A 109,809-nucleotide genomic window follows, 5' to 3' on the forward strand; every position below is an offset into this window, starting at 1 on the left:
TCAATGCTGTGCAGAACCCCCTACCCTTTTTTAACCCCCCCATCCTGCACAGAATCCCCAATCCTGTGCAGAACTCCCAATTCTGTACAGAACCCCCCACCCTTTTTTAACCCCCTCATCCTGTGCAGAACCCCCAATTCTGTACAGAACCCCCCACCCTTTTTTAACCCCCCCATCCTGTACAGATCCCCCCAATTCTGTACAGAACCCCCAATTCTGTACAAACCCCTCACCCTTTTTTAACCCCCCCATACTGTACAGAACCCCCAATTCTGTATAGAACCCCCCACCCTTTTTCCCCCGCCCCATCCTTCACAGACCCCCCTCCCCTCGCACCCCTATCACCCCCCACCCTCCGCAGGCCACTCTCCTCGTTTCGCACCCCCTCTCTCGCTCTCTCACCCCCCCTCGCCCCCCTCACCCCCCTCCCCTCTCGGCGCATCCCCCGCCCCGCCCGTGGCCCGGCGCGGCCCGGGGGGAGCGCGGCGGCGGCGGCGGCGGCGGCGGGCGGGGGAACGGGGGGGGAGAGCGGGGCGGCGGCGGGCGGGAGGCCGAGGGGAAGAACCATACAAGGCCTGGATCCGGCCCCGCCTCCGCTCCCTTCTTTGGCCGCCGGTTCCGGCGCCCCCGGCGCTGCCGAGGTGCGGGGCGGGCTCGGGGCGCGGAGGGGGATCCACAACGCGCGACCCCCCGGGTGACAAATCACCGAGCCGTGGGGGTGAGGAGGGGGTCCCGCTGATAGAGGGGGTCCCGCTGACATCCCCTGACCCCTCCTGTTTTCCCCCGGTCCTTCCCCCGCAGCGCATTCCCACGGTGGGAGCGCGCCCGCAGCCGCAGCGCCGGGGATGCTGCGGGGATCCCGATCCGTGTCCGGCTCCCACCGCCCCGCAGGTCAGAGCTGGGACCCCTCCCCAAAATTAAACCGTGCTCCTCAACCCTTCATTGTGTCCGGTAACAACACCACCACCCGGTAACAACACCACCGGTTCATCCCGGATTACTCCGCAGGGTTGTTCAGCCTCAGCACCCACGGGTGAGGGTCCCGTGGGCAATTCCTGCTCCTCTCCCTGCCCAGGGAAACTCTGCATCCCCACAAGTTCAGCCCCACACTCGGGGAGTGTTTTAACCCCCGAGGGTGACAGTGACATCTCACTGCCCACCCCGACACTGGTGGCACCTGCTGCCCCCCGGGAACGCAGCTGTGGGGCTGTGGGTGCACCCCAAACCCTCCTGCTGGGCTTTAGGCTGGGTTTAAAGCTCCTGAGTCATGAGGAGCTGCCGCTAAACCCGGCTGGTGAGAGCGGGACAGCTCAGGCACTGACAGCGGTTTGATTGGGAACGGCCTAAAGCCAAAATAAACCCAGGCAGACTTAGGCTGGCACGGAAACCGCCGCATGGGGGTTGGACTGGCTTAGTTACAGCTCAGCTTAATGGGTCGGAGCATCCCCAGCAGAGCTCTTTACCCGACGGGAGGGGGGAATAAATAGAGAGAGTCTCACCTGGGGCGTCTCTGGATGGTTTTAAACCCAACCCAGGCTGGATGGAGTCTGCAGCTGAGAGGTTTCACTTTTTTTTTTTTTTTTTTGGTCATCCCACACATCTGCCTCATGTGAGCCCCATCCTGGTCTGGTGTTTCAGTACCTGGATCATCGGTGTTCCATGCTCATGGATCTGCCCCCCTGCCCTGCTCAGCCGAGCCCCCAGCTGAGGTTCTGGGTCTGGGGAGCACGGGAGGGACGTGGAGCTGCTGGGACGGCTGTGGGGGAGCTCAGGGAAGGGCTGGAGCTCACCCGGAGAAGGGAAGCATCCAGGGAGAGCTCAGAGCCCCTTCCAGGGCCTGAAGAGGCTCCAGGAGAGCTGGAGAGGGACTGGGGACAAGGGATGGAGGGACAGGACACAGGGAATGGCTTCACTGCCACAGCGCAGGGATGGATGAGAAATTGGGAAGGAATTCCTGGCTGGGAGGGTGAGGCGGGGCTGGGGTGGAATTCCCAGAGGAGCTGTGGGTGCTCCTGGATCCCTGGGAGTGTTCAAGGCCAGGTTGGAGCAGCCTGGGACAGTGGGAGGTGTCCCTGCCATGGCACTGGTTGAGCTTTAAGGTCCCTCCTCACCCAAACCATTCCAGAATTCCATGAAATTCCGCCCCCCCTCCTCAATTCCAATTCACACCAGCATTGCCCCATCCCCCCTCACCTCACCGCAGCCTGTGCGACACACAGGGACATCATTTAACCACGTCGCACCCTGGCCAACCCCTGTGACACCCGCAGTGTCCCCGAGAGCTCCGAGCGCCCTCACCCCATCCTCGATCATCCCTCGGGGCTGTGTGATGCTGAGAGCAGCCACACCCCATCCCCAAAACCCCGCTGGCCCCCGTGGGGCAGGGACCGTGTCCCCCTGGGTGCTGTCACCTGACAGGTGACTTGTCCCCGCTCCTCTCGGTCTTGTGACCGCCCGGGCCCTGATTCATGTGCGGGGAGCCCTGCAGGTGCTCCGGGCTGTGCTGCACATCCCCCGGGGACCCCCGGGCTCCGAAAAGGGGAACTCACCTTTTAGGTTTTTTCATTTAATTGTACTTTACAGCGAGCCCAGTTTCGTGCCTTTGTGGTGAGGCTGTCGGGCTGCTCGTTCCCTAAAATCCACTCGGTTTGAGCTGAGAATGGACAGAGCCGAGCCTTGAAGGCTGGGGGACACCACGAGCTGCTCATCACCGTCCTGTTCAGCATCTCAGGAGCTCTGCAAAGCTCCACACAGCGCAGAGCTCTGCGTTTCAGGTTTTTAACTCCACAGAGGCAGAGGGATCATCCGCGATGATGGCGATGATCATCATCACTGTCACCTCATCCCGGATCACAAAGGATGCTCCTGCTCGGAGCCTGAGGCGCGCACCAGAGCACAGAGCCTTTCCTCCCCATCCCCTGCATTCTCTGCAGATGCAGATCTGGGGCTGGTAAGGTCACAGACTCGTAAACAGAGTGTGGCTGCTGGGGACCTGAAAGGTCACCGGCCTCCTCCCCCCGGGGGACGGCTGTGCCAGGCCCACGCGTGTGGGCGGCTGCCTGGATGGTCGACATCACAAACTTCTCTCGAGCAGCTTGAAGAGGGAAAAAAACACACCCCGAGCCACCGAAACCACCGGGTGGGCGTCGTGGGGGTATCCGATCAAACCTCAGGGCTGCGAGTTTTGTTTTGTATGCAAGGGCTGAGCTGATGTGGTGTTTCAGGGCTGTGGGTTCCCTCTGGGAAACAACAGCTGGCCAGATGTGGCTGTTCCAGCAGTTTATCCTCTGAGCATCCCCATGGCCCGGCATGAAAGGTGCTGGGATTCAGGGGAATCTGTCATTTTTGGTGTGTGGGAAATCCTCATTTCAGACCAAACTGAGGGAACTTCAGCCAGGAGAAACTGCAGGGCAGCCTTCCTGATCCCACACCAACACCCTCCCGGCCCGTGTCCTCCTCCTGCCTCACCTTGGTTTTCCTGATTTGCCTGTGAAAAGTCCACACCCTCCTCCTCCGGAAATATTTGGAAACGCTCGAACTGAAATATGCATGGAAAAGGAGATGGGGCTTTTCCCTCATGGAAAAGGAGATGGGGCTTTTCTCTCATGGAAAAGGAGATGGGCATCTCCCTCCCTGAAAAAGAAACTACATCTCCCTTTTCCTGCAGGGGAGGAAGGGACCCACAGGCAGAACTTGCTGCCCTGAGATGTCCCTGGGTAGGTCCCAAAGAATGGATCCCCAAAAGCCAAACTCCAGGGTGGCTGCTGGGGGAACGCTGTGGGTGGCTGTGGGAAGCCCTTTTTCCTGCCTCAGTTTCCCCCGTGGCAAGGAGAGCTCAGCCCTGCCTCACCCTGTGTGGCTGCAGGATGAAAAGCTTGGGATGGGGAGGAAAAGCAGAGCTCCAACCATCTGATCATGCTGGGAAATGGGTTCTGGGTGGCCTGTGGGGAACAGCCCTGGGAGATGGCTGGAGGCCAGGGATGCACCTGCAGGAGCGTTCGGGGTGCTGTGGGGGGAGGCTCACCCTAAAGAGCATCCCAGAGCTCCCAGGGCTGGGTGACACCAACCCCACTGCTCCCAGGGCTGGGTGACACCAACCCCACAGCTCCCAGGGCTGGGTGACACCAACCCCACAGCTCCCAGGGCTGGGTGACACCAGCCCCACAGCTCCCACAGCTGCCAGGGCTGGGTGACACCAACCCCACAGCTCCCACAGCTCCCAGGGCTGGGTGACACCAACCCCACAACTCCTGCAGCTCCCAGGGCTGGGTGACACCAACCCCACAGCTCCCAGGGCTGGGTGACACCAACCCCACAGCTCCCACAGCTCCCAGGGCTGGGTGACACCAACCCCACTGCTCCCAGGGCTGGGTGACACCAACCCCAAAACTCCTGCAGCTCCCAACCCCACAGCTCCTGCTGCTCTCAGGGATTCATGGGTGACACCAACCCCACAGCTCCTGCAGCTCCCAGGGCTGGGTGACACCAACCCCAAAACTTCTGCTGCTCCCAAATCCACAACTCCTGCTGCTCTCAGGGGTTTGTGGGTGACTCCAACCCTACAAATCCCTCTGCTCCTAGGGGTTCATGGGTGACACCAACCCCTCAACTCTCACTGCTCTCAGGGGTTTGTGGGTGACTCCAACCCCAAAACTCCTGCAGCTCCCAACCCCACATCTCCTGGTGCTCTTGGGGATTCGTGGGTGACACCAACCCTACAGCTCTCGCTGTTCCCAGGGGTGCATGGGTGACACCAACCCCACAAATCTCTCTGCTTTCAGGAGTTCTTGGGTGACACCAACCCCACAGCTCCTGCTGCTCCCAACCCCACAAATCCTGCTGCTCTCAAGGGTTTGTGGGTGACACCAACCCCACAACTCCTGCTGCTCCCCGGGTGACTCCAGGATGTGCCAGCAAGGGGCTGCTGAGTGCTCTGGGGGAGCTGGGACCCTCTGGGCCACCCCAGCCTGACACAGGTCTGGCTTTCCAAGCCTTTCCTGTTATTATCCAGCTGGGGAACAATAGCAGTGGCAGCTGGCAGCAGTGTGACCTGGAGATAAGGAGACAGCTGATTAGCAGGGAAACTACAGAGCCAGCCCAGAGTGAGAGTGGTCCCGAGAGAGCAGTGGTGGTGGGAAGGATGGGATTCCAGCCAGGAACCAGGCACAGAGCAGGCTGAAAACCCAAGGATGATTCTGTGGGACAAGCAGCAGCCTCAGCGTGGTGACCCCAGGCAGGAGCCCTGGAGTGACCCCACGAAGGGTTTGCAGAGAGGGACCACAGAGGCGTTTCTGAACGTGAAACCAAGAAACAGAAGAGGAACTGGAGGCTGGAATTGCAGCCCCCAGAGCTGTGCCATGACACAACACTCGGAGACGTGAGTGGAGAGGAGCACAGCACGTCAGGACTCCCCAAATCCGCTGCATCCAAGGGAAAAAAAAAAAAATGGGTGTTGTGTCAGCACAGAGGGGTGAATCCAGCACGGTGTGAAGGCCAGGATGCCCTCCCAGAGAATTCCAAAGGTTCTGTGCCTGGGAAAAAGCGCTGCTGTGCTCCAACCAGCGCAGGAGAAACCGGGGAGAGGCCAAAGGCGAGGGATCCGTGAGCCATTGAAACCAGCCCGGGGGGAATTCGCCATTTCCGAGCAATGAGGAAATGTGAGGCTGGCTGAGGAGCCGCGGGGCTGCGGGCAGGGAATGGGAAGCGAGAGCGGCAGACAAGTGAGGACAGGCCGGGCTGGGGCCGCGGGGCGAGTCCGTCCGTCCGTCCGTCCGTCCGGGGAGCAGCAGGAGCCACCTCGGGGTGCAAACCCCGCAGGAACCCCCTCATCATCCCACAGCCAGCTGGGATAAACACGGCACTACCAGGGCTGCGACCACCCTGCCAAAAACGCTTTGGGGTTTTTTTGGTTTTTTTTTTTTTTTGTTCTGCCGAGGAGCGTTTTGGGGCAAACCACATCTGAAGGTGCTCGTGGCTCCTGGAGGAGTGGGAGAGGCTGAGAGGCTGACAAAGCCAGCTCAAAGCGACTCGGGGAGCAGCTGAAAGAGGAAACAAAACCTGGGCTGAGTTTCTCCCCACGGAGCATCCCTGGGATGCCTGGCAGTGCTCTGGGCACAGCTGAGCTGCTGCTTTCCCTCAGGAACAGCCGGAATTTCCATCCCAGGACGCTGCCAGAGAAGGGTGGGGGTTCAGGACCCCAAAACCAGCCCCACAAAACTCCTCTGGTGTCATATTTGGACCCAGATAATAATTAATTATTGCCACTACGCGCCCCTTGCTGCGTGCCAGTCCCCTCTGGGTGCTGGCACGGGCACAGAGGTGGGGACACGTCCCTGTCCTCGCCTTGCCTGCCTTCCCTATTACTTCAGGAGCCCTAAATTCCTACCACGTCCCAGCCGCCTCTCCCAGGGCCCGCCCGGCTGCTGGAGCAGCAGAGCCGAGCTGAGCTCCCAGCTCAGCCTCTGAGGGGACCCCCAGAGCGAGGGGTTTGTGTCCCCAGCACGAGGAGGAGCGCTGGCAGCTCCTCGTGGATCACGCCAGCATCGCCCACCCCGCGGCTGACGCGGCGCTCAGCATCCCGTGGGGGATTCTCCCACGTGGGGCTCCCAAAAACGGGGCAGCACGTGGGGATTTGGGGATCATCCCTCCTGACCTATTTCAGGAGAGGGGTGTGCAGCCGGGCTGAGCTCAGGGAACGCTGGAGATGGGCAGATAGGGGAGCTGCGAGGTGTGAGATATCGGTAATTAATTCGCGGGTTGATATAGTTATGCGCTTAGATCATCATCAGCTGATCCTGCTAATCCCTTCTTGAGCAAGGCCCCTGCTGAGGGGGAGCTGCTGCCTGGCACTGCCAGCTCCTGGCACCTGGCTTGTCCCTGTGCCATCCCCAGGTGCCACCAAAGCTTTGGGGGGTACCCGAAATGTCCCCCAATCCCTGTTCCTTAATACCTTAAATCTGTATTTTCCTGCCTGCCTCCCCTGATCCAGGCCCTGAGACTTTCACCCATTAATTATTTCAGTGATTATTAAAACCAGGTAATTGTTACCCTGTTGGCTTAGGGCTCGTGTTTAGCACGAGCTTCTCCTGGCCTGCAGCCCAGTTTTGGGAAGGAGCAACCCCCCGTGTGCTGCTGCTGCTCACTCAGTTTTCACGAGTTCATTGTGAATTTTTAAACTGCAAGTCCTCCTTTCCCTCAGTCATGCCGTGGAGTGGGTGGGTTTGCTTTGGGAAGGGGGCTGGAATTACCCAAACCCAGCTCAGAGCTCCATCCTGGGAGAGCAAAGGGGATTTGTGTCCATCCCACAGCCATGCCCAGACTCACAGCCCCCAAAAATCCCTGGGTTTCTGTATTTCCATGGTTTTGTGGCCTCAGAACTCAGTTGGGCTCTGCAGGGCTGGTGGATCCGTGCTGGAATTCCTGGGATTGGTGCTGCAGGTCCAACCCCACCGACCCCACACCTGAGCTCACCCCGCTCTGTTTTCTCCCAGCCCTTCACACGAAAAAGTCATAAAAGTCATAAAGCCACGACAGTGGAAAGTCGAGGTAACAAATACAAATAAAACTTCCTCTGGAGGCTAAAAATGACACCTGTAGACAGCAAAAAAAAACTTCTCTGGGTGACAATAACAGAGCGTGGAGCTATTTCAGTGCCGAGCTGTTCCATTGCAGCGCTCGGCGCTGGGGTTGTGGCCGCACAAAACCAGCCACTTCCCCAGGGATGTGACGTGTTTCCTTTCCATCACAAACTGGTTTAGAAGCAAAACTTTCTACATTTAGGTAGCTGAGAGGCTCAGCTTCTCTTTTCTCTCTCGCGCCCGTGGTGAGCGAATGGAAGGAGAGATAAAGGGGGTGGGACCAGCGTGAAGTGACTGTACGCGGCTTCCTCCTTGTGAGTTTTTTCCTTTGCTCTTTCTAAATAATCAAAAAGTGAACTAGAAAACCACAATTAATATTTTCCACGCCGTGGAGGCTTCGCATGCATCCCCAGTGAGAGTTTGTGGTGCAAGGGTGGCCGGAGCTGCTGAGTTTGCAGCTCTGGGTGGGCCCAGGGGTCCCCACAAGGGCAGGGGGGCCTGGGGCTGTGTCCTGGCAGGGATCATCCCACCACGGGGACATTGCAGCCAGCTGGGTGGATTCCTGACCTAGATCAGCCCTGTCCCCACCTCCATCCTCATCCCCGTCCTCCTTCTCCATCTCATCCCCATTTTCGCTTCCATTCCCCATCCCTGTGCTCATTCCTGTCCCCACTCTCAATCCCCATCCCCATTCTCAATCCCCATTCTCAATCCCCAATCCCCATCCCATCCCATCCCATCCCATCCCATCCCATCCCATCCCATCCCATCCCATCCCATCCCATCCCATCCCATCCCATCCCATTCATCTCCATCATCTCCATCTCAATCCTATTCCCATTCCCCATCCCCACTCCCCTCTCCTTTCCCATCTTCATCCTCACTCCCATCCTTGTTCTCCATCCCATTCCCCCCTCTACATCCCCACTTTCATTTCCACCTCCATTTTTCTCCTCACCCTCATTCTCCATCTCTGTCCCCATTTCCATTCCCATTCTCATTCCCATTTCCATTTCCATTTCCATTCCCATTCCCATTCCCATTTCCATTTCCATTTCCATTTCCATTCCCATTTTCCATTCCCATTTTCCATTCCCATTCCCATTTCCATTCCCATTTTCCATTCCCATTCCCATTTCCCACCCCATCCCCTCTGGGATCCCTCTGAGCCCTCCCAGCGCTCCCAACCCCGGCTCAGTTTGACTCCTCTCATCCCCAACTAAACCCAGGTGCTAATTTCCTAGAAGGACAAACATCCGTTTTCCCTTTCTGCACCAGAAATAACTCCCCAGCCACAGGGAGCAGAGGGAGGGAGGGATGGGAGGGAAGGAGGGAAGGAGGGAAGGAGGGAGGGAGGGAAGGACGCTGCAGTTCAGCTGCAGGATGCCAGCACAGCCCTGACCTCTCATTTACACCCAAGCCTTGCTCCGACCTGCCAGACCAATTACTCCGAGGGCAGGGATAGAAAAAGGAGAAATCCAACTTTAGCAGACTTCCATGACATCTCAGTGTCATTTCCTCTGCTGCTAATCTTAGTGCCACTGCCAGTGGGGTTCATGTTGTTTTTTTTTTTTCCCTGGGTTGTGGTGTTACCCAGCTTCCTTTTTTTTTTGTTGCTTTTCTTCCCAGAGGCTCCTGCAGCTTCAGCCAGGGTTGTGTGGTCAGGACAAGCCTGGATCTGCTCCTGCAGCCCCCTTGGATACTCTGATCCCTCCTGGAGGGAGGGGACAGAGCTCTGCAGGACCCTGGTGGATTCAGCCCCTGCAAGGCAAAGAGCCACTTCCTGCAGGGGAAGTCCTGGCCGAGTTTAATCCCCCAGTGCAGGATTGAAATCCACATTTAACTCCCCATGCAGGAGTGAAATCCACGTTTAGCCCCCCAGGACTGAAATCCATATTTAACTCCCCATGCAGGACTGAAATCCATATTTAACTCCCCATGCATATTTAACTCCCCAGGACTGAAATCCACTTTTAACCCTTCAGTGAAGGACTGAAAACCATACTCAAGCCTTCAAGGCAGGACTAAAATCCACTTTTAGCCCCCCCAGGTAGGACTGAAACTCACGTTTAACCCCCTAGTGCAGGACTCAAATCCAAATTTAACCCCCCATGCAGGGAGTTAAATGTTCAAACCCCCCAGGCAGGACTAAAATCCACTTTTAATCCCCCAGGCAGGACTGAAACCTGCTCTGACTGCCAGGGCCCAGGGAGGGTGACCAGCAGGATGCACAGAGAGGTTTTTTTGGGATTGTTCTGTTTTTGGGGTTGCTCTGTTCCAGGCACTGATGCAGCATCCCAGCCTCTCTGAAGGATCCTGAACGAGTCATTCCCTCGTGCCTCAGTTTCCCCTGCCTGCAAACCATCCTGGGCTGCTGCTGCCCAGGGTTTGTTCCAAGGGGAATCTCATCCCTGGCCGTGGCAGGACAGGGGTGGTGGCTTTGTCACCAGATGTGCCCCAAGGAGGACCCTGCAGGCGGGTGAATCTGAGCCCGGGAGAAATCTGAGTCTTAGATGAAAGCCTAATTAAGGAGCTAATTAAAGGGGAGGTCTGGCTGAGTGGCCAGCAGGCAGAGCTCTGCTGATTTATGCTTTAATCTTGGGTTTGCTTTCCAAGAAGAACGGGCTGAGGGCAAAGGCAGAGCAGGGATTGGTTCTGTGCTTGATTCCCACACGGTGCCACCAAGGCACCACCGTCCCTGTCCCCTCCTGGGCGTCCCTGGGGTCACCTGGACCAGGCTCTGGCTCCCATCATCATCCCATCAAAATGCCAGGTTCTCCTGGCACTGCCACCACAGAGCCCTCTGTGCTCCATCCAGATTTATTGGAGACACTGCAGGCATCAAACTCAAAGTGTCCAAAGCGCCAGGGGGACATGCAGGGGGTCAAGGGAACAGAAGGGGTGATGCCAAAATTCATGGGACACCTCTTGGCATGATCCCCAGAGGGAGAGAAGGGAGAGGTTTGGGGTTGGTGCTGTGGCTCTGGGCTGGCAGCAGGGTGGGCTCATCCTGGTGCACCCAGCTCTGGGCAGAGGTGCCTCTGTGGTGTGGAGATGAGCAGGACAAGGGAGGGATGGCCGGAGTTAATCCTCGTAGTTTTTGGTGATGAATTGGGTCGTGGCCACAGGGCGGCCCAGATCAAAAACCTCTGCGAACTCCTCCAAGTTAAAGGTGCCTGGGGAGAGAGGAGAAAAGGGGTGAGCAGGGCTGGAGGAGGGCTGGAGAGGGGAGCAGCCACGTGCAGCTGCTGCTCTGCCCCAAACCACATCCTGCACAGCCCAGGAGGCCCCAGGGACAGCGGGGAGTCACGGGGACCCCAGCTCTGAGCACCCCGGGCTGCAGGGGGCTGGATCCTCTCCTGCCCCCTGACCTTTGGAGAAAACCTTCCTAGGAGCCCACCCCGGGGCTGGAAATCCCCCTGGGGATGTCACAGGAGATCCCCTGTCCCCTCACTGCCATTCACTGAGCTGCTGCTGCTGCACAGAGCGCTGGAGCCGAGGGGGTTCCTCATTCCTGACCCTGAGCCCAGGATCCCCCCAGCTCTGGGGGCAGCTCGTGCTGGATCCAGCTGTGGTTTGGTCTGGGATCCAGCTGTGGTTTGGTCTGAGATCCAAATTGTGCTGGATCCAGCTGTGATTTGGTCTGGGATCCAGCTGTGGTTTGGTCTGAGATCCCGCTGTGGTTTGATCTGGGATCAGCTCGTGCTGGATCCAGATGTGGTTTGGTCTGAGATCCAGCTGTGGTTTGGTCTGAGATCAGCTCGTGCTGGATCCAGCTGTGATTTGGTCTGGGATCCAGCTGTGATTTGGTCTGGGGAGCAGCTCATGCTGGATCCAGCTGTGGTTTGGTCTGAGATCCAGCTCATGCTGGATCCAGCTGTGGTTTGGTCTGAGTTCAGCTCGTGCTGGATCCAGCTGTGATTTGGTCTGAGATCCAGCTGTGGTTTGGTCTGGGATCCAGCTGTGATTTGTTCTGGAATCCAGCTGTGATTTGGTCTGGGATCAGCTCGTGCTGTTTTTTCCCGTGTAGGTGGCAGGGAAACCCAGCCCAGGCCGAAGGGCAGCAGGGATTCCCTGTTACCCGGTCCCTGCGGGGCAGAAATCCCCCCCGTGGCCGGCGAGGGGCGGGCACCGAGCCCGGGGCTGGCTGGCGGCTCCGGAGCATCCTGCCCTGCCCGGAGGGGCTTTCCCTGGCACCCAGACAGCTCACGCTGCCCCTCCTCGCGGGCCACCGGGGAAAGGGGCCCGTTGTTTATCTGAAACCTGTCCTCTCCTCTTCCTGGCTTCTCTCGAATGTCACGCGGCAGCCTGGCAGGCTTTATCTGCTGTCACATCTCAGCCCCGACCCGAGCACAGCGTCCCCTTTCCTCTTGCAAAAGTGCTGAGCAAAACCCGAGCTGCTGCATCACCTGCGTGGGGTGGTGATGGCTCGGGGAGCTGCTGGAGCTCCCACCTGCTCCCCACCTCGGGCTCCGAGCTCCAAAAAAAGCTCCGGAGATTCTCGTGGTGACGGCACAGCACACTGTGACCTCCTGGATGCTCCAGGGAGCGGGAAGGAGCTCGCAGGATGCTCAGGAAGGACATGGAGCTTGCAGGATGCTCAGGAAGAATTCTGGAGCTCGCAGGATGCTCAGGAAAGACACTGGAGCTCACTCAGGAAGGATTCTGGAGCTCGCAGGATGCTCAGAAAGGATTTTGGAGCTCCCAGGTTGTTCAGAAAGGACCCTGGAGCTCGCAGAATGCTCAGGAAGGATCCTGGAGCTCACAGGATGCTCAAGAAGGACCCTGGAGCTCGCTCAGGAAGGATTCTGGAGCTTGCAGGATGCTCAAGAAGGACCCTGGAGCTCACAAGATGCTCAGGAAGGATCCTGGAACTCGCAGGATGCTCAGAAAGGATCTTGGAGTTCCCAGGTTATTCAGAAAGGACCCTGGAGCTCACAAGGTGTTCAGGAAGGACCCTGGAGCTCACAAGGTGTTCAGGAAGGACCCTGGAGCTCGCAGGATGCTCAGGAAGGATCCTGGAGCTCGCAGGATGCTCAGGAAGGATCCTGGAGCTCGCAGGATGCTCAGGAAGGATCCTGGAACTCGCTCAGGAAGGATCCTGGAGCTCACAAGATTCTCAGGAAGGATCCTGGAGCTCGCAGGATGCTCAGCAAGGATCCTGCATCCCAAATTCCGGCTGGGATGAGATGCTGGAATGCACCAGGCTGCTACTGGTGTCTCCTGCCACCCCCCGAGGACCCAAACCGAGCTGAGATCACGGGCAGTGCCAATGTCCTGCCCTGGGGTCACCCCAGCCGGGCCACAGAGCCACAAACACCCCATCCCCAAATCCCCCAAACCAGAAAAGGGCAGATCCTCACTCGGGGGTCACATCCCAACCCCCGCAGTGCTGGGGGTCCCTCTGAGGGTGGCACCGGGGGAAGGAGCCTCGTGGGGCGCCGCTCCCGCTGCGCCCGCAGCTTTCTCCCCGTGCCTTTCATCCGCAGGGTTTCAAAGCGCTGGGGAAAGCCCAGGGGAGAGCAGGCGGCTCCTCGGGAGCGGGGTGAGAGCGAGACGAGGCCCCCCCGGCTCCCAGGGGTGCCCGAGCTGCCGCTGATGCTCCGGGAGCCCCCGGAGAGGCGCGGATGAAAGGAGCCGGGGGAGGTAGAGCCTCGGCGGGGCTGGAGCAGCCGGGAAGGGCCGAGCTCTGCTCCTGGGGCCGGGGATTGTCCTGACCTACTTTCCCATCTGTTCTGCCCGGTCGGGGTAGGGGACAGCCCCAGGTGTGGATAATGTCACATTTGGGGTGCCAGGACCCCCTACACCAAACCCAACCCCTCGGGTGCATCCCCAACCCCCGGTGCCAACCATCCCGAATCACCCAGCTGGCTGCCAGGGTGGGGACAGTGAGTCACAGGGATCTGGGAGCAAGGGGCCAGCCGGGGAGAGCCGAGGTCGCGGTGCCACCGTCCCCTCTCTGCCTGCCACAACAATACGGCGTTTCATCCGCGGCTTGGTCCGCTTTCAAGCTCATTTCCCAAAGGATTAAATCATCCCACTCGGCCCTTATCTGCTCACCCGGAGGAAGAGGAGTGCCCGCTGACACCCACACGGAGCGGCCGCGATGGGGAAACTGAGGCACGAGGCGAGCGCGGGGCTCGGGGATGCTCCCGCAGCTCCCACAGCTTTCCCAGCTCTCCTGCCCACCCCCCAAACGCTGCTCCCCTCCTCCCCCGGCCCCCCGGCTGTAATTTATCAGCGATGTTCTCCTGATGGGAGCCCTGATGTTTCTGTGCCGAGATTAATGATGTCCCAGCGGAGGTGGGCGGGAGGCCGCCAGCTGCTTTGGTCACCATGAAGTGACACCCGGGGACTTTGACACCGCGCTCTCCCCGCAGCCTTTGGCCGCCTCCCGTCCCTGCCGCAGCCTTTCCCTCCCCGCCGGGGCCCGGTCCAACCCGATTTTCCAGCTGGGTGGATCGGGTTGAGGCTCCCAAGGTCGGCTCATGAGTCAATGAGAGCCGCGGCCCCGATCCGGAGCTGGAGCTGGAGCTGGATGGAGCCACAGCTCATCCCCGGCCCTGCTCCCCACAAAGGACTTGTTGCTTCCCGCAGGCAAAATTTCTGGGAGGGAGAAAAAAAATAAATAAAAATCCATTCCCGGGTGTAAAACATCTTTCCAGAGCGGGAGAGGCTTTGGGAATGCTGGAGCATCTCACCAGATGGGAAAAGGTGGGAGCAGAGGGATGAAGGTGCAATTAAACCTCAAGATTTTGTGCTAATTAAAGATCCCCCTCGATGAAAGCTGTGGGGGAACTTTAATTCCGGGCTCTGGTGGGTGCCCGAATTCCCCCAGCTCAGGGATTTCCCGTGGATCGAGAGCGGGATGCCGCCGTGCCTCTGACATTTCACACACCACAAACGATTATCTCGCATCTCCCCAAAACACAACCACGCTCCTGGCGGCGAGGGAAGTGGGGTGAGGGGCAGGAAGAGCCGTGGGGACACCCCAAATGTCCCCACCCTCGGTCCTGAGCTGGGGCAGAGCTGGTGCTCAGTGAAAATTCAGTGGCACGGCCAAAAACTGAAGTGAATCAGAGCGCAGAGGAGAAGCTGAGGCTCTGAGTTATTTGCCCGAGGTCACACAGAGCCGGCTGGTGCCGGGCTAGATCAGAAACACTCACGGGGAAGGATCAGGGTGTTTTTCTTTTCTTGATGAAACAAGATTTTTGCTCAAGAGCCGCCCTGGAGAAACAGCTCGGCCGTAAAGAACCGATTTCCACATTGCAGGAGTGACAGGGGGACGTGTCCAGGTCCTGCAGCCCCTCCAGCACCTTCCCTGTGCCCGTCAGTGCCATCCCAGCCGGGACACCAGGGCAAGGTGGGCACTGCGACTGTCCCCGCTCCCCCTGAGCAACCGGGCAAGGAGGGAGAAGAATCCGGGATTTATTTTCCACTCCCGCCGTTGCCCCTCGCGTTTGGAGCTCTCAGGGATCTTTTCCAAGATCGGGGACAGGCGACGCGGGCAGGACCTGCTTTAGTGCCCTCTTCTGGAGGCTCCGGCCGAGCTCCTGCCATCCCGGCTGGCATTGTCACCTCCCCCGGCTCGGGGACCTCGGCCCGGGACCTTCGCTGGCCTGGAATCCAGGAGGGAATTTTTGTGGCAGCAGAAACGCTGTGGTGGGGCTCAGCTCTGCCAGGGGAGGATGCTCAGCACGGGGATGCAGCGCTGGGGGCTGGGATGGGACAGTGCCCGGTCAGGACATGTCCCTGTCCAGGGTTGGTGGCAATGGGTGTCCCCATCCTCGGTGGGATGGAAATGTCGCTGTCACAAATGCAGGACAGAGTGGGAACAGCAGGATGGGTTCATCTGAGGCCAAATTAGATGGGAAGTTCCGAGCAAGGATGTGAACAGAGCCTGTGGTATTGCCGGGGGAGCCTGCATCGCTTCTGCTGCAGGAGAGCAGCAAGGAGAGCCCGGGCTGGGCTCTCATCCCTGATCCTCTGGGATTGGGGTCACCCCCTCCTTGTTCCCACCTCCTGCTCCTCTCCCCTTGGCACCTCAGGGCTGGATGCACCAGCAGATCCAGCAGCCTTCATCCCACTGCCTTGGGGATGGATTTATTTAAAACCCTTGAGACACCAAAATCTCATCATTTGGCTGCTTTTGGGGCTGGTTCCCTGGGAATAAAGATGATGGGATGTCAGCGTCTCCATCCAGCAGCATCCCCTGGCCAGGCCAAGGATGTGATGCAGCAGTGAAATGGTTAAAAATAACCTTCAACAACCGAACTCCTCAAACACGACCCCGCAGCTGCCTGACCGAACGGTATTGGATGAATTGGATGTTCCCAGGAAGGGCTGGGAAACACAGAAAGGACAGAGCCAGCTCCAGGAGAGGAGTGCCTGGTCCCCCTCACCTTGGGGACCCTCCCCAGGGGGGGAAATTGGGGGGCTGGAGCTGCATATCCTGCTAAGAAGAGGATTTAGCTGGAAAAAATCTCCTTGGTTGGTGTCTCTGAGTCCCTTCCCCGACACTGTGGAAATGTGGGGACACCACGGAGCCTCCTCCAGCAGGAACGAGGGCCCGGCTCCTGGCAGGGGGGTGACATCAGCGGTGTCATTAAGAATCGGAGCTAATGAGCCAGAAAACAAAGCCCAGGGCAGGCAGAAGCCGCAGGGACACTCTCGGCAGCCGCATCCCGCTCTGCCCATGGGATGAGCTCAGTGCCGGGGGAGGGGGTTCGGGGCTGTCCCAAAGCCCCCCCGGAGCCAACCCCGTGCGTTCCCAGGCACGGCGTGAGTCAGGCAGCACCGACCCGACCTGCCCGGCCAGCCCTGCTCATGTGGGAGCTGGGAAAGTTCGGAAATTTCCCTCGTGGAGGGCACGAGAGGCACAGGATGGATCCCTGCCCATCCCCGGGATGGAGCAGCACCCACCGAGCCCTGAGCATCTCGGGGGTCCCGGCTGCTCCATCCATCCCTGCCGTGAAAAGTTTTGGGAGGAGTTGAGGAGCTGGGAGTTGGCGGGCGGTTGTGTCAGCCCGGTTTGAGCAATCCCTTGCTAAACCTAATCCCGATCCTTATCCGGCCGCTCCGAGGTGCCGGTGATGCAACTCCTGGGGCTGGGGGGGGATGTGCCAGCGAGGGCTGGATTTCACAGCCCACATCTCTCCCTGCTTCCGATCCCGCTAGCCAGGCCGTTACCAGACTTTTTCCAAGGTTTTTCTGCTGCCTGGCGAGGATTTAACACCTCACCCACACCCCCTGTACGGATCCCTTCGCACCAAAAGCATCCCCAGCCTGCCGGAGCACCCGGCGTTATCCAGAGCCCTGGAAAAGCCCCTCGGGGCAGGGGTGGAGGGCACAGCGGGTCCTTACCCAGCGAATCCCTCTCCTCGTCGCTCAGCTCGATGATTTCGCCGGCGGGCTGCATGTACAGGTGGAACTGGTAGCGGTGGTAGCCGCTGTGGCGAGGGGGTTTGGGCCGGGTGTAAGCTGGGGTGGGAAAGAGAAGGACTGAGCCAAAATTCCCACTGGAATTCTCCATCACCCTCCTCCAGGCTGGGATCGGCTCTCCCACCCAGCTCCCTGCACTGGGACCCCTCACCACACACCAGAACAGCTCCTCACCCCATCCCGGGTCACCCCCAGCTCTCCTCCATCCCCTTCCCACATCTGCACCCTCTCTGGGCAGGGGATGTGCCTGGGCGGGACAAACCTGAGACCCCCAGCACCCCTGGGCTGCCCCAGAGGGGTCTTGGGGGGTCCTGGGCAAATGATGTGCTTGGTGGGGACAAATCTGAGATCCCCAGCACCCCTGGGCTGCCCCAGAGGGGTTTTGGGGGTCGTGGGCAGGGGATGTGCCCGGGGGGGACAAATCTGAGATCCCCAGCACCCCTGGGCTACCCCAGAGGGGTTTTGGGGGTCGTGGGCAGGGGATGTGCCCAGGGGGGACAAATCTGAGAGCCCCAGCACCCCTGGGCTGCCCCAGAGGGGTCTTGGGGGGTCCAGGCTGTGCCCCAGGCTGGGAGGGAGCAGTGCACATCTGCCCAGATGTGGGGCCTGCAGCTGGCTGGGGGCACGTCCAGCTGCTGAGGACAGAGAGAGGTGGCTGTCCCTGGGAAAGGGACACCCATGGCAGGCACAGCACTCCCTCAGGGACAGGAGGATGTGACACTGAAGCTCCTCCAGGTCTCACCTGAGTCCCCAGCCCCTCTCTCCCCCTGGGGTGTGACCTCCCCTGAGCCCATTTTGAACTGCAAGTCTTTGTTCCTGCAACATCACAGGAGTTGTTGGGATTCACCCACTTTTATCTTGTGTTTTTCTTTTGGGTTTTATCCCTCCCCCCTCTTTTTTTTTTGGCACTGGTTTGGAGCCTTTCCAACCGCTGGGGAGTTTTTAAACCACTTTTTGCCTCTAGAAGAAATAAGAGAAAAAGTGGCTCCTGTTTCAGACAGCCCAGCTGTGCCCTGGGGAGCTCCTCGTGTCCCCCCCTCGTGTCCTGGTGTGCCACCCCCTGTCCCAGCTGGCTGAGACCCCATCCCCTCATTTGGAATTTGGGCTCTGCACTCACCTGTCAGGACCTTCCCGTCGACATTCCCAACCCTCAGATCCAAGCCCTGAAAGGACAGAAAGAGGGAGGTGAGGTGAAACTGCAGAAACACGAGGGGGGATGGATCCCTCCTGCTCCCCCAGCTGTGCCCACGTCTCCCCAGGGATTCATTTCCCCACATTTTGGGTGTTTTCCTTGTAAAGATCATTGGGGTGGGAAGGAGCGTACCAGGGATTTTTTTGGTGTTTATTTGGGTGACACTGCTGTCACCTGCACACAGGGAATGTGAATGGCCTGGAGATCCAGGTTGTGGCACACCGGGAAAACCGCAATAATTCCACGAACAGCCCTTGATTGGGAGAGCTGGCCCGTTCCAGGTGGGATTGTGTTGATTTCCAGCAGCATTCCCATGGCAGAGCTTTGGCTTTGCTCCCAACACAAACTCCTGCTGGCACAGCAGGTCCCACTGGAGGCTTGGGATGATTCCCGGGACAATGAGCATCCTGTGGGGACAAAGCCACGACAGGAGCTGCATCCCCATCCCAGCCCCGCTCATCCCACCTCACCCCTGACCTGCTGTGCTATTCCCGGCCATTCCCAACCTCCCAGCGCTCATAAATCCTCTCCTACAGCACCCGTTATTCCAGTCCTGCCCACACACGCTCTGCTGCCAGGGCTCCTCCGTCCTAACCTGCCCTGGCAGTTATTATCCCGAAAAAAAAAAATAAAAATAAAAAAAAAGATGCCTCAGATAACTCCCAGCAATTTGCACGTGGGGAGCAGGGCTCGGTGCCTCGGCTGTCCTGCCATCAAAATTTCCTTTTCCCTCCTCCTGCCAGCTGTCCCCAAAGGTCACAGGGGAGCCAGGAGCCAGCTCAGATCCCTGAATTTCGGCTCCTCGCCACCCTGGCGGTGGCAGAGGGGTGATGAGAGAGGATTGGGGCAGGGTTTGGGTGCCCGAGGTCACGGCGGGATGGCGCAGGGTGCGAGGGCAGATGTGCAAAACCAGATGTGGGGGCTCGCTGCCTCCTCCCAGATGTGCACATGTGCCCGAGCCCTCCAACTGTGCCTGCTGCCCCAGATGTGGGAGCTGCCGGCACATCCCAAACTCATCCCGAGCTCATCCCAAACTCATCCCAAACTCATCCCGAGCTCATCCCGAGCTTGCCAGGCTTGCCAACCCCGGCTCTTCAAAGGCAGGAGGGATCTGCGGGTTTCTCTCCGCTCCGGGCAGCAACGCTCCCGTGCGGGGACCTCGCTGCTATTCCTGGCTTTGCCGGGGGCTGATCGGGCCGGGCCGGGGCTCCTCCCTGCTCCCCCGGCCGCTGATGTGGGCTGCCTGCGAGCCCCGAGATGCTGCGGGTTCCTGGCTAGCCCCGGGCATGGGAGAGTCAAAGGATAAAGCTCCTTTTTAAGAGGCGAGAACAGGAAGAGGGCGGGAGGGAGAAAGTCGGGATGAGCACTCCAAACCCTGCCTGGTTGTTTTTTTTTCTCCTGTAATAGTAAACAGCAATCCTGCGAGCAAGGAGCAAGCTCTGGGCACGGCTGCCGGGAGATGGGAGGGATTGGAGAGGTGGGCTGTGACGCCCTGTGACATTTTCTCCTTGTTTTTTTATTTTTTTTTTTTAATTTTTTTTTCTCGGGGAATGGTTTGTAGGAGGAATAACCCCCCCTGCAGCCCCTTTCCCCTTTGCTGACACACCGGTGAGGGCGAGGGGAGCATCACACTCCGGCAGCTCCCGAAGATCCCTGCCACGAGCCGAGCTAATGGACACTGATGAGCTGCCGCGTTTATTAATGCCCTTTTATGAGAGCATTAATAGTTCCTAATGACACCATTTGAGCTTCCCAGCCTTTTATCTCCTCTTTCTCTCTTTCCCCCGCCGAGGACACGGTGTAGGAGGTGGAATTAGATATTCCCACCCTCCGGTCTGTGCCGGGTGGTGTCGAGAGCTGGCGGGGCACGGGATTCTCGTGCGGAGACCTGAAAAATCTGTGCCACACAGCTCGAGTGCCAGGAACTGCTCTCTGCGATTTTCCCCGTGGCTAAAGGGATGGGGAATTTTATCCCGGTCATTCCTGGAGCCCCGGACACCGAGCGAGGCTCCCTGGAACCTCCAGGCCAACCCTGCACGTCGCAGCCGAGGGTGGCGGGGAATAAATAAATAAATACAAATAAATTAAAGGCAGTGAGTCACGTTGTGTTTTCCTCTTGATCTTTTTTTTTTTTTTTCTGTTGTTTTCTTTTCACCCCCTTCGCTTTCTTCCCCCTCTCCAGAACGTGTCTGATCCCATCGGGGAGGAGGGGAAAGGGATGGGTGGCGAGCTCTCGCCCGGGCGAGGACGGAGGGTTATGGAAAGTGGGTGTGGGAATCGGCACAATCGCTGGCAGGGGACCAGGACAAACAGATGACGGATGGGACCCGGGGAAGTGCAGCCGAGCAGGGCTGGGCTGCTCCTGCCTGGCTGGGAGCGCGTCCCAGCCCGGCCCCGGGGACCCCGGCACATCGGGGGGGTGTGGGGGGCTCAGCCAGGTGCGGGGGCTGCATCCCATGGGGTTAAACAACAATGAATTATCCCATCCCCAACAGCCCGGGCTCCTCCACGGCTTTGCGGCTTCAAAGGCGGCGCAGCGGGAGCCCGGATTTGTTCTGCTCCGTTCCTGTGATCTTTGCAATGAGGTCAGGATGGAGGAATTGGCTCAGGGGAGCATCCCCGGCAAGGGCAGAGCAGCTGGGATGGTAAAACAGCTTCCCTGCGAGGCTGGGACGGGGAAGGAGGGGATGAGGTGGATTGCAGGTGGATCTGGAGCTGTTCCACCGCGTCCTTGCAGAGGAAGGTGAAGGTTTTGGGGTTTCCTCCTCCTTCCCCACCAGGACCACTCCTCCCCCAGCTGCCAGAAACATCCGGGCCCGTCCTGCCTTCCAACAAAAAACAAACAGCTGATCCAAGAGAAACTCTCCCTCCGATCATCACCCCGGGAGAGAGCAGGGCAGGGCCCGGCAGCACTCCCGAGCTCCGGCATTCCCCAGCTGTTTGTGCAGCTTCCAGCGGGGTTCTGTGATGGATCTGGGGCAGGGGATGCTCCCAAACTTCTCCTGGCTCGCCCTGACCCTCTCCAGCCCAGCCCAGCCTTGCTTTTCCCGGGATTTGGAGCTGCCAGACCCGACCCTGCGAGTATTTGGAGAGGAGAAATGTCACAAATGTCACATCCCATCGTGGCAACCTTGCTGTGGGTTGTCGTGGGATCTCCATTGGGAAAGAAATTGGGAGAAACAAGAAAAAAAGGAGAAATACAGAAATATTTTCATGGAAAAACCAAGGTGGGAGAGTCACCCCCAGCCTCTCCCGGCTGTTTTATTGCTCCAAAGTGTTCTGACAGGGCAGGGAATGATTTAACACAGAGAATGAGACCCCACAGGGATCCCATCACACCCCAAACCCAGAGAATCCTCCCCTCCCTGCCGGATCCAGCCCGGTTTCCCCACCCCAACCCTGTTCTGGTGCTTCCCCTCAGCCCCAGTTCCTGGAGCTGGGATGACTCAGGGCTCTCTCCTTGTGCTCTGAGCTGGTTTCACTCTCTGGGCACAGCTGGAGATGGGCCTGAGGCAGGAAGAATTCCCAGAATTTCCCAAAACACAGCACCCCACGTCTCCATCCCAGCTTCCCACCCGATCCTAGCTGCCCTGTGTGTAAAGAAATGGAATTAATTCTCTCTCCAAATCCTCCAGGAATGTCCAGTGGAAATGTCCATGTGGAATCACCCCCTCTCCAACCCCCTTACCCACAGCCCACTATTTTAATTTATTACATTTTATATTCATAGCATTTCAGCATTCCATTGTTCCCTGTCAGTCTGCACCTGAGAAATTGAGAAACCACCACGATCTGAGCCACATCCAGGCAGGAAAAGAATGGAAAATGTGTTTTTCTTTCTACAGGGAACTTCTTTTAGGGAGATCCAGAACCTCAGGAAAGTTAAACCTGAGTGGGTTGGGATCTCACAGCTGATTTGGGGACTGACACAACCATAAGCACCAAAAATTAGGAGATTTTAAGCCCAAAATAATTCCAGGACACTCCAACACTGACTGAACACCCTCAGCCCAAAAAAATCTCATCAGAACTCCTGGGAAAACCTGTTCAGGAACCACAAGAACCAAAAAATCAGGAGATTTTAAACCCAAAATAATTTCAGGACACTCCAACACTAACTGAACACCCTCATCCCAAAAAAATTCTCAACAGAATTCCTGGCAAAATTTCCTCAGGGTCCCACAACCACAAGAACCAAAAAATCAGATTTTAAGCACAGAATCGTTCCAGGACACCCAGCATTGACTGAACACCCTCAGCCCAAAAAAATCTCATCAGAACTCCTGGGAAAACTTGCTCAGGGTCCCACAACCACAAGTACCAAAAAATCAGGAGATTTTAAGCCCAAAATCGTGCCAGCAATGTCACCGAATCTGAAGAGCCTCTCCCACTTTTCCAGGCTCTGAACTCCCAGAATTTACCCCCAAAGCCTTTAGGATCCTTAGGTAGTTGTTGGCAAGGCCCAGATATTTTTCTAGCTCACGATAAATGGGGAAGGCGACCATAAAAATATATTAAAAAATAAATATCGGGCACGGTTGTAATTTAAATGCAGCTCTGTCTGATCCACCCTAACGCCGCAGGGGAGGACGTGCCACGGGTTATTAACTCGGCAAAATAAACATAAATCACCTCCTTGCCTGGCTCTTTGCAAGGTTTTTTATTTTTTTAAATCTAGAAATAAAAACCCGGCACTCCATAACCTGAACCATCCCTGGCAGGGACTTTCCCTGCTCCTGGCAGCCCGAGGATGGAATTCCCAGTGCCAGAATCAACCCAAATTGTGCTGGATTTCCAAAAAGATACCTGCTGGATTTCCAACAGGATCCCTGCTGGATTTCCAAAAGGATCCCTGCTGGATTTCCAAAAGGATCTCTGTTGGATTTCCAACAAGATCTCTGCTGGATTTCCAACAGGATCCCTACTGGATTTCCAACAGGATCCCTGCTGGATTTCCAACAGGATCCCTGCTGGATTTCCAACGAGATCTCTGCTGGATTTCCAACAGGATCCCTGCTGGATTTCCAACAAGATCTCTGCTGGATTTCCAACAGGATCCCTGTTGGATTTCCAACAGGATCTCTGCTGGATTTCCAACAGGATCCCTGCTGGATTTCCAACAGGATCTCTGCTGGTTTCCAACAGGATCTCTGCTGCATTTCCAACAAGATTCCTGCTGGATTTCCAACAGGATCCCTGCTGGATTTCCAACAGGATCCCTGCTGGATTTTAACAGGATCCCTGCTGGATTTCCAACAGGATCTCTGCTGGATTTCCAACAAGATCTCTGCTGGATTTCCAACAGGATCCCTGCTGGATTTCCAACAGGATCTCTGCTGGATTTCCAACAGGATCCCTGCTGGATTTCCAACAGGATCCCTGCTGGATTTCCAATATGATCTCTGCTGGATTTCCAACAAGATCTCTGCTGGATTTCCAACAGGATCCCTGCTGGATTTCCAACAGGATCCCTGCTGGATTTCCAAGATGATCTCTGCTGGATTTCCAACAGGATCCCTGCCCAGCTGCACCTCCCCTGCAGGATGTAGGTGAGGGGTCCAGGGCGGAGGCTGTGATGACACCGGGAGGGTTTTGAAACCTCAGACAAAACATTGGTGTTGAAAAAGGAGAGAGGTTTTGTTGGTTTTGTTTTTTTGTTTTTTTTTTATAAAACACCTGTGTGAGGGGGAATGGGAGGCAAGATGCTGGGATTCCTTCCCAGGAGAGGTTGGAGTGTTGGATTTGGGAGTCAACGTCGGTGGTTTTGCCAAAAAAACTTCTTGGAGGAGTTTCCCAGCTCCCCCTTCCCTCTCCACCCCCGGCAGGGAAGCACCAGGGGTTTGTCAAAGCGAGAAAGTGGAGTAAGGTTAATCAGGTGAAAGTAGAATAAAATAAAGGTTGGATAGACGATGGTTGAATAAAATTAAAGTTAGGTAAAGTGAAAGTTGAATAAAATGAAGGTTGAACAGATGATGGTTGAATAAAGTGAAATTTGGATAAAATGAAAGTTGGATAAAATAAAATTTGGATAAAATGAAAGTTGGATAATATGAAATTTGGATAAAATGAAGGTTGAACAAATGATGGTTGAATGAAGTGAAAGTTGGATAACGTGAAAGTTGGATAAAATGATGGTTGTGCACATGATGGCTGAATAAAGTGAAAGTTGGGTAAAATGAATGTTGGATAAAATGAAATTTGGATAAAATGAAATTTGGATAAAATTAAATTTGGATAAAATAAAAATTGGATTAAATGAAATCTGGATAAAATGAAATTTGGATAAAATGCAGGTTGCACAGGTGATGGTTACACCAGGTTATGGAGAGCGTTGTGCACTCCTTGCTCTACACCCTGGGGACTCGGGAGGTGACTGCACCCCAAAGCCACCCAAATCCACCCAGGGCCACCCCAAAGCCACCCCAGTGCCACCCAGTGCCACCCCAATCCCCTTTCGGGGAGCGCCGCGGTCCCTCCTGCGCGGTCCCACCCCGGTGCCGGCCCCTGGGCTGATAAATAAACGCTGGATGCGATCGCTAAGAACAACAGGGATGTTGATAGCAACCCCAGGGGTGTGTTGGGAAGCTCGGCCCGGCTGCCTTGAGCAGCCCCACGGTGTCGCAATTCCGGGCGAGCTCCCGGCGGAGGTGGCTGCGGGATGAATCACCCTGACCCAGTGGCCCGGGGCTAGCGCGGCCAGGGGAGGGCTGGGATGGGATTTATCCTGCTCAGAATCCACCCAGGAGCATCCTCATCTCCTCGGGGGGATGCTGGGGTGGGAATGGGGCTGGATCTGGAGGAGGAGGATGGTCAGGCACAAGGACAAGGGCATGGTTGTACACATGATGGTAGAATAAAGTGAAAGCTGGATAAAATGAAATTTTGGATAAAATGAAATTTGGATAAAATGAAGGTTGAACAAATGATGGTTGAATAAAGTGAACGTTGAATAAAATTAAAGTTGGGGTAAAGTGAAAGTTGGATACAATGATGGTTGAACAAATGATGGTTGAATAAAGTGAAAGTTGAATAAAATTAAAGTTGGGTAAAGTGAAAGTTGGGTAAAATGATGGTTGAACAAATGATGTGTCCCCTCGCTGTGCTGGTGGCCACTTGTCACACCCATTTTCCCAGACCGTGCCTGTCTTTGGTGCCCTGGGTTTTGTCACCAGCCCAACCCCTCCCAGGAGCTCCACCAGGGTCTCCCTTCATCCCCTCCGTGGTGCTCCCCATCACCAAAACATCCCCAAAATTCCCCCAGGCAGGAGAACCACACAAAGCCCCTGAGATCCCAGCAGGAGGATCCCAGTTCCACCTGGCCACAAAAAAAGGACTGGAAAGGTCTTTTCCATCCCAGTCCTCAGGAGTGGAAAACTCACTCTCCCTGCGTGTAGCTTTAAGATGAGTTTGCTTTTCCAGCAGCAGATTTCCGGAGGATTCTTGGAGAAACACCAAATTTTGCCTAATTCAGACATTTAAAGGCCCTGAAGGCTGAATTCTGTGTGGATGAGAGCGGAGCCTGCACTGGAACCTTCCCTTGGGATGCATCCCCGGGGAGGTTTTGCTGCTGTGTCACCTTTGGGGACCAGGATCATTTCCTCTGGTGGTTGGGGACACTCCCAGTGCTGCCACCACGGAGCTGTGGTCACCCCCAGTGGCAGAGGGACACGTGGGGCTCGAGTGCTCCTGTCTGAGCCACACATCCCTGAGTGAGGCACAGCCACGAGGAATCCTGCAATGCTTGGGTGGGAAGGGATTTCAACCCAGCCAGCACCACCCTGCCATGGCAGGGACACCTCCCACTGTCCCAGGGTGGCTTTGGACATTCCAGGGATGCAGGACAGCCACAACTCCTCTGAGAATTCCATCCCAGCCAGGAATTCCTCCCCAAAATCCCATCCAAGCAGCACATGGAGCCCTGGAATGATTTGGGTTGGAGGGGATCCCAAAGTTCATTTTGTCCCACAGCTCCCACTTGTCCTAGGGTGCTCCAAACTGGTTTTGGATATTCCAGGGATGCAGGGGCAGCCCCAGCAAATCTGGGAATTCCATCCCAGCCCCTCCCCACCCTCATTCCATCCCAAATCCCATTTCAATCTCCCCTTTCCCATGGGAAGCCATTCCCTGGGTCCTGTCCCTCCATCCCTGCCCAGCCAATCCCCAGAGCCCAGGGCTGTTCCTGCAGCACCCACAGAGGGATGGGAAAATCAAATCAGAGAATCCTGGGATGGTTTGGGCTGGAAGAGACCCTGAATTCATCCCATCCCAGCCCTGCCATGGCAGGGACACCTCCCACTGTCCCAGATTATCCCAGCCTGGCCTTGGGCACTGCCAGGGATCCAGGGGCAGCCCCAGCAAATCTGGGAATTCCATCCCAGGGAAGAATTGATTCCCAACATCCCATCCATCCCTGCTCTCTGCCATTCCCTGTGTCCTGTCCCTCCATCCCTTGTCCCTCTCCAGCTCTCCTGGAGCCCCTCAGGCTCCCTGGAGCTTTTTCTCCTCTTTCACCCCCAGAGGGGCCCTCGTGGCAGCTCCGTGTTCTCCTCTCAGCTCATTCCAGCTCCATCCATGTCCTTGTGGTATTGGGGACCCCGAGCTGCTCTGGGGACTCTCCAGAGTGGGGCAGAGGGGGAAGAATCCCCCTCCGAACTTTCTGTGGGGATTTTGGGGCTTGCACACAGCCAGGACCACCAGGAGATACTGGTGGGATTTGGGGTTGGATGCTGATCCCACCCAGACACCAAATCCCACTGGGATACCAAATCCCACATGGACACAAAATCCCAAACGGACACCAAATCCCACATGGACACAAAATCCCAAACGGACACCAAATCCCACATGGACACAAAATCCCAAACGGACACCAAATCCCACATGGACACCAAGTCCCACCCAGCACCAAATCCCACATGGACACCAAATCCCCCATGGACACTGATCCCACCCTGACAATCAAATCCCACTGGGACACCAAATCCCACTCAGACAATAAATCTCACATGGACACCAAATCCTGCCCAGACACCAAATCCCACCTGGACACAAAATCCCACTGGGACACCAAATCCCACCCAAATTCCATCCAGACATCAAATCCCACCCAGCACCAAATCCCACCCAGACACCAAATCCCACCTGGACACAAAATCCCAATGGACACCAGATCCCACCCAGACACCAAATCCCTCCTGGACACCAAATCCCATCCAGACACCAAGTCCCAGATGGACACCAAATCCCACCTTGGCATCAAATCCCAGATGGATACCAAATTCCACCAGGAAACCAAATCCCAACTGGACACCAAATCCCACCCAGACACCAGATCCCACATGGACACCAAATCCCATCCAGACACCAAATCCCACCTGGACACCAAATCACACCCTGACACCAAATCCCACCTGGACACAAAATCCCACCAGGACACTGATCCCACCTAGACATCAATTCTTGCCTGGACACCAAATCCCAAACAGACCCCAAAATCCCACCCAGCACCAAATCCCACCCAGCACCAAATCCCACCCCACAGCGGTCCTTGAGGTGCTGCCGGGGGGGGTTTCTGCACACACCACACAATCCTCCCCTGCACATTCCTGCTCCCTGGGGTGTCTGATCCCCGTCCCGGGCACCTTCCCTGCGCGGGGGCGGATCAAAGCCCGCGCGTGCCAGCCCCGCTCCCGCTCTGTGCCAATTTGGTTATTTCGGCTTCCCTAATCTGATGGACTTGGGGGGCTCATTTATTCCTCTGGGTGGTTTTTTTTATTAATTTTTTTTTATTGTTGTTTCTTTTCTCTTCCTTCCGCTGGCCAAAATTTCTCCTTTTCGCCCCCCCCGCGATGACGACAGCCCCGGCCGGGAGGGGACCGCGCTGTGCCGGCGCATCCGGGCTCGGCCTCCCCCAAATTCCCCCCACGCCGTTTCCTGAGGCTGGGATGGAATTGGCAGCGCTCGGAGGGAGAGTCCAGAGCTGCCCTTGGGACGGGACAAACTCCAACCGGAAACTCTCAGCAGCAGCACCAAGTTTTTCCTCGCTTTTCCCTCCTGCTCGGGATGCTCCAGAGAGGATTTGGGTGATGAGGCGGAGCCAAACGCACTTTTTAAATGGAATTTTTTGGCTGCTGAGCATCCCACAGCGCGCAGGTTCTTGGAAGAGGAGATGCTGACCCCCTCCAAAAAAATGCAACCGCAGCAGCAGGAGGAGGACGAGGGGTTAAAGGCAGCGCTGCTGCTGCTGCTCGCCTGCCAAGAGCCGCTCCGGCGGTGCCACGGACTTCCCTTTCTTCCATAAAAGTCCTGCGGATCCGGAGGGGGCTGAGCTGCCCTACCTGGGGCGGGGGCAAGCGCCGGGGGCTGTTTGTGCAATGCCTCCCCCCCAAAATTAAAATAAATATAAACCAAACCCACCTCGGGAGCCGGGCAGCTCGCCCCAATCCCTGCCCTGGCTCGGGTTCCGGAAAAGAAAAAAATTTTTTTTTTTTTAGTTTTTATTTTTAGTTTTTTTTTTTTTTTTTAACATATTTTGGCGGCCCCGCTGCAGCCAGGCTGGGGAGGGATGGGGAAGCACGTGCTGCTCCTCATGGAGCTCCAACATCGCTCCAAAATCCAAATTCCAGGACATCCAGAGCTCCAACATCGCTCCAAAATCCCTGTTCCCTTCCAGGACTCCCGGAGTTCCAACATTGCTCCAAAATCCCTGTGCCCTTCCAGGACACCTGGAGTTCCAACATCTCTCCAAAATCTCTGCTCCCTTCCAGGACTCCTGGAGTTCCAACATCTCTCCAGAATCCCTGTGCCCTTCCAGGACTCCTGGAGTTCCAACATCACTCCAGAATCTCTGCTCCCTTCCAGGACACCCTGAGCTCCTTCCCCACGGGGTGGGAAGGAAATGGAGAGCCTGGGGATGTTCAGGTGGAGCACAAACACAAGGGGTGTCCCCCCACGGAGCCTCTTTCTGCTCCATCCCCTTCCCAATCCATGCTCGGACCTCCCAAAATAACCCCTCAGCTCCAGCCCCGATGGTTTTTGGGACACTTGAGGATGGTGTTGGTGCAAATACAAACACCGAGGGGGATTTTCCCAGCCCTCTTCCCAAAACAAGGGGGTCCCAGAGGAGCTGTGGTTCCTTGGGAGTGACAAGGCCAGGTTGGATGGGTTTGGAACACGCTGGGATGGTGAATTTGGGGAATTTTAAGGTCCCTTCCAACCCAAACCACTCCATGATTCTGTGAGGTTTGGTTTTCCCAGGAATTTGGATGGAGAAATGGAAAAAGAAATGGAACAGGGAATGGAAAAGGAAATGGGAAATGAAATGGAAGAGGAATGGAAAAAGAAATGGGAAATGAATGGGAAAGGAAATGGAAAAGGAATGGAAAAGGAAATGGAAAAGGAAATGGAAAAAGAAATGGAAAAGGAAAAGGAAATGGAAATAGAAATGGAAAGGGAAAGGAAATAGAAATGGAAAAGGAAATGGAAAATGAAATGGGAAATGAAATGGAAAAGGAAATTCAAAAAGGAAATGGGAAATGAAATGGAAAAGGGAAAAGAAAAGCTGCTGTTCCCCACAGAGGTACTCAAACTTCCCCCACTCAAACAGACCCCCCAGATTCACCATTTACACCCCCAGACCCCCCAGATTCACCATTTACATCCCCCGGATTCACCATTTACACCCCGAATTCACCATTTACACCCCCAGACCCCCCGAATTCACCATTTACACCCCCAGACCCCCCATTTACACCCCAGTTCCCCCCAGGGCTGTACCCGGGGGACACCACAGCAGCTCCCTGAGTTCGGGGGGATTGTCCCCAAGGCAGGACAATTTCGGGTCCTCCCCTTCCCCCCCTGGCCCGCAGGCAGCCGAGCCCGGCTCAGTTACAGCAGCAGACGAGATGTCATCACCCCGAGAGCCCGGGGCTTGCATCACGAGTGTCTTGCAGCAAAGAAAGCCAAATTTTTTACAGGAGCAGCACACATGCTCTCTCTCTCTCACACACACACACAGCTCGGTAATTAACTTAATAGGTTTCTTACAGAATGCCCCGTGAGTGATGCTCAACATATTCAAGTGTTGACAAGACGGCGCTGAACCCGACGCCCACACATCGGGCAAGCGAGGCTCGGAGCGCAGACACACCTTCATTGTCTGAAACTTGGAGTAAAACTCCAAAGCCGCCCTTGTGAAACGCAGATGGGGCTGGGTAACCCTTCAGCTGCCAGGACCTGCGGCTGGGTAACCCTTCAGCTGCCAGGACCTGCCAGGATTCAGGTGGGCGGCGCTGGAGACCCCGAAAAATTAATTTTAAAATGGGTTGGACAAGGTGGGGAGCACAGCAGTGGGATCGTTGTTCTTGATCCTTTGGGTGTTTTCTGCCTCTGGATATTCCACAGTTCTGTTTTCAGAAATAAATCAGCAATTTCTCTCTTTTTTATAAAAATATTCACCCTTCAGAAAGTGAAGGGGATGGACTCGGCCTTGTTTGCTCCAGGTCAATATTTGGGCCACTAAAATTAAAAAAAAGGTTGCTGGGCAGTTCCTCCCTGTGTGTCACCTGCCCAGTTCCAAGAGGAATCATTCCCTTCCCTCCTGCCTCAGGAATTGTGTCATAAAAACCGAAATTTTAGTTTATCTGTGCTGGATGGGCTCAGATCTCCATCCAAGGAAAGCCACCTAAAGAGCCAACATCCAAAAAATTGCTGTGCCTGAGGTGTTGATGGTGGAAAAATCCCTAAAAATTTTTGTGTCCAAGATTCAGGTGGTGGAAAAAATCCCCCCAAAATTTCTGTGCACGAGGTGCAGGTGGTGGAAAAAAAAAAAGATCCCTGAAAATGTTTGTGCCCAAAGTTCAGATGGTGGAAAAAAAAAAATCCCCAAAAATTTTTGTGCCCAAGGTTAACGTGGTGGAAAAATCCCTAAAAATTTTTGTGCCCAAGGTTCAGGTGGTGGGGGGAAAAATCCCTGAAAATTTTTGTGCCCAAGGTTCAGGTGGTGGGGGGAAAAATCCCTGAAAATTTTTGTGCCCAAGGTTCAGGTGGTGGGAAAAAAAAATCCCTGAAAATTTTTGTGCTCCAGATTCTGGTAATGGAAAAATCCCTGAAAATTTTTGTGCCCAAGGTTCTGGTGGTGTAAAAATCCCCCCAAAATCTCTTTGCATGAGGTTCAGGTGGTGGGGAAAAAAAAAAAATCCCCGAAAATTTTTGTGCCCAGGTTCAGACGGTGGAAAAAGAAAAAATCCCTGAAAATTCTTGTGCCCAAGTTCTGGTGGTGAAAAAAAAAAATCCCTGAAAATATTTCTGCCCAAGGTTCAGATGGCGGAAAAAAAAATCCCTGAAAATTTTTGTTGCCAAGGTTCTGGTGATGGAAAAATCCCCCCAAAATCGCTGTGCCCAAGATTCTGGTGGTGGAAAATCCCCCCAAATTACCGTGATCACCCCCCCAAAAACAAAAAAAAAAAAAAGTGGAAAATAAATCACTGGGAGAAAGATTGATGGGAAAACCAGTTTGGGATGAGCTGTGTCGCAAGAGGCAGCCGAGATCCATCTCCAGCTGATTTGGGATGGGATCTTGAGTCAGGAAAATTGCCTAACAGAGGGTGGTCGTCGGTACAGGTTTCTCCAGGTTGGGAAATGTCCTTCCAGCAGCTGGGAGCGATCCTAAACCCAGCCTAGCTAGGCTGGGAGCAGTCCTAAGCCCGGCCTAGCTGTCAGCAGGGCTCTGATGAGCTCCCAAACCCGTTGGGCTCCTCTGCACGGGGTGATCCCCACTTGGATCAGGGGGAAAAATCCCTGAGGAGCAGCTGGTGATGCTGGATAATTCCTAAATAATTATTCCCAGCCCCAAATTTGTGGTTTTCCCCCAATCCTCCTGAGTGTTGTGACCTCAGGACAGGCGCTGGGCGCTGCAGGGATGCAGGATCTGGGTTTATTCCTGATTTTAAGAGTTGTAAAAGCGTTTCAGAGGTTTTGATCAGCAGTGTAAAAATACCAGAACCAAGGGCACAAAAATTTTGGAGGATTTTTCCAGCACCAGGGCCTGGGACACAAAAATTCTCAGGGATTTTTCCACCACTGGAACCTTGGGCACAAAAATTCTCAGGGATTTTTCCAACATCTGAACCTTGGGCACAAAAATTTTGGGGGGAAATTTTTCAGCATTTGAATCTTGGGCACTGAAATTTTGGGGGAATTTTTCCAGCATTTGAATCTTGGACACAAAAATTTTGGGGGAAATTTTCCAGCACCAGAACCTGGGACACAAAAATTCTCAGAGATTTTTTTCACCATGGGAACCTTTGGTACAAAAATTTTTGGAGAATTTTTCCAGCACCACGACCTTGGGCACAAAAATTTTGGGGGGAAGTTTTTCAGCATTTGAAGTTTGGGCACAAAAATTTTGTAGAATTTTACCAGAACCTGGGACACAAAAATTCTCAGGGATTTTTCCAGAACCAGAACCTTGGGCACAAAAATTTTGGAGAATTTTACCAGAACCTGGGGCACAAAAAATTTCGGAGAATTTTTCCAGTATCTGAAACTAGGGCACAAAAATTTTGGGGGGACATTTTCCAGCACCAGAACCTGGGACACAAAAAATTTCAGGGATTTTTCCAGAACCTGGGACACAAAAATTCTCAGGGATTTTTCCAGAACCTGGGACACAAAAATTCTCAGAGATTTTTCCAGAACCTGGGACACAAAAATTCTCAGAGATTTTTCCAGAACCTGGGAAACAAAATAATTCAGGGATTTTTCCAGAACCAGAACCTGGGAAACAAAAATTCTCAGGGATTTTTCCAGCACCAGAACCTTGAGCACAGAAATTTTTGAGGATTTTTTTTCCACACCCAAAGAGTGTGGATGCTGCAGAAGAGACCTGAGCTGCAGACGGGCGAATCCAGAGCTCGGGCGCTCGGGAATTAAGGATTTAGCTGGGAGTTAGCTCACCATTGTCAGGGAATTAAAGGTTTTACCTGAGCGTTGCAGACAGAGGCTTAAAGATTTTACAAACACACCAGATTTACAGCTCTCCCAAATTTCGACACCTCGGGTTTACCCCGCCAGGGAGGATTTTGACCGGGTCTGGATGGTTTTCCTGATGAAACTTTGTGGGAATTGGGGCTCAGGATTAACCCATGGCCACGTGGCACCTGAAATCCCAAATGCTGAGAGGCCAAACCCTTGAAGCTGGCTGGGATCTTGCAGAGATGGAGCCAAGATCCTAAAAGGGTGAAGCCATCACCTCAGCATTCATTGGAGAAGGAATTTTTGCATTAAAATCTCGTTTTTGTCACCCGGTGACATCCCAGGTTTTTTGGACTTGGAGCAGTGATGCCAGGACCTTAAATCGACAAGTTGGGGGTGATTGAATCCCGAATTTTTCCAGAAGGAAAATGTGGGTTCTGCCTCCTCCAAATTAGCTGAGGAGAACTCCAACCATCCTCTCACCACACAGAGGCACAGGATAGAAGCCACTCTGGGATTTATGGGATCCCCAACCCTAAATCCTGGTGGGACGTGAAGGAAACCCATCCCAACCTCCCTCCAGACCCTGCCATCAGCCTATACATCCACCAACCCCTTCCAATCATCCCTAACCCTAAATCCAGATGGGATGGGGGGAAATCCATCCCAAACATCCCCTAAATCCAGAGCTACCAGCCTACACATCCACCAACCCCTTCCCAACCATCCCCAACCCTAAATCCTGATGGGATGCAAAGGAAACCCATCCCAAACACCCTCCAAAACCAGAGCTGCCAGCCTACACATCCCATTCATCCCCAACCCTAAATCCTGATGGGATAGAGGGAAACCCATCCCAAACACCCTGAGACCCAGAGCTGCCAGCCTACACATCCACCAACCCCTTCCCAATCCCCTCCAATCCTAAATCCTCATGGGATGTGAGGGAAACTGATCCCAAACACCCCCTAAATCCAGAGTTGCCAACCTACACATCCACCAACCCCTTCCAAAGCATCCCTAACCCCAAATCCTGATGGGATGCAAGGGAAACCCTTCCCAAACACCTTCCAGACCCTGCTATTAGCCCATCCCATTCATCCCCAACCCTAAATCCTGGTGGGATGGTGGGGAACCCATCCCAAACACGCTCCAGACCCTGCTATCAGCCTACAAATCCACCAACCCCTTCCCAATCCTCTCCAACCCTAAATCCTGATGGGATGGGGGGAAATCCATCCCAAACACCCTCCAAAACCAGAGCTGCCAGCCTACACATCCCATTCATCCCCAACCCTAAATCCTGATGGGATAGAGGGAAACCCATCCCAAACACCCTGAGACCCAGAGCTGCCAGCCTACACATCCACCAACCCCTTCCCAATCCCCTCCAATCCTAAATCCTCATGGGATGTGAGGGAAACTGATCCCAAACACCCCCTAAATCCAGAGTTGCCAACCTACACATCCACCAATCCCTTCCCAATCCTCTCCAACTCTAAATCCTGATGAGATGGGGGGAAACCCATCCCAAACACTCTCCAGACCCTGCTATTACCCCATCCCAATCATCCCCAACCCTAAATCCCGATGAGATGCAAGGAAAACCCATCCCAGCCCCCCTCCAACCCCTGCCATCAGCTGCCCATCAGGAATTGCATGCAGGGCTGCAGGAGCTGTGCAATTCCCAGCCCGGGGCGAGCGGCTCACCCACGCTCTGGGAACGGGAGCTGCAGGCTGGGCCCCGATTCGAGGAGGATAAAAAATCTTACGTAAGGTTTGGGGTTGCGTGGAGGATCCGTGGCGGGAGCAGACTTGCTCTGGGCTCAGCCAGGATGGATCCTGGCTGGAATATCCCAGGATGAAACCTCACCCTGCTGTCCCCATCCTAGCCCCTTCCCCAAAATTCGGTTGTTGTTCAGGATTATTAATAATTTAATTATAATGGCTCGGCTCTGTGGTGCTCCAGTTTTTCCTGAGCATTGTTCTGCCAGGGCCGGTGATTTAGTGCAGCTTAATTATTCTGGGCGTTTCATCACCTCTTGTTTTTGATGTCTGTGTCTCTGTCAGGGCCTCACCTTCGTGACTAAGAGAGCCAGGGAAACAAAGTGCTGGAAAAGGGAGGGAAAAGGGGAAAAACCCTGAGCTGGAGGGGGCTTGGAGGGGGGAGGGCTCAGGGAGGGGTCCCGTGGGGATGTTCCTGCTGCAGGGTGGGATCAGCCCCTCATGGGGTGTGGGGGGCTCCCACCCAAAGGTTTCAATCCTTGGATGTCATTCCCAGGAGCAGAGGGAGCAGAATTCCGTGTCTGCTCCTTCCCAAAGGGAAATAAATGATGGTGCTGGGCTTTGTCTGCCTCTAAACACCTCAGTTCTCTCAGTTTGGGATTGCTGGGATTGGCTCCCAAAAATCTGGGAGCTGCCAGGTTGGGGCTGGTGATGGAATTCCTGGGGCTCCAAACCTTCCAGGTTGGGGCTGGTGATGGAATTCCTGGGGCTCCAAACCTTCCAGGTTGGGGCTGGTGATGGAATTCCTGGGGCTCCAAACCTTCCAGGTTGGGGCTGGTGATGGAATTCCTCGGGCTCCAAACCTTCCAGGTTGGGGCTGGTGATGGAATTCCTGGGGCTCCAAACCTTCCATCCCGACCATGGAGTCTGGAGCAGAGCCTGGGACTGTGCCTGGAATTCACTTTGTACCCCCCAGGGGATGGGGGAAGGACCCAGGGGTGCACCCAGGGAAGGAGGAATTGCAGGGAAGGAGGAATTCCAGCCCCAGGGAAGGAGGAATTCCAGCTCCAGGGAAGGAGGAATTCCTGCTCCAGGCAAGGAGGAATTCCAGGGAAGGAGGAATTCCAGCTCCAGGGAAAGAGGAATTCCAGCTCCAGGGAAAGAGGAATTCCAGCTCCAGGGAAGGAGGAATTCCAGCTCCAGGGAAAGAGGAATTCCAGCTCCAGGGAAAGAGGAATTCCAGCTCCAGGGAAAGAGGAATTCCAGCTCCAGGGAAGGAGGAATTCCAGCTCCAGGGAAAGAGGAATTCCAGGGAAGGAGGAATTCCAGCCCCAGGGAAGGAGGAATTCCAGCTCCAGGACATTCCTGCAGGAATGGGGATGAGTGATGCATGGCAGGGCCAGCTCTGCCCCAAATCTGCTGGATTTTAATGAGGAATTAAAAGCAGGAGCAGGTGGGATGAGGGGACCACCATGATCCAACATTTTACACACGAGGGGAAGCGGGAAGAGTCTGTTGGAATGGCTGAAGAGATATTTTGGGATGAAAAAAGGGGTGTGGGGCTGGGATGTGGCACTGGGATACACATCTGGGACTGGGATTTATCACTGGGATGTGGCACTGGGATACACATCTGGGACTGGGATTTATCACTGGGATGTGGCACTGGGATGTGGCACTGGAATTTATCACTGGGATACAGAACTGGGATTTATAAATGGGACATAGAACTGGGATTTATCACTGGGATTTATAACTGGGATTTATCACTGGAATATGGTACTGGGATTTATCACTGGGATACAAAACTGGGATACAGAACCGGGGTTTATCGCTGGGATGTGGCACTGGGATTTATCACTGGAATATGGCACTGGATACAGAACTGGGAATGTGACACTGGGATTCATCACTGGGATGTGGCAATGGGATTTTTAACTGGGAATGTGGCACTGGATTTATCATTGGGATACAGAATTGGGATTTATAACTGGGATACAAAACTGGGATTTATCACTGGGATACAAAACTGGGATTTATCACTGGGATACAGAACTGGGATTTATCACTGGAATGTGGCACTGGATACAGGACTGGGAATGTGGCACTGGGATTTATCATTGGAATATGGCACTGGATTTATCATTGGGATACAGAACTGGGATTTATCACTGGGATGTGGCACTGGAATATAGAACTGGGATTTATCCCTGGGATACAGAACTGGGATTTATCACTGGGATACAGAACTGGGATTTATCACTGGAATACAGAAATGGGATTTATCACTGGGATTTATCACTGGAATGTGGCACTGGAATACAGAACTGGGAATGTGGTGTTGGGATTTATCACTGGAATGCAGAACTGGGATACAGAACTGGGAATGTGGCACTGGGATTTATAGCTGGGATACAGAACTGGGATTTATAACTGGGATATAGAACTGGGATTTATCACTGGGATGTGGCACTGGAATACAGAACTGGGAATGTGGATTTATCACTAGGATGTGGCAATGGGATTTATAACTGGGAATTTGGCACTGGGATTTATCACTGGGATGTGGCACTGGGATTTATCACTGGAATACAGAACTGGGATTTATAAATGGGATACAGAACTGGGATTTATCACTGGGGTTTATCACTGGGATACAGAACTGGGATTTATCACTGGGATTTATCACTGGGGTTTATCACTGGGATACAAAACAGGGGTTTATCACTGGGATGTTGACTGGAAGTTCCCACTTTGGGGCACAGCAGGGTAGCCCAGCAGGTGCCCAGACAGAGCAGAGGAAGCTCCTGGATCCATTTGGGATCTCTCTGGCACTGCCAGCCTGGCTCAACATCCCCAAAATCCCATCCAAACCCCGGGAAAACCCAGGCTCCACTCCCAAACTCCTCAAAGCTTGGTGGGGGGGGAGGATAAAGCCAGGAAATTTCACAAAAAGGAGGAGAGAAAAGAAGACTAAAAAGGAAAAAAAAAAATGCCAGAGCATTCCCAGTATTTCCCTGTGTGTCTGTGGCCTGGCGCAGCCCTTCTGCTCACTGCTCTGTTTATCCATGACAGACAACTAATTAACATGGGAGCCTCTTGAAAGGTCTTTTCAGAGGTAATGTTCTGACAGAGGATGTCAGTGAGGAGCAGTGATTTGTCTAAGCAGTGATCACATTGTTTCAGACTGAATGAGGTGAATATTAAACTGCTTTAAATGCACTCTTCATAAAGCACTAATTACATACTCCCGGGGGAGTACGGGCAAGGAATACTAAACAGCCGAAAAGTCAACAGAGTGCTTTTTATAGTATGTTGCTGGGTTCTGTGTTTTTCTGTCTTTCTTTCTCTCTCTCTTACAGTAAAATCACAGCACGCTGAAGAATACACATTTATAGCACAATGCTTCACATCTAATTATATGGCAATCATTAGTTTTAACCTGGGTGTATTATATTTTCTTTGATATATCGTGCCCCCCGGCATCTCTTTGCATAGAACACTTCCAAAGGCATTTTCTCCCCTCCCTGGAAAAAAATGTGCTTTTTTTTTTCTCCTTCCCAGTGTTAACATTTGCTTATAATTTTTTTTTCTTCCCCCTAAACAATTTTTTTTTTTAAATTGGCAGGAATAAAAAGGGGTAAAAAGAGGGGAGGAGGAGAAATCCGTTTAATCCAAATAAGAACCTGTTCCCTCCCTCCTGGAATCGTGCACTTTATTATTACCAAGGTAACTCCACTGGGGTTTTAAAGGGGAAAGGAAACACAGAATGGGCCATTAATGAATTCCTGCAGATCCTGCTGCACTCCTGGTCTGGCTCGGCCAGAATTCCTGATGGGGGGAACAACAACTCCATAAATTATTGATTTTTTTTTTTAACAGCACAAACTTGGGAGGAGGGGGAAAGATGGAATTAGCCACAAATAAATCCTCCCTGCACTGAAAAAACCTCACCATCCTCTCATCCAAGAAGTGGGAAAAGAAAAGAGCAGCGTGTGCCAGGCCTGGGTGTCCTGGAGGAACCTGCTGCTTCCTCCTGGGGCTGCAGGCAAAGCTGGCAATGGGAGATGGGGACATGGGTGAGGGGACAAGGGATGTTTGACCCCCTGAGTGCTCGAGGTGTGGCTCAAAACCACGAGGTGTGGCTGAAATTTGGGAGGAATGGTCCAAAACACTGCATCAAGCAGAAGCTTTGATGCCTCCCAGCACATTCCAGAGGGTCTGTGGGGGATCCAAAGAACAGGAAGAGGGGCAAAAGGGATGTTTGACCCCCTGAGTGCTCGAGGTGTGGCTCAGAACCACGAGGTGTGGCTGAAATTTGGGAGGAATGGCTCAAAACACGTGGGATCTGTCTCCAGCAGTGGCTTTGATGCCTCCCAGCACATTCCAGGGGGTCTGGGGGGGCTCCAAGGAAGAGGAAGAGGGGCACAAGGGATGTTTGACCATGAACATCCCCCTGAGTGCTCGAGGTGTGGCTCAGAACCACGAGGTGTGGCTGAAATTTGGGAGGAATGGCTCAAACACTGCATCAAGCAGAGGTTTTGATGCCTCCCAGCACATTCCAGAGGGTCTGAGGGGGCTCCAAGGAAGAGGAAGAGGGGCACAAGGGATGTTTGACCATGAACATCCCCCTGAGTGCTCGAGGTGTGGCTCAGAACCACGAGGTGTGGCTGAAATTTGGGAGGAATGGCTCAAACACGGCATCAAGCAGAGGTTTTGATGCCTCCCAGCACATTCCAGGGGGTCTTGGGGGGGCTCAAAAGAACAGGAAGAGGGAATTTCCATCAGGAATTTTAGAGGAATAGTGGATTCAAGTTGAAAGAAGGGAATTTTAGCTCAGATGTACTCAAAGAATTCTTCCCTGTGAGGGTGGGGATGGGATTCCCAGGGGAGCTGGGGATGTGTCCCAGCCCCTGGGGTGGTGGGAGGTGTCCCTGTCCATGGCAGGGCTGGGATGGGATGAGATTTAAGGGATTTAAGGTCCCTTATAACCCAAACCATTCTGGGATTGAAGGATTCTAAACACACAAAGTTGGTTCTGTAAATGTGGGGATCAAAAGCACGGGGTGGGGTTAATAAAGAGGACCCCACTTTGTCCCTGGGTGTCACCTCCAGGAGTTCCTTGGGCACCTCCAGGGATGGGATCCAACCCCCCCTGGGCACTTCCAATCCCTGAGCCCCCTTTCCATGGGGAAATTCCTGCTGCTGTCCCCCCTGAGCTCCCCTGGCCCAGCCTGAGGCCGTTCCCTCTGCTCCTGTCCCTGTTCCTGGAGCAGAGCCCGACCTGGGGCTGTCCCCTCCTGGCAGGGACTTGTGCAGAGCCACAAGGTCCCTCCTGAGCCTCCTTTTCTCCAGGCTGAGCCCCTTCCCAGCTCCCTCAGGAATTCTCCAGCCCCTTCCCAGCTCTGTTCCCTTCCCTGGATTCCCCCCAGCCCCTCAGGACCCTCCGGCCATCCCAAGGGTGCAGCCCCTCCTGCCACGGACACTTTGTCACTGGTGTCACCCCCACGAGGCCGTGGATGTTCTGTCCGTGCCCAGGACACCCCATTCCTGCCATCAATCCCTCTCCCACAGCACCAGGTGCTCACAGGAGCGTTGGGCCCTTCCTTGGAGGTGCAAACTTCCTCGGGAAGGAAGAGTCATGCAGCCTTTAGAGTTCTTTTTTTTTTTTTTTTTTTCCTTTAAAGAACATGAAAGAATCTGATAATTACTTCTATCTACCACCCAACTGTACTAATTACCAACCTATTTCTTCACAGTATGACAGACACAGGCTCTCCAAAACACATAGAGATAAATTAGCACTAATTGGTTTTCCTCTGGCTGTTTGAATTAGTATTTAAAGCTCCAATTACAAAGCAGAATAATTACTATTAATGTCCTGTCGCAGTACAAAAGGCAGATATCTCGCGAGCGAGTCCAGGTGTATTATTACACCGATTACAGAATATTTAACCTGGCTCGTTAAGACAAAGACACGGGAAACTTTAAAAAGAGGGGGGAAAAAAAAAGGGAAAAGAAAAACCACAGATGGCGGGAGGTCCCTGCAGGGGATGGATGGGGGGAGTTCTTTGAAACCTGGGATGGGAGAGGTACGAGGAGAGAGGGGAGAAGAGAGGAGGATGAGAAATGAGCAATTCTTTGGGAAAGCAAAGGAAATTTTGGGAGGTGAGGGAGACACAAGCACGGCTCTCCCAGGCAGAGCCCAGAGCAGAAAAGGCAGAGCCTGGAGCTGGAGTGTGCCAGGGGTCATGGCCCACAGGGACAGGGATGGGACAGGGACAGGGATGGGACAGGGATGGGACAGGGATGGGACAGGGATGAGACAGGGACAGGGACAGGGATGGGACAGGGATGGGACAGGGACAGGGACAGGGATGGGACAGGGACAGGGACAGGGACAGGGACAGGGAAAGGGACAGGGACAGGGACAGGGACAGGGACAGGACATTCCAGCAGCTCCTCCATCCTGGTGATGCCAAGGGACAGGAAAAATCGGGATGTAACATCTCTGTCCCCTGTCCCATCCCTGTCCCCTGTCCCCTGTCCCATGCCTGTACCCTGTCCCATCTCTGTCCCATCTCCTGACCCCTGGTGATCCCAAGGATCAGGAATAATCGGGATGGAACTCCCCTGTCCCCTGTTCCTGTTCCCTGGGGACAGTGCCACCACGGGGACAGAGCCACCATGGGGAGAGTGCCACCACGGGGACAATGCCACCATAGGGACAGTGCCACCACAGAGATAGTGCCACCACAGAGATAGTGTCACCACGGGTACAGTGCCACCACAAGGACAGTGTCACCATGGGGACAGTGCCATCATGGGGACAGTGTCACCATGGGGACAGTGCCACCATGGGGACAGTGCCACCACAAGGACAGTGTCACCATGGGCACAGTGCCACTACAGAGATAGTGCCACCATGGGGACAGTGCCACCACAAGGACAGTGCCACCATGGGGAGAGCGCCATCACGGGGACAGAGCCACCATGGGGAGAGTGCCACCACGGGGACAATACCACCATAGGGACAGTGCCATCACAGAGATAGTGTCACCACAGAGATAGTGTCACCACGGGTATAGTGTCACCACAGGGACAGTGCCACCACGGGGACAGTGCCACCATGGGGACAGTGCCACCACAAGGACAGTGCCACCACAGAGATAGTGTCACCGCGGGGACAGTGCCACCAAAGGGACAATGCCACCATGGGGACAATGCCACCATAGGGACAGTGCCACTATAGGGACCGTGCCACACTCTGACACCAGGTGACCCCAGGTGCAGGGGGGTGACAGGGGGTGACAGGAGGTGACAGGAGGTGACAGGAGGTGACAGGGGGTGACAGGGGGTGACATCGGGTGACTCCTCCCTCCTCCCACTTCATCCATCCCCGCACACCCGAACCGGGGGATCCCTCTGGGCTGGGTTTGCAGCACCTGCAGCCCCAAAGGAGACCCCAAAAGGGACACTTTGGGGACAGGACCCACCTCCCTCCTTCCATGGCAGTGCTGCCACATGGGAGCGTGGGGACAGGAGGGAAAATAATTGTGGGGAATAAAACCAGCGCTGGCAAACGGGGGGACTCCACATCCCGCTGTGGGATGGGGTTGGGAAATTCCTCTCCCGACTTTGGGGTGACAACCCAGCAGTGCCCTCTCTGTCCCCTGCCACCAACCCGGGGGTCCCCACTTTGTCTTTTTGGGGCTGCTCTGCCCAGGGCAGGGCTGGGAACGCTGGAATCTTCTCTGACAGGACCTGTTGGTACCCGGCACATCCTCCCCCAGCATCCCCAACCCCGGGGGGCGCATCCTGCCGAGGTTTGGGGGTGTGGAGAAGGAGGGGAGGACTGGGAGGGATTTCTTTTCTCCGAGTGAAGGTGGGTGGCAGCACCTGCAGCCTCAAAGGAGACCCCAAAAGGGACATTTTGGGGACAGGACCCACCTCCCTCCTTCCATAGCAGTGCTGGCGCATGGGAGCGTGGGGACAGCGTGGGGACAGCGTGGGGACAGCGTGGGGACAAGGAGGGAAAATCATTGTGGGGAATAAAACCAGCGCTGGCAAACGGGGGGACTCCACATCCCGCTGAGGGATGGAGTTGGAAAATTCCTCTCCCGGCTTTGGGGTGACAGGGGTGACAACCCAGCAGTGCCCTCCCTGTCCCCTGCCACCAACCCGGGGGTCCCCACTTTGTCTTTTTGGGGCTGCTCTGCCCAGGGCAGGGCTGGGAACGCTGGAATTTTCTCTGACAGGACCTGTTGGTACCCGGGCCATCCTCCCCCTGCATCCCCACCCCGGGGGGCGCATCCTGCCGAGGTTTGGGGGTGTGGAGAAGGAGGGGAGGACTGGGAGGGATTTCTTTTTTTCCGAGGGAAGGTGGGTGGCGTGCGGGGATGCCAGCTGGCGATGGGCTCTATTTCTACTGACAAGGCTTTACCCTGTAGGTGTGAGGAATTCCAATTAAATATTCAGCCTATTTGTCTGTGTGTGGGAGAGGGTTTGCTGTGCAGGAGGAAAGCCTCACATTCAGCTCCGGAGCTAACCATTAAGAGAGAAATTAGCTCAGTTCATCAAGGGAAGCCAGCGGAGGGTTTTCCCTCGCCTCTCCTACCTTGTTCCATCCCTCTCGCTCAGGAATGAACCCAGAGAGGGAGAGCCCAGCCGGCCGCTGCTCCAGCAGCATTTCCCAGGCCGGGAAAAATCATTTTTTCCGCATGGTTGGGGGATCTGATCCCGGTTCAGGGGCTGCCGAGGGAGATCGATGTGTCGGGAGAGGGGTGGGAGGAATTGGGGCACTGAGAATTTAATTGTTCTCGCATTTACCGGCCACCTCCTTCCCGAGCCGCTCGCAAGACATTAATTAATCACTGCCCTCGCTTCCAGATGATCTTTTGAAGGTGGGGATGCCCCGTGAGAGTCGATGCTTTATCGATGAGCGGCCCTTTAGAACGGGATCGATGGGGAGGTAACGATCGTGTCCTTGCCACCCCCGCGGGTTTGGGGTCGGGTTCAAGGCAGTGAGAGGCTCCGGAGGGTGGAAATCCCCTCGGGAATACACCCAGAGCATCAGCTGGGGGAGAGGTTGGGGTGAAAAATGGCGTTTTGGTACCAGGATGCTCCTTGAGAAGGATGGGATGCAGCAGGAGTTTGGGGGAGAAGTGTGCTTCCAAAAAAAACCCCACCAAAATGAAAAAAAAAAAAAAAAGCCACCATGGAGCTGATTTCACCGTTTTCTGGAGCTTGACGTGTTTTTGCCCTTTTGAAATAACTTTCCATCTCAGAATACCCAAATTTTAAATAGAACCCAAAGTGACGAGAATAAAAAAAAAAAAAAAGAAGAAGGAGATGACTTTTTCATGAAACCACAAACGATATCCTGTTTTCCTGCTCTGTTTTGGGGAAAAGAAGTTGCTCCTGATGGGAATGAAGCCGTAATTTCCTTTTCCCGAGGGAAGGCAAATGTCCAGGCTCCCCCAGGTGAGGGGCACAGGTGGGGACTCAGGTCCTGGGACCCCACTCCCCACATTTAAAATTAAAAAACCACCTGGGAGTTGAAGCCAAACGTATTTTGGAGGAGGATGAAGGTGATGAGCTGCTATGGGAGAGGGGATATGGGACATTTAGGGGTGTCCCAGCTCTGGGCTGATCAAACCAGACCGTGCTGCTTGGCCCCACTGGGAGGAGGAACTGGTTCTGAAGGGTTTAAAGTCTCACTGGTAATTTCAGGCAGGAAAATGAATGGTGGGATTGAATCCTGGGATTGATTGGACCAAATGAATCCTAACTCCAGCCCTGCTGCTTCTGGACCCAGGCTGTGGGGACTGTCCTGCCACTCCTAGGACAGACAGCCCTGGGACAGACATCCCTGGGACAGACATCCCTGGGACACGGTCACCGGGGACTTTCCTGATGCATCTGAGAGTTCCAAAATTCCTCGGGAAGGAGCAGCCCTGCCTGGATCCCGTGGGATGCTCCCAGCCATGCTGAACTTCCCACAGGATGCAGGGATCCCTTCCCAGACCCCAGAGGGAACGAAGGAGTTTTCCTGCCCCTCCCCAAACGTGGGATTTAGGAATCAGCTTTCCTGCCCTTTCTCTCATGCATGGAAGGCAGAGAGGAGCTTTCCTTCCCTTCTCCATCCCCGGGATTCAGGGATGAGATTCCCTAACCCATTCCCACACTGTAGAATGAAGGAATTAATTTTTCTGCCCCTCCCCAAACACAGGATGCAGGGATGAATTTTCCTGCCCTCTTCCCCACTCATGGGAGGAAGGGATGAGCTTCTCAAACCCATTCTTGTACTGCAGAGTGAAGGAATGAGTTCTTCTACCCCTTCCCACATATGGGATTAGGGATGAGCCTCCCTGCCCCTGCCATCCACAGAATTCAGGGATGAGTTTCCCTGCCCCTGCCATCTACAGAATTCAGGGATGAGTTTCCCTGTCCCTGCCACCCACAGGATTCAGGAATAAGTTTCCCTACCCCATATCCAGGATTGAGAGATGAGTTTCCCTGCCATCCACAGGATTCAGGGATAAATTTCCCTACCCCATATCCAGGATTCAGGGATGAACTTCCCTACTCCTGCCATCCACAAGATTCAAGGATGAGTTTCCCTGCCCCTGTCATACCTGGGATTCACGGATGAGTTTCCCTGTAATCACAGGATTTAGGGATAAATTTCCGTGCCCCTGCCATCCACAGGACTCAGGGATGAGTTTCCCTGCCCCTGTCATACCCAGGATCCAGAAGCCTCACGGAGTTTCTCATCAATCCCAAATCCCGACACTTTTACGGATCACAAAACCCCGTTTGGGGACCATCCCACGGCGGAGCAGAACCCCTCAGGGACCAACCCCACACCTTCCCCACGCCACGGCATCACCCACAGCTTTGTCACCGGGACCATCACCCGCCCCTCTCCCGAATCCCGAATCCCGAATCCCGAATCCCTCCCAAAACCCAAACGGGGGCTCCATAGCAACCCGCAGCTCGCGGGGTCTGACTCCAGCACTTCGCTCGGCGCTGTCACCGCCTTTCAGGCTACCCCCGGGTAGGTGTGAGGAACTCCAATCAAACATTCCGCTGGCTCCCTGTGTGGGGGGACAGGCTCTGCAGTGGAGGAGGGAAGCCTCGGCGGTGACTAATCGCTCAGACACCGGGTGTCTGTGGCACCAGGGGAGGGCAGGCTGAGGGTTTTCCTTCACCGTGCAGCTGCCTCTGCATTCCCTTTTCGGGAGCGATTGCGGCTCCCCGCCGGGCTCGGGGGCTCCCGGCGGAACTTGGAAACATCCCAAGCATCTTTCCGGCGCTGCTGCTGCGGATCTCGCTGCTGCCGCAGCCTTTGCTGCTCTGCCTTGCACAGCCCCGGGGCAACTTTTTATTATTTTTTCTTTTTTTTCCTGGGGTTTGAAGGTGTTCCTGCCATTAGATGAGCATCCCTAAAATTAGGCGAGCATCTAAATTTTGGGTGCTGAGCCCCGAAATGAGGGTCTGACCCTTGCCTTGGGAGCGGAGCAGAGCAGAGTATCCCACCCTGGGCCACCACTGACAGAGAAGCGACAAATTTGCCACGGCGAGGTCATCACCATGAGCCCCACAAAGCAAAGATCGCTTCCCACATCCTCCCATCCCCTGGGAAAAATCCCAGCTGGATGGGGGGTGATGCATGGCACAACCCAAAACTACCCCCCACTCCCGGAACGGACACAGTGAGGGTGACACCGAGGGGTGGGACACGCGTGGGGACACACTGGGGACACCGAGGCTTTTCCCCAAGATTTGTGAGCGTTTCCCCGAGCCCCGGGCCGGCCCAGCCGAAGCTTCGCCCCCGCTCCCCGGGGAGGAGAGGAGGGGGCCGGCGGCCGCCCCCCGCCACCGCCGTGGGCAGCGGCAGGATGTGCTGTCCCTCCCCTGCACTTCCCAGCGAGCACTTTACATAACTTCTGCTGCTTAGTCACAGCTTCGCCTCTTTTTTTTTTTTTTTTTTTTTTTCTTTTCCCTTTCCCTTTTTTTTTTTTTTTTGGAGCGATTTTCTCAGCCGCATCAGAGCGCGAGTCATTTCGGCAAAGGGAAGTCCCTTCCTTTCTTCCGTTCCCTTGGTAACTGCACAAATTTGCTCTTCAAATGATTCATGACCGGGGTGCTGTAGGAGTTCCCTCCTCCAACACAAATCGCTCCCACACAACCACACATGCCCGATTAATCATTGATCGGTGTCTCTTCCGCCAGCTACGCCCGGCTCCAGCGCTCTCCTCCGGCCACCACGACGCTCCCGAGGTCCCTGGATGCTCACAAGTGTCCCCAAATATGAGACACGACCAAGAGTTTGTGAGAAATCCCATCCTCGGACAGGTTTTATGAGCTGTAAATGAAATATTGCCGTGGTGGAGGGAGGTTGGTGACGGGAGCCGAGCGATGGGAGCGGAGCTGGTGATGGATGAACCTTCCCTGAACTCCCCACCTGCCTCTGAACAACTTTATCTTTATCTTTATCTTTGTTTCCAGCCCAAACTTCCTCTGATTAAACACTGGGAAAACTGAAAAGTCGAGACCATGTTGGAGAAAGAGCCCAACAGCTGAAAAAAAGGCAGAAAAGAGCTGGAAAAGAGCTGGAAAAGTCCTTTTTGAACCCCTGGTGAGCGAAATGCCACAAGGCCGAGCATCATCCCAGGGCCACGATGCTCCTCACACACGGAAGCAGCTTGGGATGGAAGTGGAAGCTTGGCTGCCAGGAATACCTCGGCTGGAAAATCAAATTAATCTGCAAAATCTCTCCCTGCCGTGTTTTTTCTTTTTTTTTCTTTTTTTTTTGGTAGGTTTTATCTGATTTATTCTCTCCTCGTTAAGAGGAGCTAATTAACAAACCATCGTTTAAATAAACAGCAGCCAGAGTGTTTGTAACCTCGGCATTATTGAATTGTGACAAATTAGTAGCCTCTGGATGTTAAATGAAACAGAAGCATCGAGAGGGGAAAAAAACCTGAATTCCCATCTGGATAACGATCCTTGATGTGGACACGGAGCAGAGGGAGCAGCTCCTGGCCAGCATGACAGGAAAATTCCTAAAAATAACCCCAAAACCTGGCGGGTTTGTGGGTGCTGAACTCTGAATCCATCCCTAGGGAATGGCAGGGTCAGGATTGGCTGCAGGACAAATCTGAGAATCCCCAGGAGTTTCTTGGAGTAGCAGTGAGACAAATCCATGAGAAAATAATCCTGGGACACACCTCTGTGCCCAGCGCTCCTGGGAGGAGAGAGCAGAATTCCCAAGGGATGAGCCAGGCAGTGAAGCCTTGAAAGAACATCCCAGGCCAGCAAGAAGGGAGATTTTGGGGTGTTTTCTCCTTTTTTTCCTACTCCCCAAAATGTGTAACCAACACTCTCCATCCTCCTGTCCCCGTTGCATCCCTGTGGGATGGACCTTCGCAAAATTCAGCTGAGTCGTGGTTGGTGCTGGGGGTGCTTCCAACTCCTGGAGATTGCTTAGTGTGTAATTACCCGGGAGTATTAATTACAGTAATTTCACCATTATAAGCCGCACCATTTTGAAAAAAATTTTGGTCCAAACCGGAAGCACGGCTTATAATCAGGTGCGGTTTATATATGGACAAAGAACGAAAAGTTGCTGTTTTAGTTTGGAGTTTCTCTGCTGAGAAAGGCAGAAACTTCTCTTTGAAACAGAGAATGTAAACCCCTCCCTCAAAATTATTATAATTTTGAAATCAAGGGGCTCTCAGGCAAAGATATGGGAATAGGAATAACAGTTCTTTACTAGGGAAATTAAAATAGAAATACAGAATTCCAAAGAACAACCCCAAGCCCTGCCAGAGTCAGAATCCAAGCTGACAGCCGTCAGTCAGGCAGGGTGTTGGCAGCAGTCCCATCCCATGGTGGCTGCATCCTCCTGCAGTGACAGATGTGGCTCAGCTGGAGCAGTGCTCCTGGACAAGGTGCAGTTTCCCTCTGGAGCTCCAGTGGTGATGTGGAGCAATCCCGTTTCCCTCTGGAGTCCAGTGGAGAAAGGGGCTCCCTTAGTGTCCCAAAACCTCTGTTTTTATCTTGGTAAGAAATGTTGGGCTCTTCCCCCTGGCTGGAGCAACTCCCAATGGGATGCAGTAATTTTATCAGTGCCACAGTGGGACTCAATGGCCATGAGCAGAAAATGACTGCCTGGAGGAAGGATGGGTTGTGAAAAGATAAAGAACACTGCCCCAGCTGGTTTATAAACCATGGCCATGGACAGGAGATATCCCATGAGATAAAGAACACTGCCCCAGCTGGTTTATAAACCATGGCCATTAATAGGAGATATCCCATGAGATAAAGAACACTGCCCCAGCTGGTTTATAAACCATGGCCATGAACAGGAGATATCCCATGAGATAAAGAACACTGCCCCAGCTGGTTTCAATGGATGCCCATTAGCAGAATATCTCCCACAGAGATCAGGATCACTGCCCCACCCTCAGCAGATGTTGATATGTCCCCAAGTGCCACATGCACGTGGCATTAAAAATTCTTTTGGAATGGGGAAGGAATCTTCCCAATATCCAGCCTAAACCTGTCCTGGCACATCTTTTTGTCCTGTTGTTTGAATCTAGGAGAAGAAACTGGTCCCTGCCAGTGCACTGTCTCCTTCCAGGCACAGAATCTCCATTCAAACATTTCTCAGGGTGAGAAATTCATGGAATCAAGAGTGGTTTGGGTGGGAAAGGACCCGAAATCTCATCCAGTTCCAAGGGCAGGGACATCTTCCACTGTCCCAGGTTGCTCCAAACCCTGTTCAGCCTGGCCTTGGACACTTTCAGGCACAGCCACAACTTCTCTGGGAAATCCATCCAAGGGCCTCAACACCCTCACAGGGAAGAATTTGTTCCACAGGAGCTTGGAGTGCAAAGAAAACTTTCCCCTGAGCTGCAATCTCTTTACTTATTTTGGCTTTTTTTTTTTTTGCTTTTTTTTTTTTAATTTCTTTTATTAATAAAGGCTTCATTAACGAGCAGCGACAGAAACTCACACCAGGGAACTGAGTATTCCGAGGAGCCAAGTCATCAATTAAACCAACATTTCCCTCTGTTCTTTCCCTTTCAAACCCTCGGTTTCATCACCAAAAAGCCGAGTTGAGAGGGCTCCAGCGAGGAGGAACAATAGCAGGGCACCAACTCCTACATCTGCCCCTTCTCCCCCTCTAACGAGGCGGGGATCAGCGATCCCACAACCCCAGGGATCCTGGGAATCAGGGAGGCAAGGAAAGCTGATCCCAAAATGTGGAACCCCCCTGTCTGCACCTGATTTTTTCCCCCCTAGAGTTAATTAATGATTAAAAATCATTCCTTGTCCTGATTTTTTTTCACCTGCTGGGATGGTGATCAGGAAAAAGCATCCCTACAACTCTTCACCCACCAGGCCAGGAGCAGGAAGGGCAGCAGCCAGCAATGAACAGCTGAGATCTCGGAATTTTGATAAATCCCAGCGCTCTGGATGAGAACTCTGGATAAGATTTCCACGTGCTACAGAGGAAAAGTTTCCTGCAGAGCACAGGGACAAGGGACAGGGGACAGAGCCGCGGGTGAGCAGCACCACTGCCATCCCTCCCTTGTACAAAAACCCCATAATTTTTAAGGTTAATAAAGCCCTTGTTTGCTTAAGACAGCACCTGTTTCTATGGTGACACTCGCAGCCCGGAGCCTGTTTATCAGCGGTGACAAACGCGGGGGGAAGGCCACAGGTGCTGGGGACAGCGGTGCCACCACCCCTGGGCACCCATGGGACCCCCACCCCGCCCTGCAGCGCTGTGGGAAGGGCTGGAGCTGCACCCACAGCGGGGAAAAGCGCGATGGGCCATGCTGGGAATGGGTTTGTTCCTAAAACAATTCCCAAATTGCCTCCGTGCCTCAGTTTCCCCTGGGGAGGGGTTGGTGGCTGAGCAGAGCAGAGCAGAGCAGAGCAGAGCAGAGCCCGGCGGGTCCCGCTCGCTCCCAGCCTGGCGCAGGATTTCTCCCGGCTGGCAGAACCCGTTTCCATAACGACTTTTTCTGTTACAAACATATTTTGATAAAAATAAAGTTAAAGCGGCGAGGCTTTGGTGGAGTACAAATTCGCTGCTCTCGCCCTCCCCCTTCCTCCTCCCCGAGGAGGGGGAATAAAGAAGGAAAGCTTTCCATTTGAAGGGCAGTATTTTCTCCCTTCTTTTTTTCTTTCCCCACTGAATACAAAATGGAAAACCTTGTTTACCGGGGACTCGCTGTAAACCGGTTCCGACTCTGCCTGGTTACCCGATGCTCTACAGTATGTACAGGATAATGTGATAAATTCATTTCCAATTCACTGCATTATCCTTTGAATATTTTAATGACTCATTGAATGGAGTAAAAAAAAAAAAAAAAAAGAGGGAGAAGAAAAAAAAAAAAGCTATTTCAAATGAACAATTATGCTGCATTAGAGTAAAGGCTGATTATATTTAAACACTGCTTCCATGGATAACGGGACATATCGACCTCCGCCTATAAGAGCTAATTTGGCTCTTATCTCTAAATAATTTTACACTGCAAATTACCATGAAAACCTAAAGGGCTTTAAAAACATTCATCAAAAGATATTATTCCACTTTGTAGCAACATTTTTATTTAAATTATTTTGAATAGGAGTGAAAGCATCTCTCGTGTTTGACAATCGGAGCGGCGACGGAGCAGCGGCTGATAAGGAAGGGCGAGCGGCGCCGAGGGGATGGGATGGGATGGGATGTTCCAGCCTGAAAACCCACCTGGGCCACCAAAGCCCGAGCCAAACCCCGGAGTTGGTGGCGTGCCAAAGTGCTGCAGCACCCAGGAGTGGCGTTCAGGGCTGCTGGAGCTGCTTCCCTCCAAACCGGGGGGTGGCAAAGCCCGGGGGATGCCGGAGGGATGGCAGGGAGACAGCGAGCGGGGCTGGGGGAGGCTGCGGTGGCGCCCGGGGATTTGGGGGTGGGACCCGAAAAATGCTGGGGTGGGACCCGAAAAATGCTGGGGTGGGACCCGGGGATTCAGGGGTAAAATACCCAAGGGATGCTGGGGTAGTACCCAAAAAATGCTGGGGTGGTACTCAGGGATTTGGGAGTGGTACCCAAAAAGTGCTGGGGTAGTTCCCAGGGGATGCTGAGATGACACCCAAAAAATGCTGGGGTGATACCCAGCGATTCAGGGGCGATACCCAGGGGATACTGGGGTGACACCCAAAAAATGCTGGGGTGGCACTCAGGGATTTGGGAGTGGTACCCAAAAAGTGCTGGGGTAGTTCCCAGGGGATGCTGAGATGATACCCAAAAAATGCTGGGGTGATACCCAGCGATTCAGGGGCGATACCCAAGGGGTACTGGGGTGACACCCAGAAAATGCTGGGATGGTACTCAGGGATTTGGGGGTGATATCCCAAAAATGCTGGAGTGGTACCCAGCGATTCAGGGGTAAAATACCCAAGGAATGCTGGGGTGGTACCCCAAAAATGCTGTGGTAATACCCAGGGATTTGGGGGCAATACCCAAAAAATGCTGGGGTGGTAACCAGGGGATGGTGGGCGATGCTGGAGAGATGCTGGGTGACACTGGGGTGACACTGGGTGATACTGGGCCATGCTGGTCTGACACTAGGGTGGTACCCAAGCACTGCTGGGTAACACTGGGGTGACACTGAGTGACACTGAGGTGATGCTTGGTGATACTGGGGTGACACTGAGTGATGCTGGGTGACCCTGGGTGACACTGGAGTGACACTGGGTGAACTGGGGCAGTACCAAAGCACTGCTGGATAAGACTGAGGTGACATTGAACGACACTGAGTGACACTGAGGTGACACTGAGTGACATTGGGGTGACACTGAGGGCACTGCATGGTATCCAGGCATTGCTCAGTAACACTGGGGTGACATTGGGTGACTCTGGGGTGACACTGGGTGATGCTGGGGTGACACTGGATGAATTGGAGTGGTACCCAAGCACTGCTGGGTAACACTGGGGTGACATTGAGTGACACTGAGTGACACTGGGGTGATGCTGAGTGAACTGGGGTGGTACCCAAGCACTGCTGGGTAACACTGGGGTGACACTGAGGTGACACTGGGTGACTCTGAGTGACATTGGGGTGACACTGAGTGCACTGCATGGTATCCAGGCACTGCTGAGTAACACTGGGGTGACACTGGGTGACACTGGGGTGACACTGGGTGACACTGGGGTGGTACCCAAGCACTGCTGGGTAACTCTGGTGTGACACTGGGTGATGCTGGGTGACACTGGGGTGACACTGGGGTGACACTGGGGTCACACTGGCCTGACATGAGTGACACTGGGTGAACTGGGGTGGTACCTAAGCACTGCTGGGTAACACTGGGGTGACATTGGTGACACTGAGGTGACACTGAGGTGACACTGGGTGAACTGGGGTGGTACCCAGACACTGCTGGGTAACACTGGTGTGACGCTGGGGTGACACTGGGGTGACACTGGGGGAACTGGGGTGGTACCTAAGCACTGCTGGGTAACACTGGGGTGACATTGAGTGACACTGAGTGACACTGGAGTGATGCTGGGTGACATTGGGGTGACACTGGTGTGACACTGGGTGATGCTGGGTGACACTGAGGTGACACTGGGGTGACACTGAGGTGACACCGGGGTGACACCAGGCCACTGGTGGCCGCGGCCACCCCGTCCCTCCCGCAGAGAGTCACTTGCGAGCCCCTGCGTGCACCAAAGCAGCAGAAGGTGCCGTGGAAAGCCCACACGGTTATTTTCGAGCCAGTGTGCAAATAAGGCTGTCAGCTGAAGCTGCTCGGAGCCAAGGCTTCCACATCCCCCCCAGGATCTGCAGCTCGAGGAGACACCATGTGGTGAGCCCACGTGTGGGGCTGGGGGAGCGGCAAAACTCCGCCTGCAGCCCCGGCAGGACACGCCAGGACAGCCCCAGAGCAGCCCGGTATGGGGACAGAGCTGAGGTGGCTTTGTGATGGTGTCCTCATGGGTGGGGATGATTTTTTGGGGTTTTTTTTGTGGGAGTTATGGGATTTGGGGGATGTATACACATCCTGCAGCCCCAGTAGAGCATCCCCAGACACCCCCAGAGCACCTCAGACACAGGGACTGAGCTGAGGTATTTCTGTCCCCATGTCCTCATGGGATTGGGATGATTTTTTGGGTTTTTTTTGGTGGGATTTATGGGATTTGGGGGATGTATACACATCCTGCAGCCCCAGCAGGACCTGTCAGGACAGCCCCAGAGCACCCCAGATACAGGGACTGAGCTGAGGTGGTTTTGTGACAGTGTCCTCATGGGTGGGGATGATTTTTGGGTGGTTTATTGTGGGATTTGTGGGATTTATATGAGTCCTGCAAGCCCAGTAGGACACACCAGGACACCCCCAGAGCACCCCAGATATGAGGACTGAGCTGAGGTGGTTCTGTCCTGGTGTCCTCATGGGTGGGGATGATTTTTGAGGTGGTTTATTGGGGTATTTGAGGGGTTTATACACGTCCTGCAGCCCTGGTAGGACACACCAGGACAGCCCCAGAGCAGCCCAGATACGGGGACAGAGCTGAGGTGGCTTTGTCCCCGTGTCCTCATGGGTGGGGATGATTTTTGGGGTAGTTTATTGGGGCATTTGAGAGGTTTATACACGTCCTGCAGCCCCAGCAGAGCATCCCCAGACACCCCCAGAGCACCTCAGACACAGGGACTGAGCTGAGATGGTTCTGTCCTGGTGTCCTCATGGATGGAGATGATTTTTTGGGTTTTTTTGTGGGATTTGGGGGATGTATGCATGTCCTGCAGTCCCAGCAGGACACACCAGGACAGCCCCAGAGCACCCCAGATACAGGGACTGAGCTGAGGTGGCTTTGTGATGGTGTCCTCATGGGTGGGGATGATTTTTTGGGGTTTTTTTTGTGGGAGTTATGGGATTTGGGGGATGTATACACATCCTGCACCCCCAGTAGAGCATCCCCAGACACCCCCAGAGCACCTCAGACACAGGGACTGAGCTGAGGTGTTTCTGTCCCCATGTCCTCATGGGATTGGGATGATTTTTTGGGGTTTTTTTGGTGGGATTTATGGGATTTGGGGGACGTTTGCACATCCTGCAGCCCCAGCAGGACCTGTCAGGACAGCCCCAGAGCACCCCAGATACAGGGACTGAGCTGAGGTGGTTCTGTCCTGGTGTCCTCGTGGATGGGGATGATTTTTTGGGTGTTTTTTGTGGGATTTGTGGGGTTTACACACATCCTACACCCCGGCAGGACACACCAGGACAGCCCCAGATAAAGGGACTGAGCTGAGGTGGTTCTGTCCTGGTGTCCTCATGGATGGAGATGATTTTTTGGGTTTTTTTTTTTTGTGGGATTTGTGGGATTTATACACGTCCTGCAGCCCCAGCAGGACACGCCAGGACACCCCCAGATAAAGGGACTGAGCTGAGGTGGTTCTGTCCTGGTGTCCTCACAGGATTGGAATGATTTTTTGGGTGTTTTTAAATGCTTCTGTGGGATTTTTAGGGTTTATACACGTCCTGCAGGCCTGGCAGGACACACCAGGACACCCCCAGAGCCCAGATACGGGGACTGAGCTGAGATGGTTCTGTCCTGGTGTTCTCATGGATGGGGATGATTTTTGGGGTGGTTTATTGTGGGATTTGGGGGATGTTTACACATCCTGCAGCCCCAGCAGTGCACCCTCAGTGCACCCCAATACAGGGACCGAGCTGAGGTCCCTGCATTTGTTTGTGTCCTCATGGATGGGGATGATTTTTAGGGTTTTTTTGTGAAATTTGTGGGATTTACACACATCCTGTAGCCCCAGCAGTGCACCCCAATATAGGGACTGAGTAGAGGTGCTTTTGTCCCCATGTCCTCATGGGATTGGGATGATTTTTTGGGTTTTTTTGGGGGAGAATTTGTGGAATTTGTGGGATTTATACACACCCTGCATCCCCAGAAGGACACACCAGGACACCCCCAGTGCCTCCCAACACAGGGACTGAGCTGAGCTGGTTTTGTCCCCATGTCCTCATGGGATGAGGATGATTTTTTTGGTGGTTTTTTGTGGAATTTGTGGGATTTGTGGCATTTTTGGGATTTATACACGTCCTGCAGCCCCAGCAGTGAACCCCAACACAGGGACTGAGCAGAAGTGGTTTTGTCCCCATGTCCTCATGGGATTGGGATGATTTTTTGGGGTTTTTTGTGGAATTTGTGGGATTTACACACATCCTGCAGCCCCAGCAGTGCACCCCCAGACACCCCCAATGCACCCCAATACAGGGACTGAGCTGAGGTGGTTCTGTCCTGGTGTCCTCATGGGTGGGGATGATTTTTGGGGAGGTTTATTGTGGGATTTATGGGATTTGTGGGATTTATACACATCCTGCAGCCCCAGCAGTGCACCCCAATACAGGGACTGAGCTGAGGTGGTTCTGTCCCCGTGTCCTCACAGGATTTGGATTATTTTTGGGGTTTTTTTGGGTGAGAATTTGGGGGATTTATACACATCCTGCAGCCCCAGCAGTGAACCCCAATACAGGGACTGAGCTGAGGTGGTTTTGTCCCAGTGTCCTCATGGACTTGGATGACATTTTGTGGTTTTTGTGGGATTTCTGTGCATTTCTGTGTGTGTACAAGAGAGATCCATATCCACACACCCACGGGAGACAGCGAGGATATATTTATCCCATCATTATAGGGATCATATCAATGTATAGGTTTTATATAGAGAAATGCAGGGAATCATGAATATCTCACTTGGGAAGGGACCATCAGGAGCATGGAGGCCAAATCCCTGCTCAGATATGTGCGTTTATATTTATATTATTTATCTCGTGATAAGAGAGATTAAGGAATTGTTGGGGTTGGGATCAGATGGGGAAAACCCTTTTCTTTCCCCAAAAATCTCCTTTTTTTTCCCCCACCTTTTTTCATGGCCTGACAGAATTTTTGACCTTAGAGATGACAAATGGCATCACCCAAAAAAAAAAAAATCCCACCTTCCATTCATGCTGGTTTGAATCCCACATTTGCCTCCTTGGCTTAAAGGATTTAAATTCCCACCAGAAAAAATAAATTTAAAAAAAAAAAAAAAGGAAAACCACAATAATTAGCAAGAGGGAAGGATCTGTGTACAGAAGGAAACACAGGAGCTTGGGCTCCTTTGCGTTTGGTAAATATTAAAATTAATGAGAGACTTTCAGGACCCTGTTGTTAGAAATGCAGAAGGGTTTCTGTGAAGGATAAAAAACACAAAACAACACAAAAAAAAAAAAAACCAAAAACCAAAAAAACCCCCAAGCCCTGCACACAAATTCCCGCAATTATTCCCGATGCTTCCTATTTTTCAGCCAATTATGGAATTCATGGAAAGTATTAATATCCCGTTTTAATTTGCTTAATATGCCCATTAACAATAAAAAGTCTAATTAAGGTATCTGTACAAAGAGCCCTCAGCAGTAATTTCAGAGACTAATAGAGGAGAACGACGTGATATTTCTTGTTAAATGCACGCTGCAAATTAATTGATATCTTAATTAGGCTTTAGTACCCAGATTATCGGTTAGATTGATTTAGGGTTGCAACACCTCGTTTTTTGAAGACATAAAAACAAGCAGGAGGGGGAAAAAAATCCTGATTTTCCAAAATATTTCTGAGAGTAAAGGCACGACCCGCCAGGACAGGGGAAAGAACTCATCCACAATCCATCCCAAACTCGTTTTCCCACTGAATTCAAACCATTTGTAATTAAAAAGAATTTAAAACTAGAGAAAGCATTGAGATTTCCACCAAACCTACTTGTTGTTTTTTTTTAGCCACCAAACCTAACTGGCAGCAGGAGCTGCTTGGAAGGACGCAGAGAAATCCGGCGGTGGGGAGTTGGCAAAGAGTTTTTTGGGTTTGTTGTTTTTTTTTTCCCAGCATTTCCTTAGGAGAAGGAGAAGAAAAAAAAAATACAAAAAACCCAAGCAGCAATATTTTTGGACCAGCCTGGCTCTTTATAGCCTGAGGAAGCACTTCCCTACCTACACAGCATTTCCATTTTTCTGGCTCATCCCTCCGGGGGTTTCACCGGGCGGGGTTTGCGTCCCCAGGGAATCCAGCCCGCCCCAAATCGTCGGGGATGAGCCCGGGGCACTCACCGGGATGTCGGTGACCATCCAGTGCCTCCAGAACTGCAGACTGGGCTCGGCTCTGTTGGGAGCATCGGGATCCACCATCACCAGGACGTATTTCATGTTCTGCAAGAGAGCAAAGGGGGATTTCTGGGTAAAAAAAAATACCAAATCCACGTTTTTCCACTCTTTCCCACCCCGGAGTGAGGAATGGGCACAAACCCACTGAGGGTGATTGAATCCCAAATTTTTCCAGAAGGAAAATGTGAGTTCTGCCTCCTCCAAATTCACCAAGGAGAATTCCTGCTGCTTCCAGCCATCCTCTCACCCCACCGGGGCACAGGATCGAAGCCACTCTGGTATTTTTGGGTTCCAGGGGTGGTTTTGGACAAGCTGGGTACCCCCTCCTCCATGAGGAGCCAAACTCTCCCCCAAACATCCCCAGATAACCAAAAGATGCTCCTGGGATGCTGCAGGAAGCAGCACCTGGGTGGGGTCGGGTACCACTCCTGGGTGATGGAATTGGACAAGGAGAGCTGGGATTTATGGACAGAGCTGGTTTATCCCCCAGGAAACCCCAGAGCCCAGCCCAGGTCCCCAGGGAGGGTGAGGGCAGCAAATCCTGCACATCCACCAACCCTAAATCCTGGTGGGATGGGGGGAAATCCATCCCAAACATCCCCTAAATCCAGAGCTGACAGTTGACACAACCCAATCATCCCCAACCCTAAATCCCGGTGGGACGTGAGGGAAACCCATCCCAAACACGCTCCAGACCCAGAGCTGCCAGCCTACACATCCACCAACCCCTTCCCAATCATCCCCAACCCCAAATCCTGGTGGGATGTGAGGGAAACCCATCCCAACCATGCTCTAGACCCTGCCATCAGCCTACACACCCACCAACCTCTTCCCAATCCTCTCCAACCCTAAATCCTGATGGGATACAAGAGAAATCCATCCCAAACATGCTCCAGACCCAGAGCTGCCAGCCTACACATCCACCAACCCCTTCCAAAGCATCCCTAACCCCAAATCCTGGCGGGATGTGAGGGGAACCCATCCCAAACACCCTCCAAAGCCAAAGCTATCAGCCTACACATCCATCAACCCCTTCCAAACCTTCCCCAGCCCTAAATCCTGATGGGATGCAAAGGAAATCCATCCCAAACACCCTCTAAATCCAGATCTTCCAGCCTACACATCCTCCAACCCCTTCCCAACCTTCCCCAGCCCTAAATCCTGATGGGATGCAAGGGAAACCCATCCCAAACCCCCTCCAGACCCAGAGCTGCCACCCTACACATCCCAATCATCCCCAACCCTAAATCTTGGTGAGATGCAAGGAAACCCATCCCAAACACCTTCCAGACCCTGCTATCAGCCTACACATCTGCCAACCCCTTCCAAACCATCCCCAACCCTAAATCCTGGTGGGATGTGAGGGTAATCCATCCCAAACACCCCCTAAAGCCAGAGCTGCCACCCTACACATCCCAATCATCTCCAACCCTAAATCCTGGTGGGATGTGAGGGAAAATCCATCCCAAACCCTCTCCAGACGCTGCTATCCCCAGGAAACCCCCAGAGCCCACCCCAGGTCCCCAGGGAGGGTTCCCATCCCCCAGCACGGAGCCCACGTGGATATTTTGGCTCGCTGAGGATGGAAGTGACCTCTGGAGGGAAAACCTGCTGATCTCCAGGGATTTGGCAGGACCTCGGGCTGCAGATTATCCCGCAAGCACCCGGCTTAAAGGATCTATATCCCAGTAAAACCTCCAGGTGCGTCTGCAGCCCCGGGGGCAGCGCTTTCCCAACCACCCTGCACTGAGCCCTGCAGTTCCCGCTGGGACCAGCTGGAGCTCCGAGCCTTCATCCCTTGTGAAACACGAGGATTTGCACAGAGAGGCTCTTGGGGCTCACTCAATGTTTTTGTTCCATTTCTCAACCTCTGGTTGGGGTAAAGAGGCGAAAAGATCCCGGGGTGTTGCCATAACCCTGTGCTCCCTTCCCTTGGAGTCCCACACGCCTCATAAATCTCTTTATGAGACCCCACCTCCACAGGGAGCTCGGTTTTTAACCAGAAAACGAGGATTTCAACCCATTTAGCCAACAGCTCGCAACAGGAAAATCCCAAATTTCTACAAATCTCCCTGCCCAGGTCCGTAAATCCCAACCTGGCATCATCCAGGGTGGGGGAATTACATCAACCCTGCAGATGTGAGCGTGGGAAAGGGGTGAGGCTGAAGGTCAGGACCTCGAGGCTGAGCCTCCACCACAGTTCCCAGCTGCAGCAGGCTGGGAAAAAAAATTAAAAAAAAAAAAAAAATAAAAATAACAAAAGGAGGTGGGGGGAAGAAGCAGCAAAATTCCTTAACAGCACCGAAATCAACGTTTAATAGGAAGGAGGAGGAGGGGAGGGGGGAGAAGAAGCCCGACAACCCAAAACCCTGTGCTGGAAGTGTGAAGGAATTTGAGCTCTAACTTTGGGGAGGGTGCGGAGCCGAGCTCGGCGTTTCTGAATCTCTCGGCTCCGCTCGGAGCCCAGCTGGTGGGAACAGAACGTGTAGTCATGGGACTGTCATCGTGTGCTGTCCAGGTTAACATGTAGCATTTCTATTACTATTAACAGACTTTCTGCTCCTCACTCCATCTGTTCTTCGAAATAATTGCAGTTGTACAGACCATGCCTTCGCTCCAGGCAGGCTCTGGGGAGAGGATAGTGCTTTTATGCAAAAAAAAAAAAAAAAAAAAAAAAATTAAAATAAAAAAAAAATGAAAATGGGGAAAAAAAAAAAAGTGTTAAAAAATAACAGCAAACACGAGAATAGAGTGCAAGTGAAGCTAACAGCAGGCTCGGAATTGGGGACAGATTGTGGCCTAGAAAGGTGACAGCACACGCAGCCGGGGAGCAGCGGGGCCGGACCCCGCTGGGGACAGGAGCTGGGGTCAGCGCCCTCAGCCCGGCTGCCCCTGCGGGATTTTTCTCTCTCCTCACCTGCTGGCCACCCTCAGAGCCACAATCCTTCACCTTCCACCTAAAATAGCAAAGCCTGAGCCGAGCTAATCCCGGCTGCTCATCCCGTGCTGCTCCCCAGGCTGCAGCAGCCCAAAAATCCACCCCAAACCCCCTGTGTGACATCCCCGGGCCCCAAACACGGGGGAGATGTTTTGGAACTGCTGGCAAGCAGCAGAGCAGCCTGAGAGTGGTGATTTGGGGTTTTTTTCTAATGCTGAAATCCCTCCTCGACACAGGCTAACAGCATTAGCTGCTGTCAGGGCTGCAGAAGGAGCCAGCCCCGAGTGACACGGGAGCTGCTCAGCTTTACAAGCATGAACCAGCCCCAGGGATTTTGGGGAGAGGAGGAGAAGTGGCTTTAGATCAGAAAATTCCTCTGGTGCACAGGAACAGGAGGCATCTTGCTGTGCAAAGGGAAGGGAGGGAGGGGGAGAGGGAAGGAGAAGATTTGGGTTCCTGTGGATGAAATTTTGGGGGGAAAAAAACTCCCCCAAAGCTTTGTCACCCATTCCTGCTCGGCCCAGGCCATGGAGAGAAGGAGCCAGTGTGTCCTGTTGGAATCATGGAATGGTTTGGGTGGGAAGAAAGCTTAAATCCCAGGGACACCTCCCTCTATGCTCTGCTCCAGTCCAGCCTTGGACATTTCCAGGGATCCAGGAGCAGCCACAGCAAATCTGGGAATTCCATCCCAGCCAGGAATTCCTTCCCAATATCCCATCAAATCCCAGTTTCCGTCATTTAGAAGCCATTCCCTGTGTCCTGTCCCTCCATGCCTTGTCCCCAGCCCCTCTCCAGCTCTCCTGGAGCCCCCTGAGCTCCTGGAAGGGGCTCTGAGCCCTGCCTGGACCCTTCCCTCCCCGTGTGACACCAACTGGGTCACCCATTCCTCACCTCAGGACACCTTAAAAATCAACATTTAACCACCGACAGGATCTGCTGCCTTCCCAAGAACTCAAATCCATGTCTCCACCTCCCAGCTTTCCCCCTGCTCCTCCACCCGACACGGAGCAGAGCTGGTGGCAGGTGACAAGAGCCCTGCGCTCCGTGTTTTCCCTGCTAATTGTTTCTAGAGGGGAAGCAGCAGCGAAATATCCAGTTATTCCTGCAGAAAGCATTAGCTGCTCCAATTAGGCACAGGTTTAGCAAAGCGGCTCGGAGCAGGCAGGGACTTTTCCAAGAGGCAGGAGAGGGATTTTGTGCGCTGAGGAGCCACACGGAGCTCAACAGATCCCGCCGAGCCGGGGCTGCGCAGGAATTAAAGACTTATCCAAATGAAAGCAAATAGGGTGTTAAGTGACACACATGTAAGAGCGAGCGGTTTCCTTGGAAACCAGCGCACATGGAAGCAGCACACATGCAGGGCTCCGGCGTTTTCTGCCCGGTTTGGAGCTGGGTGTGCCCAGGGGTGTCTGTGTCGGTGTGTCCGTCCCGTTGGTATCCAGGGCATGGAGGGGAAAATGGATTAAAATGTGATTTGTTCTGTGAAATGGGGATGGATGGTGCCCAGCTTTCCACACCAAAACTAAGGAAGGGTGATGCAGGCCCAGCCCGGATTCCCAGCTCAGGGATCCAAACTGGATCCTCCCAGCTCACCCTGGATGTTCCCTGCACAGCCCCACTCAAGGTGGAATTTCCATTCCCACCCAAATCCTTGATAGGATCTCCCTGGGTGCCGAAGGAAATCGTGGCACAGACAGGTTGTGATGCCATCTGAGCCAAAAAAAAAAAACTTTCATCTCCCCGGGAGCTGCAGCCTGGCATTGCCACAGCCTGGATTATCCTGCTGGGAAGGATTTGATGGCACGAGATGATCCAGGCTGGTCCCACCGGTGTGGAGATGGGATGGGGGATGAAGCAGGGTTTATGCAATGACAAAAAAACCTCAATCTACCCCAAAATCACCTCCCAGAGCAGGGCAGGAGCTGCTGGGAGCTGGGAAGGGCACCCAGAACATTGGGAAACATCCTCAGGGAGGTTTGGAGGGTCCAGTTCCCGTCCCACCAGCGCAGGAGCCGGAGGTGGAAGCGCCGCCAGCACCAGCTGAGATTTCAGATCAGTCTGGGCTCTTTTCTTGGCTTGTCCCCAGCACTAAAAAGTTTCTATAACAGGCACCGACTTCGCAATTCTACCGAGAGAAATTCCAGCTCCTTCCTCGGCGGCAAAGAAATTGTTTGGGAGCGAGTTGTGTTGTGGCTTGGGGAAGGAGCTGCAGGATTCCTCCTCCTCCTTTTCCACCTGTGCCTCGCCACTTCCAAATAAAACAGGTCAGCAAAATGAACCCTGCTCTGCAGGACTTGCCCAAGGGGACAAGTGGCACCTGCTCAAGGCTTGACCCGGCTCTCCCCAGGCCTGGCTCCTGCTGCCGAAGGGAATTTCATTGAATTTCCAAGTGCAGCTCTCCCCATCCCTCTGCTCGCTCCCTCGGGGCTCACCCGGCCAAATATTTATGCAGGCTAATGTCTTAATGAGGATTGATTCATCCAGGATGGCTCTGGAGTGTGTGTGAAAGGTCTGTTCCCAGATTAAGGGTTTGGGATGCTCTGAGGAACGGGTTGTTTGCTCTGGAAGAACAGTTTGTTTTCCCTCCTAGCAATAAAAAACACACCCAACACAGCCAGGAAAAAAGGGGAATAAATATTCCAAAGACCCCATTGTGCTGGAAAAGGAGGTGGAAATGTAGGTGATGGTGCTGCTGGAGCACTTTTGGGGAGGGAGGGGAGGAACAGGCTGCGATTCCCCATTCCCAACCCACTCTGGTTCTGCTGTGGCTCCCCCAAACCGAAATAATTCCTCATAAATCCTCAAGAGGAGAAGGCTGGGGGATGGAGCCACATGTCCCCAGCCCAGGAGGGAATGCACACCCTGAGAAGTGCCCGCCGAGCTGTGCCGTGCCCCCCCTTTCCCCAGGAGCTGTTTGTGCCTCTCCAGCCTAATGAGAGCAGCGCGTCCTCGTCCCCGGGCTGGGGACAGCGAGAACGGCCCCGCTCCGAGGGCAGGACAGCCGGGATGGACTCGGGAAAAGACACATTTCCACATTTACCGAGCCGAGTGTGAGCAGGAGGAGGAGGAGGAGGCGGCGAGCGGCCGCAGTGGCAGAGCGCAGCCTTCCAGCCCAATTACTATCACGCGGGGGGACACATGGATTGGTGACATTTGACATTTTCTACACAATATTTTGATGCAGAATGGCACCTCCGTCACAAATTATTTTCCAAAACTTGGCTTGGGTTCTGATGGCGTTTTTTTTTTAATTTTTTTTTAATTTATTTTTTTTTCTGTGGGGGGAAAAAAAATAAGAAAATAAAAGCGTTCCACCGGGGGTGGCATTTGAAGGGTCTGGTGTCCCCTCTGTGAGCTGTGCCACCAAGTGAGGAAACAAAGGGGGAAAACGCACCCAGAAATCCCAACCTTTGCTCCCATGCACCCACAAGGTCCTTGGGGACCCTCAAAAGCTTTTTCCCTGCTCCCTCCCGTGATTCCTGAGCTCGGGAACATCGGGGGGCCAGGGGTTCTCAGCGCTGGGAATTGCTGAACTCGGTGCTACCAGACACCTCGGCGAAGCTGAAATGACTTTAAATGCCTAAACATTTTAAAACAAACCCTGGAACAATTCAGCTCCGAACTCCTCGCCTGCTTTCTCTCCCTCCTCGCTCTCTCTCTCCCATTTTTACGGTTTCCAGAGCTGTTTTACGCCTCATTACCTGCACACTGTGAGTGATGTCTGTCGGTCCTAGAGCTGTAAATACCTTAAATCATGCTTCATTAAGAATATCTCTGGTGCTATTAAAGAGCTATAATAGACAACGAGTTAACAGATGATTAAATATGAACTCCATTTGTGTCACTCACCGCGGGCAGGAAGAGGCTTTAAGTTTTTTAAACTCGCTCTCATTATCTGGGGAAGTGGCGGGGATGGAGGGGGATGGAGGGAGGCTCGCCTGGGATGAAGGGATGCTGGCTTGGAAATGTGGGGATGGGGTGGAGGGAGGCTGGGATGGGGTGGGGAGAGGATGGGATGGGGTGGAAGGAGGCTGGGATGGGATGGGATGGGATGGGATGGGATGGGATGGGATGGGATGGGATGGGATGGGATGGGATGGGATGGGATGGGATGGGATGGGATGGGATGGGATGGGATGGGATGGGGTGTGGTGGGGAGAGGTTGGGATGGGGTGGAGGGAGGATGGAATGGGATGGGGAGAGGATGGGATGAGGTGGAAGGAGGTTGGGATGGGGCGGGGAGAGGATGGGATGGGGTGAAGGGAGGGTGGAATGGGGTGGAAAGAGGTGGGGATGGGGTGGGGAGAGGATGGGATGGGATGGAGGGAGGCTGGGATGAGGTGGGGAGAGGATGGGATGAGGGAGGCAGGGATGGGGTGGAAGGAGGCTGGGATGGGGTGGAAGGAGGCTGGGATGGGGTGGAGGGAAGCTGGGATGGAATGGAAGGAGGCTGGGATGGGATGAAGGGAGGTTGGGATGGGGTGGAGGGAGGTTGGGATGGAAGGAGGCTGGGATGGGGTGAAGGGAGGCTGGGATGGGATGGAGGGAGGTTGGGATGGGGTGGGGAGAGGATGGGATGGGGTGGAAGGAGGCTGGGATGGGATGGAAGGAGGCTGGGATGGGATGGAAGGAGGCTGGGATGGGATGGAGGGATGTGGACATGGAAATGGAGAGGTGGGGATGGAGAGGCTTTTGTGTGGGATCAAAGGATGCTCAGATAGAAATGGGGGATTGGGGATGGAGGGATGCTCAAAGGAGATGGAGGGATGGAAATGGAGGGATGGGAATGGAGGGATCCTCACATGGAGGGATGGGAATGGAAGGATGGGAATGGAGGGATCCTCACATGGAGGTTTGGGAATGGAAGGATGGAAATGGAGGGATGGGAATGGAGGGATCCTCACATGAAGGGATGGAAATGGAGGGATGGGAATGGAGGGATCCTCACATGAAGGGATGGGAATGGAAGGATGGGAATGGAAGGATGGGAATGAAGGAATCCTCACATGGAGGGATGGAAATGGAGGTTCGGGAATGGAGGGATGGGAATGGAGGAATCCTCACACAGAGACACAGCAATGCTCCTTGGACATGGAGGGATGCTCGTGAGGAGCCCCAGGGACAGGAATGGAGCATGTTCTGTGTGGAGATGCAGGGATTGTCCCATGGATGGAGGGATGGAAGGATGTGAATGGAAGAAAGTTGTGGAATGTGGATGGAAGAAAATGGTGGAATGTGTGGAGATGGAGAGAGGGGGATTGAGGGGTGGTGGAGGGATGAGGGTTTAGGGAGATGGAGAGAGGGGAGTGAAAGGATGCTCACAGAAATAGAGGGATGAGGATTTAGGGATGCTCACATGGGGATGAAGGGATGCTTGAGAGGGGATTTCCCATGGAGACAGAGGGATGCCGGCACCAGGGGTGTCCCAAAACCAGGAAACACCCAGGAGGCACCAGCTTCTCACTGTGATTCCAGGCTGATAATCCTTGCTTGGATTTTCCCAGCTGGGGTCTGGCAGACAGAGATTATAAAAAAAATCAAATAAAGGAGGAGGTGGGCACTGAGGAGATGCTTTGGATGGGACAGGATGAATACCTGGAAAGGTGGATGGGGTTGAGGGATGCATGGATAGCTGGGAAAAGGGCTGGAGGGTGGCAGCACGGATGGAAATGCAGAAGGGATTGAGCATTGCTGGCTCTCCAACACCAGAATAGCTCAGCACAAACAAATTGCCAAAGCACAAATTAAATAATAATTAATACCATTAAAATCCCATGAGCACACAAAAATACTGAGGAAAATTAAATAATGAGTGTTTTCTTCTCTTCTGGATTAGATTCTGCTCTGTGAAAAGAAAGAGCATTTTCACAGGCTCTGGAACAAAGTAGAATTATCCCTCTGTCACAGTCCTGGCTTCCCACTGGGATTGGGGTGTGGATGGTGCTGAACACCCAGCACATCCCAAACTGGGCTGGGGGAGCTGGGGAGGGGTCTGGAGAATTCCTGAGGGAGCTGGGAAGGGGCTGGAGAATTCCTGAGGGAGCTGGGGAGGGGTCTGGAGAATTCCTGAGGGAGCTGGGAAGGGGCTGGAGAATTCCTGAGGGAGCTGGGGAGGGGCTGGAGAATCCCTGAGGGAGCTGGGAAGGGGCTCAGCCTGGAGAAAAGGAGGCTCAGGAGGGACCTTGTGGCTCTGCACAAGTCCCTGCCAGGAGGGGACAGCCCCAGGTCGGGCTCTGCTCCAGGAACAGGGACAGGAGCAGAGGGAACGGCCTCAGGCTGGGCCAGGGGAGCTCAGGGGGGACAGCAGCAGGAATTTCCCCATGGAAAGGGGGCTCAGGGATTGGAAGTGCCCAGCGGGGTTTGGATCCCATCCCTGGAGGTGACACCCAGTGACAAGGTGGGGATCAGGCTCAGGTTGGATTTGGTGATCCCAGATTCATCCCCAACCATTCTGAGGGAGGGTTTGGGGACAAGGACAGACCCTGGCTGTGGCAAATCCGGGTGGCCTGAGTGTGCCCCACATGGTCACTGTCCCCGCAGGTGTCCCCGTGGGCTTTGTGAGGGGTGTCACAGCAGCACAGGGGGTTCAGAGGAGCCCCCCCAGCTCCTCCCCAGCCTTTTCCCCATCCCCTCCTGCCCTGGGATCAGCCTTAAAACCATCCAGACACTGGAGAGGGGGACAAGGGACAATCCTCAGCATGTCCCACACTCCCCAAATCCCATCTCAGCTCCAAGAGAAAAATCACAGCCTCATTCCTTGTGGGGGATAAATCCCCCCCTACACCGATCACTGCTCATTGCCGACCCCTCGCTCCAGCCCTGACCCCTCCCAGCCCCAGGGACCCCCGACCGCCCCCGAGGCCACCGGGAGGTCCCGGGCAGGCCGCGCTGGTGGCGGCGGGGACGGTGACACTGCTGTCCCCAAGGACGGCGCTGGTAATTGAATCTCGGCGCTGCGGGATGAGTTCGGAGGAAAAAGTCATTTCCGAGCTGTCCGAGCCGCGCAGAGCCCTGAGCTCCTCCTCGCCCCCGAGCGCAGCCCGATGTCCCCTCTGCTCCCCCATGTCCCCTCTGCTCCCCCCGAATGTCCCCTCTGCTCCCCCCCATGTCCCTTCTGCTCTTCCCGCTGTCCCCTCTGCTCCCCCGATGTCCCCTCTGCTCTCCCCCATGTCCCCTCTGCTCTCCCCGCTGTCCCCTCTGCTCCCCCGATGTCCCCTCTGCTCTCCCCCATGTCCCCTCTGCTCTCCCCGCTGTCCCCTCTGCTCCCCCGCTGTCCCCTCTGCTCTCCCCCATGTCCCCTCTGCTCTCCCCGCTGTCCCCTCTGCTCCCCCGCTGTCCCCTCTGCTCTCCCCCATGTCCCCTCTGCTCTCCCCGCTGTCCCCTCTGCTCCCCCGCTGTCCCCTCTGCTCTCCCCCATGTCCCCTCTGCTCTCCCCGCTGTCCCCTCTGCTCCCCCGATGTCCCCTCTGCTCATCCCCCCGATGTCCCCTCTGCTCCCCTCGCTGTCCCCTCTGCTCCCCCGCTGTCCCCTCTGCTCCCCCCGCTGTCCCCTCTGCTCCCCCTCTGTCCCCTCCTCCCCACTGTCCCCTCTGCTCTCCCCCATGTCCCCTCTGCTCCCCTCGCTGTCCCCTCTGCTCCCCCATGTCCCCTCTGCTCCCCCATGTCCCCTCTGCTCCCCGCGATGTCCCCTCTGCTCCCCTCCAATGTCCCCCCGCGATGTCCCCTCTGCTCCCCCGCTGTCCCCTCTGCTCTCCCCATGTCCCCTCTGCTCCCCCATGTCCCCTCTGCTCCCCGCGATGTCCCCTCTGCTCCCCTCCAATGTCCCCCCGCGATGTCCCCTCTGCTCCCCCGCTGTCCCCTCTGCTCTCCCCATGTCCCCTCTGCTCCCCCATGTCCCCTCTGCTCCCCCCCTGCCGGAGGCCACCGGGGTCACCCGAGGAAATGAATCCGGAGCCCCTGGGGACGGCCGAGGCAAGGAGGGAAGGAAATGTCTCGGTTCCATTTGGGGGGAAATTAAAGAGTTTCGGGAGCTGCCCGAGACCCCTCCCAGCCCTGGGCTTTGCTGCTGTGAGGATCCCAAAAGAGCAAACAGGGCCTTGCTCCCACCCTTAGGCAGCAAATAGAACCACTTATTTTTAAAAAATTAATATATAAAATATATAATTATAATATAATATATTCAATATATAATTATAATAAAATATATAATATAAAATACACTATATAGTATATAGTATATAGTATATAGTATATAGTATATAATATATAATATATAATATATAATATATAATATATAATATATAATATATAACATGTTATATATTATATATAATGTGAAATACATAATCTAGAACACAGAAAAAAGAATGTGTATCATACATATATAATATGGAATGTAATATAGATGATATATTGAAGATAAATATTGTATATATTCTATATTTTCACATAGAATAGATACGTTTGTATATTTTAATATCTATTTCTAGCTTTATCATCATGTATTTTACATGGAAATATTGACTGTATTCTGTATATATTTTCTATATATTCTCTCTATATTCCCTATATATTCACTATATATTCTTCTGTATATATTCTCTATAAATTCTCTATGCATTCTCTATATATTCTCTATATATTCTCCTTATATTCTTTTTATATTCTCCATATATTCTCTATATTTTCTCCATTTTGTTATCTGTATATTCTCTATATATTCTCCATATATTCTCTATATATTCTCTCTACATTCTCCTTATATTCTTTTTGTATTCTCCATCTATTCTCTATATATTCTCTCTACATTCTCCTGATATTCTTTTTATATTCTCCACATACTCTCTATATATTCTCTATATATTCTCCATATATTCTCTATATAGTCTCTCTACATTCTCCTTATATTCTTTTTATATTCTCCATACATTCTCCATATATTCTCTCTACATTCTCTCTACATTCTCTCTATATTCTCCATATATTCTCTATATTTTCTCCATGTATTCTCTATATATTCTCCATGTATTCTCTATATATTCTCTATATTTTCTCCATGTATTCTCTCTATATTCTCCATATATTCTCTATATTTTCTCCATGTATTCTCTATATATTCTCTATATCTTCTCCATGTATTCTCTCTATAGTCTCTCTATATTCTCTATATGATCTCCACAAATGTGCTACATGGAAATCCAGTCAATATTCCAGCTAGATAAAGATATATTGGAAGCACAGCTCTATTCTCAGGAATAGGGCCCTGCCTTGGGATCTCATTAAAAAGCTGCTTAAATCCTGCAATAATGGGAGAAATGTGCACTCATCTACCCCCAGCAAGAGCTTCGGGAAAACAACCAAGAGCTCCCCCTCCCTCCACACAAACTGCTCTTGCCAGAAACAGGAGGGAAAAGATGCTCAGCTCAGAACTTCCCTCCCTGGTAAAATATTTAATAATAAACTCGGAGGAGAAGCCAACTGTCTCCCTTGGATGTGGTTTTCATTTGGAAGTTAATGGGAGTTTTATTTCCAATCCAAATTATTTTTTTTTAATTATTTTATTTTAATTTTTAATTTTTTTAAAATTCCTGATGCATGTTTTGTCCTGATAAATCCATCCTGTCAGGGCGAATAAATCCCGGATGGGATGGCCAGAGGGATGACACTCGTGTCACTCTCCATTCCCTTCCAGCCACCCTGGAACAACATTTGGAAAACACCCCGAGCACCACAACAGCCGAGTTAATGTTTCCCATTCCCACCATGCCTCGAGGCTTTGAAATCTCGGGAAAAAAAAATTTTAAAAAAAATTAAAAAAAAATTTAAAAATGGAAAAAAAAAAGGAAAAAAAAAGAAAAAAAGGGAAAAAACAATAAAAAGAGGGGGGAAAGCTGCAATGAGTCCTGTGAAAAGGAACAGGGCATCATTAACGCAGCCGGATCCGTATCACAGGCTGCAGCAATTATTCCCGGGTGGAACACGGCAAGCTGTGAAGAGCTTTCATTACCAGGGGTGTTGCAGGTCCCTCACCTCTGGCCACGCTCCCGCATTTTCTGCACCGCGGATTCCTGCACCGTTTCAATCCCTAATTGCTCTGATTGGGGGGCACACGGAGCACGGCGAATTCATGACTGAGAAATCTATTAGGCAATAAGTTGGTTACTTTTAGGCACCTCCGCCTCGATTGCTGCCTGGTTTGCAGGGGGTGCGATCTGCCCCGAGCCTCAATCACCTCCCCGGGTCATCAAGGGGGAATTTAATTAGGGGAGCAGCCCATGGGATGCTGCTCCTGCCTTGGAAATGCAATTCCCTGCCTCCAAATATCCCATCTCTGCCCCACCCGGGGTGGATGTTGGATGTTTCATCATTCCCCAGGCCGAGAAGGAGATGCTGGTTCCAGGGGTTCTCAGTGTGGATCAGGAATGATCCACCCACAAGAATTTTCTTGTCTTGGATGTTGGATCTCATTCTGTACAGGGATGTTCAGGTGTGGATCAGATTTGATCTCTCCATCCTTACTTTCCCCTCTCCTGAATCCATGTTGGCTCCAGGGGTTCTCAGTGTGGATCAGGAATGATCCATCCACAAGAATTTTCTTGTCTTGGATGTTGGATCTCATTCTGTACAGGGATGTTCAGATGTGGATCAGATCTGATCCCTCCATCCCTATTTCTCCCTTTCCTGTATCAATTTTTGGTCCAGGGATGCACAGGAATGATCCCATCATCCCGATTTCCTCCTCTCCTGTATAAATGTTTGCTCCAGGGGTTCTCAGTGTGGATCAGGAATGATCCACCCACAAGAATTTTCCTGTCTTGGATGTTGAATCTCAATCAGTACAGATATGTTCAGGTGTGGGTCAGATCTGATCCCTCCATCCCTCTTTCCCCCTCTCCTGTATCCATGTTTGCTCCAGGGATGCTCAGGTGTTGATCAGGAATGATCCACCCACGGGAATTTTCCTGTCTTGGATGCTGGATCTCATTCTGAACAGGGATGTTCAGGTGTGGATCAGATCCGATCCCTCCATCCCTATTTTCCCTGTCCTGTATCCATTTTTGGACCAGGGATGCTCAGGTGTGGATCAGGAATGATCCTTCCACAATAATTTTGTATCTCACTCTGTACAGGGATTTTCCTTCTCCTGTATTCCCTCTTTGGTCCAGAGATGTTCAGGTGTGGATTAGATTTGATCCCTCCATCCCTATTTCCTCCTCTCCTGTATCCATGTTTGCTCCAGGGGTTCTCAGTGTGGATCAGGAATGATCCGTCCACAAGAATTTTCCTGTCTTGGATGTTGGATCTCATTCTGTACAGAGATGTTCAGATGTGGATCAGATCTGATCCCTCCATCCCTATTTCTCCCTTTCCTGTATCAATTTTTGGTCCAGGGATGCACAGGAATGATCCCATCATCCCTATTTCCTCCTCTCCTGTATCCATGTTTGCTCCAGGGGTTCTCAGTGTGGATCAGGAATGATCCACCCACCAAATTTTCCTGTCTTGGATGTTGGATCTCATTCTGTATAGGGATGTTCAGGTGTGGATCAGATTTGATCCCTCCATCCCTATTTCTATCTTTCCTGTATCCATGTTGGCTCCAGGGGTTCTCAGTGTGGATCAGGAATGATCCATCCACAAGAATTTTCCTGTCTTGGATGTTGGATCTCATTCTGTACAGGGATGTTCAGGTGTGGATCAGATTTGATCTCTCCATCCTTACTTTCCCCTCTCCTGAATCCATGTTGGCTCCAGGGGTTTTCAGTGTGGATCAGGAATGATCCGTCCACAAGAATTTTCCTGTCTTGGATGTTGGATCTCATTCTGTACAGAGATGTTCAGATGTGGATCAGATCTGATCCCTCCATCCCTATTTCTCCCTTTCCTGTATCAATTTTTGGTCCAGGGATGCACAGGAATGATCCCATCATCCCTATTTCCTCCTCTCCTGTATCCATGTTTGCTCCAGGGGTTCTCAGTGTGGATCAGGAATGATCCACCCACAAGAATTTTCCTGTCTTGGATGTTGAATCTCAATCAGTACAGATATGTTCAGGTGTGGGTCAGATCTGATCCCTCCATCCCTCTTTCCTCCTCTCCTGTATCCATGTTGGCTCCAGGGATGCTCAGGTGTTGATCAGGAATGATCCACCCACGGGAATTTTCCTGTCTTGGATCTTGGATGTCAATCTGTACAGGGATGTTCAGATGTGGATCAGATCTGATCCCTCCATCCCTATTTTCCCTGTCCTGTATCCATTTTTGGTCCAGGGATGCTCAGGTGTGGATCAGGAATGATCCTTCCACAATAATTTTGTATCTCACTCTGTACAGGGATTTTCCTTCTCCTGTATTCCCTCTTTGGTCCAGGGATGTTCAGGTATGGATCAGATCTGATCCCTCAATCCCTATTTTCCTCTTTCCTGTATCCATGTTTGCTCCAGGGGTTCTCAGTGTGGATCAGGAATGATCCATCCACAAGAATTTTCCTGTCTTGGATCTTGGATCTCAATCTGTACAGGGATGGATCAGTACAGGTGTGGATCAGATCTGATCCCTCCATCCGTATTTCTCCCTCTCCTGTATCCATGTTTGCTCCAGGGACACCCAGGAGTGGATCAAATGTGAGCCTTCTTTTCCTTTCTCCTGTATTCCCTGTTTTCTCCAGGGATGTTCAGGTGTGGATCAGATTTGATCCTTCCATCCCTATTTCCCCTCTCCTGTATCCATGTTTTCTCCAGGGATGTTCAGCTGTGGATCAGTTGTAATTCCTTTTCTCCCCTCTCCTTTATCCCATTTTCTTCATGAATGCTCAGATGTGGGCCAGCAATGGTCCCTCCATCCCTATTTTCCCTTTTCCTGTATCCACGTTTTCTCCAGGGATGCTCAGATGTGGATCAGATTTGGTCCCTCCATCCCAATTTCCCCCTCTCCTGTATCCATGTTTTCTCCAGGGATGCTCAGATGTGGATCAGATTCGATCCCTCCATTCCTATTTTTCCTTTCCTGTATCCACGTTTTCTCCAGGGATGTTCAGCTGTGGGCCAGCATTGATCCCTCCATCCCTATTTTCCTTCTCCTGTATCCATGTTTTCTCCAGGGATGCTCGGATGTGGATCAGATTTGATCCCTCCATCTCAATTTCCCCCTCTCCTGTATCCATGTTTTCTCCAGGGATGCTCAGATGTGGATCAGATTTGATTCCTCCATCCCTATTTTCCCTTTCCTGTATCCATGTTTTCTCCAGGGATGCTCAGATGTGGATCAGATTTGATCCCTCCATCCCAATTTCCCCCTTTCCTGTATCCATGTTTTCTCCAGGGATGCTCGGATGTGGATCAGATTTGATCCCTCCATCTCAATTTCCCCCTTTCCTGTATCCATGTTTTCTCCATGGATGCTCAGATGTGGATCAGATTTGATCCTTCCATCCCTATTTTCCCCTCTCCTGTATCCACATTTTCTCCAGGCTGTGAACAAACACGATCCCACCCATCCCCATTTCACCCTCTCCACTTTTCCCCCCAAACAACCCTTTGCGAACCAGACCAAACCCATTTTTACACCTATTTTTTCATCACCCCTTTGTACCAAAACGGGGACAATCCCCCAAAAAACCTCCGGAATTTCCACACTGCCACTCCCCCTCCCTCACTCCCCTGGGGGAGCTGCGCATCCCGGGGTTATCCATTCCCTGGGGGCACTGCTGGAAAAGGGAGACAATGCTTTATTCTCCTCTTGCTCCCCATCCCCGTATCCAGGCGCCTTCCAGGAGCGCATTAAATGATGCGATTAACATCTGTCACACGCGCTCCCGTCTCTCCCGCAGCCTCTCCCGGGGGAAGCAGCTGCACGTGCAGGCGAAGGGTTTGTTTTGGTGGATTCAGCTCCTTTTTCCGAGCTCCCAGAGCAAGGAGGGAATTGGATCTCTGCGGTTGGAGCGGGATAAGGGGGGATGGCAGCTCCCAAATCCTGATTTTTGGGGGGATGGGTTGAGGCAAAGGCTGCTCCAAGGTGGGAGGGGGTTTGGGGAAGAGGCTGAGGGGTTGGAGAAGAGGTAGCACCAGCATTCCATGATTTCCTCAGTGGGATCCCTTCACTTTTTATACCCAAACCCCAAAAAACCCAGATCCCTTTCTGGAGGTGGATGGGTGTAGATTTCTCCCATTATTCTTAAACATTCTTTAATGAGATCTCACAGCAGATCATCAGGGCTGATCTCCTTACCCTTTTTGTACCTGAACCCCCAAAAACCCCAAATCCCTTTTTGGGGTTAGATGGGTGTAGATTTCTCCCATTATCCCCAAACATTTTAAAATGAGATCTCACAGCAGGGCCCCCTTCCTAAGAGCTGATCTCCCTTCCCTTTTTATACCTGAACCCCCAAAAACTCAGAATCCCTTTTTGGAGTTAGATGGGTGTAGATTTCTCCCATTATCTCCAAACATTTTAAAATATCTCACAGCAGGGCCCCCATCCTAAGAGCTGATCTTCCTTCCCTTTTTATACCCAAACCCCAAAACAACCCCAAATCTCTTTCTGGAGGTGGATGGGTGTAGATTTCTCCCATTATTCCTATACATTCTTTATGTGATCTCACAGCAGGGGTCTGTTCCTATGGGCTGATCTCCCTTCCCTGTTTGTCCCCCAAAACTCAAACTCTGCTGCAAAAATTGCCCATTTCTTCCACATTTTCATTCACTCCTGGCAGTAGCTGAGCCTGGAGCCTTTAACCACCCACCCAACCACCCAAAAATCCCCATGTGGACCTCGGGATGCACCCAGAGCAACCCTTCCACTCCAAAATCCACCAAAACCAGCAAGGCTGGGACACCTCCAGTATCCGAGAAACTGGGAGGGAAAAAAAATTTAGGAGGGGATCAATCCCTTTTTTTTTTTTGGGAGAAAGGATGAAGCAGCATTTTGGCAGGACAGGAAGGAGGGATGGGGTGCTGCTCCCACAGGCAGAATTCCTTTTACAGTTATTTCATTATTATAAGCCACATCTTATTATAAGCTGCATGTTACAATACAGAGTGTGAAAAAAGTTTTCTATTCTATCACCGTCTGTTGAGGGTGGGGCAGTGATCCTGATCTCTGTGGGAGATATTCTGCTAATGGGCATCCATTGAAACCAGCTGGGGCAGTGTTCTTTATCTCCATGGGATATCTCCTGTTCATGGCCATGGTTTATAAACCAGCTGGGGCAGTGTTCTTTATCTCCATGGGATATCTCCTGTTCATGGTCATGGTTTATAAACCAGCTGGGGCAGTGTTCTTTATCTCATGGGATATCTCCTGTTCATGGCCATGGTTTATAAACCAGCTGGGGCAGTGTTCTTTATCTTTCCACAGCCCATCCTCCCTCCAGGAGATCTCTCCTGTCCATGGCCACTGAGTCCCAGGGCATGGCTGATAAAATTCCATCATCCCATGGGGAGATGCTCCAGCCAGGGGAGGAGCCAAGCATTTCCTACCCTGATCAAATCTGAGATTTGGAACATCAGAGCAGCCTTTCCCACTGGATCCCAGAGGAAAACCAGACCTTTCCACATCATCCCTGGAGCTCCAGAGGGAAACTGCACCTTGTCCAGGAGCACTGCTCCAGCTGAGCCACATCTGTCACTGCAGGAGGATGCAGCCACCATGGGATGGGACTGCTGCCAACACCCTGCCTGACTGACGGCTGTCAGCTTGGATTCTGACTCTGGCAGGGCTTGGGGTTGTTCTTTGGAATTCTGTATTTCTATTTTAATTTCCCTAGCAAAGAACTGTTATTCCTATTCCCATAGCTTTGCCTGAGAGCCCCTTGATTTCAAAATGTTAATAATTTGGAGGGAGGGAGTTTCCATTCTCCATTTCAAAGAGAAGTTCCTGCCTTTCTCAGCAGACACCTGTCCTCCAAATTAAACCAGCAAATTTTTGTTCTTTTTCTGTATATAAGCCGCACTTTGGGTTCGGACCAAAATTTGAGTCACAATGGTGCGGCTTATAATGGTGAAATTACTGTAATTGATTTCTCATGCTTTGGTGGCTCCTGGCTTTAATTACAACACAAATGTTTGCTGATGCAATTATGGTGCACATGCCATAAAGCTGTTAGAGGTCGTGGGTCTTCATTTATTTATGGCCTCGAGAGGAAAAAAACCAGAGATCCTGCTTCCTGCCCAGATCCCTGGGGATCAATCCTAGTCCCAGAGTGGGTTTCTTTGTGGCAGGGCAGATTTGGATTTTTTTATTATTATTTTAGTTTAATGTATTAGATAGGGAAGGAAAAAAAATTAAAGATTTAAAAATTAAAAATTTAAAAATTAAAAATTAAAAAATTAAAAAAAATAAATAAAATAAAAATTAAAAAAAATTAAAATAAAGAAATAAAAAAATGCCTTGCAACAGCTCGTCTGGGGGTGAAATAATCCACTCAACACTCTGATTATCAGCTAATGCACATTTGCATTAGAATGGGTGAGGAGAACTCCCAGGATGGAGCAGGATCAGCCTCTGGCCTTACACAGAAAAGCCACAGATCCCTGCCCCGAGCACAAAAACGCTCAGGGCTGCAGGGCCAGACACAGCATTAAACATACGGAATAGAAAAGAAATGTATAGGAAAACTGGGTTATATGTTGGGAATATTTGGAATATTAATATTGTGTATAATACACTGGGAAAAGACATCATATGTATGTAATATATTGGGAATATGTTAGTATTTCAGTATCAATTATTACTATTATTATTATTATTATTATTATTACTATTATTATTATTAATATATTGGTAAAATACATTCAGAAAATACATAATGTGTCTGTAATATATTGAGAATATATTGATTTCCCCAGCATTAATTATTATTATATATTATATATTGGAAATATTAATATTATGTACAACAAACTGGGAAAAGACATAGTATGTCTGTAAATATATTTGGAATATATTAATATTCCCAGTATTAACTATTATTATATATAATATATTGGAAATATTAATATTATATATAATACACTGGTAAATGCATAATATAATATATATAATACATTAGGACTATATTGATATTTGCAGTATTAATTATTATTATATATTATATATTGGGAATGTTACTATTATATATAATACACTGGGAAAATATATAGTATAATAAGTATGTAATATATTTCCAATATATTAATATTCCCAATATAAATTATTATTATATAGAATATATTGGGAATATACATTATATATATACAAATTAATTTGGAATAGATATGATTTATGTAAGATTATTTGGAATACATTCCCAATATTCTTTGGAAATAAGAATTGCCATGAGATCTCACTACAAAATATTTGAATTTAGGAATAATTGGGGGGAAAAAAAGCAGAATTAGCCAGGGTAGCTGGTCCTGAGCCAGGGTACCAAATCCTGGTGTTAGAAGAGTGTGACATTTTTGGCTTTTCACAACTTCTGGGACAAATGTTGTATGTATCATGTTAAAATAGCTTTTTTGTATGAATACAGGTTTTTTTCTAATAACAAAAGTCAGACATACATTTTTTAGAGATAGTCTGCTTAAACTACCTGCTTAATTAAAATAACAGCCCATAAATGTGTGATAAAACCCCTACAATTAACACAACAATTATCAACACTCACCAAATGCAAAAAGCTGAGACCACCACCCAAATTAAAAAATAATTAAAAAAAACCAAAACCACAAGCTGAGAAACACACATGCTCTTAAAAACCAACCCCAAAAAGTAACCATGCTAAATAGTTCTCAAAAAAAAAATTAAACTATGCATAAAAAACTCTGAATATGCAACAAGTTAATGTATTGTAAAATGTGTTTTAAAAAATTTCCCAAAACAACAGTGTGTTCTTAACAGCTTACCAAGCACCTTTATGTGTCTCCTATTAAACATTTTCAATTTTACCAAACCAGTAAAATGTATTTTTCACACTGGGTTTCTCCACGAGGTTTGGAAGTGGAATTGTGAAAATCCAGAATCCCCCCCTGGGCTCTGTTCCCATTTAAACCCCCAGGAAATCGAGAAATCCCCAGCACAAAACCTGGAAAAAAATTCAAATTTCAGCAAATCCTGACTCTGCACCTTGCCCACCTCAGCTGTCAGCACCGAGCTGTTCCCCCCTCCCAGAGCCTCGTTAAAAATCTGATTTTTCCCTAAGGCGACCAGGGCAGACATGGCCAAATTAATGAGGATGTGACAGAGTTTGTGGGGTGGATCAGACTCCCCTTCCCCCCCCAAACCAACCTGGGGATGCAGAAGAAGGAAAGCTGGGTTTGGGGAGAGTGTGGGCTCACCAAAAGAGCAATCCTGTCCTTGTCACTGTGAATCAGGCACGGGGACAGCAGGGAGATGCTGCAAAGGACGGGAATTCGATCCGCGCCCCACGGACGCGCATCCGGCCTCCTCCGTGCCAGCAGCGGGTTTGCAAACACGTCCTTGCAGCTCTCCCACTTCATTTCCCCGTTGGAAAATAAATAAACATCGTTATTTGGTGGTTTTGTTTGTTTGTTGGTTGGTTTTTCTGGGTTTTTATTTTATTTTTTTTTTTTAATAGTTCTTTTTCTGCTTTTCTTTGTCCAATCTGGAAGGCAGCAAATTTCCAGCAAGAAGCTGGGATAAACTGGAGGCATCTCCAGCTGGGCAAGGGGCACCTTGTCTGTGTGACAAGGAAAGATTTGTGTCCCAAACCCCCCCAGTGCCTAAAACACGGAGCATCCACAGTCCCAGCCTAAAAAATGGGATTTGGAACCTCTGGAAAAATCCAGCTGATCCCACTGGAAATGTCATTTCCAAAACGCCCAACCCCTAGAGATAAACCCATGTCTGGAGGTGAGGGGACATCTGTGATCCATCAGCAGCATTTCAGGGGCTCAGGGATTTTGGGGAATTCAAAAAGCTCCTGGTTTTGGGCACCTCTTTAATCCCAACCCCTCGAAACCGAAATAAAGCTCGAAACAATCCTGAACCAACCCCTCGAGCCCAAACAGCAGCGAGATTTGGGAGCCAGTCCAAGCTCTGCAGCTTAGGCCCATCTCCAAATATCTCCCAACAAGTTTATTTATGGAAAATAAAATCAGTCCAAGATGTTCACAGCTCAGGAATATTTAATGCTATTTGGTGAGAAAGTATTTCCAGCGAGGAGGGAAACGCGCGGCTCCCCGAGCCCGGGAACGGCGCCGGCACCAAATCTGGACACCCCAGAGCTCTGAACTGGTCAGACTGGATTAAAATTCCATCCCCAGCAATCCTGCTGGGTGAATTGGGATGGGGTGAGCTGTGGGGAGAGGAGGTGCTGGGGAATCTCCGAGGGAAGAGTGGCTGGGTGCCACCGCGACACCTGACGGAGCTGTCCCTTCCCTGTCGCCAGGAGCGGGAAGGACAATTTCCCTCGGTGGGAAAAGGAGGGAATGGTGGCAGAATGAGCTCAGATGATGCTCAGACAGATCCTGGGAGCTGCAGGCACCGAGGTGACCCCCGGAGGTCACGCGTGACACGGAGCTGTCTGCTGGGCCAGCCCCGGGTCAGGGGCAGGGCGGGGACAGCGGTGACGGGAGGCACTTTAATAGACACCTGCCACCTGATGGGAGGGTTAATGCATCCTCCTGATCCCATGGAATGTCCCCCTCGGTCCCACGGGACACGGAGGAGCATCCTGAGCCACATCCCCCACGCTGGGCTGTCACCTTGGCCAAGGGGGGGACACGAAGCAGCCGGGGAGGGAGGGGACAACACCAAACCAAAGCCTGGACTTTACAAACAGCTCCAATATCCCTGGAAGACGCCTGAGAGTCATGCACGGGGTTGGAAATGTCTCCCATTATGATTCTGAGTCATTTGTGACTCAGTGACATTTCTGGAATGAAAAAGCAGCGGCTGGCCCAGCCCTGCCCTGCTCGGCGGCCACACCACAACTTATTTCTGATTATTTCTTCTTTCTGATCCTGTTTCCCAAACAAACAACCCCCCAGAGCCGTCACTGCCCAGCCTGGATGTGCAGCACTCATGGATGGTCCTCTGGAATGGGCAAGTTTTGGATTCCCACCCTGAGAGGTTTTGTTTTGTGTGGGAAAAGCCGGGATTTGAGCCCAGCTTTGCCACTCAGGACAGAGCCAGGTGTGGTGGCAGAGGTTGGAGCTACCCCAGGGATGTGAAGAGTAGAGTGGAATTTCCTAAATATTTATATTTAAACACAAAATCCTTAGAAATAAATAAAAAACCCCATAAAAGAAATAAAAGCAACTTCCAACAGCCCAGGACCGACACACACAAAGCCAGGGTCACGCTGCTGCTGCTGCTGCAAATTCCTGCAGGAAAAAGGGGTTCAGGAACACTTGGACACAACAGGGTTGGAATGGTCACACTGCTGTTTCCTAGGGACAGGCATTCTCATTAAGGCAGCCCTCATAGCTCAGTTCTATCCTGGGAATGGCCAAATCCAGGGCAGGAAACACTCGGTGAACAGCTAACCCTGGGTCACACAGTGATTGTCCACCTCTCTCCGCAGTCCTTTTACAGCCCGTTATTAAAACACTCGATTTTACAGGCTGGGAGGGAGCTGCCCCTGGGGAAGGCGTGGGGCCAGGGATGCTCAGAGGGTGGAGGGGCAGGATGTTCAACAGCTGGGGGACTTGGAGGGTGGAATGTTTGGGGGTCGGGATGATCGGAGGTCAGGATGCTCAGAGGATTTGAGTTATTTGAGACCAGGATGCTCAGGGATCAGAATGCTCAGGGATCAGAATGCTCAGGGATCAGAATGTTCAGGGACCAGGATTCCCAAAGGCTGGGATGCTCAGAGCTCGGGATCCTTGGATGTTGGAATGCTCAGGGACTGGGATGCTCAGGGGTGAGGATATTCGGGGGCTGTGATGTTCAGAGTCTGGGATGTTCAGGGATCAAGGTGCTCAAGGATCAGGATACTCAAGGATCAGGATGCCCAAGGATCAGGATGCTCAGGGATCAGAGTGCTCGAGGAGCAGGATATTCAAGGATCAGAATGCTCAAGGATCAGGATACTCAGGGATCAGAATACTCAGGGATCAGGATACTCAAGGATCAGGATACTCAAGGATCAGGATGCTCAGGGATCAGGACCCTCAGATACCAGGATGCTCAAGGATCACAATGCTCAGGGATCAAGACCATTGGATATCAGGCTACTCAAGTATCAGGATGCTCAGGGATCAGGATGCTCAGGGATCAGGACCCTCAGATATCAGAATGTTCAGGGATCAGAGCCCTTGGATATCAGGATGTTCAAGGATCACAATGCTCAAGGATCAGAACCCTTGGATATCAGGATGCTCAGGGATCACAATGATCAGGGATCAGAACCTCTGGATATCAGTATGCTCAGGGATCGGTACCCTCGGATATCAGGATGCTCAGGGATCAGAACCCCTGGATATCAGAATGTTCAGGGATCAGGACGCTCAGGAATCAGTACCCTCGGATATCAGGATGCTCAGGGATCAGGACCCTCAGATATCAGAATGCTCAGGGATCAGAGCCCTTGGATACCAGGATGTTCAAGAATCACAATGCCCAAGGATCAGAACCCTCAGATATCAGGATGCTCAGGGATCAGGATGTTCAAGGATCAGAACCCTCAGTTATCATGATACTCAGGGATCAGGACCCTCAGATACCAGGATGTTCAAGGATCACAATGCTCAGGGATCAGAACCCCTGGATATCAGGATGTTCAGGGATCAGGATGTTCAGGAATCAGTACCCTCGGATTTCAGGATGTTCAGGCCCTGGTGTGACGCCCCCATTCCCCAACACCCCAATCCCTCCACGCAGTTCTCCCAGGACCCTCCCACTGCTGCAGCAGGATCCCAAACAGAACCAACCTCACGGACCAGAGGCTTTGGGACACCGGGACAGCCCAGCCCTGTGCAGGAACCATCCCCGCACACCCCACTCTGCCCCTCGCAGCCGGGGAAGGCTCCGGCAGCGCCAGGACACATCAGAGCACAAACAGACCCGGAGCCGTCTCCCCCCTCCCCATCCCTGCCGCCCCCTTTTTGCTATTATGTCTGAGAAGAGACGTCTCTGCTGGTTTTTTTCCCGATGATTTAATCGCTTGGTGATGAGGGCTGCCTGGCTGGGATACAACTGCGCTCTGGGCATCGCCAAAAGAAATGGGCGATCTAAAACGAGGAGGAAGCATCAGTAGCGGCGACGCTGATTGACAGCGAATGAAATGGAGCGGCCAAATTCCATTGGCGTGGTTTGAAAATCCCAGGACGCTGCGGAGAGCTGATGGCTCCTTTCCTAGGGTTTTGCCAGAGCTGGCATTTGCCTTTCATCCTCGTTTAATTCACTGTTTGGAGGCTGTGTGTGCGCCTAGTGGGGTTTTAATTGCATGCTTGCCCCTCGTGGAGGTTTTTTTTGTGTGTGTGCCACAGTCCTTGGGAAAAGCAGCCCTGGGAGTGGAATTCCTACTCTGGGTGTAGGTGATTAAATGGTTCATAAAGGATTTTCCTGGAAATTTTGGCGTTTAAACTTCGGGTGTCATGGGTGGAACCATCCCACAGGGATCCCCCATCCACCTACAAGTATCCCTGTCCTAAATATCCCAAATAAATATCCCAAATAAATATCCCAAATAAATATCCCAAATAAATATCCCAAACACTGCATTTTGCTGGGAAAACCACCTGTGTGAAGGCTGTGCTCACTGCAGGCTCTGCACATCTCTCTGTCCCCGCAGTGACACTCGAAGAGAAGACCAGAAGGTAACAAAAGTCCTTTTTTCCAAACATTCCTTCACTTCCCGACGGGAAAAGTGCCAGACTGCATCTCCCTCTTTTCCAGCCCCCTCTCCTGGGCCAGCTCATCTCATGGATATCCCAGGAAAGGCCAAACTCTGACCACAGCCCAGCAACCAAACTGCTGCTGTCCCCTGATGTCCCTCCCATCCAGTTCTCCTCCCAAATTCCCAGGATTTTCACTCCAGCTGGAAGAAATCTGGCAAATCCCTCAGCTCCTGGGAAAGGACAAGGTCCAGAAAAAAAAAAAAAAAAAAAAAAAAAAAATACAAGGGCAAAGTCTGGAGCAGCAACTCAATCCTGACCCCCCACTCCCATCCAGGATTATCCCCCCAAAACAGCCGGGTCCAGGCAGGAATTTAACAGTTCTAGTGGTGAAAAACTCTGAATTTGCAAATCTGGTGGGTGCAAGATGCTGCTCCCACCTCCCCAGGGTCATCCTGGCTCTGTCATTGTCCCCCCTCCCATGTGAGTGATGGGAGCAGCACCTTGGGGTGCAGAATTTTGGGAGTGCAGAATTTTGGGGGTGCAAAATTTTGGGGGTGCAGAATTTTGGAGGGGCAGAATTTTGGGGATGCAGAATTTTGGGGATGCAGAATTTTGGGGGTGCAGAATTTTCGGGATGCAGAATTTTGGAGGTGCAGAATTTTGGGGGTGCAGAATTTTTGGGGTGTAGAATTTTGGGGATGCAGAATTTTGGGGGGCTGTGGTATCTCAGGGAGTTGCAGCATCCTAAAGGATTGCAGCGTTTTGGAGGCTGAAACATCTCAAGGAGCTGCAGCTTTTTGGGGTCTGCAGAATTTTGGGGGGACTCAGCAGGACGGGGGGGCTCAGCATTTTGGGGGAGGCTGCAGAATTTTGGGGGACTCAGCATTTTGAGGGTCTGCAACACTTTGGGGGACTCAGAATTTTAGGGGTGTGCAGAATTTTGTGGGGCTCAGCATCTTGGGGGTCTGCAGGATTTTTGGGGGAGCTCAACATGTTGGGGATTCAGCATTTTGGGGGCTCAGCATTTTGGGGGGCTCAGCATTTTGGGGGGACTGAGCATTTTGGGCTTGGCATTTTGGAGGGGCTCAGCATTTTGAGGACTCAGCATTTTGGGATCTTCAGCATTTTGGTGGGGCTCAGTAACATAGGGGACTCAATAATTTGGGGTCTGCAGCATTTTGGAGGACTCAACATTTTGGGGAGCCCCAGTATTTTTGGGTGGGGTTCAGCATTTTGGGAGGGGCTCAACATTTTGGGGTCTGCAGCACTTTGGAGGACTCAGCATTTTGGGGGGACTGAGCATTTTGGGCTCAGTATTTTGTGGGGGTTCAGCATTTTGGGGGGACTCTGCATTTTGGGGACTCAGCAGCACAGGGGACTCAACATTTTGGGAGGCCTCAGCATTTTGGGGGCTCAGCATTTTGGGGGACCTCTGCATTTTGAGGGGACAGAATTTTGGGTTCAGCATTTTGTGGGGACTCAGCATTTTGGGGTCTGCAGCATTTTGGGGACTCAGCATTTTGGAGGACTCAGCATTTCGGGGATGGGGGCTCAGAGCCTCCCCTCCTCTTCACACTCCCCAAATATTTATTGAAGGAGGGGAATTCCCTCTGCACATCCCAAAAAAACCTCTGGAAAACCTCTGGAGAGAAAGCCACGAACCCCTGGCTCCCCCAGGGCACGGAGGTGACAATCAGGGGTGGCATCACCTGGAGTGAGAGCACCAGCAGCCACCTCCCGGTGTCCCAAAAAAAAAAAAATAAAATTCTGCTTTGATGCTCTGCTTAATTCCTGCCTCCCATTAATTCGCGATCTGAACCTTCTCGCAGAGATGCCGAGATCAAATGCGTGCTTAAGAGACGAGTCGGGCCGAGGGGAACATGAAAAGGAGAAGTTTTGTTTGCTGGATTTTTTTTTTTTTTTTTTTTAAAACGTCGGGAAGCGGCGGAGTTGCGAGCCGAGAGCTCCCTCTGCTCCCAGAAAAAACCTTCCAGGATTTCCAAACCTTTCCGGGCCGACCTCGAGGCCCTAAAAACTCCTCACACCCCCCAGGGGACAAGCACGAGCTGCTGCAAAGGGAAATGTTTGCTCCGGGGGATGAATTGTTGATTAAAAAAAGGATAAAAATGGTCACAAGTTTTGTGGGGCATCAGCGGGGGAGAGTCCAGGATGGAAAATATCCTCTATAAAACGTAAATATCTGATTTATCAATTGATTAGGGAATGGCAGCACTCCCGGGATGGGGAGAAAGGAGGGAATTTGAATTTCCACGGTTTGGGAAGGGAAATAAATAAATAAATAAATAAATAAATAAATAAATAAATAAACAATTAAATAAATAAATTAAATAAATAAAATAAATAAATAAATTCAATAAATTCAATAAATAAAATAAATAAATAAATAAATAAATAAATAAATAAATAAATAGATAAAATAAAATAAAATAAAATAAAATAAAATAAAATTAAATAAATAAATAAATACCAGGGGGGTTGGGGCAAAGAAAAACTCAACACCCAAAACCGAGGGGAAAATCAGGGTGCAGAAAATTATTTCGGTTCCAATGAAAATGTAATTTGTAAGAAGAAGCAGATTCATCTCGGCTCGGGCATCCCAAGAAAAGCAATATCCCATCTGTGCCATCCCAGCTCGCTGGGAGGATGAGTTATTAAAGCACAAGATGAATGGCTGGCAGTGCAGCTAAGTGCTCCAGTTAAGAGAAAAATAATTCTAAACTTCCTCTTTGCCCCAAAACACATTCCTCCCCCTCATCCCCAAACCTTGGCTCTCCCCTCGGGTGTCTTCTCTTTTTTTTTTTTTTTTTTTAAATCAAAATTCCGGAGGGGAAATTTTAATAGCAATAAAAAATAAGGTGAATTTAGACGGGTGGTGATGGCTGGGTTTGTATTTTTTTTTTCTTTTTCTCCTCTCCTTGCCCTAACTTTAAAAATATTTAAAAAAATAAATACAGTTGAGGAATAAAAATAACCCGGATAAGTTGAGTTGTGGGGAAGGAGGGAGGATGTAAATGAAGGAGCATTCTCATGGAGAGCAGGGCGCCTCGCCCCTGCATGAATAAATAGAGATAAAAATGTAACTGTGCACACACAACTCCCCTCCAGCACCCCGAGAGGGCTGCAGCAGCACAAACCACCAGAATTCCCGGATTTTGGGGATTTAGAGGGGAAAAAAAAGCGTTGAAATGGTGATTTTGGGGGGTTTGGAGCCGTGGATGTGGCACCTCCCTCGGATGTTGAGGTTGGAGGGGACAGGGGGCAATGAGGGATTTTATCAAAAATATTTGGATTATTCAGGTCGGGAAAGAGCTCCAGGGTCACTGAGTGTGTCCCATGCCCACCTTTGTCACCTGTGCCACCTCCAGGTGTCCCTTGGACACCCCCAGAGTGGGGACCCCAAACTCCCTTTTCAAGGTTTAACCCTTCCCACAGGGAAATTCCTGATGTCCATCCCAAATTTCCCCTTCCAAGGTTTAACCCTTTCCACAAGGAAATTAATGATGTCCATCCCAAACCTTCCCTTCCAAGGTTTAACCCTTCCCACAGGGAAATTAATGATGTCCATCCCAAACCTTCCCTTCCAAGGTTTAACCCTTCCCACAGGGAAATTCCTGATGTCCATTCCAAACCTTCCCTTCCAAAGTTTAACCCTTTCCACAGGGAAATTCCTGATGTCCATTCCAAACTCCCTTTTCAAAGTTTAACCTTTCTCACAAGGAAATTTCTGATGCCCATTCAAACTCCTTTTTCAAGGTTTAACCGTTCCCACAGGGAAATTCCTGATGCCCACCCCAAATCTCCCCCTGGGATGCTCCCACGAACTCCAGGAGCTCTCAGGTTCAGGCACCTCCTCCCCCAAGCCCAGCTCTGAAATCTCCTCACCCAATTCCCTTTCCTCCCAAGATCCAAACAAACAGGGATGCTGGGAAATCACCCAGTGACTCAATTATTCCAAAAAATCTGTGCTGAGAGGTGAGACCAACCCGGAGCACCCCAAAACCTCCTCTCAGCAGATGGATTTTCCCCCTCAGCATCACTTTTCCTTTTCAATCCAGCCATCCCCTGTTTTCCCCCTCCCCAGGCAGGATCTCCCGACCCCCTCCCTCTCCTGGCTCCCCGTTACACAACCCTGCTCGGGAGATCCTACGTGGGCAGCCGTGGGTTTTCCTGGGAATCGACAGCAGCTCTCGCTGCGGCTCAGCAGAACATGAGCATCTTACATAAACAGTTCCTCTACGTGGGGGCTGGGAGAAAACTCTGGGAGCCACCTTCCCCCCATCCTCATCTTCATCCTCATCCTGCTTTTTTTATTTTTCACCTTTTTTTTCCCCTTTAAACCAACCCAAAATCTTCTGGGGGAAAAAGGCAGAGAGAGAGAGAGAGAAATGACTCAAGTGTTTTGTAACTTGTCACATTCGGAGCTGCAATTTAGAGGCAGGAAGGAGGGATCCAAAATAGTCGCCCCAACCCCGGATTGTATAACCGAGATCCCCCCCCTCCCCTCCCGCCGGGGGAAGAAAAGAAAAAAAAAGAGAGAGGAAAAAAAAAGGGAATTTCTGCTGGAGATTGGCAGCTGGAAAAAGGCAGGAGGAGAGCTCGGGGTTGTTACAGCGCAGGAAGGAGCCCCCAAATTGGGAAGAATTACTCATCCATGTTAAAAAGGCTCCTGTGCTGCCGGGGAGGCACCGGGAAGATGCTGCAGGGGAGGAGGGGAAGCTCCGGGGATGGGGCTGAGCTCCGGGGATGGGGCTGAGCTCCGGGGATGGGACTGAACTCCGGGGATGGGGCTGAGCTCCAGGGATGGGGCTGAGCTCCGGGGATGGGGCTGAGCTCCGGGGATGGGGCTGAGCTCCGGGGATGGGGCTGAGCTCCGGGGATGGGGCTGAGCTCCGGGGATGGGGCTGAGCTCCGGGGATGCTCCGGGGATGGGGCTGAGCTCCGGGGATGGGGCTGAGCTCCGGGGATGCTCCGGGGATGGGGCTGAGCTCCGGGGATGGGGTTCAGCTCCGGGAATGGGGCTGAACTCAGGGGATGGGGCCGAGCTCCGGGGATGGGGCTGAGCTCCGGGGATGGGGCTGAACTCAGGGGATGGGGCCGAGCTCCGGGGATGATGCTCCGGGGATGATGCTCAGCTCCGGGGATGCTCCCTGCGGTGGGAGGGGATGTTTGGGAAGTGCAGTTGGAGCAGGACAGGAGGATTCCCGGACCTGGCAAGGGTTGTTCCCAGGGCATCGCTGCCAAAATTTGGGCTCAGGGCAGGCTCGAGGCAGCCCAGGTGGCAGAGCAGGGCTGGGAGATGTTGGATAATGTTGGGGGGTGTTCCTGTCCCACGCCTCACTGCCCTGCACCCGGCAATTCCCAATGCCCAGATTTTTTCATCACCAGATTTTTCACTCCCAGATTTTTTCATCACCAGATTCTTCACTCCCAGATTTTTTTTTCATCACCGGATTTTTCATTCCCAAATTTTTTTTCATTCCCAGATTTTTTCATTCCCAGACTTTTCATTCCCAGATTTTTTTCATCACCAGATTTTTCATCACCAGATTTTTCATTCCCAGATTGTTTTTCATTCCCAGATTTTTCATTCCCAGATTTTTCTCATCACGGGATTTTTTTTCATCCCCAGATTTTTTACTACCCAACTTGTCACATCCCAGAGGAACCCAGGATTTTTCATTCTCAGATTTGTTTTTCATTCCCAGATTTTTTATTCCCAAACTTATCACGTCCCAGATTAACCCAGGACTTTTCGTTCCCAGATTTGTCTTTCATTCCCAGATTTTTTATTCCCCAACTTGTCACATCCCAGAGGAACCCAGGAGAGCCTGACTGCTCCCAGAACCCTCTGAAAATCCGGGAGAGCAGCACCTGCCTTGAGCAGGGAGAGTGATGGAGCAGAGACACCCCCAGTACACTCAGTCCATTATTCCAGAGATTCTGGAGCCTTTCCCAGCCTCAAAAAAATCCAAGGCCAGAGCTGTGGAGCAGAGAACTCAATGGAATCAGGAGACGAGGAGGATGAGGAAGATGAAGAGCACTCATGCCCAGCTCCCCCATAATTAAACACAATTCCAAACCCCACAAATTCCAATTTTTCAAGCTTCGGGAGCATCGGGAGGAACCTGCTATAAACCCTCCTGCCCACCTCAAACGTCCTTAATCTGTTTTGAAAGAGCCCGGGCGGGTCCGGGGGATGGCAGGAGACACCACGAAGGTGACAGATCCCCTCGGGGTTCATCGATCTGCTCGCAAATCCAGCTCCGGGATCTGTGGGGGCAGCGTTTCCTCAAAAATAAATCGTGGATTTGGGGTGAGGGGAGGGATCTCTGCATCTTTTTGTCCCGTGTCACCTTGGCTCAAGGTTCTGAAATTCCGAGTGCACGGCACCCACATTGGCACATCACAGGAGGGGAAAATCCAAAGATGGGGCAAGGGGAAAGAAAAATCAGATTATTTTCTATAGATTCATTCATTTCTACAGCTCACTTTGGCTCTGCAATTATTAAAATTCATGTAAAAACTATTTTATTAATGCCAGACCCACCTGGCAGGTGCATCCCTGCAGCTTTGGGATTGGCAGGTGAAAAAAAAAGTGAAGATAAAAAGCAAAATTCCCAACAAATCCCCAACCAGAGCACAATCACACCTTTTTTAGGATATTCCACTGGAATTCTGGCACATCCCATCCCCTCAGACACAGCAGCACCGATTTCCACTGCTTCATTCCACACAAAAACATGCATCTGTGGGAGCCACACAATTATCTCTGATGGATGGAAGTTTTAATTACCAAACCTTCTCATCCTCCCCCATGCACAAAAAGTGCATTTTCTGGCATGTTTATTTAATAATAAAACATGGCCAGATTCCACGCTGGTGGAACACGTGCACGGGGCACGGGGAGGACGAGACGAGCTGAAAATTTGTCACCAGAGCTGGGAATTTCAGTTCCTTTGATCCCTGTGCCTCCAAAGCTGCTGGGGAAGGAGAGAGCAGCACGCAGGGAATGTTATCCCAGAGTGTGGAGGGGGTCAGGGATGGATCCCAGCTCCTGCCGGGGTTGTGGGGATTGACAGCTCCACACGTCCCCGTCCCTTGATGTCCCCAAAGAGAAGAACAAGCCTTAATTGCCATGGACAGGGCTAAAGGGTGGCCCTGTCACCCATCAGGATCATTTAAAGCTTGGGAAGTGCCCAATTCCCATGGGGAATGCCTGCTGGAGCTCCGTGCTCATATCAGTCTTCATTTCATTTTGGTCCTTCACGCTTCTGCGTGTCCCCGCGCGCAACGGTGACACCGAGCGACGCTTCCCCGTGCCCTGACAGCTGGATCACAGCATCCCCTGCTCCAAAACCTGCCCAAAACCCAAAGCCCTGCTCCAAAACCTGCCTGGAATCCCCAACAGAGGCAGCTCCAGCCTGTTGGAGCCCGGTGTGATGGGTTACTCTGCCTTCCTTTCTCCAGTAAATCCTCCAGCAGGAATTTTTTTTTCCCCCTCCCCTTCCTTGGAAATTCACAGCCAACCTGCTAATGAGTCTTTGTGAAACTTGTGCCTTCTTACCTCTAATTTTACAGCCTGTTCGGATTTGAGCTCTGTGGACAGCCTCACATTTGGTTGGGAATTATAGGCTGAGTGGCTGTTCTCTCCTATTATTGTGCTGTCAATCTCCTATTAGCACATTATAATATGCTACACTGAATGCATCTGTTCTGTAGATCACAAGTCCTAATTGTCATTTGTTGAATCACTTTGTCTTATATGATTGTTAAGCAATTATTTCACCCAAAGCAGCTTAAACTTTGATTACTGTATAGTGTTTACAGGGATCAAAGGGAAAAAAATCAGCGGCGGCTTCAAACATTTTTTTTTTTTTTTTACTGTGGAAGACGAGGAGCGAGTGGGAGATGCCGATGCATGGGGGTGACCTGGAGGTGCTTCCCTGGCCTCATTCCCTTGGGGAAACAACATTTGTCCAGGATGGTGAAAGGTCCAGCCAAGGGGGAGGTCAGGAGATGGATGTGAAGTGACATTCCTGCCAGGATTGCTCATGGAACGAGGCTCTCCTGGCGTGTGGCACCAGCTGCCTGCCAGTCCCCTCCGGTGGCACCACAACACCCCCTGTGATCTTGTTAAACCTTTCCCAACCAGGGCAAAACCTCCCTGCTCCCCAAAAGGATGGGAATTGGAGCAGTGCTTGGCTCGGAGGGGTCGCATCCCAAATAAATCCCAAAGAAATCCTCCATGGAAGTGGCGGCAGGGGGTCAGCAGAGGACAGGGCTGAGGCAGCACGCAGAGCCTTTGGCACACGCATTTCTTTTGGCTTTGCCACCCCACTCCAAAAGGCCTGAAAGAGGCCCTGTGGAAGCTCAGATCCCTCACACCATTCCCCCTCCGAGGAGCCCTCTGAAGTCTGGGATGTTGGAATGCCAGGGAGCGATCCCAGGGCATGGGAACCCAGCCCCAGAGGGAGGAGTTCATCACCGGGGGCTTGGGCTAATCCCGGCCATGCCGGGCTGACAGCATGGAAGGAATGCTGGCCCATTGTTTCTGAGGAGCCCAGACACGACTGAGAGAGGCACAAAAACCACGCTGGTGGCTCCTCAGCTCCAGACGGCTCCACGAGCCAGCAGGGATACACAAACTGTCAGGAATCTTCTGCTTCCAAGCCTCTTCTCAAGCCAGGCTTGGATGGAACCTGAGCGTCACAAAAAGGTCCCTCCCTCCCCAGGCAGCTGCGCGTCCCCTCCTGTCACCCCTGCAGAGGATGTCCCCTCCTGTCACCCCTGCAGAGCATCCCGAGAGGAGATGGAGCAGAGCTGCCCCTGCCTTTGTTCAAATTCAGGAATTTCCCCACACAAATGATTGCCTGAATAATGGGAAATCAGCCCTCAGAGCAAAAAACCCTTCATAAATCAGGGCCTGTCCCCAATCAGGGCCTGTCCCCAAGCAGAGCCTGTCCTCAATCAGGGCTGTCCCCAACCAGGGCCTGTCCTCAACCAGGGCCTGTCCCCATTGATGGCCTGTCCCCAATCACGGCCTGTCCCCAACCAAGGCCTGTCCCCAACCAGGGCCTGTCCACATTCATGGAGTGTCCCCAATCAGAGTCTGACCTCAACCAGGGCCTGTCCTCAATCACGGCCTGTCCCCAACCAGGGCCTGTCCTCAACCAGGGCCTGTCCCCATTGATGGCCTGTCCCCAATCACGGCCTGTCCCCAACCAGGCCGTATCCCCAATCAGGGCCTGTCCCCAACCAGGGCCTGTCCCCAACCAGGCCGTATCCCCAATCAGGGTCTGTTCCCAACTAGGCCCTGTCCCCAACAAGGGCCTGTCCCCATTCATGGCTTGTCCCCATTCATGGCTTGTCCCCATTCATGGTTTGTCCCCAACCAGGGCCTGTCCTCAAGCACGGCCCGTCCTCAAGCAGGGCCTGTCCCGAACCAGAGCCTGTCCCCAACCAGCGCCTGTCCCCATTCATGGCCCGTCCCCAACCAGCGCCTGTCCCCAACCAGGGCCTCTTAGGAACGAGTTCCTAAGTTTGCTCAGTTTTCATGTTAATTGTTAATGTTAAATTCCAAGCCTTACCCTGTTCTGATCCCTCATTGATGTTAATGTTAAATTATTGGCCTCACTCTGTTCCAGTCCCCAATTGTCTTTCCGCCGGGTAACGCCTCTGCTGCCCTGAAACGGCGCCCGCGAGGAGGGTGACGTCATTGAGCCGTATGCAAATAAAGGGGTGCAAAGGACACTGGGACACTACTCGGAGTTAAAAATCCCTTAAAACAACGAGCCCAAAAGACATCTGGAACTGAGAATAGTGTCCCCAACTTGGGAAAACAGTGTAGAACACGAATTTATCATCTCAAGCTGTTTTGAGACCATCGCCATGACCTGAACAGTCCCTACCAACATAACACCCCTGGACAAAGAGTGAAAACTGATTTTTTTGGGATTCTCGTGAGGATGGAAGCCCCAGCTGTGCCTAAGCAGACAAAGCTGCACTAAAGGTGCTCTGCTCTTCTGGATTGTCCACTGGGAGAGCGGCGGCGCCTGCGACCTCTTGAGTTCCCCACCCAAGCTGATTTCCTAATAAAGGCCTTACAAAGCATCTGCTCTCCTGGTCCTATTTATTTCAGGGCCTGTCCCCAAGCAGGGCCTGTCCCCAACCAGGCCACCAAGGCTTTACAAAAAGGGGAGAAAATCAAAGAAAATAACCAGAGTGGAGTTACTGTGGATTTTTGGGAGAATCTCCTTCTGCTCTTCCCTCCCTGGGCTGATTCCTGAGGGCACAGCTCCAATTCCCAGCCCCACAGCAGCACCCCTGGGTGCTGCTCACAGGTTTAGGCACCAAAAGATGCTGGGTGCAGCTCAAAGCCACCCCTGAGGGTCCCATCCCATGGGGGGAATTTTCCACTTCGTTCCAGCATGGAAATCCCAGAGAGTTGTGGGGCAGCAAGAAGGAGCTGAGCTCAGGGATGTGCAAATGCGCTCGCAAAAATAAGTTTTAAAAAGTTGAGTTTGGGGTGGAACCCTGAGAAAAACACTTTATTCCTAGATTTTGTCAGGGGAAAAAAAGATCCAATTCCTTCCTGCATCCTAAAAAAGTGATGGCACGGCCCAAAGGAGCCTCTGAGGAAGTTGTCAAACCTTGGGATGAAAATAAATCTGGAGGAACAGGTAAAAGGTAGCAGCTCCAGCACAGGTAAATTGCTTTTTAACAAGGAGACAAGGCCCATCCCTGGCATCTGCCGTATGTTTTTATAAAGCCCAGAAATATGTTTTTAAAAGGCCAGTAAATAAAGTTCCTATCGATTTGATCTCCAGTGTAATCTGTTTTTCTGTCTGCCACCACGAGTGGTAATAAAAGGGAATCAGGGGACGCGGCTTTGGGTTAATGCAGCGATCCATCATCCTTGGGGGCTTTGCTTCGCTGCACAATCGAGAAACTGCCCCAAATTGGTGCGAGGGCCAATTTTCTTTTCCAATTTATTTTTGCTTGAGCGAAGCAATATCGAGGCAGGACAAGGAGGATGCGTTTCCCGTCGTTGCAGATGTTCTCCCGCGTCCCTGGCCTGGGAAAGGGCCGCCAGCAGCTCCTCCTTGGGGATTTTGGGAAGGTGCTGTGGGTGCTTGGGTGTTTGGGGTTTGGAGGTCAGTGGGACCTGAAGGGGGATTGGGATGTGCTCAGGAGAGTTTTCCAGTGAGGATTGAGCATCCCAGGACTGATCTCCTATGGACTGAACATCTCAGGGCTGATCTCCCGTGGATTAAATATCCCAAACATCCTAGAGCTGATCTCCCATGGATGGAACATCTCAGGGTTGATCTCCCGTGGATTAAATATCCCAAACATCCCAGGTCTGATCTCTTGTGGATCAAACATCCTGAACATCCCTGGGCTGATTTCTCACATCCCAAACACCCCAGGGCTGATCTCCCATGGATCAAACATCCTGAACATCCCAGAGCTGATCTCCCATAGATCAAACATCCTGAACATCCCAGAGCTGATCTCCCATAGATCAAACATCCTGGACATCCCAGGGCTGATCTCCCATGGATTAAATATTCCAAACATCCCATGGCTGATCTCCCATGGATCAAACATCCTGGACATCCCAGGACTGATCTCCTATGGACTGAACATCCCAGGGCTGATCTCCCATGGATTAAATATCCCAAACATCCTAGAGCTGATCTCCCATGGATGGAACATCTCAGGGTTGATCTCCCGTGGATTAAATATCCCAAACATCCCAGGTCTGATCTCCCATGGATCAAACATCCTGAACATCCCTGGGCTGATTTCTCACATCCCAAACACCCCAGGGCTGATCTCCCCTGGATCAAACATCCTGGACATTCCAGGACTGATCTCCCATGGATGGAACATCTCAGGTCTGATCTCCCGTGGATCAAACACCCCAAACATCCCATGGCTGATCTCCCATGGATCAAACATCCTGGACATCCCAGGGTTGATCTCCTATGGACTGAACATCCCAGGGCTGATCTCACAAGGACTGAACATCCCAGGGCTGATCTCCCATGGATCAAACATCCCAAACATCCCAGGGCTGATCTTACAAGGACTGAACATCCCAGGGCTGATCTCCCATGAATCAAACATCCCAAACATCCCAGAGCTGATCTCCCAAGGATTAAATATCCCAAACATTCCAGGGCTGATCTCTCGTGGATTAAATATCCCAAACATCCCAGGGTGGATCTCCCATGGATGGAAAATCCCAAACATCTCAGGGCTGATCTCTCACAGACTGAACACCCTGAAAATCCCAGGGCAGATTTTCCATGGACTGAGCATCCCAAACAGCCAGGGTTGATCTCCCATGGATTAAATATCCCAAACATCCCAGGGTGGATCTCACATGGATTGAACATCCCAAACATTCCAGGGCTGATCTCACAAGGATTGAACATCCCAGGGCTGATCTCCCATGGATTAAATATCTCAAACATCTCAGGGCTGATCTCTCACAGACTGAACACCCTGAAAATCCCAGGGTTGATCTTACATGGATTGAACATCCCAAATATTCCAGGGCTGATCTCCCAAGGATTGAACATCCCAAACCTCCCAGGGCTGATCTCCAGACATTCCCAGGTCTCTGCCCACCAGGACAGAGCAGTTAAAAGTTTTCCAGGGTATCCAAGCCATCCATAAGCACTCTCCTGACTCCTTTCCCTGAGCCTGTTCCTCACAGAGATTCCCCCACACACCACAGGTGACCTCACAGCACTAAAAACCGCCCCAAAATCGATTTTTTGATATTTCATAAAGCTGGGATTGACAGTTCAGTGTTTAATCATGACAAAATACTCAAATCCACCCTAAAACGATGCATTAAAATCCTCCAGGCCGGGTTTTGCTGCCATCAGAGCTCAGCTTTGCAAGATTCCACCCCGCTCTGAGCTCCTTCACCCCAAACCTTCGCTGAGGAGCTGCAGGGAGGGACCTTGGGCACAAAGGTGACTCCAAACCCATCCCAAATATCTGGGATGAGGATGGGAAACCTCCCATTCCCCCTCAGCCGTCAGAAAACCGATAAATATTTCTAGAGAGAAAAACAAACACTCCGCATTTGGCTTTTTTGGTGCTTGTTTTTCTCGAAGAGACGAAGTGTTCCACAGAGAGCCGACACTTCCTACACAAGTTTGCATCCTCAAACCCCGAGATTTTCAGATTTGGATGGGAAAAGCATCTCCAGCCCTCCCCACCCCATCCAGGATCACCAGAGCCACTGGAGCACCGCAGGGAGACGGAGATCTCGGCGCTTCACCAAATTTTCCCACTCTCATTTGGGAATAAATTAGGGATAATCGAATTTCCTGAGTTTAGAAATAACCCTGTAAAGCATAAAAGCAACTCTCATGCCACAGCTCTTGTTCCCACTCAATTTAGGGCGAGTTGAGGAGGGGAAAAAATAATTTCCCAAAACTTCCTTAGAGGTTTAGGAGTAAGAAAATTGTATTTTCCTATATTAAAAAAAAACCAAAAAAACCCAAAAAAAACCAAAAAAAACCAAAAAAACCAAAACTGAGGAAACTCAGAGCGAGGGGTTTAAGGCCACCCAGCCCCTTCCAAAAATTTGGATACCACAGCTGGATCATTCCCAGCTGTGTGCAGGACACAGGACCTGTGTCCTCAGATGCCACCTCAGTTCAAGGAGGCACAGCTGGAATTCCAGCCCAAAATAAACAAACAGGTGCCACAGCTGGAATTCCAGCCCAAAATAAATGGGTGCCACAGCTGGAATTCCAGCCCAAAATAAACAAACAGGTGCCACAGCTGGAATTCCAGCCCAAAATAAACAACTGCCACAGATGGAATTCCAGCCCAAAATAAATGGGTGCCACAGTTGGAATTCCAGCCCAAAACAAACAGGTGCCACAGCTGGAATTCCAGCCCAAAACAAACAGGTGTCACAGCTGGAATTCCAGCCCAAAATAAACAAACAGGTGCCACAGCTGGAATTCCAGCCCAACACAAACAACTGCCATCTCCCAGCTCAGCCAGGGCATTTTCCCTCCCCTGTTTTTTTTTTGTTGTGGATTTTGGGATGCACATCCTGTGAGGGTCTGGCTCTCATCCCCAAAACCCTTCCCCCAGCAGAATTCCATCCCCACAGAATCCCTTCCCTTCTCCAGGATTAAAATGAAAGGAAAAAAACATCTGCCCACATCCCTGGAAAAACATCCCTGGGAAACCTCAAACCCCTGGAACACTGGGGATGGGTCTGAGTGCAGCAGCCTCTGCCAGAAAGGAGGATTTCTTATTTTTCTCTCTTTTTGGGAAAAATCAGACATTTTTAGGAAAAGTTCTCCGTCCAACCATGTGACCCGCAGGGGGAAGGGACTTCCCAGAGGCGGGGGAAAAAAAATCGGATTGTTCACAGCCCGAAGGCGATTCTGCCTCGGCAGCTGCAGGGCTGGGGCTGCCCGAGGCAAGGACAGGAATTATCGGGACAGGAATTATCGGGACTGGGCGGGTTTGGGGTGCCAGAGGGGAGTTCTGGGGTTTGGCAGTCCTGGGATGGCAGCAGGGCACGGCCCCAAAATACCCCAATGGCAGCGCGGGTGTTGTCCCCTCAGCACGGCCCACAGGAGATCCCAGCGCTCCCAGTTTCTGTCTCCCAGTTTATCCCAGTGCTCCCAGTTCCTCTCTCCCAGTTTCTCCCAGTTTCTCCCAGTTTCTCCCAGTTCCTCTCTCCCAGTTTATCCCAGTGCTCCCAGTTCCTCTCTCCCAGTTTCTCCCAGTTCCTCTCTCCCTGTTTATCCCAGTTCTCCCAGTTTCTCTCTCCCAGTTTCTCCCAGTTCCTCTCTCCCAGTTCTCCCAGTTTCTCCCAGTTCCTCTCTCCCTGTTTATCCCAGTTCTCCCAGTTTCTCTCTCCCAGTTTCTCCCAGTTCCTCTCTCCCAGTTCTCCCAGTTTCTCCCAGTTCCTCTCTCCCAGTTCCTCCCCAGTTCCCCTCTCCCAGTTCTCCCAGTTGTCCCAGTTCCCCTTTCCCAGTTTCTCCCAGTTCTTTCCCAGTTCTTTCCCAGTTTCTCCCAGTTTCTCCCAGTCCGGGCGGCGCTGCAGCTCGGGCAGTTCAATGCTGCCACCTGGTGGTGACAGGAGGAAACAGCAGCACCGGGATTTCCCCCCCTCCAATCCCAATCATTCCAATCCCCATGCCAATCCCGATTCTGATCCCAGGAAAAGTTGTTGCAATCCCGATCCCAACGCCAATCCCGATCTCAGGAAAAGTCGTTGCAATCCTGATGCCAATCCCAATTCTGATCCCAGGAAAAATCGGCGCAATACCTATCACGATCCCAATCCTGATGCCGATGCTGATCTCAATCCCAATCCCAGGAAAAGTGATCTCGATCTCAGGAAAATTCATTGCAATCCCGATGCCAATCCCGATTCTGATCCCAGGAAAAATCGGTGCAATCCCAATTCCAAACCTGATCCCAATCCTGATTCTGATCCCAATCCCAGTCTCAGGAAAAGTCATTGCAATCCCAATGCCAATCCCAGTTCTGATCCTAGGAAAAATCGGTGCAATCCCAATCCCGATCCAAATGCTGATGCCGATGCTGATCCAAATTCTGAACCCAGGAAAAATCATCACAATCCCAATCCTGATGCTGATCCCAATCCCGATCCTGATCCCGATCTCAGGAAAAATCATTGCAATCCCGATGCCAATTCCAATTCTGAGCTCAAGAAAACTCATCACAATCCCAATCCTGATCCCAATCCTGATGCCGATGCTGATCCCAATCCCGATCCCAGGAAAAGCGATCTCGATCTCAGGAATAGTCGTTGCAATCCTGATACCAATCCCGATTCTGATCCCAGGAAAACTCATCACAATCACAATCCCAATCCCAATCCTGATGCCGATGCCATTCCCAGTTCTGATCCCAGGAAATATCATCACAATCCCAATCCTGATGCTGATCCCAATCCCAATCCCGATCTCAGGAAAAATCATTGCAATCCCGATGCCAATCCTGATTCTGATCCCAGGAAAAGTCAGTGCAATCCCAATCCCCATCCCACTCCTGGTGCCAATGCTGATCTCGATTCCGATTCCAGGAAAAACCATCACAATCCTGATCCCAATCCCAATTCTGATCTCGATCCCAATCCTGATCCCAGGAAAAGTGATCTTGATCTCAGGAAAAATCATTGCAATCCCGATGCCAATCTCGATTCAGATCCCAGGAAAAATCGTCACAATCCCAATCCCGACCCCAATCCCAATCCTGATGTTGATCCCAACCCCAATCCCAGTCCCGGCTCTCTCACCTTCTTGGCGCGGGGGAAGCGCACGCGGGGCTCGCCCCACTCCAGGCTCAGGCGCTGGCGGTAGCCGTGGCACTTGGGGATGTAGGTGCAGCCCACGTCCCCCACCTCGGGGTAGATGATTTCCAGATCCCCCCTGGGAAACGGGACAGGAGTACAATGGGGTGGGAGCTGGGAATTGGGACCGGGATGGGGTTGGGATTGCTGGGCAGGAGCTGGGAATTGGGATCAGGATGGGGTTGGGATTGCTGAGGAAGAGCTGGAGGTGGGAATTGGGGTCAGGATGGGGTTGGGATTGGGTTGGGAATGCTGGACAGGAACTGGAGGTGGGAATTAGGGTTGGGATGGAGTTGGGAATGCTGGGCAGGAGATGGAGGTGGGAATTGGGATCAGGATGGCGTTGGGATGCCGGGCACGAGCTGGGATTTGGGGTTGGGATGGGGTTGGGAATGCTGGGAGAAGCTGGAGGTGGGAATTGGGGTCGGGATGGGGTCAGGATGGGTTTGGGGATGCTGGGCAGGAGCAGGGAACTAGGGTTGGGATGGGTTTGGGAATTGGGGTTTGGAACGCTGGGCAGGAGCTGGAGCTGGGAATTGGGGTCAGGATGGGGTTGGGATGGGTTTGGGGTAGGGTTTGGATGGGGTTGGGATGGGGTTGGGATTGCTGGGCAGGAGATGGGAATTGGGATCAGGATGGGGTTGGGAATGTTGGGCAGGAGCTCAGAATTGGAGTTGGGATTTGGTTGGGAATGCTGGGCAGGGGATGGAGGTGGGAATTGAGGTTGGGATGGGGTTGGGATGGGGTTGGGATGCTGGGGAGAAGCTGGAGGTGGGAATTGAGGTTGGAATGGGGTTGGAATGCTGGGCAGGAGCTGGGAATTGGGATTGGGATAGGGCTGGGATGGGGTTGGGATTGCTGGGTAGGAAATGGGAATTGGGGTTGGGATGGGCTTGGGATGCTGGGGAGGGGTTGGAGATGGGAAATGGGGTTGGGATGGGGTTGGGATGGGTTTAGGATGGGTTGGGAACGCTGGGCAGGAGCTGTGGGATGTGAGGGTGGGATAATGGCAGCTCGGGTTCTGCTCGCTCTCACAAGGAGCAGCAGGAATTTCAGCATTCTCCAGCAGATTTTGGGGAAGGAATTCCCAGCTGGGAGAGTTGAGGGGTTGGGATGGAATTCCCAGATTTGCTGGGGCTGCCCCTGCATCCCTGGAATGTCCAAGAATTCCAGGTTGGGATAATCTGGGACAGTGGGAGCTGTGGGACCCACGGTGGGACCAAATGAACTTTGGGATCCCCTCCAACCCAAATCATTCCAGGGCTCCATGTGCTGCTTTGATGGGATTTTGGGGAGGAATTCCTGACTGGGATGGAATTCCAGGGATTTCCTCTCACCTGCAGAACTTCCTGTCTTCCTCAGTCAGGCTCTGGAAGACGCAGGTCCGCGTTTCCTGGCTGCCCCAGGCCCCGGGGAGGAGCAGGGTGAGCGTCACCAGCACAGCCCCCAGCAGCTTCATCCTGCCCTGGGGACAAGGGGACAGCCAGGGTCACCCCCAGTGGGAGCCAGCACCCCCAGCTCAGCTCCCAGAGCCGTCATTTCCTCCTCCAGCTCTTCAATCCCATTTATCCCAGAGCTGAGCTGTTTCCCCCACAGCTCAGAGGAGCCCTTCCCACCAGGCTGGAGCTTTGTCCCCTCCATGTGCCACTGGGAATGTCCCCACAGAGCCCTTCCCACCAGGCTGGAGCTTTGTCCCCAATCCATGTGCCACTGGGAATGTCCCCATGGAGCCCTTCCCACCAGGCTGGAGCTTTGTCCCCTTCCCGTGGCACTGGGAATGTCCCCATGGAGCCTTCCCACCAGGCTGGAGCTTTGTCCCCTTCCCGTGGCACTGGGAATGTCCCCATGGAGCCCTTCCCACCAAGCTGGAGCTGTGTCCCCTCCTTGTGGCACTGGGAATGTCCCCACAGAGCCCTTCCCACGAGGCTGGAGCTTTGTCCCCTCCACATGGCACAGGGAATGTCCCCATGGAGCCCTTCCCACCAGGTTGGAATGTGTCACTGGGAATGTCCCCACAGAGCCCTTCCCACCAGGCTGGAGCTTTGTCCCCCTCCATGTGGCACTGGGAATGTCCCCACAGGGCCCTTTCCATCAGGCTGGAGCTTTGTCCCCCTCCATGTGGCACTGGGAATGTCCCCATGGAACCCTTCCCACCAGATTGGAGCTTTGTCCCCTCCATGTGCCACTGGGAATGTCCCCACAGAGCTCTTCCCACCAGGCTGGAATATGGCACTGGGAATGTCCCCATGGAGCCCTTCCCACCAGGCTGGAGCTTTGTCCCCCTCCCCGTGGCACTGGGAATGTCCCCCCGTGGTGACACCACAGCGATCCTGGGGACACCACGCCCCGAGAGGGGACAGAGAGCACGGAAAGAGCACGGAAAATTTGGATCAGGAGGGGTTGTGATCCATCCCAAACCATCCCCGAGGACACAGGGCCAGCCAGGACAGCAGGACACGTCCCCAACCCAAGGCAGGTGACAACACCTCCACCCAGCCACCCCCTCCCACCACTCATTTTTGAGCCTCGAGGGGACACTTGGGTGACCTCCTCCGCTAGCCACGGGCCACCAGGGTGGCCACCAGGGCCAGCCCTGCCCGAGCCACTCACCGTGGAGCTGGGGACGGCAGCGCAGCCCCGAGGCACAGCCCGGAGCTCCGGGGTTGCCGTGGCGATGGTTTCCTTGGCAGGAAGGGACAGGGACACCGGGAACCAGAGGCAGAGCGCAGGGAGGGGACACCGGGGCTCGCCAAAGCTGCCAACGGCTTTTTGGGGCTTTTTAACCCCTCCACAACCGCCCCCCCAAACCGCCCCAAACGGCACCGGGGTCCCCAAAAAACCCCAAACCCCAAACCCAGCCCGGGCGCGCCTCGATCTGCTCGGGGAAATTGGGAATCCCAAATTTGCTGTGCCCTTCTCCTCCTGATGGGCACTGGGATGAGGTGTAATGACATAAAATTCAAATTTAAAAATAAAAATAAATATAAAAGAGCTCGGGATTACAGCAGCGAGGGGATCATTATATAATGGAGCTGTGGAGAACACGAGCCCGGCGACAGAAAAGAGGAGCCCGGCTTAACTAATTAAAAATATTAATGGATTGGGAGTGATCGGGAGCTTTTAGGGGCTTAATGGCTCCGGTTCCCACGCTGCCGAGATGGGCAGAGCCCGTAATTAAAGCCGGGCTGGGTGAGTCAGGATTTTCCCAGGAATGCGGGGCTGAGTCAGGAGCCCGGAGCGGGGTTTGAGCCCTCGCGGTGTCACACGGATGGGGATGTTGGAAATTTGGGATATCCGGCAGAAAATGCCTCGAAATGTGGTTATGGGATGGTGAGAAAGGAATTTCTTTTGGGGATGGGGATGGAAGTTTAACGGGGCAGGGAGTTGGAGAGCAGGAGAGGTGAAACGTGGAATGGTTTGGGGTGGAAGGAGCTGAAATCCCATCCAGTGACACCCAGGGACATCTCCCACTGTCCCAGGGCTTGGGCACTCCAGGGATGCAGGGACAGCCACAGAAAAACCTGGGAATTCCATCCCAGCCAGGAATTCCTTCCCAAAATCCCATCCATTCATTCCCAGAATATTTTGGGTTGGGTTGGGAGGGACCTGAATCCCACCCAGTGCCACCCCTGTCATGGCAGGGACACCTCCCACTGTCCCAGTGATCCAAACTGGTTTTGGACATTCCAGGGATGCAGGGGCAGCCCCAGCAAATCTGGGAATTCCATCCCAGCCAGGAATTCCTCCCCAAAATCCCATCCCAGCAGCACATGGAGCCCTGGAATGATTTGGGAGGGACTTTTGTCACCTCCTGGGGACACCTCCCTCTGTCCCAGGCCTTGAACACTCCCAGGCCAGCCCCAGTTCCTCAGGGAATTCCATCCCAGCCAGGGGATGCTCAGGAAGCAAAACTCAGGGGAGCAACAATTAAAAAAAAAATTAAAAAGAAGAAAAAAAATTTTTGAATCACCTTTTAATTTTTTTTTCTTTTTTTCCCTGCACTAGGATTTCATTTGCTCCACTCAGGAGACAGAGATTGAAGCCTCCTCCTCTTCCTCCTGCTGTACCTGGAGCTCTCCCAAAAAAGCAGAAAAAAAAGCAGAAAAAAAGCAGGGAAAAAAGCAGGGAAAAAAGCAGGAAAAAAGCAGGAAAAAGTAAGAAAAAGGTAGGAAAAAAAGCAGGAAAAAAGAGGGGGGGAAAGGAAAAAAAGCAGGAAAGGAGCAGGAAAAGAACAGGGAAAAAGTAAGAAAAAGGTGGGAGAAAAGCAGAAGAAAAGCAGAAAAAAGGCAGGAAAAGAGCAGGAAGAGAAGAGGAAAAAAACCAGGAAAAAAAGCAGGAGAAAAGCAGAAAAAGAACAGAGAAAAAGTGGGAAAAAACAGGAAAAGAGCAGGAAAAAAGAAGGAAAAAAGAAAGAAAAAAAGGAGGAAAAAAGTGGGAAAAAGCAGGAAAAAAGCAGAAAAAAACCCCATAAAAAACCAGGAAAAAAATCAGAAAAAAACCCCATGAGAAACATGAGAAAAAAGAGGAAAAAACCAGGAAAACTCCTCAGCTCTCCCAACTTTCCAAAGTTCTGGAAATAAAATCAAGCTCTCCAAGTAGCTAACACAAGATTAATTTAATTAATCAAGCGAGGGAAATCGATGGAATAAAATTATTGCAGTCCCAACATCAATTCCTTTGGGAGGAGATATTTAAATAGAGATACAAAAATAAATATATTTTATTTTAGCCCCGGCAAACAGCTCCAAAAACTGCCAAAAAAACCTCTCAGGGCTGGTAAAGTGCAGAGCTGGGTGAGGAAATTATTTTTATTAGATTGAAAAGCTCTTAATGAAAGGCAGGGAAAGGAGACAGGAATGTGGGGCCTGTTTTAACAGAAAAAAAATAAAAATAAAAATAAAAATAAAAAAAAATAATAAAAATAAAAATAAAAATAAAAATAAAAATAAAAATAAAAAAAAAAATAAAAATAAAAATAAAAAAAAAAATAAAAATAAAAATAATAAAAATAAAAATATAAAAAAATAAAAATAAAAAATAAAAATGCCACAAAAGGGGCTGGGAGAGGGAAAGGAAGGGACAAAAAAAAAAAACCCAGGGGAGATTTAGGATCCAGAAAAATAGAAAAATAGAAATAGAATAAATAGAAAATAGATAGAAAATAGAAAAAAATAGAAAATTTTGGTCATCAACACATGCAGAGCCTCTGGTTTTGTTTAATGTGGAATTGTTGCTTCCTGAGCTGAGTTTTGCTGGAAAAGTTCATGAAAATCTGGTTTTCACTTGCCAATAAAGCATTGTTTGGAGCTTCCTGCCCGGAGCTGCCTTCCTGCTGATGTGAAATCGAGATAAAATCGGGGGTTGTGGGTTTGTTTTTGGTTTTTTTTTTTTATCTCCCTGCTCTGGTTTTGCAATATTTTTTGGATTTTAATCTCATTTTTTTGTGCTCCTGTCCAGGTGGGAATGATCCCACAGGAAGCCCTGGGGTTTGTGGGGTTTTTTTTATTATTCTTTTTATTTTTTATTTTTATTTTTACTGTCAGTTTCAAGCTTTCAAAATTTTTAAGTCACCACTGAAGCCGTTACAAACTCAAATCTTCCTCAGCAGCGAGCCAAAGCTGTGGAAAATGACTGAAACCAAGGATTTATTCTGCTTTTATTTCTGAGCAATAAAAATGCTCCTTGAGCTACCAACAGGACCCACAAGGCCCAGCTTTTCCTTCGATAATTCAGAATTTTCCTCAGATTTGGGGCGAAATCTGAATATTTCCAGGTGGCCTCAGTTTCCCCCAGAGCCCAGGCAGAAAAACACCTGAGCAGCTCCAAAAAACCAACACCTAGAGGCTGAAAAATCACTCCAATAATCAATTTACACTGCTGATACCGAGCTCTTGGCAGAGCTTTGGTGCCTTGGGGGAATTCCCTCAATTTGGCCCTGGCAGGAAACGAATTTTCCAACCCCTTTTTAAATTCCACAATCAGAAAAAGAAACAAAACTCACATCCAGCTGTGCCCTGTGCCTTTTATCTCCTTTCCCTGTGGGTTCTCCTTGAATTTTCCTCCTTCCCTGCTCCAACCCAACCACCCCAAGGTCGCCTTCACCTTGTCCCAGCCCTTGGGCAAGAATTTGTGAATTAAAAACCCGAGAGCTTTGTGAATTAAAAACCCAAGAGCTTTGTGAATCAAAAACCCGAGAGCTTTGTGAATCAAAAACCCAAGAGCTTTGTGAATAAAAAAAAAACAAACCCCAGGACAGAGCCTGTAAATTTGCATCTGAACAGATCTGCGGGATGTCTCTGCTCCTTGGGGAATTTTTAAATGGATTTTGGGATGTGATTTAGATTTATGGGGCTCAGGAGTTGCCCTGGGTCCTTGTAGAGCCGTGTTGGGGTCAGGGGTTAAAGAATCCAAATTATGAAAATTAGGAATTTAAAGGTTGAGCCTGGATTTTGGAGTTAAAGAACCCAAATTATGAAAATTAGGAATTTAAAAGCTGGATTTTGGGGTTAAAGAACCCAAATTATGAAATGCAGGAGTTTAAAGGCTGGGTTTTGGGGTTGAAGAGCCCAAATTATGAAATGCAGGAGTTTAAAGGCTGGATATTGGGATTAAAGAACCCAAATTATGAAAATTAGGAATTTAAAGGTTGGATTTTGGGGTTAAAGAACCCAAATTATGAAAATTAGGAGTTTAAAGGTTGGATTTTGGGGTTAAGGAATCTAAATTATGAAAATTAGGAGTTTAAAGGTTGGATTTTGGGGTTAAAGAACCCAAATTATGAAAGGCAGGAGTTTAAAGGCTGAATTCTGGGGTTAAAGAACTCAAATTATGAAAATTAGGAATTTAAAGGCTGGATTTTGGAGTTAAAGAAGCCAAATTACAAAATTTGGAATTTAAAGGCTGGATTTTGGGGTTAAAGAACCCAAATTATGAAAAGCAGGAATTCAAAGGCTGGATTTTGGGGTTAAAGAACCCAAATTATGAAAATTAGGAATTTAAAGGCTGGATTTTGGGGTTTCTCCAGCATTAATGCTACAATCTGCAGTGATGGGTTTATTTTATCTCCCCAGACCCCTCCTGGGGGCCGCAGGCTGGAGCAGCAGAGCTTCCCACAGATCCCTGGCTGAGATTAGCAGGGAGGGATTTCTGGCTTTTCCCTTTATACCTGCCAAAGCTCCAGCGCTGAACTCTCAGCCCCTCCTGGCCCATTTTCCCGGCCGAGCTGGATTAAAAACCATCAGCAGCGCTGGGAAGGTCACGAGTGACTGCAGGGAAAGGGTCAGAGCCCCAAAAAGGGGATTGGAGACACGGTGCCCCCTGAGCTGGGAGCTCTGTGGGGTCAGGGAAGGGACCCGCGATGATTTTTGGTTTTTTGTGTTTGGATCCCATCGGGAGGAGCTGCCAGAGCAGCACAAGGGGAGCAGAAAAGCAGCGCCGGGGCTGCTGTGACCCCCAAAATCTGCCCTGGCTCAGGAGAACGGGAATATCCGATATTGCCCGGGGAAAAGAGAGATCCTCGAGTGTGGCAGCAGCCCCCAGAGCCTCCCCTTCCCTCTCCTTCCCATCCCAAACCTCAACCCCAGCAGCAGCACGGGCAGGAATGATCCCAATCCTATCCCAGCCCAGCACGGAGCTGGGATCACAGGATTGGGGATGTGACCCCACAGCTCATCCCAACCCCATCCCAACCCCATCCCAACCCCAATCCCAACCCCATCCAGTGCAACACCGAGCTGGGATCACAGGATTTGGGATGTGACCCCCCAGCCCATCCCAACCCCATCCCCTGCAGCACTGAGCCCAACACGAGTTGGCATCCCAGGATTTGGGGGTTCAGCCCCCCTGGCCACTCCCTCAGCTCATCCCAACCCCATCCCAATCCCATCCCCTGTAGCACCAAGCCCAGCATGAACTGAGATCACAGAATTTGAGGGGTCCATCCCAATGCCATCCCCTGCAGCACCGAGCTGGGATCACAGAATTTGGGGGTGCAGCCCCCTCAGCCCATCCCAATTCCATCCCAACCCCATCCCCTGCAGCATCCAGCCCAGCACGAGCTGGGATCACAGGATTTGGGGGTTCAGCCCCCTCCAGCCACCCCCTCAGCCCATCCCAATTCCATCCAACCCCATTCCAATCCCATCCCCTGCAGCACCGAGCCCAGTACTGAGCTGGAATCACAGGATTGGGGATGTGACCCCTCCAGCCACACCCCCAGCCCATCCCAACTCCATCCCCTGCACCACCAAACTGGGATCACAGGATTTGGGGGTTCAGCCCCCTCCAGCCAACCCCCAGCTCATCCCAACCCCATCCCCTGCAGCACGAGCTGGGATCACAGGATTTGGGGGGCCCATTCCAATGCCATCCCCTGCAGTACCCAGCAGGGATCACAGGATTTGGGGGTTCAGCCCCCCTCAGCCACCCCCCCAGCCCACCCCAACCCCATCCCCTGCAGCACCGAGCTGGGATCACGGGGGTTGGGATCACAGAATTTGGGGATGTGACCCCCACAGCCCATCCCAATCCCATCCCCTGCACCACCAAACAGGGATCACAGGATTTGGGGGCTCAGCCCCCTCAGCCCATCCCAATCCCAACCCCAACCCCATCCCAACCCCATCCCCTGCACCACCAAACTGGGATCACAGGATTTGGGGGTTCAGCCCCCTCCAGCCACCCCCCCAGCCCATCCCAATTCCATCCAACCCCTGCAGCATGAGCTGGGATCACAGGATTTGGGATCGCAGGATTTGGGGGTTCAGCCCCCCTCATCCACCCCCCCAGCCCACCCCAACCCCAACCCGGGGGGCTCTGCCCCATCCCTGCCCTGCTGCGCTTCGGGGGGAGGTGACCTTGGGGACAAGGCGGGATGTGCAGCCAGGCACGGGCACACCTGGCACAGCCCCCCCGTGCCACGGCAGGTACCTTGTGACTGCTCCCGCCGGAGCTGCGGCGCTTTCTGGGGAAGGGCTTCTATTTCGGGCTCGCTCTTTTCGCTTGGCCTATATTAAGCACATTCATTTCGCAGTCACAAGGCAGCGCAGAGCGGTGCGGGAGCCTCTGCTGCTCCTCCGGCAGCAGCTCCGCAGCCTGGCAGCTCCCCGATGCCAGCTCCTCTCCAGGTGCTGCCCGACCCAATCCCGTCCCCATCCCTCCATTCCCACACTGCTCAGTGAAATTCCTGCCTGGAATTCCTCTTGGAGACGGGCAAAGCCGGCAGGAATTGCCGCAACACCGCCACGCGACAGCAGCGTGGAGGGGAAGAATTGAGAAACGCTCAGGTGTGACCTCTGCCAACCCCAGGGATCGGCTGATGGAAGCATTTCCATCTCTTCCCTCTTTCCCTCCCACTCTCCTGGGCGCTGAGGCCTCGGCGAGGAGATGAATCTCTGCCCAGTGCCTCGTGGACGCTCTAATTTTAATTACAACCCTTCAGGGATGACGGAAAAAAAATAAACAAACACCTCTTCCAGGTCCCACGGCCCGGCTGGATGAGGCTCGTGGGAAAGCCCTGGGGCAGCGGGATAATGAGGAGCTTGAGGATGGAGCATCCTCTGCTCTGACTCAGCTCGGGCTCAG

The 109,809-nt window shown here is 52.1% G+C and overlaps 1 protein-coding gene across 2 annotated transcripts; it reads right to left on the reverse strand.

Annotated features, from left to right (window-relative positions):
- Positions 1 to 10,381: 10,381 nt before the first annotated feature.
- Positions 10,382 to 109,354, reverse strand: PEBP4 (phosphatidylethanolamine binding protein 4). Of its 2 annotated transcripts, none has more exons than XM_033081477.2 (7): positions 109,156 to 109,354; positions 101,565 to 101,692; positions 100,174 to 100,306; positions 58,063 to 58,161; positions 18,136 to 18,181; positions 16,941 to 17,057; positions 10,382 to 10,753 (listed from the first exon to the last, which is right to left on the reverse strand). In XM_033081477.2, exons 2-7 carry the CDS (start codon positions 101,684 to 101,686, stop codon positions 10,662 to 10,664), a joined length of 609 nt encoding a protein of 202 aa, XP_032937368.1. In that variant the 5' UTR covers positions 101,687 to 101,692; positions 109,156 to 109,354; the 3' UTR covers positions 10,382 to 10,661. The 2 variants fall into 2 exon arrangements, with proteins under 2 accessions (XP_032937368.1, XP_032937367.1); XM_033081476.2 differs by lacking the exon at positions 109,156 to 109,354 and adding an exon at positions 102,838 to 102,945.
- Between the last annotated feature and the right edge of the window lie 455 nt (positions 109,355 to 109,809).

The sequence above is a fragment of the Catharus ustulatus genome, chromosome 27 (genome assembly GCF_009819885.2).
Source record: "Catharus ustulatus isolate bCatUst1 chromosome 27, bCatUst1.pri.v2, whole genome shotgun sequence".
NCBI classification, from domain to species: Eukaryota; Metazoa; Chordata; class Aves; order Passeriformes; family Turdidae; genus Catharus; species Catharus ustulatus.

Bases quoted from the DNA above. Each gene is read 5' to 3' on its own strand.
- PEBP4 (XM_033081477.2), bottom strand. From the start codon at position 101,686: ATGAAGCTGCTGGGGGCTGTGCTGGTGACGCTCACCCTGCTCCTCCCC. The intron at 18,182-58,062 runs GTGAGTGCCCCG...CTGTCCTTTCAG, and splicing joins GGATGGTCACCGACATCCCG to GGCTTGGATCTGAGGGTTGG. The intron at 17,058-18,135 runs GTGAGTGCAGAG...TTCCCACCCCAG, and splicing joins CGACGGGAAGGTCCTGACAG to CTTACACCCGGCCCAAACCC.